The 144179-nt window shown below is 39.5% G+C and overlaps 3 protein-coding genes across 6 annotated transcripts in view; 1 reads left to right on the top strand and 2 right to left on the bottom strand.

The window, feature by feature from the left end:
• The window catches only part of pkmb (pyruvate kinase M1/2b), a 27199-nt gene extending 6961 nt beyond the window's left edge, over positions 1–20238 (top strand). For both annotated transcript variants that reach the window (XM_062035764.1, XM_062035765.1), the window contains exons 4-11: positions 3477–3608; positions 3683–3869; positions 3939–4209; positions 7164–7314; positions 7385–7537; positions 12372–12538; positions 16778–16959; positions 19937–20238. In XM_062035764.1, coding sequence (XP_061891748.1) covers positions 3477–3608; positions 3683–3869; positions 3939–4209; positions 7164–7314; positions 7385–7537; positions 12372–12538; positions 16778–16959; positions 19937–20043 — 1350 coding nt within the window. In that variant the 3' untranslated portion in view covers positions 20044–20238. The remainder of the gene's footprint in view (positions 1–3476; positions 3609–3682; positions 3870–3938; positions 4210–7163; positions 7315–7384; positions 7538–12371; positions 12539–16777; positions 16960–19936) is intronic.
• Positions 20239–26649: 6411 nt separating this feature from the next.
• Positions 26650–90950, bottom strand: LOC133641768 (potassium/sodium hyperpolarization-activated cyclic nucleotide-gated channel 3-like). 2 transcript variants are annotated; one of them, XM_062035755.1, is made up of 8 exons: positions 90086–90950; positions 61818–62241; positions 60274–60435; positions 57779–57997; positions 50656–50802; positions 42969–43209; positions 35498–35662; positions 26650–30623 (listed from the first exon to the last, which is right to left on the bottom strand). In XM_062035755.1, exons 1-8 carry the CDS (start codon positions 90667–90669, stop codon positions 29140–29142), a joined length of 3426 nt encoding a protein of 1141 aa, XP_061891739.1. In that variant the 5' UTR covers positions 90670–90950; the 3' UTR covers positions 26650–29139. The 2 variants fall into 2 exon arrangements, with proteins under 2 accessions (XP_061891739.1, XP_061891740.1); XM_062035756.1 differs by lacking the exon at positions 90086–90950 and adding an exon at positions 62688–63019 and having other exon boundaries at positions 26651–30623.
• An 11335-nt stretch (positions 90951–102285) lies between these two features.
• On the bottom strand, positions 102286–132391 carry nptna (neuroplastin a). 2 transcript variants are annotated; one of them, XM_062035999.1, is made up of 8 exons: positions 132105–132390; positions 117498–117672; positions 117294–117388; positions 115653–115786; positions 113115–113388; positions 108808–108829; positions 103910–103986; positions 102286–103800 (listed from the first exon to the last, which is right to left on the bottom strand). In XM_062035999.1, exons 1-7 carry the CDS (start codon positions 132181–132183, stop codon positions 103926–103928), a joined length of 840 nt encoding a protein of 279 aa, XP_061891983.1. In that variant the 5' UTR covers positions 132184–132390; the 3' UTR covers positions 102286–103800; positions 103910–103925. The 2 variants fall into 2 exon arrangements, with proteins under 2 accessions (XP_061891983.1, XP_061891982.1); XM_062035998.1 differs by lacking the exon at positions 108808–108829 and having other exon boundaries at positions 132105–132391.
• Positions 132392–144179: the final 11788 nt, after the last annotated feature.

Raw genomic sequence — 144179 nt, 5'->3', positions numbered from 1 at the left:
TCAGTGAATAAAAATTCGGTGAATAAAAATTAATTGAATAAAAATTAATTGAATAAAAATTCAGTGTATAAAAAAATTCAGTGTATAAAAATTCAGTGTATAAAAATTCAGTTAAAGAAATTCAGTTGATAAAAAATCAGTGTATAAAAATTCAGTGTTAAAGAAATTCAGTTGATAAAAATCAGTGTATAAAAATTCAGTGTTATAAAAATTCAGTGAATAAAAATTCAGTGAATAAAAATTAATTGAATAAAAATTCAGTGTATAAAAAAATTCAGTGTATAAAAATTCAGTGTTAAAAAAATTCAGTGCTGAAAAATTAGCTACTTCTGGCAAATTAAGATTGAAGCGTTCAAGCCTGTCTCAGAACCAGGCAATGAGGTGTCAAGTGTGAGATCACGTGACAAGGCTCGTACTAAAGACACAAATTAACCCCCACAAGTTAAATTATTGCAACTGATGGCAATCAGACGCTCTTAGTAGGAAAGGTTAGTTGTATTAATACCACTGTGACCTCTAGTATATAAATATGCCGGGTGAAATTTTCCATGCGGGCTGAATGCTGGTTGATTTTCAAATAGTCCCATGGACTGGATGTCACCCTGTGCAACTTGTTGGTACATGTAGCTTGGGTGAAATAAACTTTAAACTAAGTGTGCCTGGATTGGTCTTGGCAAGGACAAAATGTGAGGTCACTTGCCAGTGAAGCTATTAATAGTTTTGATGTATGAAGGCATGGATCTAATCTTTGCACTCCATATTCCTTTTTGTACCATGAGCCTTTCTATTGCAAGTAATTACATGGATAAACACACCCGGTAACACAGCAGTTGCCATCAACCTTAATATACACGTTGTTAAATCTGCTGATCAAGCAACTGTACGCACAAAGCTTGTAGGAGTCATTCTTATAATACCTCAAGCAGCTGTTTTGTGTCGTCTGCTAAAATTGGTATTGCAGTTGTCATTCAGAGTTTACTCCTCTGCTCTGCTTGTGAAAAAAGTGCCATAAATCAGCGGCCTTTTATTTTGAAATAATTACACACCTTTAACTATGAATTAAAGTACAAAACCCAAAAGCAGTGAAGTTGTCACGTTGTGTAAATGGTAAATAAAAACAGAACACAATTATTTGCAAATCCTTTTCAACTTATATTCAATTAAATAGACTGCAAAGACAAGTGTAGTGGATTGTCCGAAGCTTAAGCAGGCAACAAAAGTAGTTTAGTACAACAAATTTATTTACCCATTATCAGAAGTGCAGGTTGAATTGAGTTGGTCGTGCAGACAAACCACAAGTTACTCCGGAGCCAACAAGACACACACAAGCCAAAATCACCCCCGAGTTCCGGTCTTCTGCCATTCATTTATATGTCTGTTGTGCGTCATCGTTCCTTATCAAATGCGTCAATGTCTTGTTTTGCTTTTCCTATCTGTTCCATAACAACTCGAATTCTGTAGACAGGTTGGCACGACTCAATATTCACTTTTGTCCCACAACTGGTCCATTCAATGGCACAAAATACAAGAGTATTGAAAATGAGCGGACATTCTTAAAAGACAAGAAATATAGGTCAAAAGGTCAGAAATTCTACTACACAAGATACTTAACATTTGATTTTTTTGCAAATATTAGCTTATTTGGAATTTGATGCCTGTAACATGTTTTAAAAAAAGCTGGCACAAGTGGCAAAAAAGACTGAGAAAGTTGAGGACTGCTCATCAAACACTTATTTGGAACATCTCACAGGTGAACAGGCTAATTGGGAACAGGTGGGTGCCATGATTGGGTATAAAAGCAGCTTGCATGAAAAGCTCAGTCATTCACAAACAAGGATGGGGCGAGGGTCACCACTTTGTCAACAAATGAGTGAGCAAATTGTCGAACAGTTTAAGAACAACATTTCTCAACCAGCTATTGCAAGGAATTTTGGGATTTCAACATCTACAGTTTGTATTATCAAAAGGTTCAGAGAATCTGGAGAAATCACTGCACATAAGCGGCAATGCCTGTGACCTTTGATCCCTCAGGCAGTACTGCATCAAAAAGCAACATCAGTGTGTAAAAGATATCGCCACATGGGCTCAGGAACACTTCAGAAAACCAATGTCAGTTCGTTGCTACATCTGTAAGTGCAAGTTAAAACTTTACTATGCAAAGCGAAAGCCATTTATCAACAACACCCAGAAACGCCGCCGGCTTCGCTGGGCCTGAGCTCATCTAAGATGAAGTGAAGTGAATTATACTTATATAGCGCTTTTCTCTAGTGACTCAAAGCGCTTTACATAGTGAAACCCAATATCTAAGTTACATTTAAACCAGTGTGGGTGGCACTGGGAACAGGTGGGTAAAGTGTCTTGCCCAAGGACACAACGGCAGTGACTAGGATGGCGGAAGCGGGAATCGAACCTGGAACCCTGAAGTTGCTGGCACGGCCACTCTACCAACCGAGCTATGCCGCCCCTGATGGACCGATGCAAAGTGGAAAAGTGTTCTGTGGTCTGACGAGTCCACATTTCAAATTGTTTTTGGAAACTGTGGACATCGTGTCCTCCGGAACAAAGAGGAAAGGAACCATCTGGATTTTTCTAGGCGCAAAGTTGAAAAGCCACTATCTGTGATGGTATGGGGGTGTATTAGTGCCCAAGACATGGGTAACTTACACATCTGTGAAGGCACCATTAATGCTGAAAGGTACATACAGCTTTTGGAGCAACATATGTTGCCATCCAAGCAACGTTATCATGGACGCCCCTGCTTATTTCAACAAGACAATGCCAAGCCACGTGTTACAACAGCGTGGCTTCATAGTAAAAGAGTGCGGGTACTAGACTGGCCTGCCTGTAGTCCAGACCTGTCTCCCATTGAAAATGTGTGAAGCCTAGAATAGCAGAAGGGAGACCCCCGGACTGTTGAACAACTTAAGCTGTACATCAAGCAAGAATGGGAAAGGATTCCACATGAAAAGCTTCAAAAATGTGTCTTCTCAGTTCCCAAACCTTTACTGAGTGTTGTTAAAAGGAAAGGCCATGTAACACAGTGGTAAAAATGCCCCTGTGACAACTTTTTTGCAATGTGTTGCTTCCAATAAATTATAAGTTAATGATTGGAAAAAAAAAAGAAGTTTCTCAGTTTGAAAGTTAAATATCTTGTCTTTGCAGTCTATTCAATTGAATATAAGTTGAAAAGGATTTGCAAATCTTTGTATTCTGTTTTTATTTACCATTTACACAACGTGAAAACTTCACTGCTTTTGGGTTTTGTAGTTAAAGATCTCAGGCACTTGTTTGATCCGTCAGCCTCCAGTTGAAAAGTCCTTCTTTAAAAGACATTTTTGTGGATATTTTAAGTTGAATTCTAAATTGATTGCAGACTTTAGAGGTTCTACTTGACCTACAACATTATTTGGATAGTTTTCTTTGTGTCAAGTTTTTTTAAAATTTGATAAGACCTTCTACTTAACTGTATGTTCCAGTACCACGCAGAGACCATCAAGAACGTCCGCGAGGCAACAGAAAGCTTTGTATCAGGCTCAGTTGCCTACAGGCCAGTGGCCATCGCCTTGGACACCAAGGGACCGGAGATTAGGACCGGGCTCATCAAGGGTGTAAGTTGTAAACAATCACTAAGATGCCAGCTGGGTTTTGTTGAGAGGACCAAGATCCTGTTCTTGTCCCACAGAGCGGCACTGCCGAGGTGGAGCTGAAGAAAGGTGAAACCATCAAGCTGACCCTGGATGACAGTTACATGGAGAAGTGCGATGAGAAGACTCTGTGGCTCGACTACAAAAACATCACCAAGGTCGTTCAGAAGGGAAGTCACATCTACATTGATGACGGTCTGATTTCCCTGAAGGTCAAAGAAATCGGTAAGGAGGAAGACCATCTTGTCCGCATAATGGTTTAGGTTTTACTGTACTTAAATCTGCCCACTAAAGGTAGCGACCACCTGGTGTGCGAGATTGAGAACGGCGGCATGTTGGGCAGCAAGAAAGGCGTCAACCTGCCCGGCGCTGCCGTCGACCTGCCCGCCCTGTCTCCGAAGGACCTTCAGGACCTGCAGTTTGGCGTGGAGCAGGGCGTGGACATGGTGTTTGCCTCCTTCATCCGCAAGGCTGCTGATGTCCACGCTGTCAGGAAGGCTCTGGGCGAGAAGGGGAAAGACATCAAAATCATCAGCAAGCTGGAGAACCACGAGGGCGTGCGCAGGTATGGAGATGTTGACCCACCTCTGTGGTGTAGTGGTCCACGTGGCTGACTTTTTTGACAGTTATAGCAGACCTGGGCAAATTAAAGCTTGGGGGCCCACATGCGGCCCGTTAAGCTTTTCAATCTGGCCCGCCGGACATTCCCAAATAATGCACATGGTCATTTTTTAATACTCTCATGATGTTTTATGACAAACATTGTCCATGGAAAAAACTTAGTAAGAAGCAAAAGAATATCAATCAACTATTGACAAAGGGACTCAAAAATGCTTGTAATAAGTATACGAACAAGCTAACTAGCATCTTACGAACATGTAAGAGAGAATTTACAGTCATTAGACAGAAACAAAACAACATGAGAGCAACTTGATGCATCCTAATTAGCATTATCTCCTCTCATATCATCCTCTGTTTGGAGGTTTGTATTTAGGGTTAAGTTAAGAATCTTTGTCAGCTCCCTAGAAAACACTGGGAATGACTCTGGTTGTCTTTCAGCAGTTTTAATGGCAGTTTAACTCAGTTTTCTGGCGTCCTCTGGTGGGTAAAAGGCACAATTACATCCAAACAATATTTTCTTGTTTCGTAATTAAAGATTCAAGATTAAAGTACCAATGATTGTCACACACACACTAGATGTGGCGAAATTTGTCCTCTGCATTTGTCCCATCCCCTTGGGGAGCAGTGGGCAGCAGCGGCGCCGCGCCCGGGAATCATTTTGGTGATTTAACCCCCAACTCCAACCCTTTGTTGCTGAGTGCCAAGCAGAATCGGCAATAATGAGAATAATTTGGTAAAAGCATAGTAATAAACCAGGATTACAGTCTGTTCAAAAATGGCAGCTATAATGGGAGTCAACGGGGCCGAAAGAGTTAAGAGAAAGTGTGTATACTTTATATGTATATCCTATTCTAACAATGCAAAGGTAATGCAGTTTTATTTTGAAACCCCCCCCCAAAAAAAAAAACCTTCAAAAAAAGTCCCTGGTGAAATTTCAGACCACTAACCTTCAAACTAAACAATCACATTAGGAACACATGTAATGCCCATTTTTGGCCCTTGGGATGTATACAAGTTAAGGCAGGGGTCGGCAACCCAAAGTGTTGAAAGAGCCATATTGGACCACAAATACAAAAGAGTAATCGGTCTGGAGCCGCAAAAAATTAAAAGACTTAAGTATTATAATGATGGCAACACTTGATGTAAGGGTCCATATTAACTATATTAGCCTACGATCAAAACTACTTTAGAAGTCTTATATACAGTAAGTGTTATAATGAAGGCAACACATGATGCAAGTGTCCATATTAGCTATATTTACCTACTATCAAAATGACTTTATAAGCCTTATGTAAGTGTTATAATGAAGACAACACATGATGTAAGTGTCTATATTAGCTATATTAGCCTACTATCAAAATGACTGTGTCGCAGGCTGACGCAAATCTTTGACAGAAATGTTGAAATGTAATGTTTATTCTACACATTTTTACAACATTACAAAACATTAGTAAACCTTCTCAGAGGGTGAGATAACTCCTGGAAATGACTGTCTAAGAATGGCAGAAGGTAAAGATGTGTATGTCCAAGTTAAAGGAAACGACATGCTGTCTTCTTCTGATGGATTTATTATAATCTTTAAAAGATGGGTAACGTTTGCTGGGGTCTGGAACAACATGGCACACAAACAACTATCAGAAATGCAGCCAATATTACATACAGATAATGTGTCATGAGACATGCAAATATAAATGAAATACACAGAGGACTTAAGTAAAGGAATTTAAATGAACTCAAATATAGCTACAAACGAGGCATAACAATGCAGTATGTACATACAGCTAGCCTAAATAGCATGTTAGCATCGATTAGCTTGCAGTCATGCACTGACCAAATATGCCTGATTAGTACTCCAACAAGTCAATAACACCAACAATGCTCACCTTTGTGCATTCACGCACAGCATAAAACTTTTGGTGGACAAAATGAAACAAAGGAGTGGCATAAAACACATCTTTCTGTGGCAGTGTCGGAGAAAGTTGTACATGTAAACAAACGGTTGAGTCACAGTCCAATTAGTAGGACCAAATACTGTCATCAGTGAAGCATAAACACAAACATACTCAACTGTAGGCTTTCTAACAATTAGGAAGGTTTGTGTCGTGTTTGTCCTCCTACAGAAACCATATTACAACAAAAAACATATTTTATCCCATTTCCATACATTTTTGAAAAAGCTCCATGGAGCCACCAGGGCGCCGCTAAAGAGCCGCATGTGGCTCTTGAGCCGCGGGTTGCTGACCCCCTTGTGTGGTGTTCGGGTCTGTGGGACCCATTTTTATTTTTTATTAAAAGAAAAATGATACAATTAATTAATTTTTCAAACTGAGACTCACTGACTTTGGCTCATTTTCTGTGAAGAACATATATCAGAATACATATTTAATGACCACACACCATACACCCCCCCCTACACACTTTTATTAAATATAAGCTGTCCGGGTCCACTGGACCCAGACAGCTTATATTTAATAGAAGTGTGGAAATTGATGTTCTGTGTACCGCACACACACACAGCAGGCCTAGACAGGAGGAGGACAGAGTGTAGATACACAGAACATCACAGGGTCAAATGTGCGAGAAAATGAGAGCAGACAGTGTTGACAAACAATGTTGCAACCTTGTGTGGGAAGCGCAGGTGCAGAAACACAAAAGAAGAATCCCTGTGGGATGCAGAAACTGGCGGAGAAATTTTCCGTGCAACGTTCATATTGTTGTTACTCAGCCAGCGTTTGTGGGTCTGATGGACCCGTTGCATTTAAAAGCCACAAAATGCAACGGGTCCATCCGACCCACAAACGCTGGCTGAGTAACAACAATATGAACATTACACAAGGGTTAAGCCAATTCTTTAGAAAATTGATATTTATGAAAGTCATCGATTTTTTTCCGTTAAAGATTCGATGAGATCCTAGAGGCCAGCGATGGCATCATGGTCGCCCGTGGAGATCTGGGCATTGAGATTCCAACAGAGAAGGTCTTCATCGCCCAGAAGATGATGACTGGCAGGTGCAACAGGATCGGCAAGCCTATCGTCTGTGCCACACAGGTGCGTGGGGAAGTCTCGCCCTTCTCCTTCCTTTGTCCGTGTGAGCGGCTCACGCGTGCTCCGCCCTCAGATGCTGGAGAGCATGACCAAGAAGCCTCGTCCTACACGCGCGGAGGCCAGCGACGTCGCCAACGCCGTGCTGGACGGCAACGACTGCATCATGCTGAGCGGGGAGACGGCCAAGGGAGACTACCCCCTGGAGGCCGTGCGCACACAGCATCAGGTGAGGGCTCGCAGGAAGTGTGAATATTGGGAGAAAGATCTTCAAAATAAACACTTTGCAATGAAAGTTAATAATGCTCAGTCTTGAGGAAAAGTTTCTCAGATAGGTTGGGGCATTTTTTAAATGGGGCTGAGGCTTTTAGGGGCACTTTTTAACCAGCAGTGTCGCAGTATTTTTTTAAAATTTTTTTTAAAATGTATTTATTTATTTTTTATTCTTATTTTTTTTGGGGGGGGGGGAAGGGAAAAAGTGTCTGTTTTCTCAGTACCTGTAATATGATTTCCCTATCAAATGAATGAATAAATATTATAAAAAAAGGAAAGGAAAAACAGACCTAAGTACCACAAAAAGAACCATCTTCCAACTAAAGGTCCCAAAGTACCCCAAAACTGACTGTAGCTGTCATTATGATGTGTACACTGCAAAAAGTCAGTGTTCAAAAACAAGAAAAAATTAGTGGTCTTTTATTTGAACTAAGCAAAATTATCTGCCAATAGAACAAGAACATTTGGCTTGTCAAGACTTTCCAAAACAAGTCAAATTAGCTAACCTCAATGAACCCAAAAATACCTTAACATAAGTATATTCTCACTAATAACAACTTTACTACTACATGAGTACATATTTTCTATTGTTTCATTGAAAATAAAACCACAAAGTCCATTTGGCTGTCATCTGTTTTAAAAGGAGACAATTGTGTCAGTCATGATTTTTTTTTTCATGCTTGTAGTAAGAAATGATTACTTTAAAAAAGTAGTTTTCTACTTGTGAGTGTTGATGACGCAGCTTTGCATCAGTTGATATTCTAGTTTCAAGCATGTTTTACTCAATATAGCTCATGAAATCTCAGCAACAAGCTGTAATATCTTACTGACATCATTTAGGACCAAAACACTTCAAACAAGTAAAACACTCTAACATCAAATCTGCTCAGTGAGAAGAATTATCTTATTAGATAGAAAATAAGCAAATATCAGCCTTATTTGAGATATTTCATCTCACTTAGATTTCACTTTTTGCAGTGTAGTGATGTCTTCAAATGGCCGTAAGTCTTGAACTATACAAAGTATTTCAATGGATGGAATCTGCGCTTTTGCATGATATGCTAGTCAAGTTTAGTTTATTATTTCTTCGGTCAGTAGTCAACAAAATAAACAAACAGTTTCACATAAACAGTTGTACATTTATAAATTGAAAATGTTGCAGAGCGAAAGGGTTTAGGCTGAAGTTGAACACTTATTGCGCCTAACTCTATAAACAATGTCAAGTACAAGATGAGCGTCCAAAAATTATGACATTTCCTTTGCACAACATATTATAAATACACATTGTACACAACATAAACACTGTTCAATTATATACACAGTAAAGACATGTGAAATATCCTTGTACACGTGTTAGTTCAACCTTTGTACCAATTATATACCATATACAAACAATTATGCTTCCATTATTATTTATATTCCACATTTAGTTTGTAATTAACATTGATCATAGTATTAACTACTGTGTTTATTCAAGAGTGATATATGTTAAAAGTTACATTAAAGTACCAATGATTGTCACACACACACTAGGTGTGGTGAAATTTGTCCTCTGTATTTGACCCATCCCCTTGTTCACCCCCTGGGAGGTGAGGGGAGCAGTGGGCAGCAGCGGTGCCACGCCCGGGAATCATTTTTGGTGATTTAACCCCCAATTCCAACCCTTAATGCTGAGTGCCAAGCAGGGAGGTAATGGCTCCCATTTTTATAGTCTTTGGTATGACTCGGCCGGGGTTTGAACTCACAACCTACCCATCTCAGGGCGGACACTCTAACCACTAGGCCACTGAGTAGGCCTAGTGTATTATGTTTCCAAGACAAGTGTTTTTTAAATGTGTGAATGGAACTGGAACATTTTTAGGTTACATCTAATTAGTTACTGTTGTGTGACTATGAGAAAGTAATTAGTCATTGAGAGTGGAAAGCAGGGCTCTGTCTGACACGCTGGGTCCAAGGATGCAACATGAAGTCATTACTGCTGTTTTGAGGTGGATTTATTGTCCTTAGGAGTAAAAATGCAATACATTACATGCAGATGGTTTGTGGTCCTTTTGCAATCCCTTTGCGGTCCTTTTGCGTTCCCTTTGCGGTCAACAGAAATAACGGCACCCAGCTTCACACTCTCTCCATACAAGCCAAACAATTTGCAGACAGGTGCAGGTGTTATATATTCAGCAATCAGCCCCACACATACTCCGCCCACACACGTAGCCACACCCACTATCCAAGGTGACAAGTGAGAAACACAGCCCTGCCTCTACAGTTACTGTGGTCATCTAATTAGTTACTATGGTCATCTAAGTCAGTGGTCCCCAAACCACCGGTCCGTGGTACCAATCGGTCCACGGACCGGTACCGGGCCGCGGCCGCACAAGAAATTAAAAAATAAAATAAAATAAAAAAATGATGATTTAAAAAAAAAAATTAAATCAACATAAAAAACACAATATATACATTATATATCAATATAAATCAATACAGTCTGCAGGGATACAGTCCGTAAGCACACATGATTGTATTTCTTTATGACAAAAAAATAAATAAATAAAATAAAATAAAATATATAAATAATAATAAATATTTCTTAGATTATAATTATATCTAATTTGGCAGCATTCTGGTGTGTGTGAGTGACAGGAAGAAAGATATACTTTTATGAGGCCCATAAAAGCCTGGGAATAATATGTGTCACTAAAGGCTTTTCTTGCTTATTCATTCTTTCCATTTTGACAGAAAACATTGACATGTACTTCACGCGATTGTATATCTTTCAAACTCTACTATTATCCGATAATGCCGCAACTATCATACATTCCAAACATTTTTTGTTGAAACAAAAACAAACTGTTACATATCTGCTCAACTAGGGATTTCAAACGAAGAAATCCATGTATAATAGACTATTTATATTATTCACATGTGAATAATGCTGTATAATAGACTGTATTTATATTATTAACATGTGAATAATGCTGTATAATAGACTTTATATTGTTCACATGTGAATAATGCTGTATAATAGACTATTTATATTTTTCACATGTGAATAATGCTGTATAATTAACTGGATTTATATTATTCACATGTGAATAATGCTGTATAATAGACTATTTATATTTTTCACATGTGAATAATGCTGTATAATTAACTGGATTTATATTGTTCACATGTGAATAATGCTGTATAATAGACTATTTATATTTTTCACATGTGAATAATGCTGTATAATAGACTGTATTTATATTATTAACATGTGAATAATGATGTATAATAGACTTTATATTGTTCACATGTGAATAATGCTGTATAATAGACTATTTATATTTTTCACATGTGAATAATGCTGTATAATTAACTGGATTTATATTATTCACATGTGAATAATGCTGTATAATAGATTGTATTTATATTCGGGATGGTCTCCTGCTGGCCCCACTATGGACTGGACTCTCACTGTTATGTTGGATCCACTAGGGACTGTACTTAGAGGGGGGGTTACCCACATATGTGATCCTCCCCAAGGTTTCTCATAGTCATTCACATCGACGTCCCTTGTGTGGGCTCTGTGCCGAGGATGTCGTTGTGGCTTGTGCAGCCCTTTGAGACTTTTGTGATTTAGGGCTATATAAATAAACATTGATTGATATTATTCACATGTAAAAAAAATACCCAAGTGTTTATTGTTTGTTGTGAGCGAACTGTGGTGCTGAATTTTCCCCCAGGGATCTATCAAAATGTACACTGTAAAAATAACAGACTTTATGAGAAAATCTGGCGGTTCGGTCTTCAGATTTTTACTGTAAAAAAAACTTTGCAGTCTACACTGTAAAACAATAACTGTAGATTTTACAGTACGACACTTTTTTATCTCCAAAACTGGTACCATTTTTCCATTTACAGTAATATATGGTGGGAAAACACTATACATTTTACTATAAAATTCTGCCAGTTTTTTTTAACATAAAATCTAGATATTCTTTTACAGTGTAATTAAGAGTAATTACGTAACATCACGAGGCTAACCCTTCTACATTTATATTCCTAAATAGTCCCTGCTACAAGTGGGACTGCAACGTGGCTCTCAGTGAAAACCAATTCTCTCATATACTCTTTCATTCTAGACTTCTTGAGTGTTTGATTATCACATCACTCTAAATGTATAGACTATAAAGTTCACAAACATAAAGAGGGATCCTAGTGGCCCAGGCCAATCTTTCCTTATCTCTGAACTAAAACCGGGGAAATGCGTAGAGTGTTCTGGGCTTCAGTACAGTGTTGATCTCCTGAAGACATGATTTTATTTCACAATTCCTTGAGAGAAAAAAACGCCTGGTTAGGTGTGTGTATAGCAGTATGTGTGCTGTATATAGTATATAGCCTTTAGAGGTTCATCTAGACCATGAAAATAAAACAACCTTTCTTTCAGATTGTTTTTAGGTGAAAAAAATACTGTTTTAGTCCTCTGAGATAAAGATGCTGCTTTACTAACGTGCTCTGTGTATGTGTGTGTGTGTGTGTGTGTGTGTGTGTGTGTGTGTATGATAACACCACTAACATGTGTTGTGAGTTGCTTTGTACTTCCTGTGTGTGCTCATGTTGTTCAGCAAGCATGTGTGTGAGGATCTGCACTGCACATCAACACAGCTGTGGGACATCTTGTGCTTTTTTGTCCCAGTCTGCTTCCAGGTATGAAGACCGTAACTTTGTTTCGTCCATTGAAAGTACAAATACACGCCACAACGTTGTGTTAGAGCACTTTGACCTCAAAGCTTCTTCTTCTTTTTGTTAAGATCGCCCGTGAAGCCGAGGCCGCCATGTTCCACAGGCAGACCTTTGAGGAGCTGCGCCGCATCTCGCACCTGACCCGCGACCCCACGGAGTCCGTCGCCATCGGTGCAGTGGAGGCGTCCTTCAAGTGCTGCGCCAGCGCGCTGATTGTGCTGACCAGGAGCGGCAGGTTAGAATTTCTTTGCTTCGTGACACCAAACCGGCCCCGGACGGTAATCATTTCAAAGCCTGGGAGACAAACATTTTTGCAGTAAATTCCTAAAAACACGGCAGTGCTCTCCTGACGTGTAGAGCAGTGTTTTTCAACCACTGTTCCACCGCACTAGTGTGCCGTGGAACACAGTCTGGTGTGCCGTGGGAGATTATCTAGTTTCACCTATTTGGGTTAAAAATACTTTTTGCAGACCGGTAATTATAGTCCGCAAATGATGTGTTGTTGTTGAGTGTCGGTGCGGTCTAGAGCTCGGCAGAGTAACCGTGTAATACTCTTCCATATCAGTAGGTGGCAGCCAGTAGCTAATTGCTTTGTCGATGTCGAAAACAGCAGGAGGCAGGGTGCAGGTAAAAAAGGTGTTTAATGCTTTAACCAAAAATAAACAAAAGGTAAGTGCCCCTAAGAAAAGGCATTTAAGCTGAGGGAAGGCTACGCAGAACAAAACTAAAACTGAACTGGCTACAAAGTAAACAAAAACAGAATGCTGGACGACAGCAAAGACTTACTGTGGAGTAAAGACAATGTACATCCGAACATGACATGACAATCAACAATGTCCCCACAAAGAAGGATAAAAAAAACTGAAATATTCTTGATTGCTTAAACAAAGTAGATGCGGGAAATATCACTCAAAGGAAGACATGAAACTGCTACAGGAAAGTACCAAAAAAAGACAAAAAGCCACCAAAATAGGAGCGCAAGATAAGAACTAAAACATTACACCCAGGAAAACAGCAAAAAACTCCAAATAAGTCAGGATGTGATGTGACAGGTGGTGACAGTACACCTACTTTGAGACAAGAGCTATAGTGATGCATGCTTGGTTATGCTTTAAAGTCATATCCAACAATTGCGACGACGACTTTTTACTGTCAACTGAGTTACGTTTTTTATTGATTTCTGCTGGTGGTGTGCCTCCGCATTTTTTCTACGCAAAAAATGTGCCTTGGCTCAAAAAAGGTTGAAAAACACTGATGTAGAGGAACTTGGACCAGTGGAAACACATTGTCAGATCCTGGCGTTGTCATTTTAACTTGCTAGCAAACATCCCAGCAGGCACAAAACATTGATACAACCTTGATCATACATCTTTTTTAAAACTGACTTTGGAACAACGTTGCAAAATAGTTGTATTTTTAAATTGAGACAACTTTGATGTCTAACGTTGGATCCACGTTGTTGGTTGGGAAATGAGCAAAAATCAACATCAAAACCTGATATTAAATCAACGTTGTCAAAAAGCATGTTGTTTCAACGTTGTATTTGTGTTGTAAAATATTGGTTGGAAAATTACCAAAATTCAATGGTCAAATCAATGTTTGAACACAAAAATGATTAAACGTAATCAAAAAGCATGTTGTTCCAACATTGTATTTGTGTTATAGAATAGTGGTTAGGGACATGACCAAAATTCAATGGTCAAATCAACATCAGAACCCAACATTGATTAAACGTCGTCAAAAAGCATGTTGTTTCAACGTTGTATTTGTGTTGTTGAATAATGGTTAGAAAAATGACCAAAATTCAATGGTCAAATCAACGTCAGAACCCGACATTGATTAAACGTCATCAAAAAGCATGTTGTTTCAACCTTGTATTTGTCTTGTAGAATATTGGTTGGGAAATGACCAAAATTCAATGGTCAAATCAACGTTTGAACCAAACATTGATTAAACATTGTCAAAAATCATGTTGTTCCAACAGTATATTTGTGTTGTAGAATATTGGTTAGGAAAATGACCAAAATTCAATGGTCAAATCAACATCAGAACGCAACATTGAATAAACGTTGTCAAAAAGCATGTTTGTTTCAATGTTGTATTTGTGATGTAAAATAGTGGTTGGGAAATGACCATTGAATTTTGGTCAATTTAACGTCAGAACCCAACATTGATTAAACGTCGTCAAAAAGCATGTTGTTCCAACGTTGTATTTGTGTTGTAGAATAGTGGTTAGGAAAATTACCAAAATTCAACGGTCAAATCAACGTCAGAACCCAACATTGATTAAACGTAGTCAAAAAGCATGTTGTTTCAACGTTGTATTTGTGTTGTAGAATAGTGGTTAGGAAATTACCAAAATTCAACGGTCAAATCAACGTCAGAACCCGACATTGATTAAACGTCGTCAAAAAGCATGTTGTTTCAACGTTGTATTTGTGTTGTAGAATAGTGGTTAGGAAAATTACCAAAATTAAACGGTCAAATCAACGTTTGAACCAAACATTGATTAAACATTGTCAAAAATCATGTTGTTTCAACAGTATATTTGTGTTGTAGAATATTGGTTAGGAAAATGACCAAAATTCAATGGTCAAATCAACATCAGAACGCAACATTGAATAAACGTTGTCAAAAAGCATGTTTGTTTCAATGTTGTATTTGTGATGTAAAATATTGGTTGGGAAATGACCATTGAATTTTGGTCAATTTAACGTCAGAACCCAACATTGATTAAACGTCGTCAAAAAGCATGTTGTTCCAACGTTGTATTTGTGTTGTAGAATAGTGGTTAGGAAAATGACCAAAATTCAATGGTCAAATCAATGTCAGAACCCAACATTGGTTAAACGTCGTCAAAAAGCATGTTTGTTTCAACGTTGTATTTGAGTTGCTCGACGTCAGGACCTAATTCACACTTGGGCCAAACATGTGATTTATATAACTGAGGAGTTCTTCAAGGCACCTTTTAAGTCCTCTCCTTTTTGGAAGAATACACTTTTTTGCCATAATGTGATTTGTGTAACTAAAGTGCTGCTGTAGCTTGTTTACTTCAGATGCATCAGTACTTATTTGTCAGTGGTGTTCCTCAAGGTTCCATTTTTGGGCCTCTCCTATTCATCATTTGATGGCCCGCGAGTTCAGTTCAAAAACTGGTGAGGCTCACATTTTGGCAGAAGGTCCTTAAAAACAGAAGCGCGCTTCTGTAACTCTGACAAAATAAACAGACAAAAATCAAATGTCTACTGTAGAGGACGCTGGTTCATCGGAAGGGTGAAGGGTGAAGTCCTGGAAATGTGACCCCAAAACAATTGAGTTGAATATGCCTGCTGTAGTATTGCCACTTCCTGTGATTCCCAAATTTCCAGGATCCAAGTAGTTTGAAGTAACATTTTAAATGGAATTCATTGACAATGACATTGGATCAATGTGCAGGGGTTAGGGTTGGGGTCAGGGTTAGGTTTTAGGGCTAGAGAAACCAAAGAAAAAGTAGGGTTAGGGTTTGGATTTAGGGCTAAAACTAGGAGAGTTGGTTAGGTTTAGAGCTAAGGGTTAGGGTTAGGGTTAGGGTTAGGGGTTATGTGCAGCACAGTTTGCTTGATAAAAAATAATATTTTATCAAGCATTTTATTTCCTGGCAACACAAATGGCCCAGATTGGCTGCAATGACCAAGTCTACTAATTCTCCCCAGCAAAGCCTTCTTGGCTCCAGTGAAGTGAGCCACTTCTGACCTTTTGGGAGGTGAACCCCTGACATTTGATGTGAGCATTTGAACTCCCTCTTCATTGCCCTCATGAGGGAGTTCATCCTCAAAAAACACACGTGACAAAGGCAGCTGCGCTTTCAGGAGAAAGTGACTTACACTTCCTTTTTATTGTCATTCAAATTAGAACGTTGCAGTACAGATAAGAGCAACATTTCATTGCATCAGCTTGTGGCAGTGCAGGATAAAAGAGCAATAAGGTGCAGATATGAAGAAATAGATTACTGTACAGATGAATATATTGCACTTTTGCATATGCATCCACGTTTATGGATGTATGTTATCCATCCATCCATCCATTTTCTACCGCTTGTCCCATGCGGGGTCGCGGGGGTGCTGGAGCCTATCTCAGCTGCATTCGGGCGGAAGGCAGGGTACACCCTGGACAAGTCGCCACCTCATCACAGGGCGGATGTATGTTATATTGTCTTTATATTCCAGCGAGTTAATCCATTTTTGGGGGGAATTGAGTGGCACTTTCCATCATGTTCAGCAGACTGCATTGCAAAATGATTACCCACCTCTCCTTCGCTCATGCGAGATCCACCCAGGAATGGGACCTAATGAATCTCTTCCTATTCATATTGTTTTTTTTCTGACAGCCCTAATATTTACATTCCAATCAACTGTTGGACCTCAACTTTGCCTTTCAAAGTGAGTTAATTGAATTGATAGCATGTTGCTAAATGTTTTCTTATGTTTGTTTGCAGGTCTGCTCACATGCTGTCCAGGTACAGACCACGTGCACCCATCATTGCCGTCACCCGCTGTGGTCAGACGGCCCGCCAGGCTCACCTGTACCGTGGTATTTACCCTGTGCTCTACACCAAACCTGCCAATGATGTCTGGGCTGAGGATGTGGACCTGCGGGTCAACTTTGCCTTGGAAGTCGGTGAGTGGAAGATCTTGAGAGAAGACCCTTGTGCCATTTCTCCTATTACTCCCACTTCCTCCCACAGTCCAATAACAACAATGATCTTAGTTTGAGTTGCGGAAACTTACCATAGGACGTTCGGCTGGGGAATTTTGGAAATATTCTATATTGCTCAAAAAGGTTCAATATGTCATATACTTTTTCCAATTTTCTTGTAATCAGACCATATATTGGGTATATTAGATGACATTTTTTCCGAAAAATTCCATCGGATGTACCGAAAATATGGTCTGGTTATCAGACCATATTATATTATATAGTAGATGGAATTTTTAAGAAACAATTTCATCTAATCAGACCATATTTTCGGTATATCAGATGGAATTTTTAGGAAAACATTTCATCTAATATACCCAATATATGGTCTGATTAGATGACATTTTTTCCCAAAAATTCCATCTGATATACCGAAAATATGGTCTGATTAGATGAAATTGTTTCCTAAATATCTGTCTAATATACCCAAAATATGGTCTGATTAAATGGATTTTTTTCCAAAAAATTCTATCTAATGTACCGAAGGTATGGTCTGAATAGATGGAATTTTTCCCCAAAAATTCTATCTAATATATCGAATATATGGTCTGATTAGATGGAATTTTTTCTAAAAATTGAATTTTTTCCCAACAAATTACATCTAATACACCAAAAATATGGTCGGATTAGATGGAATTTTTAGGTGGAAAAAATTCCTTTTAATATACTGAAAATATGGGCTGATTTGATAGAATTTTTCCTAAAAATGTAAATTTATTCGTATCAATTCCTCCTAATATACCGAAAATATGATCTGATTAGATGGAATTATTTCTTAAAAATTTAAATTTTTTCCCAAAAATTCTATCTAATATACCGAAAATATGGTCTGATTAGATGGAATTTCTTTCTAAAAATTTTATTTTTTTCCTAAAAATTCCATCTAATATACCGAAAATATGGTGTGATTAGATGACATTTTTTCCTAAAAATTTTATTTTTTTCCTAAAAATTCCATCTAATATACCGAAAATATTGTCAGATTAGATGACATTTTTTCCTAAAAATTCCATTTAATATACTGAAAATATGGTCTGATTAGATGGAATTTTTAGGTGGAAAAAATTCCATTTAATATACTGAAAATATGGGCTGATTTGATAGAATTTTTCCTAAAAATGTAAATTTATTCGTATCAATTCCTCCTAATATACCGAAAATATGATCTGATTAGATGGAATTATTTCTTAAAAATTTAAATTTTTTCCCAAAAATTCTATCTAATATACCGAAAATATGGTCTGATTAGATGGAATTTCTTTCTAAAAATTTTATTTTTTTCCTAAAAATTCCATCTAATATACCGAAAATATGGTCTGATTAGATGACATTTTTTACTAAATTTTTTTTTTTTTTTCCTAAAAATTCCATTTAATATACCGAAAATATTGTCAGATTAGATGACATTTTTTCCTAAAAATTCCATTTAATATACTGAAAATATGGTCTGATTAGATGGAATTTTTAGGTGGAAAAAATTCCATTTAATATACTGAAAATATGGTCTGATTAGATGGAATTTTTAGGTGAAAAAAATTCCATTTAATATACTGAAAATATGGGCTGATTTGATAGAATTTTTCCTAAAAATGTAAATTTATTCGTATCAATTCCTCCTTATATACCGAAAATATGATCTGATTAGATGGAATTTTTTCCTAAAAATTTAAATTTTTTCCCAAAAATTCTATCTAATATACCGAAAATATGGTCTGATTAGATGGAATTTCTTCCTAAAAATTTAATTTTTTTCCTAAAAATTCCGTTTAATATACTGAAAATATGGTCTGATTAGATGACATTTTTTCCTAAAAATTTTATTTTTTTCCTAAAAATTCCATCTAATATACCGAAAATATTGTCAGATTAGATGACATTTTTTCCTAAAAATTCCATTTAATATACTGAAAATATGGTCTGATTAGATGGAATTTTTTCCTAAAAATTAAAAAAAAATTCCTAAAAATTCCATCTAATATACCGAAAATATGGTCTGATTAGATTAAAATTTTTTCCTAAAAATTCCATCTAATATACCGAAAATATGGTCTGATTAGATGGAATTTATTCCAAAAAATTCTATCTAATATACCGAAAACATGGTCTGATTAGACGGAATTTTTCCTAAAAATTAAAAATGTTTCCTAAAAATTGTATCTAATGTACTGAAAATATGGTCTGATTAGACGAATGTTTTCCTAAAAATATAATTTTTTTCCTAAAAATTCCATCTAATATCAAAAATATGGTCTGATAGATGGAATTTTTAGGGGGAAAAAAATTCCATCTAATATATTGAAAATATGGTCTGATTTGATAGAATTTCTCCTAAAAAGTTTAATTTTTTCTTATCAATTCCACCTAATATACCGAAAATATGATCTGATTAGATGACATTTTTTCCTAATAATTCAATTTAATATACCAAAAATATGGTCTGATAAGATTAAATGTTTTCCTAAAAATTGAAATTTTTCCCCAAAATTCTATCTAATACATCGAAAATATGGTCTGATTAGATGATTTTTTTTATATATATATATATATGTATATGTGTGTGTATATATAAATATATATATATATACACACACACATATATACATACATATATACACATATATATATATATACACACATGTACGTGTATATTTGTGTCTATTTTATATATGTGTGTATATATACACATATATATGTACAGTATATATATATATATATATATATATGTGTGTGTGTATAAAAGTGTATATGTGTGTGTGTATATGTATGTATATATATATATATATATATATATATATATATATATATATATATATATATATATATATATATTTCAATGAATGTCCTAGAAAGGGTGATAGTGGAAGTTGCTCACATGTTGTTATGTTGTGTTCCTCTGCAGGCAAACACCACAAGTTCTTCAAGACCGGTGACGTGGCCATTGTTGTAACCGGATGGCGCCCCGGTGCTGGCTACACCAACACCATGAGAGTGGTTCTGGTGCCTTGACTTCCTTCACGGGACAACATTAATCCTGTCTTGTAACCTGAGGTTTTCTCTTCCGAACCAGCATAAATGTCAAAGTAAAGGCCAATTACTTAAAAATACTTCCAAGATTTTACATCCATGCAAACTTGCCCAAATTGTGTCTGCTCCTATCTATTAAAAAGACCTCCTAAAATGTTTCTTCCTCTCCGTATTTATTAACAACTTAACTTACAGTAGGTCTGGTACACAAAAGAATAACAATACTATAATAATAACTAGAATTTTGATGGGCCTGCTCTCTGTGCCCTGGACCTGTACTTATTAGATAATAATAATAATAATATATTTTATTTGTAAAAAGCACTTTACATAGAGCAAACAACCTCAAAGTGCTACAGTGTATTGAAAAAAAAAAAAAAGATAAAAATAATTTAAAAAAAAAAACTGGAACAGCCTAATAGCTAGAACTAGTATGCATACATCTATAAAAAGGCTTTTTTTTTTAAAAGAAGGGTTTTTAAGCCTTTTTTAAAAGCATCCACAGGTGCCCTCAGGTGGTCAGGGAGAGCATTCCACAGACTGGGAGCGGCGGAGATGGTGCCGAATGTCTGAATCTGTGAGTTTTAGGTGTAACTGTACAAAATGAGCTACACAGCTAGCCTAAAACATTAGCATGCTTACATTAAAATGCTAAAATGTAGCATGTGTGCAAATGTTAGCATGATAGCAGTTAGCATGTTTCATATACCAAGTTATAGGACTCAAAGGTGTATGGCTAATGATCTAATTAATAAAATGAATCATATGACAGCATTCATATTTCTTTAACTTTTACATTCAAACCCCGCCACCCCCCCTGAACCTGTTCCCAACCTGCCATTCTTCCCCCATGGAGAGAAACTAAGAGCCGAGGCAAACATCGCTGAGCAGACTATTTATTGCATTGAATTCCATGGCTAACATCAATGGTGAAACATAGCAAAGACACACAGGAGGCGGAAAAATCAAGATTGAAAAGGCATCAAAAAGAAGAATGAAAACAGGATAGAAGAGGAAGGAACCTTCTTTTCCAGCTGCACTACACGGCCGTGTGAATAGCAATGAGGGATTGATCCAGCCCACCGGCAGAGAGGCTGCTCGCTGACCCGGAGCGACGCGAGTCGGCTTCCAGATTCACAAAGCGGCGGCTAACTGATGGACACGATGCGGCGACATGACGCCTGCTTGACGGTGACAACAGAAAGTCGTTAGTCGCTTGGAGGGTCGTGTCACTTGTCCATCAGTAAGAGAATGACCACGATTTCACAGCGTTTTCCACAGTAAAATAACCAACATTTAAAGTCACACTATCCATGTTGGCCCTGCGATGAGGGGGCGACTTGTCCGGGGTGGACCCCGCCTTCCGCCTGAGTGCAGCTGGGATAGGCTCCAGTGCCACCCCGAGAGGGACAATGGATGGATGGATTACAGCAGGGGTGCCCATAACGTCCATCACCAGCCAGGCATTCCAAAAATACACCTAAAAATGTGCGATCATCAATCTTCACCAAGACGTCACTTGATTGACATTCACCGCACCCGAGGGTCTTGTGAGATGACGCTGGCTGCTGTCAGATCAGATCAGTAAAAATGACCGACAGGAAGACTCTTAACCACTAGGCACTTTCAGTGGCCTAGTGGTTAGAGTGTCCGCCCTGAGATCGGTAAGTCGTGAGTTCAAACCCTGGCCGAGTCATACCAAAGACTGTAAAAATGGGACCTATTACCTCCCTGCTTGGCACCCAGCATCAAGGGTTGGAATTGGGGGTTGAATCACCCAAATGATTCCCGGGCGCGGCCACCGCTGCTGCCCACTACTCCCCTCACCTCCCAGGGGGTGATCAAGGGTGATGGGTCAAATGCAGAGAATAATTTTGCCACACCTAGCGTGTGTGTGACAATCATTCGTACTTGAACTTTAAACACTTTTTATTTCAACAGACTCTGCCGTCAAAACTCTAACTGCACAGTTCCTGTCTTCACAATAAAAGCGCTGCTCCACCCTGCCCGCGCTAACAAAATAAGAGTCTCAGAAAGCTAGCGCACACGAGCCAGCAAGCTACGGAGTTTGCCGCCAATGTATTTCTTGTAAAGTGTATAAAAACAATGGAAATGTGGTAAATTATACCGTACACAATTTTCTTATATGATTGTGAAGTAGCATGTGTTTGTATTTGGTCACAGAATCCTTTAGAGGATTATTCTACTGAGGTCAAAAGTGCACATGTCCATCACAAACTCTCCAGAGAGTGGGGGCACTCGCCAACAGGACATTGAGGAACTTAAGAGATTGCAGCAGTAGGATTTTAGGAGGAAACGTAAACACAATAATGACATCTGGTAGGAAGCCCCCACCGGTAGGAGTAGAGGATAGGGGTCGGAGGTCACCCGACTCAAACTGATCAGAGGAATAATGTCAAGGAAAGATTGACTGGCCAGACTGATCGGCTCTTAGGCTAGAACTACAAAGAGTAAAGGTCTTCGAGTAAAAGGTATTTAGAAGAGTAATCCAGCCCATACTTTTTCTCCTGGAGCTGCAGCTCCGGTCTGAGGCTCGCGGAAACAAATAAAGTTTTTGACTAGCCAGACTGACCTGTCCCAAGGCTAGAACTACAAAGCATAAAGGTCTTCGAGTAAAAGGTATTTAGAAGAGTAATCCGGCCCATACTTTTTCTCCTGAAGCTGCAGTTCCAGTCTGAGGCTCGCTGAAACAAATAAAGTTTTTGACTGGCCAGACTGACCGGCCCCAAGGCTAGAACTACAAAGTGTAAAGGTCTTCGAGTAAAAGGTATTTAGAAGAGTAATCCGGCCCATACTTTTTTCTCCTGGAGCTGCAGTTCCAGTCTAAGGCTCGCTGAAACAAATAAAGTTTTTGACTGGCCAGACTGACCGGCCCCAAGGCTAGAACTACAAAGTGTAAAGGTCTTCGAGTAAAAGGTATTTAGAAGAGTAATCCGGCCCATACTTTTTCTCCTGAAGCTGCGGTTCCAGTCTAAGGCTCGCTGAAACAAATAAAGTTTTTGACTGGCCAGACTGACCGGCCCCAAGGCTAGAACTACAAAGTGTAAAGGTCTTCGAGTAAAAGGTATTTAGAAGAGTAATCCAGCCCATACTTTTTTCTCCTGGAGCTGCAGTTCCAGTCTGAAACAAATAAAGCTTTTTGTCCGACGATTCCTCGTTGGCATCTTCTTGGCTCATCACCCATCGCACGACCAACAAACATACAACAGAAGCTGCACAAATAAGTTGGCAAAAAGCAACCACTTTCATGTGGTATTGGACAGAAAGGAGGACTTTTTTTCCTCCTCCATTTGAAAATGTGGATGTTATCATCACTACTGTCTGATTCCTATCAATGCAAGTCATCACAATCATACCAACTTATATTCTTGTCTTCATAAAAGAAAGGAATGTTAAACATGCTTGTATTATCATTAAACACCTTTAACTTGTTAACAAAAACGTCTCTTTCATAAATCAATATAAATGATGCATAGGAATGAGGTAGATCCCCTCCACTTGGTCAATTGAAAAGTGCAGAAAAAAGGTGGGCACCCCTGGATTGCAGCAAATGACAGTAAAAAATGACGATATTGTTGTATTTTACAGCAATGACCTGCTATTGCACGCTAAAATACTGTAGTCCTCACAACAAATGACTGCCAATTCAAAGGGATTCGTCTTCTCAGGGCTTCCGTAGATGCACACACGTGTACAGTAGGTGGTGCTATGCTGTCAAAACGAAAGCAATTGATGAAGTTACAGCATTGAGTTGTGTTTTATTGTAATGAACTGCAAAGCCACAGTGCTGAAACTACAGTAATGCAACTTTTAGACCGTGACTTGCTGTGAATTTACAAAGAAAATGTTCACAGTGTGATGAGACGAAAAGAGGCAAATACACTATATTGCCAAAAGTATTTGGCCACCCATCCAAATGATGACAATCAGGTGTCCTAATCACTTGGCCCGGTGTATCAAATCAAGCACTTAGGCATGGAGACTGTTTCTACAAACATTTGTGAAAGAATGGGCCGCTCTCAGTGATTTCCAGCGTGGAACTGTCACAGGATGCCACCTGTGCAACAAATCCGGTCGTGAAATTTCCTCGCTCCTAAATATTCCAAAGTCAACTTTATTGTAAGAAAAGTGAAGAGTTTGGGAACAACAGCAAGTCAGCCACCAAGTGGTAGGCCAGGTAAACTGCCAGAGAGAGGTCGGCGGATGCTGAAGCGCATAGTGCAAAGACTTTCTGCACAGTCACTTGCTACAGAGCTCCAAACTTCATGTGACCTTCCAATTAGCCCACGTACAGTACGCAGAGAGCTTCATGGAATGGGTTTCCATGGCTGAGCAGCTGCATCTAAGCCATACATCACCAAGTCCAATGCAAAGCGTGGGATGCAGTGACGTAAAGCACGTCACCACTGGACTGATGAATCACGCTTTTCCATCTGGCAATCTGACGGACCAGTCTGGGTTTGGAGGTTGCCAGGAGAACGCTATATCTCAGACTGCTTTGTGCAGAGTGTGAAATTTGGTGGAGGAGGAATTATGGTGTGGGGTTGTTTCTCAGGAGTTGGGCTTAGTTCCAGTGAAATTAACTTTCAATGCTCCAGGACACCAAAACATTTTGGACAATTCCATGGGATGCCACTTCAAGTTCATATGTGAGTCAAGGCAGGTGGCCAAATACTTTTGGCAATATAGTGCAGGTCACATGTCCGAGTCATCGCTTCTAGCCCTTTGACGGGTGTGCAGGAAACATTCCCACCGCCGTGTTTGATCATGAAACATTCCATTCATTCTTGGCCTTTTATCCCTTTAATTCAAGTGCCTGTCTTCACAGTGCTCGTGCACGGCCATGTTATCACAGACTGGCTGTACAAAAGTTAAGTTAAGTTAAAGTTAAAGCATGGCTTAAGTGTCTCAGCAGAGAGGTGGCAATACAATAGAGAGTGCCGAGCCGCCTCATCATCATCAACTGGTGTGCAATAAACATCTTGGAAGACATGTTGATTTTAAAGAATAATGTTACATCGGTGACCACAGATGAGGCGCTAGCTGTCCAAAGTCAGGACCCAGAGTGGACCACTCATCTGTGCATCAGTTGGGGACGTCTCTGCGCTGTTGACCTGTCTCCACTCAAGATGCTGGCCCCACTATGGACTGGACTCTCACAATATTATGTTAGATCCACTATGGACTGGACTCTCACAATATTATGTTAGATCCACTATGGACTGGACTCTCACTATTATGTTAGATCCACTATGGACTGGACTCTCACACTATTATGTTAGATCCACTATGGACTGGACTCTCACAATATTATGTTAGATCCACTATGGACTGGACTCTCACACTATTATGTTAGATCCACTATGGACTGGACTCTCACAATATTATGTTAGATCCACTATGGACTGGACTCTCACACTATGTTGGATCCATCATGAACTGGACTCTCACACTATTATGTTAGATCCACTACGGACTGGACTGTCACAATATTATGTTAGATCCACTATGGACTGGACTCTCACACTATTATGTTAGATCCACTATGGACTGGACTCTCACACTATTATGTTAGATCCACTATGGACTGGACTCTCACACTATTATGTTAGATCCACTATGGACTGGACTCTCACACTATTATGTTAGATCCACTATGGACTGGACTCTCACAATATTATGTTAGATCCACTATGGACTGGACTCTCACAATATTATGTTAGATCCACTATGGACTGGACTCTCACACTATGTTAGATCCATCATGAACTGGACTCTCACACTATTATGTTAGATCCACTACGGACTGGACTCTCACAATATTATGTTAGATCCACTATGGACTGGACTCTCACACTATGTTAGATCCATCATGAACTGGACTCTCACACTATTATGTTAGATCCACTACGGACTGGACTCTCACAATATTATGTTAGATCCACTATGGACTGGACTCTCACAATATTATGTTAGATCCACTATGGACTGGACTCTCACACTATTGGACTCTCACACTATTATGCTAGATCCACTATGAACTGGACTCTCACACTATTATGTTAGATCCACTATGGACTGGACTCTCACAATATTATGTTAGATCCACTATGGACTGGACTCTCACACTATTATGTTAGATCCACTATGGACTGGACTCTCACTATTATGTTAGATCCACTATGGACTGGACTCTCACTATTATGTTAGATCCACTATGGACTGGACTCTCACACTATGTTAGATCCATCATGAACTGGACTCTCACACTATTATGTTAGATCCACTACGGACTGGACTCTCACACTATTATGTTAGATCCACTATGGACTGGACTCTCACACTATTATGTTAGATCCACTATGGACTGGACTCTCACACTATTATGTTAGATCCATCATGAACTGGACTCTCACACTATTATGCTAGATCCACTATGGACTGGACTCTCACACTATTATGTTAGATCCACTATGGACTGGACTCTCACACTATTATGTTAGATCCACTATGGACTGGACTCTCACACTATTATGTTAGATCCACTATGGACTGGACTCTCACAATATTATGTTAGATCCACTATGGACTGGACTCTCACAATATTATGTTAGATCCACTATGAACTGGACTCTCACACTATTATGTTAGATCCACTATCTTGTGGCTTGTGCAGCCCTTTGAGACCCTCGTGATTTAGGGCTATATAAGTAAACATTGATTGATTGATCTGGCAGGAGACTCAGTCTGTTGTAGGGAAGGCTGGACTTCACCTCTTCAAGGCAGGGGTGTCAAATGTACGGCCCGGAAACAGGTTTAAGATGAGTTTGCTAAGTATAAAAATTAGCAACAAATTTTTTTAAACGAAAGAAACTGCTGTTCTAAATGTGTCCCCTGGATGCTGCAACGGCAATTCAAGGGTAACCCACCTCTCGTACGACACAGTTTAAAGATAATGTGTCAGCTGACTTTAAACGCCCTCTGGATTGGCTGCCGCAACTCCGCAGAAAAGAAGAAATCGGCGCAGGCGCGTGCAATCTGCTGTTCCGTTTTGACTGGCAGCAGATGGCGGCAGACTACCTTCTTTTATTGTAAATGATCTACTTAACGGATGAAATAACAAAATCGGTAAGACGCAAAGACTTAAGTCAACATGACCATCATCTTTGTAGTTAGAGAGTTCCGTGCAACGCTCGCAATTGGTTGACTGCACGACGCGCAAACTGAACTCTACATTAAAAATTGGTTTTTACACATTTGTTGTTTTTTCAGTTTTATTTTATGCTTAAATCCACCATGTTCACATTGGTTAAGTTTGTAGTTATGTTGCCTTGGTTTCGGCGACGGTGTCATTTTGATAATTGTTTTGCTCATATCATAATTGTAATGTTTGAATGATGATAAATGAATGTGTTGTGGCAGTTGCGGATGTCACCAACGCGGCGGTTTGCGGAAACAGCATGTTGCAAACATGTATTTAATGGTGAACTGCTAACATGAGAATGCTAAACGGATAGTGCTCAGAGTTGAATGGCTCAGACAAAGTCATTGTGTTCTTCATGGTGTTTTTGAAAGTGCACCATTGTTTCCTTACAACTTTCAACTAACTTGAAGTAAAATGCACATTTTCAGAATATGCTTGTTCTATTTTTGGCTAAAGTAAGACAAAGAAAACTCTCTGATGTTGTCTTTATTTTTAAGCTATTATGCCGTGATTTCGCCAGTCTGCCCCACGTTGGAATAGATTTTCCTCCAAGCGGCCCCTGAGCTGCAAGGAGTTTGACACCCCTGCTCTAAGGAGACACAATAACTCATAGTGTCCAAGGTCTGCTCTAAGGCAGCTTCCAACCAAAAAAGGCTCGAGACCGCGTCTTGTCCCTCCTGGTTGACCAAGGTCCTCATTTTTTCTAATAGAGTGTAAGCCCAGAAACCCTGCGAAGGAAGTTAATCCTTGTCCTTTTGGTTTTTACCCAAAACTGGACCAAACGAGTGTAGGAAGGAAATCCCTGGTAAACTGAGAGCATTGCATTGTGGGTCAGCTCTCTCTTCGCCACTATCGTCCAATACAGCCTTATTTGCTCCACCCTTTCCTCAGTCATGAACAAGACCCCAAAATACAGTGGTACCTCGGTTTTCGTTAGTCATCCCTTCCAAAAAGTCAGGTGAAAACTGAATCGTACAAAAACCGAAGCAAATTTTTCCCGTTAGAAATAATGTAAATCCAGGGAATACGTTCTAGACATGGAAAAGTATTCACACAAATATGTTACGGTGAATATTTTGATCATAAGATAAGAGACGGTGTACACAAACGGGTGGAAAATTTCAGCAAAAATGTGGGTCGTACGAAAACCTGGAGTACCACTGTACATGAAGCTGGACCGCCCTCCCAACTGAAGTAGACCCTTTACTACACTTGTCTATGTACTCTGTAAAGTACTCTGTTCAGATGCGACGTCTTCAGAACACAAAGTACACCATCGACTTCCCTTTGCTCTGCAAAAGTTATGGCGATCAGCATGGCTCAGGTGGTAGAATGGTTGCCCCCCAACCTGGCTCGATCCTCAGTCCCCCTGTGAGTCGTCCCCAAGGCTGCGTGATCGCCAGGTGAATGTGGTCATAGTGTCAAAGCGCTTTGAGTACCTTGAATATAGAAAATCGCTACACAAGTACAACCCATTTACCATTTGAAAAAGACAAACATTTTTTGGTTTCAGATGTCAAACTTAAGAGCTTTAAAGAAGTGAAGGTTGAAAGGAAAAGAGGGTTAAACAATAACAATATATGATTATAGTACATATAGCTTGATAAATGTGTATTTTCATGAGGTGCTATAGGTATACATTTACCCATCAATAGGTCATTTTCTTATCATATTTAAGGGAAAACTATGTTGTAGAAAAAATGTTCCATTATTACCTGTAAGCCATACATTCTGTGGTGGAAAGTGCTGGATAAGAGTGGCACACCCGCCTGGATTCAAAGGAGTGCATACGTGAACGAAGAGAGTAAATTGAGTTTTGGTCCGTCGCCATTAAAGGAGGGTGTGTCTGAGCCTCACAAACTGGAGGGGAGTTTGGACAGTTTGTGTTCCGTCTCTAGCACTTGGGAGTTCACCGCTAGAAACTGGTTCTGAGGCTCCAGTCCCGAATGCGTCCAGGTGACGGCGGTGGTGTGACCCGGGATCGGTAGGTCGGGTTTACTGGCTGCAACAGGGGAAGAGAAGGGGCTAACCTCGAAAAGCCTGTCCTGCATGTGGTATAAAGAGCTATGAGAGCCCGAGATTGTCTTTATTTCCTGGCTGAAGAGCTCTCCTGGTGACTCGTTGTGCTCCCTGATGGTGCACGCCACCCTGGCTGGGCATGAGGTCTGAGTGCTAAGAGGGTTGTGAGTGTCTTTGATCCTGGTGGGTTCATTTAGGTAAACTGTCCTTCCCCTCACCGGACTTTGTAGGCTGGGGCTGTGAAGTGGAGGTGTGTAGCAAGGCGAGGCCTCTGCAGAGCCGTAATGCGCCAGGGCGGCGAGGGCGGACTGCTCCGGTAGAAGCTGTGGCAGGAATGCGGTACGGAGACCTGCCAGACTCTGCTGTGCCAGAGACGCCGCAGCCCCGCCTCCTCCGGCTGGCGGAATAAATCTGCCAGAGGACTGAGAGTTGCTGGTGCTAATGGGCAAATATGGAAAGTTCCGTCCGCTGGCAATACTGCCTGCGCTGCCATGACAGGTACCCATCTGCTGTGTGATGACCCGCGAGCTCTCCTGCAGCTGATTTAGAATCGGGCCAACAGAGCTGGAGATCAGAGGACTTATGGCGCAGGAGGAAGGGTCTGGAAATCTCCCTACTAGCCTCGCTGTCTCCCCCTGCTGGAGTAAACCGAACGGACAGTGCGGCGTGGCCATGACGCTGTGGAAGGGCTGCGAGTGGAGCTGAGCCGCGCAAGTGTAGGAGACAGCGGCCTGGCTGATGGGGAAGACCGAGGCCATACCCGAGTGTGGAGGATGAGAGGGAGGCAACAGGGGCTGCAAGCTGCTGGTAAAGATCGGCTGAGAAGTCAGAGTCGGCAATGGCCCAGTGGTAAGGTGCGGCAGTCTGATGGAGGCCAGTGGGGGACTTTCAACCCCTGTGTGAAATTTGGGTGAGCTCACAGGGGAACTGGACCCTGAACCCCGGACCACAGAAGAGAGCGCTCCACTGTGGAGTATTTTCGAGTGGCTGATGCGGTCTTTCAGGGAGCCAGTAGCCAGAGAAGGGTGAAAGAGGATGGGAGGCAGCTGGGTGTGGTGAGCCAAAGCCAGGGCCAGCGGGGTGGCGGCAGCAGCCGCCTGGAGAGGCGCCTGAATCAGGGGGGCCCAAATGACCGGGGTGGGTGATGCAGGGGGAGCGGTCAAGCTCTGCCCGTTGCTGGTCTCGATGAGCTGTGTGCACTGGGCCATGTCGCGGTCATGTTGCACTATTCTTTGGATGATCTCACTCTCTTGGAGGTTTAATGTGCCAGAACTTTGGTGATGCTGAACTTTATGTTGGAGAACAGAGTTTCTCTTTCCTGTTGTTAAGAAAAAAGCAGAAGGCAAGTCTATCAATGACGTTATTCATGACCTGGTAATGGTTGGCGACGACCGCTGTCCCACCAGGACAGTGGTCCTGGTGGGACAGCGGTCCTGGTGGGATGCTCTGAGATCCAACGATCAGCTGATACTTTCTGTCCCTTTTGCTCCTACTGAGCTGGGGAAAAAAAGCTTTTGTCTATGCAGCTCCTTGTGCTTGGAACATGTTACAAAGAGACTGGGAGCTGACTCCATTTTTAAATCTAAACAAAGCATTATAACGGTTTTACCTTTCCTGTCATTTTTATGTTTAACGTGAATGTCATTTTGTGTGCAACTTTGCTGCCTCTTGGTCAGGACTCCCTTGAAAAACAGGTTTTTAATCTCAATAAATAAATAAAAATTACCGTATTCTTCGGACCATAGGGCACACCGCCGATGAGCAAGTTTATTCAGGTCTATTTTCATACAGAAGGCGCATTAAAGGGGTCACATTATGATTTTTTCTAAATGTAAAAGACTTCCTTGTGGTCTACATAACATGTGATGGTGGCTCTTTGGTCAAAATGTTGCATAGATGATGTTTTACACATCATCTTCAAGTCGCTTTCTGACAGTCGCTTCAGGATGCGCCGTTTTGTGGGCGGTCTTATTTACATGGCTCACTTTCGACAGCGTCTTCTCCCCGTCATCTTTGTTGTAGCGTGCAAGGACGGGAGTGGAAGAAGTGTCAAAAGATGGAGCTAACTGTTTTAATGACATTCACACTTTACTTCAATCAACAGCGGAGCAGCATCTCCTCATCCGCCAGAAATGTGTCCCGTAAAAAAAACGTCCGACTGGAACTCCCTAATAACTGAAGTTTCTTGGGTGAATAATGTTAAGTCACTACACCGGTATGTTTTAGCGCTTTCATGGTGAGTTTACTGACAGATATAAGTAAGAACTTTACACTACTTTATATTAGAAATGGCAACAGTGGAGGATGAATGTCACATAACAAGAAGATAAAGAAGAAGAAGAAGAAGAAGCTTATCGACTACGGTGTCGACTACAAAGGCGGATGCGCGCAATTTTCCAGGACTTATGCAGATCCCAAATACAGATCAGCAGGTACCAGAAGGTAAGAAAAGTTGCTTTTGCATAATATTGCAAAACAAAATGCCAGATATGTCTTACCTTATACACACAGCATAATAATACTCCTATGTTGAAGCACAGTACAATCCATCAAGTGGTGTGGCTTCATAGCTTACCAAAGTCATACTAAAACATTTTGATAGATTTTTGAGCACCATGTGTAATGTTCTATATTTTCAATAGAGCATATAAAATGTTTGTGTTTACTTGAGACATATTGCAGTCTACATGTACCTCTTATGTGTGACTGCCATCTACTGGTCACACTTATCATTTCACCATGTACCAAATAAAATAGCTTCGAGGTTGGTAAGCAAACCCAGCATCTCCTTATCCGTGGCTCACTAGTGCAACAACAACGCCGGAAATGTGTCCCGTGAAAAACCTTCCGACCGGAACTCTCTAATAACTGAAGTTCCTTGGGTGAATAATGTAAAGTCACTACACCGGTATGTTTTAGCGCTTTCATGGCGAGTTTACTGACAGATATAAGTAAGCACTTTATACTACTTTATATTAGAAATGGCAACAGAGGGGGATGAATGCCACATAAGAAGGTAGAGAAAAAGAAGAAGCTTACTATATGTCTATGGTGTCGGCACAAACTAAATGGCGGCCGCGTGCACATTTTCAGGACTTATGCAGATCCCAAATACAGATCAGCAGGTACCAGAAGGTAAGAAAAGTTGCTTTTGCATAATAGTGTGTAGTGGATTGTCCAGAGCTTAAACAGCAACAAAAGTGAATTTAGTACAAGTTTATTTTCTCATAGTCAAAAGTGCATAAGTTGGATTGTTTTGTCCCTGCAAACAAACGGCCGTCCTCCGAAGGACTCACAAAAAGCAATCTCTCTCGAGTCCCGGTCTCATGCCATTGTTATCTGTCTCTTCGTGCGTCACTCTGTTTTTTCTCGTGCGTCACTCTTGTGGTCTTCGACATGTTTGTTTTTGCAACATCCTTGGATCCCTTAATCATACTTAGACAATCAAAACATTCTGTAGACAGGTTGGCACGACTTAATATTCACTTTTGTCCCACACCCGGTCCATTCAATGGCACAGAATAGAAGAGAAATTAAATGAGCGTACATTCTTGACAGACATGAAATATAGGTCAAAGGTCAGAAATTCTACGACAAGTGCGAAACAAAACGGCAGGTAATATGTCTGCTAATAGGTGCCATTTTGCGGTCTTTATACACACACCATAATAATACTCGTATGTTTAATGCGCCAACCATCCATCAAGCGGTGCGGCTTCACAGCATACCGAAGTCGTACTAAAAACATTTTGAAAGATTTTTGAGTGCCGTGTGTAATGTATCTCTTATGTGTGACTGCCATCTACTGGTCACACTTATCATTACACCTTGTACCAAATAAAATTGCCTCGAGGTCGGTAAGCACAACCAGAATTATTCCGTACATTAGGCGCACCGGGTTATAATGCGCACTGTCGAGTTTTGAGAAAGTGAAAGGATTTTAAGTGCGCCTTGTAGTCCGAAAAATACGGTAACTATCAGGTATGCAACGATTGACCAGTTTTAGTATTAACCGTGGTTAAAAACCTCATGATTAAATAATCGCATAGGCTCCGCCACACCACCTGTTTCAGTCCTTCTCACTCGCTATAAACCGACATTATGCTGGTACATTATTTTCGGCCCAATCTACACGGAAGGAAAACCAAGTTACACCAGCGGTGCAGACCCTTATGCTTATTGAGAGACACGCTACTATGCTAAAATAGCTTGAAAAAGGCAGCAGGACAAAGCAGTGAATTGTTCCACCCCTTCAAAAGATCTGAAAAGGGGGGAAATTTTAGGTACTTAGATGATGGCCAAAAGAAAGTTGCGGGTATAGCGTCTAATACAGGCCTGGGCAATTATTTTGACTCGGGGGGCCAAATTTAGAGAAACAAAATGTGTCTGGGGGCCGGTATATCTGATTTTTAGGAACACTAATACAAAACCTCACAATCATGTCTGAATGCTAAAAATTTTATGACAGACCGCGTTAAAAAACTGAATGGAATTTTACGTTTTTTTAATGAATGACACACCCAGAATGTACAAACCCCGTTTCCATATGAGTTGGGAAATGGTGTTGGATGTAAATATAAACGGAATACAATGATTTGCAAATCCTTTTCAAGCCATATTCAGTTGAATATGCTACAAAGACAACATATTTCATGTTCAAACTGACAAATGTTTGTTTTTTTTGCAAATAATAATTAACTTAGAATTTCATGGCTGCAACACGTGACAAAGTAGTTGGGAAAGGGCATGTTCACCACTGTGTTACATGGCCTTTCCTTTTAACAACACTCAATAAAGGATTGGGAACTGAGGAAACTAATTGTTGAAGCTTTGAAAGTGGAATTATTTCCCATTCTTGTTTTATGTAGAGCTTCAGACGTTCAACAGTCTACGCTGTCGTATTTTAGGCTTCATAATGCACCACACATTTTCCATTGTAGACAGGTCTGGACTGCAGGCGGGCCAGGAAAGTACCCGCACTCTTTTTTTACGAAAAAATGTGGCTTGGCATTGTCTTGCTGAAATAAGCAGGGGCGTCCATGAAAAAGACGGCGCTTAAATGGCAGCATATGTTGTTCCAAAAGCTGTATGTACCTTTCAGCATTAATGGTGCCTTAACAGGTGTGTAAGTTACCCATGTCTTGGGCACTAATGCACCCCCATACCATCACACATGCTGCCTTTTCAACTTTGCGTCGATAACAGTCTGGATGGTTCGCTTCCCCTTTGGTCCGGATGACACGATGTCGAATATTTCCAAAAACAATTTGAAATGTGGACTCGTCAGACCACAGAACACTTTTCCACTTTGTATCAGTCCATCTTAGATGATGTCGGGCCCAGCGAAGCTGGCGGCGTTTCTGGGTGTTGTTGATAAATGGCTTTCGCTTTGCATAGTAGAGTTTTAACTTGCACTTACAGATGTAGCGACCAACTGTAGTTACTGACAGTGGGTTTCTGACGTGTTCCTGAGCCCATGTGGTGATATCCTTTAGAGATTGATGTCGGTTTTTGATACAGTGCCGTCTGAGGGATGGAAGTGATTTCTCCAGATTCTCTGAACCTTTTGATGATATTACGGAGCGTAGATGGTGAAATCCCTAAATTTCTTGCAATTGCACTTTGAGAAAGGTTGTTCTTAAACTGTTTGACTATTTGCTCACGCAGTTGTGGACAAAGTGGTGACCCTCGCCCCATCCTTTCTTGTGAAAGACTGAGCATTTTTTGGGAAGCTGTTTTTATACCCAATCATGGCACCCACCTGTTCCCAATTAGCCTGCACACCTGTGGGATGTTCCAAATAAGTGTTTGATGAGCATTCCTCAACTTTATCAGTATTTATTGCCACCTTTCCCAACTTCTTTGTCACGTGTTGCTGCCATCAAATTCTAAACTTAATGATTATATGCAAAAAAAAAAAAAAAGTTGATCAGTTTGAACATGAAATATGTTGTCTTTGTAGCATATTCAACTGAATATGGCTTGAAAAGGATTTGCAAATCATTGTATTCCGTTTATATTTACATCTAACACCATTTCCCAACTCCTATGGAAACGGGGTTTGTATTACATATTCAACACAACCCCAGGAGCACTGCGGGGTCTCCAGCTGCACGACCATTAAATGTGATAAAAGGTTGGAAACGGGCCGCCAGCTATCAATGAAATAGAATCTTATCCCAAAGGTCTCACCAATGCGGTCGAGGCGGTCGAGGGCCACCGTCTCAAAGGCCCTCCTCATCATGGGATACTCCTCCAGCACCTCATTGAAGTTGTCCACAGACAGAGAGTAGAGACGACAGTAGTTGTCTGCTCGCACACTCGCTGTCCTTCTGCCTCGAGTCAAGAGGCAAATCTCTGCAGGAAAGGAAGAAGAGAAATGATTAATGCGACATTTTGCGTGTCCTTATTTAGAAGCTTAAGCAGGGACATGCTTATATGCGCTTTGATGTTTGGACACGTTAGAAAAAGGCCAATGGCAGAAAATGTAATAAATAAATGCATTTTTAAATAATTACCTACACAATGAATGCATTGAGTATATTGGAATTAAAGACATATATGTGTTATTAACACTAGAAGTCCCAGCATTTTTCTGTCTACCTAGAAGACCCAGAGAGGGGTCATTTGGCCCGACGCTTTTCCCGAATACACTAATCACTCATTTTGTTATGGTAATGAGGCTGTTAGGGGCAGTTTGTCTAGGTAGACAGAAAAATTATACATGTGGGAAATGCCGAAAGGAGCAATGGCAGTGCCAGGATTGTGAGTGACTGCTCAAATGTATGTCAGTCACGTTTACATGGACATGGTTTTTCATTCTTTGTAAATATGCTTTTTTCTTTGTAAATTTTTTTTTTAAAACTATTTTTGGCACACAAAAATAACAATTGCTTCTGCAACAACCCTCCACACCAAAACTGGGAAAACAGTTGCTTTTTCATTCTTTGTAAATATGTTTTGTTTTGTATTTTTTTTAACAATAAATGTCAGAGTGTTGATCCCTTCATTCTGTTGATCCTTGCAAAAACACACACAACCTACCTCAGAACTAAAGCTTGAGCTGTAAGGTCCCCTCCCCCACACAGGCTCAAGTGGCCCCCTGCCGTGTGCCACTAACAGCCACATTTTCATAACAAAAGGAGTGTCCACAGGGGGGACTAGGGGTCAAATGACCCTCTTGTGTGTTTTCTAGGTAAAAGTGTCAATTGACCCTTCTCTGGGACTTCGCGTGTTAAATGTTCCATTAATTAATTAAATCTAAATGTATGTTTAATTATTTACATTGTTTGTTAAATATTTCAATATTACAAAGTATTATATAAATATATTACCATTACATATATATAAAAAAACGTTATTTATAAGTTCAATAATGTTCATTAAATTATTAAATCAATCAATCATTAAATCATGGTGTCAGGTGCAAACACTGATGACATCTATCAAACAGACAAAGAAGCAAGGAATTAAACAGAGACAGAATTCAATTTAGCTCAATTGAGGAGAAACGTCTGGGCTGTACTCTTGTACGGTCTCCCACCACGCTCTGACGAAAGATTGTACGCCTCCTCTTTTATTTGGACTTTCCCTGATTACATGGCAACAGCTGTTTCTAAAGGAAAGGGGGTCGTAAACAGCCGTCGCCTTTGGTCACAAAACAGTTCAAAGAAAAGGTGCCTGGAGGGGGGTCAGGTCCTGCTTCCTCTCCGCTTTGTAGAGCTCGGGTCAAGACAAAATCTTCCTGTGGATTACAATAGATCAAAGAAACCGACACCTTCATTTCGCTTCCCATCCTACACAGTGGAGTTTTACAAGCCTTTTGATTGGTAAGATGAAAGACAGCTTTTGTCTGCTCGCCAGGAACTCATTGACACACAAAGTTTTCTGATAACTTAGATACAATTATTCTGACACATGGAATAATTATTTGAATCTTAAAATTAATATTCAAATAAATGATCATATAATTAAATACATATTGAAATACTTAATTAAATGAATACAATATCAAATGTACTTTTACAATAAATAAATAAAATACACATCTATGGTTTTGATTCCAATTGTAATCAATTAGTGACACGTTTAAGGAATCATTCAAAGATTTATAATATATTTATCTAATTTTGTCCCATTTGACCCTATACTTTTTGGAGCCTATTTTCAAAATGAATACCAGTACAGGGTTCCCCATAAACTGCCAAGATACCTGTGGCGGTGGGGGCGTGGCTATGGGCGTGATCACCATGACATCACCGGGTAATTTGCATAATTTACTACAATGATATGATTTTCTCTAAAAAGGCTCAAAAAATGTATACTTACTAATTAATAATAACAGTTTTGTTTTAAACGTCCATCCATCCAATTTACAATATAATTACAACACTTTATGTACATATTTATATACAGATTTGAACAATAAGTTATTCACTGAAATATATTTATTAATTGTGGTTCTTACAAAAAATATATCTTATAAAATATAAAAGCTAAAATGTCTCTTAAAGCTCTGCCCCTTTAATTAGTGCATACTAAATAATTTAACTTTAGCCTACTACTACAAGCATATTATTTACCAGCAACATAAAGTGAAACAGAGGCAGAGGTGTCCTGCCACAGTCAGTAACAAATAAACAGAAAACAGTAGTGGTCAAATACAAATAAGGCAACAAGAGAAGTATCCTACACTTCTCTTTTGTAAAGTAAATGTGAACAGCCTATATGGGCATCTACATCAACTATATGATCATCTACATCTACATCAACTATATGATCATCTACATCTACATCTACATCAACTATATGATCATCTACATCTACATCAACTATATGATTTGCCTGAGAAGCTGGACAGGACAAAAAAAACCACAAAAAATAAAAAATTATTATTTTATTTTTTTTAATTTGTGGCGGACGTAATTCTTTCGTGGTGGGCCGCCACAAATAAATGAATGTGTGGGAAACACTGCAGTACATCAAATATAATGTAGATATTGGGACTTTATGCAAAAAAATGTATGCAATTGATACAAATGTAACATACGTAGATCCACGCAATTTTCACGCATAAAAAAGAAAATGGAAATTTTCTTGCAAAGTCCAGAATTATGAAGATTTTATAACATTTTTCAAACGTGTCTTTTAAAAATTAAATTAGAAACAAAAAGTCCAAATGGTTGCAGTAGTTAGATGATGAAACATGAAAAGAGCATTGCCTCTGAACTCTACAGATGGAGCACTTAATGCAATTTCTGCAGCTTACAGTTTGCCCTGACCTAATCTGCCGTGCCAGATCAGGAAAATTAAATAATGCGCCATTTAAAAAAAAAAAAAAAAAAAGAGACATATTTTTGAGGGCAGACATATTGTGGATGCTCTCTCACGCTCTCACTTTGCTGTCCTGTTTATTGATTTCATCTGTTCCCGTCACATGACAACTGCTGCAACATTTTACCATCCATGTGATTTTTGCAATTTAAGCAGTGACTTCCAAACAGACTGTGAAAATATTGGCCACCTAGACAACTGAGCAATTGACTACACAACTTCCGGTCACACCCAATTTGAACACAACACAAGGGTAAGTAAAACACACTCTAACTAACTGATGTACTATGGAATGATATCATTGTAAATGAAAAATAACTACAAATACACGCGTCATAAAACAAAACTTTATACTGCAGGGCGATGGGATAGATACGCCAGCTCAGGCGCAGGAGCAGCCTGCCTCGTCTTTGTGGCGGCCATCTTAGTCAGGGCAACTGTCAGGTCAAGTTTAATGGAATAAAGGTATCATTTTTAAACGGTTTTCATGTGGTTTATTGTCAATGTCAAAAGCTGTGTTTTTAATGCGAAAACACACTTGATTAGAAAAGATCCCAAAATCTTACCGTTGAATTTTTTTTACTAAATTTCTAAAGTTTATTTATTCACTTTTTTGTTACAGAGAACAAAGAAATGGGATACAATTGCTATGGTATGAAAAGGGGTGGGATTAAATAAGCTCGGCTTCTTCCTACTCCTTTTCGGACGTGCTGTAATGAAACAACTGGAAATATGTGATGCGTTACATTGTATCCAATGCATGTATGAAATAAACTGAAACTGAACTGAACTGAAAGTTATGTGTTTATTGTTAACATACACAGTACAGGCCAAAAGTTTGGACACACCTTCTTTTCAATGCGTTTTCTTTATTTTCATGACTATTTACATTGTAGATTGTCACATCAAAACTATGAATGAACACATGTGGAGTTATGTACTTAGCAAAAAAAAGGTAAAATAACTGAAAACATGTTTTATGTTCTAGTTTCTTCAAAATAGCCACCCTTTGCTCTGATTACTGCTGTGCACACTCTTGGCATTCTCTCCATGAGCTTCAAGCACACCTGTGAAGTGAAAACCATTTCAGGTGACTACCTCTTGAAGCTCATGGAGAGAATGCCAAGAGTGTGCGAAAAGGTAATCAGAGCAAAGGGTGGCTCTTTTGAAGAAACTAGAATATAAAACGTGTTTTCAGTTATTTCACCTTTTTTTTGTTAAGTACATAACTCCACATGTGTTCATTCATAGTTTTGATGTGACAATCTACAATGTAAATAGTCATCAAAGTAAAGAAAATGCATTGAATGAGAAGGTGTGTCCAAACTTTTGGCCATGTGGTTTATTGTCAACGTCAAAAGCTATTTTATTAATGCAAAAAGTACTTGATTAAAAAATATCTGAAAACTATTCTTACCGTTGAAACTGTATTACTATCTTAACCTCTTAAGGTCCAAGCTGTTTGTTTACATGCTTTTTTTTAATTTCTCTTTGCTATTTGGGCTTATTGGACCCTAATTAGAATAAAAACTAAGAACCGTCTTTTGATATGATGTACTTAGTCCATAAGTACACACACGTGTACTTCATGTTTAGTGACATGCTAATTCTTATTTTTACACTTTTTTTTTCTCCAAATTCCATTGTATGTTCTACTCTTCTGACACCACCAGATGGCAGTATACACATACTGTCCACATAAGTGGCCATAAGACCCCAATTCAGTAGTGTACACAATTTTGGAAATAAGAGCTAAAAGGTGCTGTCGGTCCTATTCATTTCTAAAGTTATGTCTTTATTGTTTACATATATGCTGTTATTTGTTCCCCTGTATACAGTAAGAAGGGGAATCATATGGCCCCATTCGGCGCCGTTTACCTGACACATGAAACGTGACAAATTAGGGGGGGTGCACTCTCCACTTTAGCCGCCAGATGGCAGTAGAGTGTTGGATATCGTAAAATGTGTTGCAATTCCAACTTTGACCATGGGGTCGGTTGCTATATAGAGTGGCGCTTTCCATCATTTTCTGCGAAATAATGAACCCGACTCCTTCCTCCACCCAGGGATGGGGCCACGTGAATGCCTTCCCTACTATAGATAGGTTATACGTAGAGATGTCCGATAATATCGGACTGCCGATATTATCGGCTGATAAATGCTTTAAAAATGTAATATCGGAAATTATCGGTATCAAAAAGTAAAATGTATGACTTTTTAAAACGCCGCTGTGTACACGGACGTAGGGAGAAGTACAGAGCGCCAATAAACCTTAAAGGCACTGCCTTTGTGTGCCGGCCCAGTCACATAATATCTACGGCTTTTCACACACACAAGTGAATGCAAGGCATACTTGGTCAACAGCCATACAGGTCACACTGAGGGGGGCCTTTAACACTATTACAAATATGCGCCACACTGTATACCCACTCTAAACAAGAATGACAAAACACATTTCGGGAGAACATCCGCACCGTAACACAACAGAACAAATACCCAGAACCCCTTCCAGCACTAACTCTTCCGGGACGCTACAATATACACCACCCCCCACCCCCCCGAACCCCGTCCAACTCAACCTCCTCATGCTCTCTCAGGGAGAGCATGTCCCAAATTCCAAGCTGCTGTTTTGAGGCATGTTAAAAAAATAATTATAATAAATATGGCAGTGCCATGTTGGCATTTTTTTCCATAACTTGAGTTGATTTATTTTGGAAAACCTTGTTACATTGTTTAATGCATCCAGCGGGGCATCACAACATAACAATGTGCCAATTCCACGACTGTATATATCGGTATCGGTTGATATCGGAATCGGTAATTAAGAGTTGGACAATATCGGCACAAAAGCCATTATCGGACATCTCTAGTTATACGGTTTAAAAATACTACATTTTGACTGAAAAAAAGCATGAAACCCCTGAGATGGAATCAAAGATCAAACAATATTAGTCCCCGAGTTCTTTTAAGGCAGGAGTCGGCAACCTTTACCACTCAAAGAGCCATTTTGGCAAGTTTCACAAATTAAAGAAAGTAATGGGAGCCACAAAAAAAAATTTAAAATTTAAAATGAAAAACACTGCATACAAAGCTTAAATGCTTTGTGCTATGTTAACCAGGGGTCTCCGACACACGCACCGGCACGCACTTTAATTTGGAAATTTGATGTTAGTGCAGCCCGCGAGTGTTGAATGATTAGCGCTTGATAGCGTCATACTTGCCAACCCTCTCATTTTTCCCGGGAGACTCCCGGATATCAGAGCGTGATGACACTGCATTTGGCGCCCTCTACAGTCTGCCCTAACAGTGTACCTGCTCAACCACATGTAGATTGCAGTTTCAGCTTGCTCCCTTAAGTGACAGCAAGACGTACTACCTCAGCAGCCACACATCTTACACTGACGGTACCAATACCCAGAATCCCATGCAGCCCTAACTCTTCCGCTCAACCAACGCACGGAGAGGGGGGGGGGGGGGGTTGATGTGTGGGGGGATTTGGTGGTAGCGGGGGTGTATAATGTAGACCGGAAGAGTTAGGGCTGCATGGGATTCTGGGTAATGGTTGTGTTGTGTTTATGTTGTGTTACGGTGGGATGTTCTCCAGAAATGTGTTTTTCATTCTTTTTTGGTGTGGGTTCACAGTGTGGCGCATATTTGTAACGTAACAATGTTAAAGTTGTTTGATAGGGCTACCGTCAGTGTAAGCTGTGTGGCTGATGAGTAAGTATGCTTTGCTGTCTCCTGTGTGTGCAAGTAATAACAACATGCAACATGTGGCTGGACTGGCACGCTGTATGTAAATGCTATAGAGGACAATTACTGCAGTGCAATTAGGGCACGCCCTTTATTTAGTAATTAGAGTGTAAATAGGATTATTTTTTCACTGGGAGTAATCTATGAGAGACACTGAGATCCATAAATTACAGGTGTCAATGAATGATGGGTGCAGAAAAACATGTAAAGCGACTTTGGGTGCTTAGAAAAGCGCCATATAAATCCCAGGTATTATTATTATTATTATTATTATTATAAATCTCCTGGGAAAATCGGGGGGGTCGGCATGTATGTAGCTGAGCCGCATCAGAGTGGTCAAGGAGCCGCATGCGGCTCCGGAGCCGCGGGTTGCCGACCCCTGTTTTAAGGAGATGATGTGGACATTTTTTTCCCTGCCGCAAATAGTGAGGAAAGTTAATCTGCTGAGTGCATGAGCAAAATAAATCAAAACAAGGCCGACTATTAGCAATTCTTCACATCAGCACAAAGAGAAGTGGTGGCAGCCAACAGGGAAGAGTATATTAGTATGCATTACACAGCAGAGTGGAGACATTACCTCCAAAATAAGAGCCATCAGACAGCTTGGTGTCTTTGCTGCTTTTGGTCAGCACGCTGACCACGCCGTGTTGGATGAAGTACATCTTCTTCCCGATGGTTCCTTCCCTGATGATGTAGTCGCCCGGCTGGAAGACCTCGAAGCGCAGTTTGGTCAGCATGGAGGTGACGAAGTTGGGATCGGCGTTGGCAAACAGCGGCATGGAGGCGACGAGCTTGCGGCAGTTAAAGTTGATGATCTCCTGACAAGAGACACCATCGCAGCTGTGAGACGTTTGCAATCACTATAAAAGCAGCGCTCTCCGTTAACGAGGTCTGAACTAATCAGATTACACGGCTATTACCATTACGGTGGAAAGATACAGACATAGATTAGGAACGAACGTAATCAGTTGTGTTCAACGTGAAGTGAATTAATCGACTCATATGTTCAACATATGGTGAATGTTTGTATTCAACTTGGAGAAAGCAAACCACCAAGTTTAAGTAAATAATGCATGAGGCCATAATAAATGAAGGAGTCTTAGTTGGACATTCGCATATGGACTGTGGTAGCTCTCACAAGAAGACTGTGGTAGCTCTCTGTGGACTGTGGTAGCTCTCACAAGAAGAGGCAATAAATTCAGACTTCGGAATGCAAAAGTGGTAGCTACAGTCATACACTTGTAAAGGGCTAGGGTTAGGGTTAGGGTTGTCTTGAGGGCTAGGGTTAGGGTTAGGGTTGTCTTGAGGGCTAGGGTTAGGGTTAGGGTTGTCTTGAGGGCTAGGGTTAGGGTTGTCTTGAGGGCTAGGGTTAGGGCTAGGGTTGTCTTAAGGGCTAGGGTTAGGGTTGTCTTGAGGGCTAGGGTTAGGGTTGTCTTAAGGGCTAGGGTTAGGGTTGTCTTGAGGGCTAGGGTTAGGGTTGTCTTGAGGGCTAGGGTTAGGGTTGTCTTGAGGGCTAGGATTAGGGTTAGGGTTGTCTTGAGGGCTAGGGTTAGGGTTAGGGTTGTCTTGAGGGCTAGGGTTAGGGTTGTCTTGAGGGCTAGGGTTAGGGTTAGGGTTGTCTTCAGGGCTAGGGTTAGGGTTGTCTTGAGGGCTAGGGTAGGGTTAGGGTTGTCTTAAGGGCTAGGGTTAGGGTTGTCTTGAGGGCTAGGGTTAGGGTTGTCTTAAGGGCTAGGGTTAGGGTTGTCTTGAGGGCTAGGGTTAGGGTTAGGGTTGTCTTGAGGGCTAGGGTTAGGGTTGTCTTGAGGGCTAGGGTTAGGGTTAGGGTTGTCTTGAGGGCTAGGGTTAGGGTTAGGGTTGTCTTGAGGGCTAGGGTTAGGGTTGTCTTAAGGGCTAGGGTTAGGGTTGTCTTGAGGGCTAGGGTTAGGGTTGTCTTAAGGGCTAGGGTTAGGGTTGTCTTGAGGGCTAAGGTTAGGGTTAGGGTTGTCCTGAGGGCTAGGGTTAGGGTTGTCTTGAGGGCTAGGGTTAGGGTTGTCTTGAGGGCTAGGGTTAGGGTTGTCTTAAGGGCTAGGGTTAGGGTTGTCTTGAGGGCTAGGGTTAGGGTTAGGGTTGGCTTGAGGGCTAGGGTTAGGGTTAGGGTTGTCTTGAGGGCTAGGGTTAGGGTTAGGGTTGTCTTGAGGGCTAGGGTTAGGGTTGTCTTGAGGGCTAGGGTTAGGGTTAGGGTTGTCTTAAGGGCTAGGGTTAGGGTTGTCTTGAGGGCTAGGGTTAGGGTTAGGGTTGTCTTGAGGGCTAGGGTTAGGGTTGTCTTGAGGGCTAGGGTTAGGGTTGTCTTGAGGGCTAGGGTTAGGGTTAGGGTTGTCTTGAGGGCTAGGGTTAGGGTTGTCTTGAGGGCTAGGGTTAGGGTTGTCTTGAGGGCTAGGGTTAGGGTTGTCTTAAGGGCTAGGGTTAGGGTTGTCTTGAGGGCTAGGGTTAGGGTTAGGGTTGTCTTGAGGGCTAGGGTTAGGGTTGTCTTGAGGGCTAGGGTTAGGGTTGTCTTGAGGGCTAGGGTTAGGGTTAGGGTTGTCTTAAGGGCTAGGGTTAGGGTTGTCTTGAGGGCTAGGGTTAGGGTTAGGGTTGTCTTGAGGGCTAGGGTTAGGGTTGTCTTGAGGGCTAGGGTTAGGGCTAGGGTTGTCTTAAGGGCTAGGGTTAGGGTTGTCTTGAGGGCTAGGGTTAGGGTTGTCTTAAGGGCTAGGGTTAGGGTTGTCTTGAGGGCTAGGGTTAGGGTTGTCTTGAGGGCTAGGGTTAGGGTTGTCTTGAGGGCTAGGGTTAGGGTTGTCTTGAGGGCTAGGGTTAGGGTTGTCTTAAGGGCTAGGGTTAGGGTTGTCTTGAGGGCTAGGGTTAGGGTTAGGGTTGGCTTGAGGGCTAGGGTTAGGGTTAGGGTTGTCTTGAGGGCTAGGGTTAGGGTTAGGGTTGTCTTGAGGGCTAGGGTTAGGGTTGTCTTAAGGGCTAGGGTTAGGGTTGTCTTGAGGGCTAGGGTTAGGCTTGTCTTAAGGGCTAGGGTTAGGGTTGTCTTGAGGGTTAGGGTTAGGGTTAGGGTTGTCTTGATTTTCCAATCATGTCTACAATTCTTGTTTTTTTGTGATAGATCAGTGGTTCTTAACCTTGTTGGAGGTACCAAACCCCAGCAGTTTCATATGCGCATTCACCCAACCCTTCTTTAGTGGAAAATAAAATGTACTTTTTCTTCAAATTCAAGTCAAAGTTTTATGTTTTTGGTAACACTTTAGTATGGGAAACATATTCTAAATAACAAAGACTTAATTTAGAGTTTTTTGGACACTAGGGGACGGCGTGGCGAAGTTGGTAGAGTGGCCGTGCCAGCAATCGGAGGGTTGCTGGTTACTGGGGTTCGATCCCCACCTTCTACCATCCTAGTCACGTCCGTTGTGTCCTTGGGCAAGACACTTCACCCTTGCTCCTGATGGCTGCTGGTTAGCGCCTTGCATGGCAGCTCCCGCCATCAGTGTGTGACTGTGTGAATGTGGAAATAGTGTCAAAGCGCTTTGAGTACCTTGAAGGTAAAAAAGCGCTATACAAGTATAACCCATTTATCATTTATCATTTAAATTCTAAGTAATAAAGACTTAATTTAGAGTTATTTGGTTAGGGTTAGGGTTAGAGGGTTAGGGTTATAATAAGGCCATGCCGAATAAGGCATTAATAAGTACTTAATAATGACTAGTTAAGGGTTAGAGCCAATTTGTTATTAATTTGAATGTTAATAAGCAACTAATTAAGTGTTACCATGTTTTTTTTACTGGTGCACTTGATGAAGCGTACAACAAAACCAACATAAACTCACAACAAATGACACACCTGCAAATCAGTCTGACTTCTGCTGTTGCCGTATCCGTAATACGCCGATAGGGAGAAGTTTGTATTTACACAATGAGTCGGGTGTGTCTTGACCTCCGCCGAACCCCTGAGGCCGACCCACCGAACCCCTAGGGTTCCATGGAACCCAGGTTAAGAACCACTGAGATAGTGATTGGAGCACATACTTGTTGGTCACAAAAAAACATTCATGAAGTTTGGTTCTTTTATGAATTTATTATGGCTCTACTGAAAATGTCAGCAAATCTGCTGGGTCAAAAGTACTACTAATAATAATAATGAATTTGAATTTGTAACGCACTTTACATTTGTTAAAATCTCAAAGTTTGATTGATTGATTGAGACTTTTATTAGTAGGTTGCACAGTACAGTACATATTCCGTACAATTGACCACTAAATGGTAACACCCCAATAAGTTTTTCAACTTGTTTAAGTCGGGGTCCACGTTAATCAACTCATGGTACAAAGTGCTACAAAGTATAAAAAAAAAGGTAAAAAATAAAAATAGAAAGTTAGAATATGCAATAGAAAATTAAAATAGAAATAAAAACATGAAAACCACAAGATAAACACTAGATAACACATAGAAACATAGATTAAATAGAAATAAAAACATGAAAGCATGAAAGTATACATACAGCAATGTTCATATTTGCTTACATGTCACTTGGCAAGTTTACCTGCAATAAGGCACTTTTGGTAGCCATCCACAAGCTTCTGCTTGACCACTCCTCTTGACAACATTGGTGCAGTTCAGCTAAATGTGTTGGTTTTCTGACATGGACTTGTTTCTTCAGCATTGTCCACACGTTTAAGTCAGGACTAATTACTAGACTTGAACTAACCATTCTAAAACCTTCATTCTAGCCTGATTTAGCCATTCCCTTACCACTTTTGAGGTGTGTTTGGGGTCATTGTCCTGTTGGAACACCCAACTACGTCCAAGACCCAACCTCCGGGCTGATGATTTTAGCTTGTCCTGAACAATTTGGAGGTAATCCTCCTTTTTCATTGTCACATTTACTCTCTGTAAAGCAGCAGTTCCATTGGCAGCAAAACAGGCCCAGAGCATAATACTACCACCACCATGCTTGACGGTAGGAGTGGTGTTCCTAGGATTAAAGGCCTCACCTTTTCTCCTACAAACATATTGCTGGGTATTGTGGCCAAAAAGCTCCATTTTTGTTTCATCTGACCACAGAACTTTCCTCCAGAAGGTCTTATCTTTGTCCATGTGATGTCACATCAAACCAAAACTGAGCTGTTTGGCCACAATACCCAGCAATATGTTTGAGGAGAAAAGGTGAGGCCTTTCATCCCAGGAACACCAGACCTACCACATTACCTTCAAATTCTTCAGGACAAGCTAAAATCATCAGCCCGGAGGTTGGGTCTTGGGCACAGTTGGGTGTTCCAACAGGACAATGACCCCAAACACACGTCAAAAGTGGTAAAGGAATGGCTAAATCAGGCTAGAACAGTGGTTCTTAACCTGGGTTTGATCGAACCCTAGGGGTTCGGTGAGTCGGCCTCAGGGGTTCGGCAGAGCCTCCGCCGCGGAGGTCAAGACACACCCGACTCATCGTGTAAACAAAAACTTCTCCCTGTCGGCGTATTACGGATACCCCCAAAAATATTCCCTCTAATTTTCCATCTGTGTGAGCAAACGCAAAAACTCCTTGAGCATTCATGTGGAGCACATGTGAGCGACGTTAGACCGGCAGCACACCTGTCCCAAACCTGAATAAATAACAAGTTCAATGTTTTATTATTATCATCAAATGACAGCAGTCATTTCCATGAGATTATTTTCTAATATAAGTGTTTTGGCCCACTTACAATGACTATAACATATTGTTTTTCATGAGCTGTGTACTAGTATTGTATGTCTGGGTGGAGGTCCTGCTTTGGAAATAATGTGTACCCCTTTCAGATATCGCATTTAGTTCCCACTAAAAAATTCACATGTTGCACAATGAGATGTAAACATGGGATCATGTGTACATTCCTGTAACTTTCTGTTTGTAAAATATATCTTCATTTTTTTGAGATATGTGCATACTAGCTATAGCTATTTGGCTGTTCTAGTTTTTATTTTTATTTATTTATTTATCTTTTTTTTAACTTTTTTTTTTTAATACACTGTAGCACTTTGAGATTGTTTACTCAATACAAAGTGCTTTTTACAAATAAAATCTATTATTATTATTATTTTTTTTTAAAAAATATAATAAATCATTTTATGATTACGGTTCGGGTTGGGTGAATGCGCATATGAAACTGGTGGGGTTCGGTACCTCCAACAAGGTTAAGAACCACTGGGCTAGAATGAAGGTTTTAGAATGGCCTTCCCAAAGTCCGGACTTAAACGTGTGGACAATGCTGAAGAAACAAGTCCATGTCAGAAAACCAACACATTTAGCTGAACTGCACCAATGTTGTCAAGAGGAGTGGTCAAGTGGTCAAGCAGAAGCTTGTGGATGGCTACCAAAAGTGCCTTATTGCAGGTAAACTTGCCAAGGGACATGTAAGCAAATATGAACATTGCTGTATGTATACTTTTGACCCTCACATTTTCAGTAGAGCCATAATAAATTCACAAAAGAAGCAAACTTCATGAATGTTTTATGTGAGCAACAAGTATGTGCTCCAATCACTACATCACAACAAAATAAGACTTGTAGAAATGATTGTAAACTCAAGACAGCCATGACATTCACAAGTGGATGTCCACTTTTGACCACGACTGTATATCCTGGAGGAGAGACTCCATGTCTATCTTCACGTCAACTTCTAAGTTACAACATGTAGATCAGGGGTGCTCATTACGTCGATCGCGATCTACCGGTCGATCACGGAGGGTGTGTCAGTCGTTCGCCAGCCAGGCATTAAAAAAATAGTCCTAAAAATGAGCGATCATAAATCTTCACTATGACATCACTTTCGTAACTTGATTGACATTCACAGCACCCGAGGGTCTTGTGAGATGACGCTGGCTGCTGCCACATCATTATTAAGAAAAAAATGACCGACAGGAAGGCGAGAAACACTTTTTATTTCAACAGACTCTGGCGCCGTACCTGTCGTCAAAACTCCAAAGACCGACTGCACAGTTCCTGCCTTCACAATAAAAGCTCTGCTTCATCCTGCCTGCGCTAAGAGTCTCAGAAAGCTGGCACGCACAAGCTAGCAAGCTACGGAGTTTGCCGCCAATGTATTTCTTGTAAAGTGTATACAAAGGAGTACGGAAGCTGGACAAATAAGATGGCAAAAAGCAACCACTTTCATGCGGTGTTGGACAGAAAGGAGGACTTTTTTTCTCCTCCATTTGAAAATGTGGACGTTATCATCACTACTGTCTGATTCCTATCAATGCAAGTCATCACAATCAGGTAATACACCAACTTATATTCTTGTCTTCATGAAAGAAAGGAATCTATATGTGTTAAACATGCTTGCATTATCTTTAAACACCTTTAACTTGTTAACAATATTAACTATATGTGTTAAACATGCTTGTATTATCTTTAAACACCTTTAACTTGTTAACAATATTAACTATATGTGTTAAACATGCTTGTATTATCATTAAACACCTTTAACTTGTTAATAATATTAAGTATATGTGTTAAACATGCTTGTATTATCTTTAAACACCTTCAACATGTTAACAATATTAACTATATGTATGTATTAAACATTCTTGTATTATCATTAAACACCTTTAACTTGTTAACAATATTAACTATATGTGTTAAACATGCTTGCATTATCATTAAACACCTTTAACTTGTTAACAATATTAACTATATGTGTTAAACATGCTTGTATTATCATTAAACACCTTTAACTTGTTAACAATATTAACTATATGTGTTAAACATGCTTGCATTATCTTTAAACACCTTTAACTTGTTAACAAAACATATATTTCATAAATAAGTAAATATAAATGATATATATGAATGAGGTAGATCCCCGCGACTTGATCAATTGAAAAGTAGCTCGTCTGCAGAAAAAGTGTGAGCACCCCTGATGTAGATGTTGTTTTCAGGTCACTTACACACGAACACCTCCTTACACGGTCACGCTGTACCCTCCTGAATTAACACACACCCAGACAGAGAAAGAAGGAATTTAAGAAGGTGGTTCGGCTCCTCCAAGTTAGGAGTCCTTAATTTTTGACCTGAGCTCCTCCAGGTACTGCAGACCTGTATAAGGACACTCGCTTGTAATAAAGCAACTTTTTGTTCGGCAAAGCGTCTCCGACGTCCTGCTCCCTATTACAGCGTGTCCACATAGTTATGGTTGAAGGATACATCAGTATTGATTTGATTGCATTTCCCATACATTAACATATTTATGACCCGCCGCAGAGCAGATTAGCACTGACCTCTCGCAGCGGCTCATTCAGCTCCTCCAAAATGCATTCCTCGTCAAACATCTTGCCCTGGTAGCGGTGCTCGTAGTAATCGTGGATCCTCTGGCGCGTGTCGGCGGGGAGCTTGTGGAAGGACATGTACTGCTCCACCTGTTTGTACTGCCGCCACAACACAGTGATGAGAAGGGAGCGCTCATAACGGAATCGTGAAAAGGCAAAAATGCAAAGTCATGTCAAATGTAATATATTAATCTGTTTGATGGTTTGGCTCAGGGACTCTAATGTGCCTCATTATGTTAACACTCAACTGTCGGCCATCTGCGTTTGCCGTCCACAGTGCAGGTCATCAAATACAGTTGTGCAGTGCAGTTAATGCTATTAACTGCTGTGTCCTTCAGCCATGCACTCCTGCAGCAGAGCAGCAGAAACAGAGCTGGCTTTGCTTTTGTCCTGCTATAAAAAAGTCTGGATTCATATTTCAATATTTGCCAACCTTTTGCGGTTCCAACGGGCAACTTTTCACATTTCAGCAGCCATTTTTTCCCTCAAGGGGCGTACTATACATACCCTAGAACAGAGATTCTCAAACTGTGGTACGCGTACCACTAGTGCAGGGGTCACCAACCTTTTTGAAAGCAAGAGCTACTTCTTGGGTACTGATTAATGCGAAGGGCTACCAGTTTGATACACACTTAAATAAATTGCCAGAAATAGCCAATTTGCTCAATTTACCTTTAATTAATAATGAATGATATTTACACTTAATTGAACGGTTTAAAAGAGGAGAAAACACGAAAAAAATGACTATTCAATTTTGAAACATAGTTTATCTTCAATTTCGACTCTTTAAAATTCAAAATTCAACCGAAAAAAAGAAAAGAAAAACTAGCTAATTCGAATCTTTTTGAAAAAATTAAAAAAATAATTTATGTAAAAAACATCATTAGTAATTTTTCCTGATTAAGATTAATTTTAGAATTTTGATGACATGTTTTAAATAGGTTAAAATCCAATCTACACTTTGTTAGAATATATAACAAATTGGACCAAGCGATGAGGTGCCGACTTGTCCAGGGTGTACCCCGCCTTCCGCCCGATTGTAGCTGAGATAGACTCCAGCGCCCCCGCGACCCCAAAGGGAATAAGCGGTAGAAAATGGATGGATGGATGGACCAAGCTATATTTATAACAAAGACAAATCATTATTTCTTCTAGATTTTCCAGAACAAAATTTTTAAAAGAAATTCAAAAGACTTTGAAATAAGATTTAAATTTGATTCTACAGATTTTCTAGATTTGCCAGAGTAATTTTTTTGAATTTTAATCATAATAAGTTTGAAGAAATATTTCACAAATATTCTTCATCAAAAAAACAGAAGCTAAAATGAAGAATTAAATTAAAATGTATTTATTATTCTTTACAATAAAAAAAATAAATTTACTTGAACATTGATTTAAATTGTCAGGAAAGAAGAGGAAGGAATTTAAAAGGTAAAAAGGTATAGTGTTTAAAAATCCTAAAATCATTTTTAAGGTTGTATTTTTTCTCTAAAATTGTCTTTCTGAAAGTTATAAGAAGCAAAGTAAAAAAAATAATGAATTTATTTAAACAAGTGAAGACCAAGTCTTTAAAATATTTTCTTGGATTTTCAAATTCTATTTGAGTTTTGTCTCTATAGAATTAAAAATGTCGGGCAAAGCGAGACCAGCTTGCTAGTAAATAAATACAATTTAAAAAATAGAGGCAGCTCACTGGTAAGTGCTGCTATTTGAGCTATTTTTAGAACAGGCCAGCGGGCTACTCATCTGGTCCTTACGGGCTACCTGGTGCCCGCGGGCACCGCGTTGGTGACCCCTGCACTAGTGGTACGAGGGCTCTATCTAGTACGGGGGTCGGCAACCCGCGGCTCTAGAGCCGGCTCTTTAGCGCCGCCCTAGTGGCTCTCTGGAGATTTTTCAAAAATGTATGAAGAATGGAAAAAGATGAGGGGAAAAAAATCTATTTTTTTGTTTTAGTATGGTTTGTGTAGGAGGACAAACATGACACAAACCTCCCTAATTGTTATAAATCACACTGTTTATAAACATGCTTCACTGATTCCAGTATTTGGCGAGCGCCCTTTTGTCCTACTTATTTTGGCGGTCCTTGAACTCACCGTATAGTTTGTTTACATGTATAACTTTCTCCGACTTTCTAGGACGTGTTTTATGCCACTTCTTTTTCTGTCTCATTTTGTCCACCACACTTTTAACGTTGTGCATGAGTGCACAAAGGTGAGTTTTGTTGATGTTATTGACTTGTGTGGAGTGCTAATCAGACATATTTGGTCACTGCATGACTGCAAGCTAATCGATGCTAACATGCTATTTAGGCTAGCGATATGTACATATTGCATCATTATGCCTCATTTGTAGCTATATTTGAGGTCATTTAGTTGCCTTTAAGTCCTCTTAATTCAATGTATATCTCATGACACATGTAATATGGCTTTTAATTTTTTGCGGCTCCAGACAGATTTGTTTTTGTATTTTTGGTCCAATATGGCTCTTTCAACATTTTGGGTTGCCGACCCCTGATCTAGTACAAAAGCCAAAAGCAGTGAAGTTGTCATGTTGTGTAAATGGTGAATAAAAACAGAATACAATGATTTGCAAATCCTTTTCAACTTATATTCAATTGAATAATCTGCAAAGACAAGATATTTCATGTTCGAACAGAGAAACTTAATTTTTCTTAGAATTTAATGGCAGCAACACATTGTAAAAAAGTTGCCACAGGGGCATTTTTACCACTGTGTTACATAGCCTTTCCTTTTAAAGGCCTACTGAAAGCCACTACTAGCGACCACGCAGTCTGATAGTTTATATATCAATGATGAAATCTTAACATTGCAACACATGCCAATACGGCCGGGTTAACTTATAAAGTGACATTTTACATTTCCCGCTAAACTTCCGGTTGAAAACGTCTATGTATGATGACGTATGCGCATGACGTCAATGGTTGAAACGGAAGTATTGGGACACATTGTATCCAATACAAACAGCTCTGTTTTCATCTCAAAATTCCACAGTATTCTGGACATCTGTGTTGGTGAATCTTTTGCAATTTGTTTAATGAACAATGGAGACTGCAAAGAAGAAAGTTGTAGGTGGGATCGGTGTATTAGCGGCTGGCTGCAGCAACACAACCAGGAGGACTTTGAGAAGGATAGCAGACGCGCTAGACCGCACGGATGATCGGGTGAAGTCCTTCGTCCTTCCGTCGAACGCTGGAACGCAGGTGAGCACGGGTGTTGATGAGCAGATGAGGGCTGGCTGGCGTAGGTGGATAGCTAATGTTTTTAGCATAGCTCTGTGAGGTCCCGTAACTAAGTTAGCTTCAATGGCGTCGTTAGCAACAGCATTGTTAAGCTTCGCCAGGCTGGAAAGCATTAACCGTGTAGTTACATGTCCATGGTTTAATAGTATTGTTGATTTTCTGTCTATCCTTCCAGTCAGGGGTTTATTTATTTTGTTTCTATATGCAGTTAAGCCAGATGCTATCACGTTAGCTCCGTAGCTAAAGAGCTTCGCCGATGTATTGTCGTGGAGATAAAAGTCACTGTGAATGTCCATTTCGCGTTCTCGACTCTCATTTTCAAGAGGATATAGTATCCGAGGTGGTTTGAAATACAAATCCGTGATCCACAATAGAAAAAGGAAAAACTGTGGAATCCAATGAGCCAGCTTGTACCTAAGTTACGGTCAGAGCGAAAAAAGATACGTCCTGCACTGCACCCTAGTCCTTCACTCTCACGTTCCTCATCCACGAATCTTTCATCCTGGCTCAAATTAATGGGGTAATCGTCGCTTTCTCGGTCCGAATCTCTCTCGCTGCTGGTGTAAATGTGGAAATGTGAGGAGCCTTTCAACCTGTGACGTCACGCTACTTCCGGTACAGGCAAGGCTTTTTTATCAGCGACCAAAAGTTGCGAACTTTATCGTCGATGTTCTCTACTAAATCCTTTCAGCAAAAATATGGCAATATCGCGAAATGATCAAGTATGACACATAGAATGGATCAGCTATCCCCGTTTAAATAAAAAAAATTCATTTCAGTAGGCCTTTAACAACACTCAGTAAATGTTTGGGAAGTGAGGAGACACATTATTGAAGCTTCTCAGGTGGACATCTTTCCCATTCTTGCTTGATGTACAGCTTAAGTTGTTCAACAGTCCGGGGGTCTCCCTTCTGCTATTTTAGGCTTCATAATGCGCCACACATTTTCAATGGGAGACAGGTCTGGACTACAGGCAGGCCAGTCTAGTACCCGCACTCTTTTACTATGAAGCCACGTTGATGTAACACGTGGCTTGGCATTGTCTTGCTGAAATAATGTTTTGGTTATCAAGAACAAATACTTAAATATCTACCTGTAACTTTGACTTACAATTTCATAGCAATTTGTCTTAAATCTGTTGGTAAAAAATAGAATAATTAAAAGCAGTTGCCTTTGCAAATTGTGTAATAAGGCTATTGTATGTTTTCCTATACACAATTATATATATACAATTATACATATATATATATGCATATATATATATATATATACATATACACATATATATACACATATACATATATATATATATACACATATATATATATATTAGGGCTGCAACTAACGATTAATTTGATAATCGATTAATCTGTCGATTATTACTTCGATTAATCGATTAATAATCGGATAAAAGAGACAAACTACATTTCTATCCTTTCCAGTATTTTATTTAAAAAAAACAGCATACTGGCACCATACTTATTTTGATTATTGTTTCTCAGCTGTTTGTACATGTTGCAGTTGATAAATAAAGGTTTATTTAAAAAAAAAAAAAAAAAAAAAATTTTTTTACATTTATTTTTTTTAAAAGCCCCTGCGCATTTATTCAGGATCCAACGAATCGATGACTAAATTAATCGGCAACTATTTTTACAATCGATTTTAATCGATTGAATCGATTAGTTGTTGCAGCCCTAATATATATATATATATATATATATATATATATATATATATATATATATATATATATATATATATATATATATATATATATATATATATATATATATATATATATATATATATATATTATATATATACCGTATTTTTCGGAGTATAAATCGCTCCGGAGTATAAGTCGCACCGGCCGAAAATGCATAATAAAGAAGGAAAAAAACATATATAAGTGGCACTGGAGTATAAGTCGAATTTTTTGGGGAAATTTATTTGATAAAAGCCAACAGCAAGAATAGACATTTGAAAGGCAATTTAAAATGTCTAAAGAATAGTGAACAACAGGCTGAATAATTTATGAGGCATAAATAACCAACTGGTATGTTAACGTAACATATTATGGTAAGAGTCATTCAAATAACTATAACATATAGAACATGCTATACGTTTACCAAACAATCTGTCACTCCTAATCGCTAAATCCCATGAAATCTTATACGTCTAGTCTCTTACGTCAATGACATCAATAATATTATTGGATATTTTACGCTAATGTGTTCATCATTTCACACATAAGTCGCTCCTGAGTATAAGTCGCACCCCCGGCCAAACTATGAAAAAAACTGCCACTTATAGTCCGAAAAATACAATATATATACATATACATACATATATACATATATATATATATATATATATATACATACATATATACATATATATATATATATATATATATATATATATATATATATATATATATATATATATATATATATATATATATATATATATATATATATATACCGTAATTTCCGGACTATAAGCCGCTACTTTTTCCCCTCGTTCTGGTCCCTGCGGCTTATACAAGGGTGCGGCTTATTTACGGCCTGTTCTTCTCCGACACCGACGAAGAGGATTTCGGTGGTTTTAGTACGCAGGAGGAAGACGATGACACAATGATTAAAGACTGACTTTTCATATACCGGTAGGCTGGTTATTTTGATAACGTACAGGCGAGCACTTTGTATTACTTTGCACCGTTATATTATTTGTACTCTGCATGAATGCTGTTCGCCATGTCAAAGATGTGAAAGTTTGATTGAATGATTGAAAGATTTATTGTTAATAAATGGGACGCTTTGCGTTCCCAAACAGTCATCTCTGTCCCGACAATCCCCTCCGTGGTAGCAGGAACCCCTATATACTACGGTAATTACACATCAAAACCCTGTGGCTTATAGTCGGGTGCGGCTTATATATGGAGCAATCTGTATTTTCCCCTAAATTTAGCTGGTGCGGCTTATAGTCAGGTGCGGCTTATAGTCCGGAAATTACGGTATATACACATATATACAGTAGTCGAGGTTACTGTGGTTTCTCCGTTATACAGTGCTCAATACCGGAATATATGTTAGGTCAAGAAAAAATACAGAGGCTATTTCATCCCCACAAGCCTGTTTCACAGGTTTCCCTGCTCTTCAGGGGAGCCCAGATGGGAAAACTCCCCTGAAGAGCAGGGAAACCTGCAAAACAGGCTTGTAGGGATGAAATAGCCTCTGTGTTTTTTCCTGACCTAATGTACATACATATATACAACAATATAGTTACAAGCGGCCTTCTGAGGGCAGACATCATTGCGATAAGGCTCTGGATAAAAACCAGTTTGACACCCCCGGTTATGGGAACAACACATTTAAAAGATGAACAAATCAGACGCCAGAAATTATTAAGATCAACGTTATTGTTGTTTTGTAAAATGTGCAGTTAATAAAAGGGTTTTGACGGTGACAGTTTTAAAATATTTAGATTTCCACTAAAAAAACAAAATGCTAGATCTTTAATAGACAGAGAAGCGATGATGTACTATTTTATCAAGGAATTACCACAGTGTCCAATCAGATAAGTTGATGTCATAATACACAGCACGGGGATTGCTATAATCATGACATTTCTGTTCATGTATCTTTGTGAGGGCATCCCTCGGTGTGTGTATCTATAAGTGTATTTCTCTGCAGTGTCAGGGTTATGTACAGTAAGCACAGCACAGATGCTCACCTCTAATAAACCTGCTAAGTCACATTCATCATCAATATTTCATCTCTTTGACCTTTGTGCTGCTGCATACTTCATTACCTTTTCTTGGTACTGCCTCCGGGAAGAGTCCAGAGACTGAATGAGAGCGGTGGCGTGGCCCACAAACATGGCGAAACAGGTGGCGCCCACGATCATGCTGAGGATGGTGAGCCAGACGTCGGCCATGCCGATTGGCGGGTACAACCCGTAGCCGATGCACAGCATGTGGCTCATGGCCTTGAACAGGGCGTAGGAGTACTGCTGACCCCACGTGTCGTTCTGCAGGCGCGGACACAACGAGCAGAAAAAAAACGCTTAACATTTGGACAAAAATGTGGTGATACCGTCAAAGAACATGCTGGCCATTCCAACAGATCAGTGGACACAAACACATTTGCTGCTTGGAATAAACTTCAAATACACATCGGATATACAGAATTTTTACACACACTAAGAAAAATATGTAGATTTTACAGTAAAGTTTAGCAGCCGAAATTTTACCATCCAATGTACCATGTTTTTTACAATGTATACTGCAAAGTAAATGGAAAAACACTACCACCGTTTTACTGTAAAATCCACAGTCATTGTTTTTACGGTGTTAATGGAAAAACAATCTTACACATTTTTTTGTTTGGTGTTTTTACGGTAAAATTCTGGCAACTGAGCTACCAGTTTTTACAAAAAAATTATTTTTACATTGTACAATTTCATGGATAAGTTGCTTCAAAATCATGAGTCAAGCAGATATTTAAGTACCTTATTTTTCGGACTATAAGTCGCAGCGACTTATACTCAGGAGTGACTTATGTGTGAACTTATTAACACATTAGCGTAAAATATCAAATATTATTGATGTCATTGACGTAAGAGACTAGACGTATAAGATTTCATGGGATTTAGCGATTAGGAGTGACAGATTGTTTGGTAAACATATAGCATGTTCTATATGTTATAGTTATTTGAATGACTCTTACCATAATATGTTACGTTAACATAGCAGTTGGTTATTTATGCCTCATATAACGTACACTTATTCAGCCTGTTGTTCACTATTCTTTATTTATTTTAAAATGCCTTTCAAATGGCTATTCTTGCTGTTGGCTTTTATCAAATACATTTCCCCCAAAAATGCGACTTATACCAGTGCCACTTATATATGTTTTTTTCCTTCTTTATTATGCATTTTCGGCCGGTGCGACTTATACTCCGGAGCGACTTATACTCCGAAATATACGGTACTTATTTTGATGTTTGGAATGTGTGATGATTAGAGATGTCCAATAATGGCTTTTTTGCCGATATCTGATATTCCGATATCGTCCAACTCTTTATTACCGATTCCGATATCAACTGATACTGATATATACAGTCGTGGAATTAACACATTATTCTGCCTAATTTTGTCGTGATGCCCCGCTGGATGCATTAAACAATGTAACAAGGTTTTCCAAAATAAATCAACTCAAGTTATGGAAAAAAAAATGGCAACATGGCACTGCCATATTTATTATTGGAGTTATTTTTTTTTAACATGCCTCAAAACAGCAGCTTGGAATTTGGGACATGCTCTCCCTGAGAGAGCATGAGGAGGTTGAGGTGTGGAGTGGTAGCGGGGGGTTGTATATTGTAGCATCCCGGAAGAGTTAGTGCTGCAAGGGGTTCTGGGTATTTGTTCTGTTGTGTTTACGTTGTGTTGCAGTGCGGATGTTCTCCCGAAATGTGTTTGTCATTCTTGTTTGGTGTGGGTTCACAGTGTGGCCTATATTTGTAACAGTGTTAAAGTTGTTTATACGGTCACCCTCAGTGTTACCTGTATGGCTGTTGACCAAGTATGCCTTGCATGCACTTGTGTGTGTGAAAAGACGTAGGTATTATGTGATTTTGGCCGGCACGCAAAGGTCGTACAGCGACGTTTTAAAAAGTCATAAATTTTACTTTTTGAAACCGATACCGATAATTTCCGATATTACATTTTAAAGCATTTATCGGCCGATAATATCGGCAGCCCGATATTATCGTACATCTCTGGTATTAATATAATATTTGTTGCAATATTAGATGAAGTTTAAAATATATAAAATTGCATACAGTACATGTATTTTTTTCCGTCAAAACAGAAAGTTGACTACATTTAGAAACAAATAGACGCATGGTCGTTCCAAGCCTTTGCGGCCAGGCCACATGAAATGAGGTGGCGGGGCCAGATATGGCCCCCAGGCCTTGAGTTTGACACAGATGTACTAGCCAGTCGGTCCCACAACAAGAGGATAGCGAAAAAGAAGGAACTTATTGACTACAACGGCGGACTCGCACAATGCTGTTCAAGTACATTTCTACCATTTATGGATATATCCGCTTACGTCTCCAATTGGAAAAATGTCACAAGTTGGGCAAATACCAAACAGCTCGTTTGGAGGAAGGAAGGAAAGATTGTTTTATAAATATTTCTACAATGCCTCCATTCAATTTTCGGGACTTATGCAGATCCACAAAAACGGGTGCAAATAGGTAAGAGACGTTGGTCCTCTTTAATGGAAATAAGCAAAACATACCACCATCTTATTCCGTGTGACCCAGCAATCCGGAGGGAATTCTTGCAGCATGGGAACCAGGAACTGCAGACATCCGTCCCAATGACACAGCAGCAGCATCATACCAATCAGGTTCATGATACGCACCATGGCGCTGGCCAGGTCGTAGGTCATGTGGAAAACCTGATACACACACAGATTATCACCATTAATGGAAGTGAAACAATGACATGAATATCTCCTAGTAAATACATCCATGAAATTTGAATTGTCACTCATGCAATCAGAGGATTTGTAAAGTGGAGTCTGTCCTGTGCTGCGCCTGCTGAGGGCTACAAAACCTCCTATGTGGACCATAGTGCTCTTAATCTTCTACAGAGAACAAAAGGCTAGAACAGTGTTGCATAATAACCTGTATGCAATATTAGTGGCCTATGGTGAAAGGGCATTATAAAAAAATAAGATAGCGCCGATATTACGGTTAAATGAGTGTTGGTTCGTGTTTTAGGCTCAAGAGAGTTCTCTAAACAATTGAGAATTAAGGTATTATTATCGAGTGTGTTGGTGTAAGCAATGAACCATTTGTACTGGAAAAGTTGACATTTTCAAGTTCCGAGTTGGTAGTTTCAACTGGAACGCCCGCCAAGGTCGGATTTCATACTCGGAAAGTCGAAGAGTTCTCGCCAACTCCGAATTGTCTTCCAAATATGTCTACTCTGAGTATAAAAACAATGGAAGCTCCTGTAATATCCGTTATTGGCACCTAGGACCACTTTTTGTTATATTGTTGGACGTATGCATGCTACTTTCCATATTCCTCCCACCACAGTGGCAGGTGAATTTACGCCAAACACTTTGTACATCATAAAACTTACATCAAAAACTTAAGTGGATGCTCAAATATCAATGTATTCGATACTTGGACTGAGACTGTAGTTTGTGAACCGCGAAGTAGCCAGGGAACACTATAAGAATATACACTTTGGAACCTCAATTTAAGAACCCCTCATTGTACAAAAGTACAAATCAGTAGGTTGTGAGTTCAAACCCCGGCCGAGTCATACCAAAGACTATAAAAAATGGGAGCCATTACCTCCCTGCTTGGCACTCATCATCAAGTGTTGGAATTGGGGGTTAAATCACCAAAAATGATTGCCGGGCGCAGCCACCACTGCTGCCCACTGCTCCCCTCACCTCCCAGGGGGTGAACATGGACATGCAGAGGACACATTTCACCACACCTAGCGTGTGTGTGACAATCAGTGGTACTTTAAATTTAACTTGACCTACTTTAACCTCAGGGCATTCAATCGATTGCAACTGGACTGCTTGGTCCTGGTTTTGGCACAAGCCGCTGGACTGGATCTGACCAATCTAAGTCTCTGAGCAGGAACTGATGAAGCCTACTAAGATGAGCGGCGAAACGTCTTCCAAGACAAACCAAACAGTCCAGCTGCGATCAATAGAGATGACAATGACCTGGATGAATGAGAACCTTCATAGACATACCTACTGTAACTAATCAGTAAGTGTAAATAAATACATTTGATTTTTGTGGGTTCTACCTCCTCCCACTGGTGAATGTAGCGGATGAGTCTGGAAAGGCGCAACAGGCGCAGCAGGCTGAGGATCTTGGTGAAGCGCACGATCCTCAGTGCTCGGGCCGTCTTGTAAAAATCAGAGTCGATGCGAGTCTCCACGATGAGAAAGATGTAGTCCACGGGTATGGAGGAGATGAAATCCACCACAAACCAACTCTTCAGGTACTTGATCTTGATTTGCCGAGGGTCCAAGATGATCTCCGTGTTGTCCTCCTTGACGATGCCAGTGCGGAAGTTGAGGACCAGGTCCATAAGGAAGAAGGTGTCGGAGACCACGTTGAAGACGATCCAGGGCGGCGTGTGCTCGTCCTTGAAGAAGGTGATGCCCACAGGGATGATGATGAGGTTCCCCACCATCAGAAGCAGCATGGTCAGATCCCAGTAGAACCTGACACACACACACAAAACATAGTCCAAGAACCAACACATGAGTGCACAAACAACAACACAGCAAAGAGACTGGCTGGCGCGACACAGGAGTTGAATACAAAAACATATTTGATGCTTTTTTTAGTGTCTAGGACAGGGGTCGGCAACCCAAAATGTTGAAAGAGCCATATTGGAGCAAAAATACAAAAACAAATTTGTCTGGAGCCGCAACAAATTAAAAGCCATATTACATACAAATAGTGTGTCATGAGATATACATAGAATTGAGATGACTTAAAGGAAACTAAATGAGCTCAAATATAGCTACAAATGAGGCATAATGATGCAATATGTACATATAGCTAGCTTAAATAGCATGTTAGCATCGATTAGCTTGCAGTCATGCAGTGACTAAATATGTCTGATTAGCACTCCACACAAGTCAATAACATCAACAAAACTCACCTTTGTGCATTCACGCACAACGTTTAAAGTGTGGTGGACAAAATGAGACAGAAAAAGAAGTGGCATAAAACACGTCCCAGAAAGTCGGAGAAAGTTATACATGTAACAACTAAGGTGAGTTCAAGGACCGCCAAAATTAGTAGGACGAAACGGCGCTTGCCAAATACTCGCATGTTTAATACAAACAGTGTGATTTATAACAATTAGGGAGGTTTGTGTCATGTTTGTCATCCTACAGAAACCATATTAAAACAATAATTTTTTTTCCCCTCATCTTTTTCCATTTTTCATACATTTTTAAAAAAGTTTCAGAGAGCCACTAGGGCGGCGCTAAAGAGCCGCATGCGGCTCTAGAGCCGCGGGTTGCCGACCCCTGGTCTAGGATGTAGCACCAAGTGTCTAGGATGTAGCACCAAGTGTCTAGGATGTGGCACCAAGTGTCTAGGATGTAGCACCAAGTGTCTAGGATGTAGCACCAAGTGTCTAGGATGTAGCACCAAGGGCGGAATATAACAACCAATTAGAGGATGTGACAATATGGGGGCGGAAAAAAGAATACAATAACCCGACCGGGGCCGCGTCAGGAAGGCCGTGAAAACTAAGCCAAAACTATTCATGCCATTGATCCGCTAAGTACAAACCCCGTTTCCATATGAGTTGGGAAATGGTGTTAGATGTAACTACAAACGGAATACAATGATTTGCAAATCCTTTTCAAGCCATATTCAGTTGAATATGCTACAAAGACAACATATTTCATGTTCAAACTCATAAACTTGATTTTTTTTTTGCAAATAATAATTAACTTAGAATGTCATGGCTGCAACACGTGACAAAGTAGTCGGTAAAGGGCATGTTCACCACTGTGTTACATGGCCTTTCCTTTGAACAACACTCAGTAAAGGTTTGGGAAGTGAGGAGACACATTTTTGAAGTGGAATTCTTTCCCATTCTTGCTTGATGTACAGCTTAAGTTGTTCAACAGTCCGGGGGTCTCCCTTCTCACATTGCAGGTGCCACACATTTTCAATGTCTGGACTACAGGCAGGCCAGTCTAGTACCCGCACTCTTTTACTATGAAGCCACGTTGATGTAACACGTGGCTTGGCATTGTCTTGCTGAAATAAGCAGGGGCGTCCATGGTAACGTTGCTTGGTTGGCAACATATGTTGCTCCAAAAGCTGTATGTACCTTTCAGCATTAATGGTGCCTTCACAGATGTGTAAGTTACCCATGTCTTGGCCACTAATACACCCCCATACCATCACAGATGCTGGCTTTTACACTTTGCGCCTAGAACAATCCGGATGGTTCTTTGCCTCTTTGGTCCGGAGGACACGACGTCCACAGTTTCCAAAAACAATTTGAAATGTGGACTCATCAGACCACAGAACACTTTTCCACTTTGTATCAGTCCATCTTAGATGAGCTCAGGCCCAGCGAAGCAGACGGCATTTCTGGGTGTTGTTGATAAACGGTTTTCGCCTTGCATAGGAGAGTTTTAACTTGCACTTACAGATGTAGCCACCAACTGTAGTTACTGACAGTGGCTTTCTGAAGTGTTCCTGAGCCCATGTGGTGATATCCTTTACACACTGATGTCACTTGTTGATGCAGTACAGCCTGAGGGATGGAAGGTCACGGGCTTAGCTGCTTACCTGCAGTGATTTCTCCACATTCCCTGAACCCTTTGATGATATTACGGAGCGTAGATGGTGAAATCCCTAAATTCCTTGCAATAGCTGCTTGAGAAAGGTTGTTCTTAAACTGTTCAACAATTTGCTCAGGCATTTGTTGACAAAGTGGTGACCCTCGCCCCATCCTTGTTTGTGAATGACTGAGCATTTCATGGAATCTACTTTTATACCCAATCATGGCACCCACCTGTTCCCAATTAGCCTGCTCACCTGTGGGATGTTCCAAATAAGTGTTTGATGAGCATTCCTCAACTTTATCAGTATTGATTGTCACCTTTCCCAACTTCTTTGTCACGTGTTGCTGCCATCAAATTCTAAAGTTAATGATTTTTTGCAACAAAAAATTTTTTTTTATGAGTTTGAACATGAAATATGTTGTCTTTGTAGCATATTCAACTGAATATGGCTTGAAAAGGATTTGCAAATCATCGTATTCTGTTTATAATTACATCTAACACCATTTCCCAACTCATATGGAAACAGGGTTTGTAGTTCTGAACAAACTGCCCAGTATCATGTTGAGATATTATAACAAATATTTAAATTAGGTCTGTCACATGATTAAAATATGTAATCACGATTAATCACATTTTGTTCATAGTTAACTCAAAATTAATCGCCGATAAATATCATTTTTAATCATTAATAAGTGTACCCTAGACAGACAATTCTCAAGTTTTAACACATGAATGGACAATTAATTTGCTTTAACGAAATGTGTTTTAAACATGCTTTTTTCAACAGCTCAACAAGGACAAACACCATTTTTTATTTTTTTTATTACCTGTTTATTTACATGGTCTCAGTATAGAAATGTACTAAACCACTCCTCCATACGTCATCAGCCGGATTTGTATAAACTACCCTGAACCGTGAAATGTGGTGGAAACACAAACCACACACACACCCTGAACTTTCGGTGGAAAAGGGCCTTATGTGGTGGCCAAGTGGAAAGAAGAATGGAAGATACACTGCACGTGCATTGGGGAGATACAGCAGGCCTGGTATCAGCGCAGTAATGACCTCATAATGGCCCCTGAGTTCAGTTCAAAACTTGGGAGACAACATGTCTTGCTACACATTCCTAGTGTACAGAGGGACTTGGACCCCTGCAAACACATTGTTGGATGCCTGCAAACACATTGTTGGACCCCTGCAAACACATTGTTGGACCCCTGCAAACACATTGTTGGACCCCTGCAAACACATTGTTGGACCCCTGCAAACACATTGTTGGACGCCTGCAAACACATTGTTGGACGCCTGGCAGTTTTTTTCATAGTTTGGCCGGGGGTGCGACTTATACTCAGGAGCGACTTATGTGTGAAATGATTAACACATTAGCGTAAAATATCCAATAATATTATTGATGTCATTGACGTAAGAGACTAGACGTATAAGATTTCATGGGATTTAGCGATTAGGAGTGACAGATTGTTTGGTAAACGTATAGCATGTTCTATATGTTATAGTTATTTGAATGACTCTTACCATAATATGTTACGTTAACATAGCAGTTGGTTATTTATGCCTCATATAACGTACACTTATTCAGCCTGTTGTTCACTATTCTTTAGACATTTTAAATTGCCTTTCAAATGTCTATTCTTGCTGTTGGCTTTTATCAAATACATTTCCCCCAAAAATGCGACTTATACTCCAGTGCCACTTATATATGTTTTTTTCCTTCTTTATTATGCATTTTCGGCCGGTGCGACTTATACTCTGGAGCGACTTATACTCTGGAGCGACTTACACTCCGAAAAATACAGTATCTACCGTATTTGTCGGACTATAAGGCGCACTTAAAATCCTTTCATTTTCTCCAAAATCCACAGTGCGTATAACCCGATGTGCCTAATGTATGGCATGATTCTGGTTGCGCTTACCGACCTCGAAGCAATTTTATTTGGTACAAGGTGTAATGATAAGTGTGACCAGTAGATGGCAGTCACACATAAGAGATATGTGTGGACTGCAATATGACGCCAGTAAACACCAAAACTTTAAATGTTCCATTGAAAATAAAGAACATTACGCACGTTTAATCTAGGGCTGCAACAACTAATCGATTAAATCGATTATAAAAATAGTTGCCGATTAATTTAGTCATCGATTCGTTGGATTTATGCTATGCGCATGCGCAGAGGCTTTTTTTTTTTTATTATTAAAAAAAAAAAAAAAAAAAAGTTTTATTTTTTTTAATTTTTAATAAACCGTTATTTATAAACTGCAACATTTACAAACAGCTGAGAAACAATAATCAAAATAAGTATGGTGCCAGTATGCAGGTTTTTTTTCAATAAAATACTGGGTAGGATAGATCCCAACAGCCACTTCGATCGGCTGCCTTCCGGCAGACCAGGGGTGGGCAATTAATTTTTAGCGGGGGCCGCATGAGCAACCCGAGCACTGCTGGAGGGCCACATCGACAATATTTCAATAAAATTTTGCTCAATATTATTTTTGATATATACCGTAAGATAAATAATAATAATAATAATAATTAATAATAATAGTAATACTTCAACATAGTGTGTGTAACAGCATTCCATGACTAATATAAATAAATTAACATTAATAATAAATGACAGTAAAATAAGCACACGTATGACTGAGGAGTCATAGTGTAACTTTGTGTGGTGTTTGAGTTGTCTGACTTTTTGTGTGGCCATAAACGCACCAGTGGTTTAGTGCTATGCGTGTTGGTGACAGATGACAAGTTGCTTTTGGCCTGGTTTGTACGGCAGAAAATGACTAGTTTTTCCAGATAGAAGTGTTTTACTCATGTTTTTGGTGTGGTTATGGCCGAATATAAACAGTTTTGCTCAATAAAGTGATCGATATAATTCCTGTCCTCGAAGCATCTCGATAGATATTACAATAATTGAACGGTGTTCAATTGAACGGTGTTGACGAACACCGTTAGGGCCGCTTGTTGTCACTGTCACTCAAAGTTGCATTGCAAAATTACATAGAATAAATGTGTTTATTTTGTTTAGAATTCAGATGGGATTTGATTTGGTGCGCGGCATATATTTGCTGCGCGCAGCAGACGCTAGCAGTGCGCAATTGCGCAGGCACGCACCTTAGAGGGAACGTTGCTTGGCAGTCCATGTCTTGTTGAAAACACGCCATTCTTCATCAACTTTTCTCTTTTTAGCGTCTCGGGTGTAAACCGTGCATCACTTGTCGCTGCATGTGCACCTTCACTCGCAGGTTACACACGGACACACGCCCACAAATAATACTTTTCAAAATAAAAGCAGCACAGTTGTATTGCGCGCACGACATAGATGTTTTTTCAACTTTATTTTGTAATTTGTGATTGCAGCTGTTCACATTCACACACAATCACGCACACGCATATGTCCACACGGAAGTAATACAAATAACGATTTTCAAAACAAAAGCAGCACCGTTGTATTGCACACTCGACATAGATACTTTTTAAAATTTATTTTGTAATTTATAATTGGCCTCACGCGGGCCGGACAGGGACGCACAAAGGGCCGGATGTGGCCCGCGGGCTGCAGAATGCCCAGGTCTGCGGCAGACGTTTCAGAACCATGCGAACCCGCACAAATAGACTCAAGAACAGTTTCTACCCCCGGGCCATAACTGCACTAAACGCAGCTGGAATGTAAAAAAAATAAATAAATAAAAAAATAAAAATAAAAACTCCCTCACATGCAACATGAGGAAGCCACCGGTCAATCACGATCCGGGACTGTGCAATCAGCGATTACACGCCAACTGGACAATAGTTATCATATTTATTTACATATTTTAATCCAAAATAAAATGCCTGCACAGCATAGGAGGTAGGAAAGGCTGACTCCCACCCCCTCAGCACACTAGGAACCAGCATTACTCCTCTCTAGTCACTTCACTAGTCACTAGAGAGGAGTAATGCTGACTCCCACCCCCTCAGCACACTAGGAACCAGCATTACTCCTCTCTAGTCACTTCACTAGTCACTAGAGAGGAGTAATGCTGACTCCCACCCCTCAGCACTCTGGGAACCAGCATTACTCCTCTCTAGTCACTTCACTAGTCACTAGGGAGGAGTAATGCTGACTCCCACCCCCTCAGCACACTAGGAACCAGCATTACTCCTCTCTAGTCACTTCACTAGTCACTAGGGAGGAGTAATGCTGACTCCCACCCCCTCAGCACACTAGGAACCAGCATTACTCCTCTCTAGTCACTTCACTAGTCACTAGGGAGGAGTAATGCTGACTCCCACCCCCTCAGCACACTAGGAACCAGCATTACTCCTCTCTAGTCACTTCACTAGTCACTTTATACTTTTTACTGTCTCGTTTTTTTACATTGCCTCTTAGAGTGGTCTTAGGCCATATTGCATATTGTGTATATTGTGTTGTTTTTGTATATTGTGTGGTTTGTTCTTCTTTTTTAAATGCAAAGCACCTCAGGGAAGCAACCTACATTTCGTTGGACCTGTACCTGTACATGCACAATGACAATAAAGATCATTCATTCATTCAAATGTAGTTTGTCTCTTTTAGCCGATTATTAATCGATTAATCGAAGTAATAATCGACAGATTAATCAATTATCAAATTAATCGTTAGTTGCAGCCCTAGTTTATTCCCATTAATTTCCCATTAATTCCCGTTAATTCCCATATATTCCCGTTCATTTCCATGGAAAGTTTCCAACTTTGAATATATATTTTGCAAGCCTAATCTCGATTACAAGGAAATAAAAGACCACACTCAAAGACTAGGTGCCAACAAAAACAACTCTACAATGGTAACATCAATTACAACAGATTCTACAATACAACATTCCTGCTTAACTTTTCCCTCTATTATTCCTAAAATGTGTTATCTCTCCTTCAGACCAACATTGTGCTTCTGGCCGAGGACGGCCATTGATTTGCTCAAAAGGATGTATTGATTTCCAAGACGGACTGCTTAGGAATGGTCACCAGTGTGTTGATCGTGTGTTGCAGCTGTGTGACAAATGCACTTGTACATTGCCTTGGTTTTTTGTTCTTTTCTTTCTGCATGCTGCATTCAATTCCTCCTCGAAGCAGGTGATGTATGAAGGAGCTTTTGTAAGCGTCTGCTTCAAATACAAACACAGCGCGTCAATCAGTCCGATGCACCGCCGCCAAGTCAGGCCATCCTCACAAACTGCCACTGAACGCAATCTTGATATGCGAGCGTGTGTGATTGCGTGCACGATCAATCTCAGAGAACTAATTAACCTACGTCCTTCCAACATCAGCCTGGCGTACCTGTCGACCGGCACCGGCGGCACAAATCGACAGCCTCCGGAGATGCGCACATAAAAGGTACTTGTGACTTGTGAGAGCGTACAAACACAAGGTACCCCGACACGTAGTGTGTGGTAATGATCAGAGCAGAATCCACTTCAAACAGAGCTGACTAAAACCTGGATCGGGACATCCCTACACTACACCCAGGAAAACTGCAAAAAACTCCAAATCAATCACGGCGTGATGTGACAGGTGGTGACAGTTTGAGACAAGAGCTATAGTGATGCATGCTTGGTTATGGTTTAAAGCAGGGGTGGGCAATTAATTTTTACCGTGGGCCGCATGAGCAACCCGAGCACTGCTGGAGGGCCACACCGACAATATTTCAATTAAATTTTGCTTAAATTATTTTTGATATACCGTAAGATAAAAAATTATATTTTCATTTAAAGGCCTACTGAAAGCCACTACTACCGACCACGCAGTCTGATAGTTTATATATCAATGATGAAATCTTAACATTATAACACATGCCAATACGGCCGGGTTAACTTATAAAGTGACATTTTAAATTTGCCGCTAAACTTCCGGTTCGAAACGCCTCTGAGGATGACGTATGCGCGTGACGTAGCCCGGCGAACACGGGTATGCCTTCCACATTGAAGCCAATACGAAAAAGGTCTGTTTTCATTTCATAATTCCACAGTATTCTGGACATCTGTGTTCGTGAATCTGTTGCAATCATGTTCATTGCATTATGGAGAAGGAAGCCGAGCAAGCAAAGAAGAAAGTTGTCGGTGCGAAATGGACGTATTTTTCGAACGTAGTCAGCCACAACAGTACACAGCCGGCGCTTCTTTGTTTACATTCCCGAAAGATGCAGTCAAGATGGAAGAACTCGGATAACAGAGACTCTAACCAGGAGGACTTTTGACTTCGATACACAGACGCCTGTAGAGAACTGGGACAACACAGACTCTTACCAGGATTACTTTGATTTGGATGACAAAGACGCAGACGTGCTACTGTGAGTATGCAGCTTTGGCTTCTAAACATTTGATCGCTTGACCGTATGTGCGCAACTTTTTTTTGCGTATGTACGTAACTTTTTAAAAATATATAAGCTTTATTAACCTTGGGTTAGGTGAATGGTCCTTTGGGCTGAGTGATTGTGTGTGTTGATCAGGTGTTTGAATTGTATTGGCGTGTTCTATGGAGCTAGGAGCTAGCAGAGGAGCTAGGAGCTAGCATAACAAACACACAGGTGTTTTTATGCAGGATTAATTTGTGGCATATTAAATATAAGCCTGGTTGTGTTGTGGCTAATAGAGTATATATATGTCTTGTGTTTATTTACTGTTGTAGTCATTCCCAGCTGAATATCAGGTCACCCCCGGCTCTCACAGCATCTTCCCTATCTGAATAGCTTCAACTCCCCACTAGTCCTTCACTTGCACTTTACTCATCCACAAATCTTTCATCCTCGCTCAAATTAATGGGGAAATTGTCGCTTTCTCGGTCCGAATCTCTCTCACTTCATGCGGCCATCATTGTAAACAATAGGGAACTTTGCGTATATGTTCAACTGACTACGTCACGCTACTTCCGGTAGGTGCAAGCCTTTTTTTATCAGATACCAAAAGTTGCAATCTTTATCGTCGTTGTTCTATACTAAATCCTTTCAGCAAAAATATGGCAATATCGCGAAATGATCAAGTATGACACATAGAATAGATCTGCTATCCCCGTTTAAATAAAAAAAATTCATTTCAGTAGGCCTTTAACCTAACTTATGTTTATACAAAAGCAGATGGCTTTTGATGGTTTTATTTTTAACACTTTCTTACACAACACTTCCTGATGTATAATACAATGCAAAAATTTCAATTTCTGTCACTTTATCCTGCCGCCTCTTTGTTGTGAACGTAGCACGCCTGTAAGGTGATTGGCGAAGAAGGAGGAAGCGTTGCTGTTGCGGAAATGAGGAGTGAGGATAGACGTGCGTGTGGAAAGAACGAGATAAGTTGAGCTGTGTTAGTATAGCTTGCTCAATAAAAGTTTAAAAAGAGCGTCAGACTTGGTGTGCACTTCTTCTGGACGCTACAATTGATGTCAGAAGTGGGATGAAATGCCTCCCAGTTCGCCTTGCCATCAAACCTGGGAGTCTTCATTGAGGGCGGAATTCCCCCGTGGCAAGCAGCGTGCGCTGTACCTGTAGACACTGCCTCTCTCCTTCCTTTCTCTCTCTCTCTCTCTCTCTCTCTCTCTCTCTGTTTCTCTCTCTCTGCGGCGAGCTCCTTACATGGCATGTACCTCTCGATGACGTAGCAGGCTGAGCACACAAGCAGTGCAGTATGCGCAAAGTTTTACTTCTGCCACCAATTGTAGCGTCCAGAAGAAGTGCACACCAAGTCTGACGCTCTTTTTAAACTTATATTGAGCAAGCTATACTAACACAGCTCAACTTATCTCGTTCCTTTCACACGCACGTCTATCCTCACTCCTCATTTACGCAACTCAGGAAGACAACATCAACTTCAGCAGGTGGTTACACTATATTCTTTAAACACAGCAACATGTGTACTACAAATTAAGCACACGGCTTTACCTTTACTTGGCAGTCCATGTCTTGTTGAAAACACGCCATTCGTCATCACCTTTTCTTTTTTAGCGTCTCGGGGATAACCGGGCGGACCGGGCATCACTTGTCGCTGTGCGCCTTCACTAACAGGACATACGCCCATAAATAACACTTTTCAAAATAAAAGCAGCACAGTTGTATTGCACGCACGACATAGATGTTTTTTTAAATTTATTTTGTAATTTGTGATTTCCGCTGCCGCGCACGAGCATACGTCCACACGGAAGTCATACAAATAACGCTTTTCAAAACAAAAGCAGCAACGTTGTATTGCACACTCGAAATAGATACTTTTTCAAATGTATTTTGTAATTTATGATTGGCCTCACGCGGGCCGGACATGGACGCACAAAGGGCCGCAGAATGCCCAGGTCTGGTTTAAAGTCATATCCAACAATTGCCACAACGACTTTTTACTGTCAACTGAGTTTCGTTTTTGAATGATTTCTGCTGGTGGTGTGCCTCCGCATTTTTTCAACACAATAAATCTGCCCTGGCTCAAAAAAGGTTGAAAAACACTGATGTAGACCACAAGAATGTGTTTTACATTTAGAAAAAAAAATCATAACATGACCCCTTTAAAGGCCTACTGAAAGCCACTACTAGCGACCACGCAGTCTGATAGTTTATATATCAATGATGACATCTTAACATTGCAACACATGCCAATACGGCCGGGTTAACTTATAAAGTGACTTTTTACATTTCCCGCGAAACTTCCGCTTGAAAACGTCGCGGTATGATGACGTATGCGCGTGACGTCACGAGGTCAAGGGAAGTGTTTGGACCAACACAAACTGCTCTGTTTTCTTCGACAAAATTCCACAGTATTCTGGACATCTGTGTTGGTGAATCTTTTGCAATTTGTTTAATGGACAATGAAGACTGCAAAGAAGAAAGTTGTAGGTGCGATCGGTGTATTAGCGGCTGGCTGCAGCAACACCAACACCAGGAGGTTGTGTTGTGTTTTGAGCAGGATAGCAGACGCACTACGGTGAGTACAGCTTTGGCTTCCAAACATTTGATCGCTTGCCCGTACGTGCGTGTCGATATGTGCATGTCACGTACGTAACTTTGGGGAAATATATGTTTCTTGCCGACTCTGATGGCGGCCGGGGTGTCGTCAAAAGCGTACAACGCCCGCCGCCGCATCTAAGTTAGCTTCTATTTTTTTAGCTTCGCCAAGCTGAAAATTATTAACCGTGTATTTACATGTTCATGGTTTAATAGTATTGTTGATCTTCTGTCTATCCTTCCAGTCAGGGTTTTTTTAAATTTAGTTTCTATCTGCATTTGAGACTGATGCTATCACGTTAGCCCCGTAGCTAAGTTAGCTTCTATTTTTTTACCTTTGCCAAGCTGAAAATTATTAACCGTGTATCTACATGTTCATGGTTTAATAGTATTGTTGATCTTCTGTCTATCCATCCAGTCAGGGTTTTTTTTTTTTTTAGTTTCTATCTGCATTTGAGACTGATGCTATCACGTTAGCCCTGTAGCTAAGTTAGCTTCTATTTTTTTTACCTTTGCCAAGCTGAAAATTATTAACCGTGTATTTACATGTTCAGTCACTGTGAATGTCCATTTCGCGTGCTCGACTCTCATTTTCAAGAGGATATAGTATCCCAGGTGGTTTAAAATACAAATCCGTGATCCACAATAGAAAAAGGAGAGAGTGTGGAATCCAATGAACCAGCTTGTACCTAAGTTACGGTCAGAGCGAAAACACTGTAGTCCTTCACTCTAAAGTTCTTTATCCACGAATCTTTCATCTTTTCGCTCAAATTAATGGGGTAATCGTCGCTTTCTCGGTCCGAATGTCTCTCGCTCTGTTGTAAACAAAGCGGAATTGTGAGGAATCCTTTGTCTTGTGACGTCACGCTACTTCCGCTAGGGGCAAGGGTTGTTTTTATCAGATACCAAAAGTTGCGATCTTTATCGTCGTTGTTCTCTACTAAATCCTTTCAGCAAAAATATGGCAATATCGCGAAATGATCAAGTATGACACATAGAATGGATCTGCTATTCCCGTTTAAATTTAAAAAATTCATTTCAGTAGGCCTTTAAACTACTACCGACCACGCAGTCTGATAGTTTATATATCAATGATGAAATCTTAACATTATAACACATGCCAATACGGCCGGGTTAACTTATAAAGTGACATTTTAAATTTGCCGCTAAACTTCCGGTTCGAAACGCCTCTGAGGATGACGTATGCGCGTGACGTAGCCCGGGGAACACGGGTATGCCTTCCACATTGAAGCCAATACGAAAAAGCTCTGTTTTCATTTCATAATTCCACAGTATTCTGGACATCTGTGTTCGTGAATCTGTTGCAATCATGTTCATTGCATTATGGAGAAAGAAGCTGAGCAAGCAAAGAAGAAAGTTGTCGGTGCGAAATGGACGTATTTTTCGAACGTAGTCAGCAACAACAGTACACAGCCGGCGCTTCTTTGTTTACATTCCCGAAAGATGCAGTCAAGATGGAAGAACTCGGATAACAGAGACTCTAACCAGGAGGACTTTTGACTTCGGTACACAGACGCCTGTAGAGAACTGGGACAACACAGACTCTTACCAAGATTACTTTGATTTGGATGACAAAGACGCAGACGTGCTACTGTGAGTATGCAGCTTTGGCTTCTAAACATTTGATCGCTTGACCGTATGTGCGCAACTTTTTTTTGCGTATGTACGTAACTTTTTAAAAATATATAAGCTTTATGAACCTTGGGTTAGGTGAACGGTCTTTTGGGCTGAGTGTGTTGATCAGGTGTTTGAATTGTATTGGCGTGTTCTATGGAGCTAGGAGCTAGCAGAGGAGCTAGGAGCTAGCATAACAAACACGCAGGTGTTTTTATGCAGGATTAATTTGTGTCATATTAAATATAAGCCTGGTTGTGTTGTGGCTAATAGAGTATATATATGTCTTGTGTTTATTTACTGTTGTAGTCATTCCCAGCTGAATATCAGGTCACCCCCGGCTCTCACAGCATCTTCCCTATCTGAATAGCTTCAACTCCCCACTAGTCCTTCACTTGCACTTTACTCATCCACAAATCTTTCATCCTCGCTCAAATTAATGGGGAAATTGTCGCTTTCTCGGTCCGAATCTCTCTCACTTCATGCGGCCATCATTGTAAACAATAGGGAACTTTGCGTATATGTTCAACTGACTACGTCACGCTACTTCCGGTAGGGGCAAGCTTTTTTTTATCAGATACCAAAAGTTGCAATCTTTATCGTCGTTGTTCTATACTAAATCCTTTCAGCAAAAATATGGCAATATCGCGAAATGATCAAGTATGACACATAGAATAGATCTGCTATTCCCGTTTAAATAAAAAAAATTCATTTCAGTAGGCCTTCAATGCGCCTTTTGTATGAAAATAGACCCGCTCATTGGTAGTGCGCCTTATAATCTGGTGCGCCCTATGGTCCAAAAAATACGGTAGTAAGAAAGATGAAGTATGCACTTTGGAGGGCCACATTAAATGATGTGTTTGACACATGTGGTCTACCCAATATTGTTCAGCAAGTTATTGTGCAAGAAGAAAGATGTCCCATCAAAGGCCTCTCAAAAAGGGGCCCCGGTGGGATCAAGTTCCATTTGCTGTATTTCTCTGTTGTCCGTCAAAAAAGCATTAGCGGCGCTCTCTTCATCCGCCTGTTATCTCTGCAGTGACACGGTGGTCCTAATTGCTCATCCCCTCTCTGGCTAAATCCACCGTTATCTCCTGGGAATCCATGTCATCTCCAGAAGTCAGCTCCCATCAGCCAGATGTTGAGTAGTTAGCATTATGGCCCAAGCACGTCTTTGTGCTGCGGAACATCACAACAGCTGGGCCACAAAAAAGTGTGCGGGGGGGGGGGGGGGGGGGTGACAGTGCATTATGTCCGTCCTCTGCAGAGCCTCCTGTTTGCTCACCAGCTGACCGTGCACGTAACAAACATCCAGCGACTTGCCGGCGTAATCTGCTGCCGTACCCTAACTGTGGACTTCGCCGGAGAGGAATCTTGCACGATTTGGGTCAGAGTGCGACTCGGTTAAAGAGCACCGGCGCACAAAGAGAGAGGAGTTATAAGCAAAGTGAACACAAAAAGGCTTAAAATGGTGAAAAGGAGCTTAGATCAATCAGGACAGCTGAAAAAGAAGGATGACATTTGTACTGGAGATACTTATCTCTTGCTGCCAGAGCGCAGCTGCCTGCACGGCTTAACACACACCTGTACTGCGGCTCAGGACCGCCATCACATTAACAGCCGGCGTCTGCTGCTGTGTTCACTGCAGCCACCATAACATACCACTGTCTCGCAAAAGTCAGGATATTGCTGTATGATCATCATCATAATCATAATAATAAATAGTCTAGTCCAACCTTTTTGTAACTGCGGACCGGTCAACGCTTGGAAATTTGTCCCACATTCCTACATTATATTGATATATAATGTAGGAAGCAGAATATTAATAACAGAAAGAAACAACCCTTTTGTGTGAATGAGTGTAAATGGGGGAGGGAGGTTTTTTGGGTTGGTGCACTAATTGTAAGTCTATCTGGTGTTTTTTATGTTCATTTCATTAAAAAAAAAATTATTTATTTATTTTTTATTTTTTTATTTCTTGTGCAACCCGGTACCAATCGATCCACGGCCCGGTGGTTGGGGACCACTGGTCTAGACAACAGGTGACAAACTCAAGGCTTGGGGGCCAGATGTGGCCCACCACTTCATGTTATTTGGCCCTCGAAAGCCTGGAAATAATACGTATCAATAAAGTACTGTAACTTTTCTTACTAAACGTATTCTTTTTTTCTATTTTGGGAGAAACAAACTATATGTACTCCATGTAATCACAAATTATGTTAACTTAAATATTAATGATTTGACATTAAATTATTACTAGTATTTACTGTATGTATTTATTTGTGTATTTATTAGTATCTATGTTAGCTACCTCTCTTTGTTTATAATGTATATTTTCTGCTGGATCTACTTTCTATTTTTATTCATTTTTTCTATTTTGGGAGAAACAACATATATGTACTCCATGTAATCGCAAATTATATTAACTTAAATATTGTCTAATTAAAAAATATATATTAGCAAACATTCAAACCATTTTTTAAAATATAAATAAATACTAATAATTTGACATTAAATTATTATTAGTATTTATGTATTTATTTGTGTATTTATTAGTATCTATGTTAGCTACCTCTCTTTGTTTATAATGTATATTTTCTGCTGGATCTACTTTCTATTTTTATTCATTTTTTCTATTTTGGGAGAAACAAAATATATGTACTCCATGTAATCGCAAATTATGTTAACTTAAATATTGTCTAATTATGCAAAAATATATTAGCAAACATTCAAACCCTTTTTTTAAATATAAATAAATACTTATAATTTGGACATTAAATTATTATTAGTATTTATGTATTTATTTGTGTATTTATTAGTATCTATGTTAGCTACCTCTCTTTGTTTATAATGTATATTTTCTGCTGGATCTACTCTCTATTTTTATTATTTTTTTCTATTTTGGGAGAAACAAACTATATGTACTCCATGTAATCACAAATTATGTTAACTTAAATATTAATGATTTGACATTAAATTATTATTAGTATTTACTGTATGTATTTATTTGTGTATTTATTAGTATCTATGTTAGCTACCTCTCTTTGTTTATAATGTATATTTTCTGCTGGATCTACTTTCTATTTTTATTCATTTTTTCTATTTTGGGAGAAACAAAATATATGTACTCCATGTAATCGCAAATTATATTAACTTAAATATTGTCTAATTAAAAAAATATATATTAGCAAACATTCAAACCATTTTTTTAAATATAAATAAATACTAATAATTTGACATTAAATTATTATTAGTATTTATATATTTATTTGTGTATTTATTAGTATCTATGTTAGCTACCTCTCTTTGTTTATGATGTATATTTTCTGCTGGATCTACTCTCTATTTTTATTATTTTTTTCTATTTTGGGAGAAACAAAATATATGTACTCCATGTAATCGCAAATTATATTAACTTAAATATTGTCTAATTAAAAAAATATATATTAGCAAACATTCAAACCATTTTTTAAAATATAAATAAATACTAATCATTTGACATTAAATTATTATTAGTATTTATGTATTTATTTGTGTATTTATTAGTATATATGTTAGCTACCTCTCTTTGTTTATAATGTATATTTTCTGCTGGATCTACTCTCTATTTTCATTATTTTTTTCTATTTTGGGAGAAACAAAATATATGTACTCCATGCAATCGCAAATTATGATAACTTAAATATTGCCTAATTATGCAAAAATATATCAGAAAATATTCAAACCATTTTTTAAAATAGAAATAAATACTAATAATTTGACATTAAATTATTAGTAGTATTTATGTATTTATTTGTGTATTTATTAGTATCTATGTTAGCTACCTCTCTTTGTTTATAATGTATATTTTCTGCTGGATCTACTCTCTATATTATGCTGCAGCTGTTACATATGCTGTAATATTGTACATGGTAATTCTGATATATTTTGTATACATTATTTAAAAATATAATATAATACATCAGTATATATCATTGTGGAGGGGGGCGTGGCCTGCGGGCTTGCCACGGAACGGGGTGTGCAAAGACCGGCCTCGAAGACAGTGACAGGTGAGTAGATTGCCCGGCTGTGCCTTGTTGTCTAATCACCTGTCGCCTTTATTAGCAGCAGCCGGAGCGAGACAAGGGGTTGGAGTTGGAGTTGGAGAGGGAGCCAGAGAGAGGGAGAGACACGGACTCAGAAAAAGACATTTTGCTGGAAAGCAAAAGCCTTGCACTATTTATGAAAATAAAACAGTGTTGTACCCTGTACCCTGAAATCCGGGCTCTCGTGGCAGTGTGTGGTGGTCCGAGGAACCCACTGGAAGTCAACCTCTACAATCATATACTGTATATATAATATGTAAATATTACATACATGTTATATTTTATATTGCTACTACGGTACATTTTTAGTCTACTTTATACCTGCATGATCCTTTCCATCCTTACACTTTCCATCCTTTGTAACTGAGCTACTGAGTGGAACAATTTCCCTTGTGGATCATTAAAGTTTGTCTAATGTCTAATAATAATGTTTATCTAAGTTATCCATCAAATTGTGCAATGTAAAAGTAGCAATAGATTTCATGGTAAAATTGTGAAATTTACTGTGGTTTTTACAGCATTTTTCTCTAAATGAAAGAAACAGTACTTTTTTTTTTACTGTAATAAACTGTGGTGCCGTTTTGGTATTTACAGTAATACACCGAAAAATCTACACTTGTTGATTTGCGGTAAAAAAAAACAACTAAAAAACAAAAACAAACTGGCAGCACAGGTGCCAACATTTTACTGTAAAATTGCAGGTTTTTTTATTTACAGTAAAAATAAAAAATAAAGCAAATTTTACAGTAAAAATCTGGCAACTGATGTCAGAATAATTGTATGTAAGTTATCACAAAACTTTCTGTTCCCACGAGTTCCCGGCGAGGAGACGAAGGCTGTCTTTGATCTTACCAAGCAGAAGGCTTGTCAAACTCCACTGTATACGATGGGAGGTGACGTGAAGGTGTCGGTTTCTTTGATCCATTGTGATCCACAGGAGAATCTTGTCTTGACCTGAGGTCTACAAAGCGCAGAGGAAGCAGGACCTGACGCAAGCTCCGGGCATCTTTTCTTTGAACTGTTTTGTGACCGAGTGCAACAGCTTTTTACGACCCCATCTCCCCTCAGAAACAGCTGTTGCTACGTAATCAGGGAAAGTCCAAAATAAAAGAGGAGGCGTGCAACCATTTCGTCAGAGCGTGGTGGAAGACTGTGCAGGAGTACAGCCCAGACGTTTCTCCTCATGAGCCAAATTGAATCCTGTCTCTGTTTAATTCCTTGCTTCTTGTCTGTTTAATAGATGTCATCGGTGAAAGATACGTCCTGCACTGCACTCTAGTCCTTCACTCTCACGTTCCTCATCCACAAATCTTTCATCCTCGCTCAAATTAATGGGGTAATCGTCGCTTTCTCGGTCCGAATCGCTCTCGCTGCTGGTGTGAACAATGTGGAAATGTGAGGAGCCTTTCAACCTGTGACGTCACGCTACTTCCTGTACAGGCAAGGCTTTTTCTTTCAGCGAGCAAAAGTTGCGAACTTTATCGTCGATGTTCTCTACTAAGTCCTTTCAGCAAAAATATGGCAATATCGCGAAATGATCAAGTATGACACATAGAATGGATCTGCTATCCCCGTTTGAATAAGAAAATGTCATTTCAGTAGGCCTTTAATGAATACTTAGGCCTACTTCGCGACTGGATTTGAATGACGGCCATTACGGTGCTACCTGGCCAGCCAAGTATTTTCGGAGGTGCTACTCGGTGAACACAGTTAGAGAAGCACTGGTTGTAGCGTGCGGCCATGACACCTCGCACACAGCCCGACAACAGCTGGGTGTGTCGGCTGCATTCCAATCTGTCCTTCTATGTCAGCGCGTGGTGGCGGTCACCGCAACATCCCTCCGCCATTAGACTAATTGTGCCGGATTAATCCGACCTGATGTGTGCTTTTAATACCATCAATGGTCATGTTACCCTCTTTTGATTACCCCCTTCCCAAGCCCCCTGTGGCATTCGCTCTGATCCAAGCCTTCAATCAATCCGCATGACGCAAAGCGAGACTATGAATGAGATTAGTTTGGTGGCAACATTTATTTTGCCAGCTGAATGTTCACGGGCTCATATGATGTGATTGCCTTTGCGCCATGTTATGTGTTTTGCGTGCTCGTCCAATCATTTAGCCGGCATGAAAAGCGTGGCCTTTACAGTACGTGTAATTAAGTCTTCAGTGGATCATTTGCAGGAATTAAGCCTTTTATAGCCAAAGGATTATTGTGACACCTGCAGTTTATGCCCTGCCTCAGCTTGCATGAAATACTCCTGCGCAAACGATATTAATGCACTTTCAGCGCTTTGATATTAAAGAGGTTTTCATTACACTAATCCAGACCTGGGCAAAATACACATGCGGCCCATTAAGATTTTCAATACGGCCCGCCGGACGTTCTAAGTCACGGGTGTCAAACTCTGGCCCGCGGGCCAAATTTGGCCTGCCGTGTAATTTCACTTGGCCCTTGAGGCAATATCAAATTAACACTAGAGCTGGCCCGCCGATTACCGTATTTCCTTGAATTGGCGCAGGGAATATAGTATTCGCACGTCTAGAATTACTGCCGGGTCAAACTCGTTTCTCAAAATAATTAACACATGCTTGGCCTTATCGCCGGTTTATTATTGAAGCCGGATCAAATTCGTTTTGCAAAATATTAATTTTATTATCGCATGTCTATAATTTTCACCGGGTCAAACTCGTTTCGCAAAATATTTAGCATATGGCTAGAACTTCCACCGGGTCAAATTCGTTACGTCACGAGTGACGCATTTGTCCTCATTTTCAAAATGGAGGAAGCTGCTTTCAGTAGTTTACAATCGCACAAAGGAAAAAAGATAAAGAGCTATTCAGTAGGATTTAAGGTCCAAGCTATTGAATACTGGTACAGTATGCTAAAGAGAACAGTAAGCAGCTATGTTTTATTAATATATCGTAGCTGCGTGTGTCAAATACTGTATAAGTCATTAAATGACTGCCGCCTCCTGGTGGTAGAGGGCGCTGCCGCGCTAGTGATCCTTCTTGCGACTTCCGGTACTGCAGAAGAAGTGAACACACGCAGCAAGAGATTTTTTTTTCTTCTAACATGGAGGATTACATACCGGTATCTAAAATAAAACAGTTTTCTAAACTGGACTTTCAATGGAAGCAGGAGGTAATAATTAAAGGAATATCTCCATCGAGACAGAGACTTTTAAAACGGAAAAAAGAAAATAATGAAGACTTCTATAAACAAGTTATCGATGCTTTTGGTCAGAAGGAGCTGCAAATGGACTCCATTTATAAGTACAGGTAAGACCATAATAACGTTTTTTTTAATTAAATGTGCTTTTCATGATGGTATGCTTACATCACACTCAAAGCGCACGCCTAAATTTTATGGATTCCTTTTGGTAAACGCCGGAGTGAGAAGAGGTTTTAAAATAATTACCGCATGCACGGCCATCCCGCCGGTTTCCGGTAAACGCAGGAGTGACAGGAGGTTTTAAATTAATTAACGCCCCTGCGGCTATTCAAGGAAATACGGTATATACAGCGGCGGTGCCGCGGTAACACCGCATTCACCGCTAATTCTCATACTTGCCAACCCTCCCGGGAGACTCTCAAATTTCGGTGGCGCTCCCAAAAATCGTTGCGAATGCTGGCCCAGTCACATAATATGTGCAGCTTCAGCACGCACACACACGTGAATGCAAAGCATACTTGGCCAACAGCGATACAGGTTACACTGACGGTGCTCATATAAATAACTTTAACACTGTTAGAAACATGCGCCACACTGTGAATCCACACCAAACAAGAATGACAAACACATTTCGGGAGAACATCCGCACCGTAACACAACATAAACACAACAAGACAAATACCCAGAATCCCATGCAGCCCTAACTCTCCTGGGTTGCAATATACACCCCCAACCCCCAACCCCACCCACCTCAACCAACGCACGGAGGGGGGGGTGGCGGTGGAGGGGGGGTGGTGGGGGGGTTGGTGGTAGTGGGGGTGTATATTGCAGAGTTAGGGCTGCATGGGATTCTGGGTATTTGTCTTGTTGTGTTTATGTTGTGTTACGGTGCGGATGTTCTCCCGAAATGTGTTTGTCGTTCTTGTTTGGTGTGGATTCACAGTGTGGCGCATATTTCTAACAGTGTTAAAGTTGTTTATACGTGACTGTCAGTGTAACCCAGGCCTGGGCAATTATTTTGACTCGGGGGCCACATTTAGAGAAAAAAATGTGTCTGGGGCCGGTATATCTATTTTTAGGAACACTAATACAAAACCTCACAATAATGTCTTGATTGAATGCTAAAAACGTTATGACAGACCGCCTTAAAGAACGTAATGGAATTTTACATTTTTCTATGAACGATAAAACACTGAATATTGACAAAATATGAACGTCACACCCCCTTTCGATCGACATATTTTACAATCAAGTGAGACGCAACAAACCAGTGAAATATGAACAAAATAAAACCACCTACAATCTGATGTATCTGATATTTGCTGAATTTCCCCCAGGGATCAATAAAGTACTGTCTATTCTAGTCTATATATCACTAAGCTTTAGAACTTTGTTGTGAAAATCTCCTTCCGCGTCTGTGGAAACGCCTCCCGCCCACACTGCTTGGTGCCTCATTTGAGCTGTTGTGACGTAGATGACCATAGTAACTAATTAGATGACCATAGTAACTAATTAGATGACCATAGTAACTAATTAGATGACCATAGTAACTAATTAGATGACCATAGTAACTGGTAAATCATCCATAAGCGCAGATTCCAACCATCAAATTACTTTGTTTAGTTGAAGACATACGGTCATTTGAAAACATGACTAAACATCATAATGGCAGCTACAGTTTCCATTTTAAAGATCTAAAAACATTATTTGGGAATGTCCGGTGGGCCAGATTGAAAAGCTCAACGGGCCGCATGTGGCCCCCGGGCCTTAATTTGCCCAGGTCTGGTGTAACCTGTATTGCTGTTGGCCAAGTATGCATTGCATTTACGTGTGTGTATGCTAAAGTCGCACATATTTTGTGATGGGGCCGGCACGTTGTTGAAATGGATGAAAAGCAGACGTGACGACAGCTGGTGGAGGATGATAAACGCAGTGCCTTTAAAGCACGCCCCCAAGACTTTGGGCCGGGTGGACTACGAGATATAATGACTGATGAACAACTTTGTTGATAATGAAGGTTGCCTCAGCTCAAAGCCTGAGCCCCGACATGAATGAACTAGCATCCAAGAAAAGATGTCAGGTATCTGTCTTGGGCACATCAGATTAGATCAGTGTGTTGCAAACTGAGCAGTTTAAAGTCCTGAATGGTTGTTTTATTCATTGTTATTTTATTTTCTAATTTATTAGCCAGTGGAAAAAGTTAATGTTGATATTTACCTAAGAAGGCTGCAAATAGAAAAGAGACATTCAATTTTTATTTAAATTGTATTTGATATGCCATTGATAATTTTTAATTATTATTATTATTATTTGAAACTGGATTTTGCATGTCACTATAAAGTTCTATAAGCCTTGCTTGTTCAATATTCAATGCAAAACTTGTTTGGGTCCCTATTAAAAGGTTCATTTGTTCAACCTTGGCCCGCGGCTTTGTTCACTTTGACATTTTGGCCCACTCTGTATTTGAGTTTGACACCCCTGTTCCAGGTGATTCTTTCAGACCTTTAACATGAAAACTGTAGCCGCCATTATGATGTGCAGTGCTGTTTTGAAATGACCGTAAGTCTTTGTTAGAATAATTGTATCTAAGTTATCACAAAACTTTGTGTTTTAATGAGTTCCCGGCGAGAAGACAAAAGTCTTTAATCCTACCAAGCAGAAGGCTTGTAAAACTCCTCTGTGTAGGATGGGAAGCAACATGAAGGTGTTCTGTTTCTTTCATGTATTGTAATCAACAGAAAGATATTGTCTTGACCCGAGATCTACAAAGCGAAGAGGAAGCAGGACCTCTTCTTTGAACTGTTTTACGACCTTTTCTGTGAACTGGTTACGACCCTTTCTTTGAACTGTTCTGTGCCCAAAGGCAGCACCTGTTTACGACCCCCCTCCCTTACAAACAGCTGTTGCCATGTAATCAGGGAAAGTCCAAATAAAAGAGGAGGCGTACAATTTTTCGTCAGAGCGTGGTGAGACTGTGCAAAGAGTACAGTCCAGACGTCTCTCCTCAATTGAGCCAAATTTAATTCTGTCTCTGTTTGATTCCTTGCTTCTTCTCTTGTTTAATAGATGTCATCAGTGTTTGAACCTGACAATAAGTGTCGACATTTTGCTTTATATTTATTATTTTACTTATTTTTTGTCTGGTTTTGTATTTGTTTTGTATCATCCCATGAGGTATATATTACTTTTTTTGTTCGGTTTGTACTTCATGCAGTTTTCCACTTGTTTTTTTTGTGTGTTTTTTGTTTGTTTTCATTATATTTGGATGTATTTGTTTGGTTTGTATGCCTGTGAATCTGGGCTATCCATTAACTACTTATTATGTTGAAAGGGGAAGGAAATATAAGATTTTCTTCATCCTGTTCCTTCTCAAGCATAGATGTGTAAATATGTATTTAGTTGCTAAAGTTTAATTGTCTATTGATCAAAAATGCACATCAATGAAGGAGATAAATTTAAAAAAATGAAATGAAATGAATGAAGTTAAAAAGCAATCAAAGCTGCTCACACGGTCACTGAGGTGGGCACTATGATTGACACTTAATGTGTATTATATTTATCCATGAGAGCATTTTGTTGTAAACTGTGAGGTGTGTGTGTTAAAATCATGGTTGTGTTGACAGATGTGAACAAGAGCATGTATTGTCCGTGTTATGATGTAAATGAGGTGTGGTTGTATTGTATATTAAGTATGTGTCAATGAAAGGGCATTTTATGACGTTTCTTAATTGGATTACATGCTATAGTACCTTTTTATTGTTATAATTGTATTGCATGATTTTTGTATCCCTTTAATTTAGGTAGCCAGGGACTGCAGATGGAGATGAGCTATGTAGCTATAATCTGCTGCAGAACATATCAGATTTTTACAACAAATTTCTGCATAAAAGTGATAATATATCATATTGTAGGTGTTTATTACACTTTGCATTCATATTTTGCTGTTTGTTACATTTTTGTTGTGTTTTGCTGGATTGTAAAAAGCTGCTCTGACAAGTATAAAGGACATATGTTGTTAATATTCAGTGTTTTATTGTTCATAGTTAACATTGTAAATCCCACTTTCTTTATTTTCATGTACATTTTTGGGTGTCCCATTCAGTAAAAATCTGTAAAATTCCATTCCGTTTTTTTTTTGAGGTGGTCTGTCATAACTTTTTTAGAACTCTATCGGACATTGTGACTTCTGGTATTAATGTTCCTGAAAAAAAAAGGGACCTAAACACACATATTGTACAGCAGGTTTTTACAGCTAAATGTGTTTATATCATTTATACACACATACACATTGGCCCCCCCAGACACATTTTTTCTCTCAATGTGGCCCCCGAGTCAAATATTTGCCCAGCTCTGCACTAAAGCTGGTTTCTATTGTTTTGGTTACCTTATTGAGCCTTAAGAGGGGGTTTGGTAGAAGCTCATCATAGGTCAATTAATTTCCACGAAGTAGGAATTGTTAATGATAGATTTCATATTTTCACAGCTAGAGCTTAAAAAACGGTTTATGACTTTATTATTATTATTATTATTATGAGATATTATAATTTTTTCTAAATGTAAAAGACTTCCTTGTGGTCTACATAACATGTAATGGTGGTTTTTTGGTCAAAATGTTGCATAGATGATGTTGATGGAGCTAACTGTTTTAATGACATTCACACTTTACTTCAATCAACAACGGAGCAGCATCTCCTCATCCGTGGCTCACTAGTGCAACAACAACGCCCGAAATGTGTCCCGTGAAGAAACGTCCGACCGGAACTCTCTAATAACTCAAGTTCCTTGGGTGAATAATGTAAACTCACTACACCGGTATGTTTTAGCGCTTTCATGGCGAGTTTACTGACATATACAGCATTTCAGTCACCTGGAATGGTGTTCACTTCACAGGTATGCTTGAAGCTCATGAAGAGAATGCTAAGAGTGTGCAAAGCAGTAATCAGAGCAAAGGGTGGCTATTTGGAAGAAACTAGAATATAAAACATGTTTTCAGTTATTTCACCTTTTTTTGTTAAGTACATAACTCCACATGTGTTCATTCATAGTTTTGATGTGACAATCTACAATGTAAATAGTCATGAAAATAAAGAAAACGCATTGAATGAGAAGGTGTGTCCAAACTTTTGGCCTGTACTGTGTGTATTTTTTAACCTCTAGGGATCCCTTCAAGTTTGGCCTGGGAGACCTGGGAGGGTCGCAATCCTAAAAATATAAAAAAATAAGTCATATGTATATATATTTGTTTTAACGCTTATAACTCCAGATCAACTTCAGATCAATCAGGGCATACACATTTATACATTTATTTGATGTTTTATGCCTTTTCCGTTGAAGAAAACACTGTTTTTAATGTAGAAAACCAAACAAAAAATATGCAATTCTAAAAAGATGATTGAATGTGAAGTAATTGGAGCCTTAAATAGGTCAATATTTCATAACAACATTGATTTTGATTCATTACTTTTTGAGCAATAACTGTTTAAAAAAAAAAAAAAAAGCCCACAAAAATTCTCAGGGATTCAAAGGAGCCTCAGTCATAAAAGTGTTAAAAAAAATTCTTTTTTTTTAACTTTCAACGCTAAAATCTCTAAACCAACTTTAGATCTATTCAAAAATGTGTAATATTGTTTTTCCATTTACAGTAATACACCGTAAAAACAACGACCGCAGATTTTACAGTAAAACAGTGGCACTGTTCACATTTACAGTAAACATTGTAAAAAACATGGTACATTTATGGTAACATTTCAGCAGCTAAACTTTACTCTAAAACAGGGGTGTCAAACGTACGGCCCGAGGGCCGGGTCAGGCCCGAGAACAGGTTTTATCCGGCCCGCGGGATGAGTTTGCTAAGTATAAAAATTAACCTGAAATTTTTGAATGAAAGAAACAGCTGTTCTAAATGTGTCCACTAGACCAGTGTTTTTCAACCGTTTTTGAGCCAGGGCACATTTTTTGCATTGAAAAAATGCGGAGGCACACCACCAGCAGAAATCATTAAAAAACAAAACTCAGTTGACAGTAAAAAGTCGTTGTCGCAAGTGTTGGATATGACTTTAAAGCATAACCAAGCATGCATCACTATAGCTCTTGTCTCAAAGTAGGTGTACTGTCACCACCTGTCACATCACACCCTGACTTATTTGGAAGTTTTTTGCGGATTTCCTGTGTGTAGTGTTTTAGTTCTTGTCTTGCGCTCCTATTTTGGTGGCTTTTCCTATTTTTTTGGTATTTTCCTGTAGCAGTTTCATGTCTTCCTTTGAGCGATATTTCCCGCATCTACTTTGTTTTAGCAATCAAGACTATTTAAGTTGTTTTTATCCTTCTTTGTGGGGACATTGTTGATTGTCATGTCATGTTCGGATGTACTTTGTGGACGCCGTCTTTGCTCCACAGTAAGTCTTTGCTGTCATCCAGCATTCTGTTTTTGTTTACTTTGTAGCCAGTTCAGTTTTAGTTTGGTTCTGCATAGCCTTCCCTAAGCTTCAATGCCTTTTCTTAGGGGCACTCACCTTTTGTGTATTTTTGGTTTAAGCATTAGATACCTTTTTACCTGCACACTGCCTCCCGCTGTTCCTGACATCTACAAAGCAATTAGCTACTGGCCGCCACCTACTGATATGGAAGAGTATTACACGGTTACTCTGCCGAGCTCTAGACAGCACCGACACTCAACAACAACACATCATTTGCAGACTATAATTACTGCTTTGCAAAAAATATTTTGAACCCAAATAGGTGAAATTAGATAATCTCCCACGGCACACCAGACTGTATCTCACCGCACACTAGTGTGCCGCGGCACAGTGGTTGAAAAACACTGCACTAGATGTCGCAATAGCAATTCTTTGTATCTTTGTAGATGATGCTACATATGTATAAAATAAACCACATGTTAGTACATCAGTCGAGTAAAATGATCAAACTTTAAAAATGACATTCTATAATTTGATTTTGATATAATTTTTTGTATCTTGATAGATTGAAAATGAACACCAATGAGTTGACTGATGAACATTAACACATCATTTATTCCCGAAAATATAAAGAACGACAAATAAAGTATGTATACTATTAACCGCAACAGGTAATTGTAAAAAACAAAAAAAACAAAAACAATAACATTATGATTTGTTTAATTTCAGAATGTGCTTGTTCTATTTTTAAACAAAGAAAACAATCTGAAGTTGTCTTTATTTTTAAGTTATCATGCCGTGATTTTACCAGTGCGCCCCCCTCCATGTGGCCCCCATCTAACATGACTTTTCTCCATGTGGCCCCCCATCTAAAATGACTTTTCTCCATGTGGCCCCCATCTAACATGACTTTTCTCCATGTGGCCCCCCATCTAAAATGACTTTTCTCCATGTGGCCCCCATCTAACATGACTTTTCTCCATGTGGCCCCCCATCTAAAATGACTTTTCTCCATGTGGCCCCCCATCTAACATGACTTTTCTCCATGTGGCCCCCCATCTAACATGACTTTTCTCCATGTGGCCCCCCATCTAACATGACTTTTCTCCATGTGGCCCCCCATCTAACATGACTTTTCTCCATGTGGCCCCCCATCTAACATGACTTTTCTCCATGTGGCCCCCCATCTAACATGACTTTTCTCCATGTGGCCCCCCATCTAACATGACTTTTCTCCATGTGGCCCCCCATCTAACATGACTTTTCTCCATGTGGCCCCCCATCTAACATGACTTTTCTCCATGTGGCCCCCCATCTAACATGACTTTTCTCCATTTGGCCCCCCATCTAACATGACTTTGACACCCCCGCTCTAAAATCTGCATATTTTTCTTGCAGTGTACGTAAAAATATATAACAATAAATAATTGTGTAATGAATGAATTAAAAATGTATCTAAGAAGTAGTACAAATGAGAGAGTCATTACCTAAAGTCGCTGTACGGATGAATAATCCAGAAGCCGGCAGACTTGACGCGTTCCCGCTCGTGTTCCACCGCCCTCTCGCTGCCCAACATCCGCAGGGAGAACTTGTTGACTCCCGGCTGCAGCATGGCGCCGAACTGCCGGTGCATGAAGCCGGCTTGGTACAGCCGCTCATCCTCGGGGATGATGTGCTCGCTTCCCTCCAACTTGATGAAAGTCGCCTGCTCGAAGGCGGCGCCACTCACGCCCGCCGCCGGGCCGCGCTCGCCGGGGGAACTTTGGTCCACGCCGGCGTCAGCCTCCGGGATGAGGCAGCGCTGCTCCGCCGGATCTGCCCCGGGGGGACGACGCCCGCTGACGGACGAGATGCTGCTCCTGAAGCGGCGGCAGTCTCCGTTGACGCTGGTCTTCCCGGACACGTCCCGGTCCTCCTCCGCGCTCCTGCAACTGTTGGCGGGGGACAAATGTCTCATCACGATACTTTTCCTCTTCGTGTCCTTGTCGCCGGCGTCCCATTCGGCTTTTTGGCCCATGTTCTGCGGCAGGCTGTAAAGCCGCTTGCGCATGGAAGACTGGAACCTTTCCATGTCAGCGCATGCGGGGATGGAGATGAATCATGCGGGAGTCAGGCGAACATCCGCAGGGCAGCTTCCGCACTCCGAGGCCGGCCACACACGGGGGGATGCGTCAAGAGGGGAATGGTCCTGGAGGCTGCAGGTAAAAAGGTGTGGAAGACGCGGCATCGCGATGCGGCGTGACGGCCGTCGGACGTGCGGGGAAGTGAGAGCTCGTGGATGTGGAGCTCAATGACACAGAGTGGGTCTCCGCCTCTCTGCCCCGTGGAAACATGCGCGGTGTCAACACGAGGCCGTGACACGCATGCACGTGCACCTGCTTCCGGGTTCCATTAGTACACCTGCGCAATTTAAACATCCACGCATGAACATCAACATGAACATCAACATGAACATCAACATCAACATGAACATGAACATGAACATGAACATCAACATGAACATCAACATGGACATCAACATCAACATCAACATGAACATGAACATCAACATGAACATCAACATGGACATCAACATCAACATCAACATGAACATGAACATGAACATGAACATGAACATGAACATCAACATGAACATCAATATCAACATAAACATCAACATCAACATCAACATCAACATGAACATGAACATCAATATCAACATCAACATGAACATGAACATGAACATGAACATCAACATCAACATCAACATCAACATCAACATGAACATGAACATGAACATCAACATCAACATCAACATGAACATGAACATCAATATCAACATGAACATCAACATGAACATGAACATCAACATCAACATCAACATGAACATGAACATGAACATGAACATGAACATCAATATCAACATGAACATCAACATGAACATGAACATGAACATGGAAATGGACATCAAATTCAACATGGACATGGACATGGACATCAACATGAACATGAACATGAACATCAACATGAACATGAACATCAACATGAACACCAACATGATGTTCATGTTCATGTTGATGTTAATGTTGAACATCAACATGAATATGAACATCATGTTGTTGTTCATGTTGGACATGAACATGAACATCATGTTGATATTCATGTTCATGTTGAACATGAACAAACATGAACATGAACACCGACATGATGTTCATGTTCACGTTGATGTTCATGTTGTACATGAACATGGACATGAACATGAACATCAACATGAACATGAGCATGAACATCAACATGATGTTGATGTTCATGTTGATGTTAATGATAATGTTGAACATCAACATTATGTTGATGTTCATGTTGGACATGAACATGAACGTGAACATTATGTTGATGTTTATGTTCATGTTGAACATGAACTAACATGAACATGAACACCAACATGATGTTTATGTTCATGTTGATGTTCAACATGAACATCAACATGATGTTCATGTTCATGTTGAACATGAACAAACATGAACATGAACACCAACATGATGTTCATGTTCATGTTGATGTTAATGTTGAACATCAACATGAACATGAACATCATGTTGATGTTCATGTTGGACATGAACATGAACGAACATGAACACCAACATGATGTTCATGTTATGTTGATGTTATACATTAACATTAACATGATGTTCATGTTGATGTTAATGTTGAACATCAACATCATGTTGATGTTCATGTTGGACATGAACATGAACGAACATGAACACCAACATGATGTTCATGTTATGTTGATGTTATACATTAACATTAACATGATGTTCATGTTGATGTTAATGTTGAACATCAACATCATGTTGATGTTCATGTTGGACATGAACATGAACGAACATGAACACCAACATGATGTCGGTGTTCATGTTGATGTTCAACATGAACACCAACATGATGTTGATGTTGAACTTACAAGTACTTACAGTACTTACAAGCAGACATAGTGTGTACTTACAGTACTTACAAGCAGACATAGTGTGTACTTACAGTACTTACAAGCAGACATAGTGTGTACTTACAGTACTTACAAGCAGACATAGTGTGTACTTACAGTACTTACAAGCAGACATAGTGTGTACTTACAGTACTTACAAGCAGACAGTGTGTACTTACAGTACTTACAAGCAGACATAGTGTGTACTTACAGTACTTACAAGCAGACCCAGTGTGTACTTACAGTACTTACAAGCAGACATAGTGTGTACTTACAGTACTTACAAGCAGACCCAGTGTGTACTTACAGTACTTACAAGCAGAGCCAGTGTGCACAGTGGAGTCTTTGTTTGTTTACTTACTACAAAAAGACAAGTTGTCCAGTATGTTCACTATTTTATGGAAGCACTAAGTTACAATAATAAACACATGTTTCATGTAGACTAAGATTTTTTGTTAAAATAAAGCCAATAATGCCACTTTTTTTGTGGTCCCTTTTCTTTAGGAAAGTATCGAAAAGTATCGAAATACATGTTGGTACCGGTACCAAAATGTTGGTATGGGGACAAGCCTAACTAATACATTCCTTACATTAGTGACTGAAGTCCTTTTAAAAGTTGACATGTGAGGAGCATCTGGGACGTGACTTATTATCTCCTCATTCAAAAAGCTGGAATATTTTTAATATGTTTCACTTATGACCGCTGAGGATGATCAAAAATGACTTCAAGTGGAGTTTTGATGGGTGTGATTCTTGTAAACAAATGTCCATGTGTGCGGACGGTGTTTGATTGCATGTAGAAACTATAAAGTTGGGTTGAATTATTGCTCTTCCTTCTTTGAATCGAATCGTTTTAGCAGCAGAAAAAAAAACTATTGTCGTCAGTTCACACGGGGAGAAGGAGAGGCTTATTTATGTGGTTTTGGATTTGAAAATGGTGTGTTGGGCAAGATTAATTTGGCCATTTGGCCAGTGCAGCTTTATGCATGTGCCACTTAATGGAGGGTCTCTTACAAACTGCCAACAAATCCTCCATATTTAAGCAGATCACTCCATCTTTAATCATCTCATTGCGTGTGTGCGCTGCATGGACAGCTGTCAGTCACAACCCAGCTGAGGAAGTCAGGAATAAAAGCAATCCTCAACATGACTGGACAATTGTTAGGTGACCTCAACGTTTCATTGATCGGTTGAGATCAAATCGCATCATTTTCGCTCTGCTTTAGTCACATCTTAGCCCGTTTTCATTGCAAAATAATGATAAATAATTGCAAACTCGGCTTTTGTGGTGTGCTGACGTGTTGTGAAGTATTTGTGATTACCAAAGAGGCGGAGGACCTCAGGTAAGAAGATTCTTAACTTCAATACAAAAGGCAACGTAACACAAAGTGGTGCTAGCTAGGGTTGTCCTCATACCAACATTTTGGTACCGTTACTGGTACCAAAATGTATTTCGATACTTTAGATACTTTTCTAAATAAAGGGGACCACAAAAAATGGGATTATTGTCTTTATTTTACAACAAATCTTGTGTACATTAAACATATGTTTATTATTGTATTTAGTCCAGTGGTTCTTAACCTGGGTTGGATGGAACACTAGGGGTTCGGTGAGTCTGGCTCAGGGGTTCGGCGGAGGTCAAGACACACCCGACTCATTGTGTAAATACAAACTTCTCCCTATCGGCGTATTACGGATACGACAACATCAGAAGTCAGACTGATTTGCAGGTGTGTCATTTGTTGTGAGTTTATGTTGGTTTTGTTGTTTGAACAAGGTGATGTTCATGCACGCTTCATCAAGTGCACCAGTAAGAAAACATGGTAACACTTTAGTATGGGGAACATATTCACCATTAATTAGTTGCTTATTAACATGCAAATTAGTAACATATTGGCTCTTAACTAGTCATTATTAAGTACTTATTAATGCCTTATTCGACATGGCCTTATTATAACCCTAACCCTCTGACCCTGACCCTAACCCTAACCCTAACTCTCTAACCCTGGCCCTAACCCTTTAACCCTAACCCATACTTGCCAACCCTCCCGATTTTCCCGGGAGACTCCCGAATTTCAGTGCCCCTCCCGTAAATCTCCCGGGGCAACCATTCTCCCTAAATTCTCCCGATTTCCACCCGGACAACAATATTGGGGGCGTGCCTTAAAGGCACTGCCTTTAGCGTCCTCTACAACCTGTCTTCACGTCCGCTGTTCCTCCAAACAAACAGCGTGCCGTCCTAATCACACAATATATGCGGCTTTTACACACACTTCAGTGAATGCAAATGCATACTTGGTCAACAGCCATACAGGTCACACTGAGGGTAGCCGTATAAACAACTTTAACACTGTTACAAATATGCGCCACACTGTGAATTCACACCAAACAAGAATGACAAACACATTTCGGGAGAACATCCGCACCGTAACACAACATAAACACAACAGAAGAAATACCCAGAACCCCTTGCAGCACTAACTCTTCCGGGACGCTACAATATACACCCCCCGCTACCACCAAAATTCGGCGCGGGATAGCAGGTTGTGCAGGCGGGTTTGATCATCAGCTCCAGGTGTGCAGATTGCCAGCGATTGATTGCAGCTGCTCGCTGCCGCCGGTCTGGCGGGCGCTCAGCGCACTGACGCGCACCCGGGCCGTGACAACTAGATGATAAAAATAAAAAAACTTTTGCATGTTTGAAAAGGAGTAGGAAGAAGCATGAGCTTTTTAATTGCTACCCTTTTTCCATATAGTACCTCCTACTATAGGTCATCTACCAAGACCCAAAAGCAGGGAAGTTGTCACGTTGTGTAAATGGTAAATAAAAAGAGAATACAACAAATCCTTTTCAACTTATATTCAACTGAATAGACTGCAAAGACAAGATATTTCATGTTCATACTGAGAAACTTCTTTTTTTGTTGTTGTTGCAAATAATCATTAACTTAGAATTTAATGGCAGCAACACATTGCAAAAAAGTTGTCACAGGGGCATTTTTACCACTGTGTTACATGGCCTTTCCTTTTAACAACACTCAGTAAAGGTTTGGGAAGTGAGGAGACACATTTTTGAAGTGGAATTCTTTCCCATTCTTGCTTGATGTACAGCTTAAGTTGTTCAACAGTCTCCCTTCTGCTATTTTAGGTGCCACACATTTTCAATGTCTGGACTACAGGCAGGCCAGTCTAGTACCCACACTCTTTACCTATTAATCTTTTACTGTTGTAACACGTGCAGAATGTGGCTTGGCATTGTCTTGCTGAAATAAGCAGGGGCGTCCATGGTAACGTTGCTTGGTTGGCAACATATGTTGCTCCAAAAGCTGTATGTACCTTTCAGCATTAATGGTGCCTTCACAGATGTGTAAGTTACCCATGTCTTGGCCACTAATACACCCCCATACCATCACACATGCTGCCTTTTACACTTTGCGCCTGTAACAGTCCGGATGGCTCTTTTCCTCTTTGGTCCGGAGGACACGACGTCCACAGTTTCCAAAAACCATTTGAAATGTGGACTCGTCAGACCACAGAACACTTTTCCACTTTGTATCAGTCCATCTTAGATGAGCTCAGGCCCAGCAAAGCCGGCGGCGTTTCTGGGTGTTGTTGATAAATGGCTTTGGCTTTGCATAGTAGAGTTTTAACTTGCACTTACAGATGTAGCGACCAACTGTAGTTACTGACAGTGGGTTTCTGAAGTGTTCCATGTGGTGATATCCTTTACACACTGATGTTGCTTTCTGATGCAGTACAGCCTGAGGGATGGAAGGTTACGGGCATGTCGCTTACCTGCAGTGATTTCTCCACATTCTCTGAAGCCTTTGATGATATTACGGAGCGTAGATGGTGAAATCCCTAAATTCCTTGCAATAGCTGGTTGAGAAATGTTGTTCTTCAACAATTTTCTCAGGCATTTGTTGACAAAGTGGTGACCCTCGCCCCATCCTTGTTTGTTTAATGACTGAGCATTTCATGGAAGCTGCTTTTATACCCAATCATGGCACTCACCTGTTCCCAATTAGCCTGCACACCTGTGGGATGTTCCAAATAAGTCTTTGATGAGCATTCCTCAACTTTATCAGTATTTATTGCCACTTGTGCCAGCTTTTTTGAAACATGTTGCAGGCATCAAATTCCAAATGAGCTAATATTTGCAAAAAATAAGAAAGTTTCTCAGTGTGAACATGAAATATCTTGTCTTTGCAGTCTATTTAATTGAATATAAATTGAAAAGGATTTGTTGTATTCTGTTTTGATTGACCATTTACACAACGTGACAACTTCACTGCTTTTAGGGTTTGTAGATACAAAAACATTATATGCATTATTCATTATTCTTAAATGTGTTTGTCAGTTTCAAATGTTGTGTAAAAGGTTTAATGGTTAATTTAAGCAATAATAAGTAGAGCAGTGAATGCTGGGGTGCACATTGAGATGATAACAAGTGTACTGATGTATGCTCACCACTCTTAGAATGGATGTTTGACTTTTCACCTCCACTTACCCATAATCCCAACTGGATGATACAGCTTGATCCCTGCATGGACTTTCATCATCACCTCTTCAATCTGTCCACGTCTCATTTCAGGCTTGAGCGTCACAAACAATGGCAGGAAATTATGCAGACTGTAAAAATAGGGGTGCTTTTTGACTGACTGTTTATATATACAGTATTTATTTATTCTATTGATAGGAAAGAAAATAATACAGGCGATAAAAGAAGACACTTTTTTTTACCCAGCAAAAAAAATCTAATAAAAAAATGTAAACCTCCTTCAAATTATTTACAGCATTAAAAAAGACTGAAAGATCTGGCATTTTACGACAGACATATTTCAAACTATATGCATATATATCCCTGCTTGGCACTCAGCATCAAGGGTTGGGACTGGGGGTTAAATCACCAAATGATTCCCTAGCGCAGTCACCGCTGCTGCTCACTGCTCCCCTCACCTCCCAGGAGGCGAACATGGGGATGGGTCAAATGCAGAGGGTAATTTCACCACACCTAGTGTGTGTGTGTTACTATCATTGCGACTTTAACTTTAATATATATATATACACACGTACGTGTGTATATATACAGTAAATATATGTGTGTGTGTATATATGTATATACACATTTATGTGTGTGTGTATATATGTATATACACATTTATGTGTGTGTGTGTGTAGCAATGATGGCAAGCTTTAATGCCATAGACTCTAAAACTCTAGTGGAAACGGTGACAGCTCTAAAGTCATCCACCTGCTGCCTTGATGTTTTACCTACCAACTTCTTTAAGAATGTTTTTGACTGCCTATCAACAGACATCTTGCAAATAGTTAATAATTCTATTAAATCGGGCAATTTCCCGAAGGCTTTCAAAACTGCAGTCATTAAACCTCTTCTAAAAAAGCAGAGCCTAGATGCCTCTGTTATCAACAACTACAGACCAATTTCAAATCTACCATTCATAAGTAAAATAATTGAGAAAGTTGTCCTCCAACAACTAAATCACTTCTTGGCTTCTACTGGCTGCCACAACAACTTCCAGTCAGGATTTCGACCTCTTCATAGCACAGAGACGGCCCTTCTTAAAGTTATAAATGACATCCGTCTAAACACAGACTCTGGCAAAACTTCAGTATTAATGCTTTTGGACCTCAGTGCTGCATTTGACACTGTCCACCACTCAATACTTTTGGACAGGTTGGAAAACTGGGTGGGGATCTCAGGCACAGTTTTAAGCTGGTTCAAGTCATATCTACAAGATAGGAACTATTTTGTTTCCATTGGTGACTTTGTATCAGAACCAACCAACGTAACGTGTGGAGTCCCCCAAGGTTCAATCTTGGGGCCGACTTTATTTAACATCTATATGCTCCCACTAGGACAAATCATGCAAAATAATAACATTGACCATCATTGCTATGCCGATGACACCCAAATCTATGTAGCGCTATCACCAAATGACTATCGCCCCATAGATCTTCTGTGCCAGTGCATTGAGCAAGTCAAACACTGCATGTGCCAACATTTCCTACAACTAAATGAAGATAAAACTGAGATAATTGTTTTTGGTGCTAAAAAAGAAAGGTTTAAAGTCATCCAACACCTTCAATCACTGTCCCTGAAAACCTCAAATAAAGCCAGAAATCTTGGGGTTATTTTAGATTCTGATTTACATTTCGACAGTCACATCAAATCAGTAACAAAATCGGCCTACTATCACCTCAAAAATGTAAAAAGACTTAGAGGGCTCATGTCAGCTCAAGACTTAGAAAAACTTGTACATGCCTTTATTACCAGTAGGCTAGACTATTGTAATGGTCTCCTTGCAGGTCTTCCCAAAAAAACTGTCAGGCAGCTACAGCTTGTTCAGAACGCTGCTGCTAGAGTTCTAACAAAGACCAAAAAATGTGAGCACATTACACCAATTCTTAAATCCTTACATTGGCTCCCTGTACATCAGAGAATAGATTTCAAAATCCTCCTGCTCACATATAAATCACTACATGGTCTAGGGCCCAAGTATATCACTGATATGCTCCCACTATATACGCCCTCTAGATCACTAAGATCTTCTGAGAGCAATCTGTTAGCGGTTCCAAGAGTAAAGTCAAATCAAGGGAGATCATCATTCAGTCACTATGCAACACATAGCTGGAATAAACTTCCTGAAGATGTCAGACTCTCCCCAACTCTCACTACTTTTAAAACTAGACTGAAGACTTTTATGTTCACCTTAGCTTTCAGCTAAATCTTTTAATCTTTTAACTTTTAACGTCTGCACTGTTTTTATTTTTATTGTCTGCATTTTAATTTTGCTTTTATTTTCTTTCATTTCACTTTGTTGTCTGTGAAGCACTTTGAGTCTGCCTTGTGTATGAAGCGCTATACAAATAAAGTTGCCTTGCCTTAGTATATATATATACTGTATATGTGTGTGTGTGTGTATATATATATATATATGTATATATATATGTATATATATATATATACACACACACACATATATACTGTATATATATATATGTGTGTGTATATATATATATGTGTGTGTGTATATATGTGTGTATACATATATATGCGTGTGTGTGTATATATATATATATGCACATATATATATATATATGTATATATACATATATATATACATCCATCCATTTTCTACCGCTTATTCCCTTCGTATATATATATATATATATATATATATATATATATATATATATATATATATATATATATATATATATACACCAATATACCAATGTGTGTATATATATATGTATATATATATAGTTTGAAATACTTTGGGTTTGCATATATGCCGTAAGATGCCAAGATCCATTGCACCAGTCGCCCATAAACTTTGATTGATGATTTTATATATATATATATATATATATATATATATATATATATATATATATATATATATATATATATATATACACATATACATATATATACATATATATATTCATCAGGCATTTGACCAGGTTTCTCCTCAGATGCCACATTCATCATGGTCTTCCAGTTTGTGGGAGTCATCTCCCACTAGAGGGCAGTGTCGTACAAATTCTCTCACTTCCCCACAGCACAGGACAGACATTCCACTTAATCGTCTTAGTGGGCACATCACATATCCAGGACGCTTAGGACCCGGATCTCTTCACTATTAGTCTCATTTGGTGTATTGCGGAGTTCCGGAGTATCGTCAGAGGACATTGTGACTTTTGGTATTAGTCCATCCATTTTCTACCGCTTGTCCGTGTCGGGGTCGTGGGGGGTGCTGGAGCCTATCTCAGCTGCATTCGGGCGGAAGGCGGGGTACACCCTGGACAAGTCGCCACCTCATCGCAACACAGACAACATTCACACACTAGGGCCAATTTAGTGTTGCCAATCAACCTATCCTCAGGTGCAGGAAGCCGGAGTACCCGGAGGGAACCCACGGGCTCCCGCGGCTCCGGAGCCGCATGCGGCTCAGCTACATACATGCCGACCCCCCCGATTTTCCCAGGAGATTTATAATAATAATAATAATACCTGGGATTTATATGGCGCTTTTCTAAGCACCCAAAGTCGCTTTACATGTTTTTCTGCACTCATCATTCATTCACACCTGTAATTTATGGATCTCAGTGTCTCTCATAGATTACTCCCAGTGAAAAAAGAATCCTATTTACACTCTAATTACTAAATAAAGGGCGTGCCCTAATTGCACTGCAGTAATTGTCCTCTATAGCATTTACATACAGCGTGCCAGTCCAGCCACATGTTGCATGTTGTTATTACTTGCACACACAGGAGACAGCAAAGCATACTTACTCATCAGCCACACAGCTTACACTGACGGTAGCCGTATCAAACAACTTTAACATTGTTACGTTACAAATATGCGCCACACTGTGAACCCACACCAAAAAAGAATGAAAAACACATTTCTGGAGAACATCCCACCGTAACAACATAAACACAACACAACCATTACCCAGAATCCCATGCAGCCCTAACTCTTCCGGTCTACATTATACACCCCCGCTACCACCAAATCCCCCCACACATCAACCCCCCCCCTCTCCGTGCGTTGGTTGAGCGGAAGCGTTAGGGCTGCATGGGATTCTGGGTATTGGTACCGTCAGTGTAAGATGTGTGGCTGCTGAGGTAGTACGCCTTGCTGTCACTTAAGGGAGCAAGCTGAAACTGCAATCTACATGTGGTCGAGCAGGTACACTGTTAGGGCAGACTGTAGAGGGCGCCAAATGCAGTGTCATCACGCTCTGATATTAGGGAGTCTCCCGGGAAAAATGAGAGGGTTGGTAAGTATGACGCTATCAAGCGCTAATCATTCAAAACTCGCGGTCTGCACTAACATCAAATTTCCACATTAAAGTGCGTGCCGGTGCGTGTGTCGGAGACCCCTGGTTAACATAGCACAAAGCATTTAAGCTTTCCATGCGGTGTTTTTCATTTTAAATTTAAAATTTTTTTTTGTGGCTCCCATTACTTTCTTTAATTTGTGAAACTTGCCAAAATGGCTCTTTGAGTGGTAAAGGTTGCCGACCCCTGCCATAGTCACTAGTAGGGTTGTACGGTATACAGGTATTAGTACAGTACCGCGATACTAATGAATAATATTCGGTACTACACCGCCTCTGAAAAGTACCGGTCCACCACACCCTAAGATTTTTTGTTAAAAAAAAACAATAAAGCAATTTTTTCCAGTCCCTTTTATTTAGAAAAGTATCGAAATAATATTGGCTTTGGGACAACACTAGTCTCTAAAATATCATGCAAAAGTGCAGATTGCAAGCATTGAAATACTTTGTATAGTAGAGGACTTGCGGTCATTACAAAACATCACTGCACATCAAAATGGCAGCTACACTTTACATCTTAAACATTTTTAAAAAATGATTTGGGAATGTCCGGCGGGCCAGATTGAAAAGCTTAACGGGCCGCATGTGGCCCCCGGGCCTTCATTTGCCCACCACATGTGGCCCCCAGGCCTTCAATTTGCTCAGATCTGCTCTATACACTCTAGTGTTTTAGGGATTTGCTGCAAAAATGTTTGTCTCCCAACTTTGGAAGTGATTTCAGAGGCAGACACGGCATGGATCCCAGGCTGGGTTTGCCAGGTGACTAGACCTGCCATAGGACCACCTGTGTGCAGCAAACCTTTTGACGTTTTACGCAAATAAAAGACGCTCAAACAGGCCAAAGAGATTTTTTGAAATGTTTATTGGTAAAAATGGGTGGTGGTTTTGTGTCACAGGCTGTTCAAGTCCCTTCCACTTCCACTGTACAGAAACCATGCAGCTGTGTGATGTAACATCTAATATTCCTTAAAGCTGTCACAGAAAGATGAAAAGCTGCTTATTGATATTAGTTGCATAGGATAAGAGCCATGCTGTACATACATAGTGTAATTACAACTCAACCTTCCAATGATTGGAGCATATGTCATACTTTATACAATTAGTCAACATTTAAGTGCATTATACTATTTATATCAATACATAGCTATCATGATTTAATACATACAGTACATCAATTGAACCTTATTAAGTTTAGAGGGACATTGCAAAGCCCTTGAAATGTAATATTAATGATGATTCTTAAGTCATGATATGTAGGAGAGTAATAAAATCGTACAAAACTGCCTCATCTGACCATCGCGCCGTTTCCTACACTGCAGAGATGTTTCATTTCCTGAAAACTTACAAAAAAGATGATCTACATCAGGGGTGCCCACACCAGCTACTTCTCCATTTGATATTGATTTATTTATGAAAGAGAGGTGTTTGTTAACAAGTTAAAGGTGTTTAATGGTAACACAAGCATGTTTCTTTCATGGAGACGAGAATATAAGTTGGTGTATTACCTGATTGTGATGACTTGCATTGATTGGAATCAGACAGTAGTGATGATAACCTCCGCATTTTCAAATGGAGGAGAAAAAAAGTCCTCCTTTCTGTTCAATACCACATGAAAGTGGTTGCTTCTTGCCTTCTTATTTGTCCAGCATCCATACTCCTTTTTATACACTTTACAAGAAATACATTGGGGGCAAACTCCGTAGCTTGCTAGCTTTATGAGACTCTTATTTTGTTAGCGCAGGGAGAATGAAGCAGCGCTTTTCTTGTGAAGACAGGAACTGTGCAGCCGGTCTTTAGAGTTTTCACGGCAGGTACGGCGAGAGAGTGCTGAAATAAAAAGTATTTCTCGCCTTCCTGTCGGTCATTTTTTCTTAATAACGATCTGGCAGCAGCCAGTCATCTCACAAGACCCTCGGATGCTGTGAATGTCAGTCAAGTGACGAAAGTGACGTCTTATTGACGATTGATCATTTGAAGGTCTATTTTTTCTAATCAACTGGTAGCTGGCGATCGACCTAACGGGCACCCCTGATTATTCTACATGAAGCCACTCTGAGAGGAGAAGACAAAACAATGCTGTCTCAAATAGAGGCTCAGTATCTTGCATGCCAGTTTTAGCAGTGCTTCAAGTGTAAAAGTAGCAAACGATAGATGTCAACAACTGCATGCAGTAACAATGGTTAGGTTAACAATCACATATTGATTAGAGCATTTCACACTCACACAATAAAATCATAAGGCATGCTTCATTTTAATTCTCTCACAAGCACACTTTTTAATGGCAGCTCCATTATATACCGACTGCTTTGGACTCCATTGTTGTTTACCTTCACCTGGTCAATGCGTGTGTAAGCATAATGTAACCTGCAAATGACAGAGGTTGACATATTGCTGCCATGGTGTCATTTGTACCTATGGGCTGGTAATGCATATTTATCATCGGGCTGCTCCTTTTTAATCATTGAATACTTACCCTGCAGACGGGCAGCTTAATTTGTATTCCTCTGGCGCAGGTTCTTATCTTTGTGATTGTTCGTTGAATTGGTTTTCCTGTGGCAGGAAGGAAATGACATCTCAAGCAATACTCAAAGTAACAAAACACTTTGAAACTTTTAGCCAATTGCAAAGTAAAATGGGACGTCTGTTTGATGGATTTCCTAAATGCTTCCACATTATGCGTGTGATCTGACCAAAATGTGTCTCCAAATAGGTTCAGCCAGTTTTCACAGAAGTGAGTACACCCTCATCGTACTTGCCAACCCCGATACCGGGAGGTGGGGGCGTGGTTAATAGGGGAGTAGTATATTTAAAGCTAGATTTCACCAACTCAAGTATTTCATACATATATATATATATATATATATATACATATATATATATATATATATATATATATATATATATATATATATGTATGAAATACTTGACTTTCAGTGAATTCTAGCTATATATATATATTTATTTATTTATTTTATTATACATATAAATAAAATAAATACTTGAATTTCAGTGTTCCGGAGGCTATCCAGTAGATGGCAGTATTGTCCTGTTTAACTTCTCCGTTCATGACTGAGTATATCATTTCGGCCACCGTGTTCAATGGAGAAGTCTCTTCTACAAAATGTACAGGCAACATAATGACACACCCCTTCCCCTTCCAACTGTCCTGGATGAACTGAAATTCTTGTTGGATCAGTCGTTGTGGCTTGTGCAGCCCTTTGAGACACTCGTGATTTAGGGCTATATAAGTAAACTCTGTTTGATTGATTGATTGAATTTACATTTTTTAAATCAAATGTTGGCCCGAACGACCACCTCTGTGTGTCACCAAAGTATCCACAGCATGTACGATATGTGTACGTCAGCCATGAAGTTGCCGCACATTTCCACGTTCAGTTCACTCTTGATACATCCCAACCTCACCCTCAAAAAGGAAGTACGGCAGGTCTTACATGGGGCCTCTTTTTGTTTTTTCAAGCAAGCAATTAGCCATTTTATGCTGTTCTTCTGTGAGAAGTGTTAAAAGTGACCTACTGTATGTCACCTTTCACACCTATAAATGTTACAACGTTAGATACTCGTGTTAAACGATGCCAAAGCGTCAAATCCTAAGGTCAATGCATTTTGTCGTGAGCGTGCACGCAGACTTGGATGCCTCTGTTGACGGGGTTTTGGAGTATTCTTTTAACAACGACCCACTGACTGGAAGATCTACTGGTGTGGGTATTTCTAGTTTGCAGCCTGATCCAGGCTGTGAGACTACATTGTCTGCTGCGTGTGTGTGTTTCATTCTCGTCTATTGCCCTCCCACTTGCTCTGATGTTTAAGAAATACTTTCATATTTATTTGTATTTAGGACATTTTACACGGGACCGTTCTGTCAAAATGGACCTGAACGAAATTAGATTATACGCCTAACTCTGACGTAAAGGATGGCAACATTACAACTCGTTTCGAGGAAACCCAAAAAAAGGTAAGATGAAGAATTATTTTCATTCAACCTTGGCATGCGCATAAGTGACGTGTGACATGCAGTAACAAACAGTAACTTTTTTTTATGCAGTAATCAGAGTATGCAGGTGTACCTTATGTTGTAACCGGGTGAATCTACAGTATCAGTATATCATGTTAATAAAGTTCATTTTCAATATTTTGGAGCAATGTGCAGGAAAAAATGTGGTGATGACACAAAGATGTATATATTTAACTGTACATTTTCAAAAGATACATTTTGATACTTTTGGAGAGAGTCCAGAATTTAACATCTTGCAGAGAGACTCAAAAAAGAAGTTACTGAAGTGACTGTGGAGCAAAAATATACACCAAAGCATATCAAATGTTTATTATATAGACCACAAAGAAGTGTTTTACATTAAAAACATTTTTTTATCATAAAGAAATACAATCATGTGTGCTTACGGACTGTATCCCTTGCAGACTGTATTGATATATATTGATATATAATGTAGGAAGCAGAAATATTAATAACAGAAAGAAACAACCCTTTTGTGTGAATGAGTGTGAATGGGGGAGGGAGGTTGTTTGGCTTGGTGCACTAATTGTAAGTGTATCTTGTGTTTTTTATGTTGATTTAATTTATAAAAAAATAATATTTTTTAAATTTTTTATTTCTTGTGCAACCAATCGATCCACGGACCGATACCGGGCCGTGGCCCGGTGTTTGGGGACCACTGATCTATCCTATTTCTATTCATTTGTCCATCAGTAAAATATTTTGAAAGACTACTCCAATTGTTTAGCTGACTATTTATATCTGTGTGGCATTGCATTAGTCTTTTACAAGCTTCTCATCTTATTCTACAGTCCAACTTTGAATAATCAAAATATGGTCAAAATTTCCAAATTTCCCGAGCTTAACTTCCCATGGTAAATTTCCCGAAAGTTTCTGGAAATTTACCGGAAACTTTACACCCCTTTGCAACCCTAATTATAAGAAAACACTGGGATCATCAAAATATCCCTGACTACAGTACACCACACAGCGTTTTGTCACCAAATAGGTACAGTGCAAGCAGACCTAATAGGCTGCAACTGATAGTTTGTATTTAAACCACACTATTACTTTCTCAAATACCACTATTTGATACTTGGGGCACTTATTTACTTGTTTATTTAAGACAAGGCTTTTGTGTCTCCAAACGATGGTGTATGGAGAGAGCTAGACAAGCTATTCCTGGTTCTTATCAATAATGCAGAGCAGTTTGAGGAGAAACTACATGTTTGTCCTCGTCTTTACATTGCCGTGCCATCAAATATTAAAAACGCACCCAGCCGACAAGAGTCTGTTGGAGTTAGCACTTGTTGCACGGCTCTAAGACCCACATTCATTTCAGAGCATGCTGCTAAAACAGAAGCTAAATGCAAAGCCAGCTTGTTGCAACATGGCTAATGCCTCCAAAGCATCTACAATTGAAGATCCACCACCATCCTTCAGGATCTTGCGTTTCCATCTACTTTGGTTTTGGGTTTAAATATGACACTGATTGTAGGTGTGCCGTGGACTTAAGTACAACGGTATGTCGCATGTGTCTCACAATGCTAAACTACATCGGTGGCAATAAAACAACCTGATGCAAAAATAAGTGGAACCAACTTAAAGAGGACCTACTATGCAAAACCAGCTTTTTTTAACTATTGGTGGCTGTTTTTATGTATTTGGGATCTGCATAAGTCCCAAAAATGTTAAATCATACAATGGCGGCATTGCGGAGATATTTATAAAACAATCGTGCCTTCCTTCATACTTCCTCCAAACGAATTTGCCCAACTTGTGACATTTTTCCAATTGGTGCCATCAGCGGAAATCTCCATATTTGGTAGAGATTTACCCGAAAAGCTTTGCTTGACTCCCCCATTGTAGTCTTTTTCCCTATCCTCTTGCACATGGATCCTCCGCTGTAGCCTTTTCTAATGAAAAATAGCGTATAGTTCTAACTAGGGTTGTCGCGATAATATTTTGGTAACGGTACCAAAATGTATTTAGGTAGATACTTTTCTAAATAAAGGGCACCACAAAAAAATGGCGTTATTGGCTTTATTTTAACAACAAATCTTACGGTACATGAAACATATGTTTATTATTGCAATTTAGTCCTTAAATAAAATAGTGAACATACTAGACCACTTGTCTTTTAGTAGTAAGTAAACAAACAAAGACTCCTAATTAGTCTGCTGACGTATACAGTAACATATTTTGTCATTTATCATTCTATTATTTTGTCAAAGTTATAAAGGACAAGCTGTCCTTTATAATCTCCTTGTTCATTTACTATAATCTACTTGTTCATTTACTGTTAATATCTGCTTATTTTCTGTTTCAACATGTTCTATCTACACTTCTGTTCAAATGTAATCACTTATTCTTCTGTTGTTTGATACCTCACATTAGTTTTGGATGATACCACAAATGTAGGTATCGATCCAATACAAAGTATTTACAGGATCATACATTCGTCATAATTTAAGTTCTCATGTGTCCAAGTTTTTTTTTTTTAAAAGGAAGAAAGATTTTGTGACTATAAAAAATATCGATGAAATAAAAGTAGTATCGACTAGATACGCTTTTGTACTTGATATCATTACAGTGGATGTCAGGTGAAGAGCCACCCATGGCGTTTGTTTACACCGCTAACAAAAGCTACTGCGCCTGAATGTAAACAAATACCATGGGTGGATCTACACCTGACAGCCACTGTAATGATACCAAGTACAAGAGCGTATCTAGTCGATACTACAATGATTACATCAATATTTTTATAGTCACAATATCTTTTTTCTTTTTAATTCATATTACATTCATAAGCTCAGGAAATATGTCGCTGGACACATGAGGACAATGAATATGACCAATGTATGATCCTGTAACTACTTGGTATCGGATCGATACCTAAATTTGTGGTATCATCCAAAACTAAAGTCAAGTATCAAACAACAGAAGAATAGGTGATATTACATTTTAACAGAAGTGTAGATAAAAGAGAAAGTAAGCAGATATTAACAGTAAATGAACAAGTAAAATAATAATTTATTTTCTACCACTTGTCCTTAATAATTTGGACAAAATAATAGAATAATAAATGACACAATATGTTACTGCATATGTTATCTCATATGTGCACTATTTTATTTAAGGACAAAATTGCAAAAAGAAAGATATGTTTAATGTACCGTAAGATGTTTTGTTAAAATAAGCCAATAATGCCATTTTTTGTGGTCCCCCTTTATTTAGAAAAGTATCGAAAGGTATGGAAACACATTTTGGTACCGGTAGCAAAATATTGGTATTGGGACAACCCTAATACAGACCCTGTAATATAGTGAATAATGTATGTAAAAAATGTTCGTACTTACACTGGTCCAACTGGGTCATCATCTGAAGCAGCAAGGGGAAATAAACAGAAATGAAGACCAAAATAAGCAATGCAAGTAAGATGAAGAAGTTCCCACATTTTTTTGCCCATATCATTGAAGCCAGTGCATTTGATTGGGATGTTCTGTTTTGCATTTTGTCCACATTGCACAGTTTTATGAGATTAAATTGCAGCCTAGCGTAATCAAGCAGGACTATCATGTTTTATAATGCTACGAACAGAATGCAGTTGAATGCAGCACATGGACAGATGAGAAATGTCATACACACTGAGAGAAATAGCAAAAGACCTGCTTTCATGCACAGTCAAAACGTCTTTGTATAATCAATGATCGTCCTCCAACAGTAAGTTTGTGTGGAAAATGAGAGCATATTGGGGTAATTTGAGTCGTTTGCATGCTGTTTCACTGCTGCAACAATAACACAAAATTAAAAAAGCATTTGAATGCAACAAAAATTGAAATAGAGTAAGAATACAGTGTCCTGAAGCATGCAGTCTCACACTTACCACAAACACCGATTAGGTTGGGCAAACGGGAAAAGGGGGATATGGAAGATATGACAACAATAAAATATTTAGCACAAGCTGACCTAATTTAAGGCAATGCAATTAGAAAATCAATTATTAACATTTTCTGCAATTATTTAGACGCATGGGTCATGCTACACGACCCTTACATTTGGTTCAAAGGAATATAAAAAGTTAGTGAGAGGACTTGACATTTGCAGACACTAATGAACCATTAATGACCATCTGATCATGTTTGGTCACAGTAGGAGTCAGATGTCTCACTCATTCTTTGCACGCTGCACACAGCAACATGGGACAATATACTAATTCATGAGTGTAAAATGTCAGCAAAATATCATTCTTTCATAATTGATGCCACTGCAGTAGAATGAAGGGCTCAGTCGGAGGACAAAATCCTTGGTTTGCATTTGCAGCTTTAAAGTGGAACTGCACATGTATTGGAATTTTGTTTGCATTACAATTTCAAAAGCGATTCAGCTGCTGTTGCAGAAGATATTTTCTTCCTACCGTAGCATGGTGATGTGTTATTACGCTAGAAAAACAGTTCTTCAGTGTTTGCTCTTACAATAGCTTGGTTATTATGCAGGTTATGGAATGTAGCGTTTTTTATTGCAATTTTTAGAGGGATTTAGTGGCAGAATCAACAAGTCAACCCTAAAGAGACTTCAGACGGTACAAAATGCAGCTGCCAGACTTTTGACTGGTGCACCCAGACCAGCCCATATCAGCCCCATTTGATCCAGTCTTCATTGGCTTCCTGTCAAATTCCGCATTGAGTTGAAGATTTTAGTCCTGACTATCCGTGCGTTGCATGGTGGGGCCCCTCAGTACATCACTGACTTGTTATGCCCCTACTCTTCAGTTGCATGGTGGGGCCCCTCAGTACATCACTGACTTGTTATACCCCTACTCTTCAGTTGCATGGTGGGGCCCCTCAGTACATCACTGACTTGTTATGCCCCTACTCTTCAGTTGCATGGTGGGGCCCCTCAGTACATCACTGACTTGTTATGCCCCTACTCTTCAGGGCGCAGACTCCGGTCTTCAGACCAGGGTCTTCTAAAGATCCCAAAAACTCATTTTAAAACCCGCGGAGACCTGGCATTCCAGGTTATAGCTCCCAGACTCTGGAACAACTTGCACCAGTCCCTCCGTGATCTTGACTGTGATGACACTTTAGGAAAAATTGAAAACTTCTCCTTGAAGTAAAGCTTTAAGTTAATGCACCTTTTAACTATCATTTTTAATCCACTTTGTATCCTTTTTATGACGTTGCCCCTGTTGTTTTAATGGAATAGTTGTTTTACTTCACCTATGTTTTGTACAGCGCTTTGTGATTTTATCTGTGAAAAGCGCTTTATAAATAAAATGTACTTACTTACTGACAGAATGGATTGCTCCCATTAGTACAGGGATGTCAAAGTGGTTGTCATTGAGGGCCACATGGCAGTTATGGCTGCCACCAGAGGGCCGCTTGTAACAGTGAATAATGTATGAATTTGCCTCTGGATTTCATTATTAATTATATAAATTGTTTTAAGTAGACTGTCCATTTTACAGTAAAAACTTTACATTTACAAAATTTTACTGTAAAAGTGTTTTTTTTTTTTTTTTTTACAACATTTTACGGTAAATGGAAAAACATTACCACTGTTTTTGGGGGGGGGGGGGGGGGGGTTTGAATTGACATTGGTTTTTACAACATTATATTGTTAATGGAAAAACAGTACAAGTTATTTTTTTATTCTGGCAACCTAGCTGCAAGTTTTTCTACCGTAGAAACAAATGTACCGTCTTTCCATTTACAGTAATACACCGTTAAAAACAACAACCGTTGATTTTACAGTCAAAAACTGGCAGCTCAGTCAACACAATTTTAACGCAGAAAACAGTAGTCGTTTTTTTCAATTTACAATAATATGCTGTAAATAACGTAAACTGTATTGTCATTTTTATTAATTTGATGGGTAGTTGCTTTAAAGTTAAGTAGTTTTATTCATTTAGCCAAAAACATGTTTGGAAAGTATGATAATATACTGTAATATTTGTTGCAATATTAGATACTATTAAAGTTTAAAAGGTATGCGATTTCAAGCAGTACATATATTTTTTCTGTCAAAATGAAAAAAATCTATTACATTTAGTGAGAAAATTTCGAATACTTTATTGACACATATTTCCAGGTGTTTGCGGGCCAAATAAAATGATGTGGCCTTGAGTTTGACACCTCTGCACTAGTAGCATTGCTAACCAACCAGAACGAGCAGATTATTACAAACCAGAATGCAGAAAAAAACTAAAACGTGTGTTCTTGTCTCTCATAAGGATTGTGAACGATAGGCAACAATCCAAAAAAAGTGCAGTTCCGCTTTTAGGGGCGGCATGGCGTAGTGGGTAAAGCGCCCGTGTCAGAAACCTGAGGGTTGCAGGTTCGCTCCCCGCCTCTTACCATGCCGTTGTGTCCTTGGGCAGGACACTTCACCCTTGCCCCCGGTGCCGCTCACACCGGTGAATGAATGATAGGTGGTGGTCGGAGGGGCCGTAGGCGCAAATTGGCAGCCACGCTTCCGTCAGTCTACCCCAGGGCAGCTGTGGCTACGAAAGTAGCTTACCACCACCAGGTGTGACTGAATGATGGGTTTTTAACATGTAAAGCGACTTTGGGTACTTAGAAAAGCGCTCAATAAATCCCAGGTATTATTATTATTATTATTTAAATACTAAAAGTGTCTACTGCTTGAGCTTTCAGCAAATCCCTGGAATACTATTAATCACTGAGAACATCCATCTCCACAACATGGATCACATTTCTCATTAATAAAATACAGGGAATTGTCCTGACAAGTTGTGACCTACAGCAACAGTGTGGGACCACGTCAGACTGAATTATTGAATGCGGGCACAGCGATGTGTCAGGTGTGTGATATGTAGAGAAGGAATGACCAAAGCACTCTGATGGTGTGGTGAGTCTGCACAACACAAAGCACACATCGACCTTCCTTCCCTCAAAAACTGTGCGGTGGAGAGCGTCCTAATTGCCTGCCTCACTGTGCGTGCGCTAACTTCACTGCGGCAGGGTCGCTGCAGTCTCACACATTATCATGACTAACATCACTTCTATCAGCAGTGCGTGCAAGCCTGTACATTTTCCAGTCTCTGCTTGCTACATTGTGAAGGGAACCAATGCAACACTCCTTGCCCTGATGTGGGATCTGAGCCGAGGATGTCGTTGTGGCTTGTGCAGCCTTCTGAGACACTCGTGATTTAGGGCTATATAAGTAAACATTGATTGATTGATTGTTTCAAGCTAGCTTAGCTATTAGCATGCCTGCTCCTGGCGTACTCTCTGTGTTTAACATGTTTAGCCTCGTCCTCCAGCGATAATGATACCTGATAATGACACTTCAACATTTATATTTGATTATTATCTTAGAGGAGCAGCTCCACACTGAATAGATATACATAATTATCTGTTAGCCACTAGCAGCCAAGGGACTAAAAATAAATAGTGTCAGTGAGAGGCGATCGGCATTAAAAAGCATTAATCAACAATAGCGATTGCATACTTTTTTTTTTTTACCGATTTTTGATTTTCAAGGCACATTCCTGATTATAATCTCTTGGTTTATTTTGAATTGTTAGCAAAATATTTAAAAAATAGTGGATTTTATTGTGACGGAAATCAATCAAAAAGTATTTAAGACAGTGGAAAAAATAACTATGTTTGAAAAGAGCTCCAAAATATTAGTAACTCACCGTCTTGTAAGTCCTCAGGCGTCTTGCGCTTCTCATAAACAACGATGATGACGACCAGGATGATGATCTCGGCCAAAACCCCCAAAAGAGGCCACAAGGGTGCCAAATGGCTGCGGACTCTAAGCATGGAGCTCTCATCGCTGCTGCCAATCACGTTGGTGGCATTACACTGGTACTCCCCTGGGTCCAGGTTAATGTCCAGGCTGTCGATGCTGAGCTCGGTGTAATTGTCTTTGCTGCTGATGAAGAAGCGTCCGGATGAGTTGTCAATTTCCTGTCGGGAGCAAAATCGAGAAGTTCACCTTATGCAATTGAGTTTCCTGGAATGTTCATACTAGAGGTGTAATGGTACGCCATAATCACTTTTCGGTACGTACAACGGTTTTACAGTTTGGTTAATTTTGGGTACAGAATTTGGAGACAAACTACAAAACACTGCTTGGCTTTTGATTTCTATGAAACTCAAGATCAGAGTCATGTCTCCTGGTTTTACTACATCTTGTATTTGAGATTGTTTATAGAGTAAGGCTCAATTTCAGCCTACTTTTTCCTCATCTTCCAACAATATTTGCCCACATGGCTGGATAGGACAGCTTAAAAAATGAATTAATAAAAAGTATCGGCAGTCATACTGGCAGCAATGGTTTAAGGTTTTTTATGTTGGTGGATGAAAGTAAAATGTCCCATTGATTTATTATACACCTATGTGTTATTTGGAATAGGTAAGCATAGGTTACACTTTTTAAAAAAATTTTATTCTACCAACAAGTACCCCAACAGCAATATCAAATTGAAGAAATTGAATATTACGTTCGGTTTCAAAATAATACAAGCTTCGGTTTTGCAGCACAAATGTCAGCTGTAAACACATTATTTTGCCACGGAATTTTAGATTTGAACATAATTTTAAAGTCCTGTGTTGGGATGTCAGACGTTGGCTTACTTAGTGATATTGGCCAATAGCAATACTGGTAGATGCAGCAGCTATTCCATCAAACCATGAGTGAACACATGATCCTCCTTTTACCACTGGATGCATTTAACAAACAAACACTGTTTGTGCAAATTGCAAACCAAGGCAAATAGTCAAATACTGCAATGTAAATTGTACAATAAGTGCCATATATAATTTTGTCAACAAAATAGTCTTAAAAAATGATGATAAATAGTCAAGTAAAATAACATGTTCTACTACCAACGGGTTAATCTTATAAGAATAGGAATATAATTATAAAATGTTTAAAGACGTACAGTAGAGGCCAAAAGTTTGGACACACCTCATTCCATTTTTCAGTTTTCTTTATTTTCGTGACTATTTACATTGTAGATTGTCACTGAAGGCATCAAAACTATGAATGAACACATGTGGAGTTATGTACTTCACAAAAAAAGGTGAAATAACTGAAAAAAATATTTGATATTCTAGTTTCTTTAAAATAGCCACCCTCAGCTCTGATTACTGCTTTGCACACTCTCGGCATTCTCTCCATGAGCTTCAAGTACACCTGCGCAGTGAAAACCATTTCAGGTGACTACCTCTTGAAGCTCATCGAAAGCCAAGAGTGTGCAAAGCAGTAATCAGAGCAAAGGGTGGCTATTTTGAAGAAACTAGAATACAAAACATGTTTTCAGTTGTTTCATAACTCCACATGTGTTCATTCATAGTTTTGATGTGACAATCTACAATGTAAATAGTCATGAAAATAAAGAAAATGGATTCAATGAGAAGGTTTGGCCTGTACTTCACATTTGTGTGTGGCACTAACATTTGTATAAGAACAAAGTAACGTACAAGGTATGAAACCATGTACAGTGTTCCCTCGAAATTATGTTCCAGTACTAATACGAACACTTAAATTAGAAGTTGGTGTTAGAAATCCGACAGTTTTGAATGTTTGGGTCTATATGCTTGACAGGTTCTGACAGACATATACACAAAATAGATGACGTGAAGCAGGAGAAACATTTATCAAACACTGTTACAGGTAGACATGTATTTTCTCAAAGCTTATTTTGCCTTATTCATGTTGTCTCTTGTCTCTGTTTTAACTGGGTGTGGCTGAGTACTTTTACTCAATACCGCCAGTTGTTTCTGATGATTACAGCATTTTTCTGCATAAACGCGGCGTGACTCTTAATGATTCTGCCTGAGGTGTGATATTAGATGTGTATTGAAGGGAGTCGCCTTACTCACACCTCACATAATAACCAACAATGTACACTCATTGCAAATTGTATATATGTATTCCCAAGGACAAACTTGGAAATCATGTCATACCACAGACATACTAGCAGCAAGCTTTCTCTCTGGAGCACGTGAAGTTTGAGACGGTATGCTGATATACTGGAAGTATCGACCAAACATTCCTATTTTTTACTTGTAATACTCCATGACGTCTAGTTTCTTACTTATCAAGCACAAGAAATTGCTTCTGATGAGTAACTTCTCACTGATATAGAAAACAGAAATAGTAACAGTATACACACACACACACACATTTATATACATACATGTATATATAAATGTATATATCATACCCTATAAATGCCGTTGTCAAGTTTGCGCCAGGTCCAGGAGGGATGAGGGTAGCCCACCGATTTACAGTAGAGCAAAGCACGCTGGCCCTCGTTCCTATTCTCACTACGTTTGTGGCCTGTAATCTCAGGAGCAGCTAAAAGAAAAAATATCAAACATCAAACCACCATCAATATCACCTTCACCCTTGTTAATTAGTAAAATTTGACAAAATCAGTGTTACACATAGGTTCATTAATAAGTGGCGCCCAACTCTTGTGGGGAAGACTTAAAATCTACTTAAAGCATTTTGACTCAAATTCAGAGAGGGCCAATACTTCAGTTAATGATGCACAGCGAGAGCATTGTCTGGCCTAGTAGCTACTCTAAAGACAAGGAAGATACGATCTGCTGCAGATGAAATAAACAGAAACGGCCTTACTTACTGAATAGATGCAGCAGGATAAAGCAAAACAAACATATTATAGTTTGACAAGCTCTACATCCTTACAATTTTTTATGCACAATTTGAACAAAAGACAATGAGGACTTTGCATTCTCTGCTGACAAAATATAAGTTTGGCGGTACTTTTACTCGATTCAAGTCTTCTCGTCCATATAAGTCAATTCCACCATTTAAAAATATTTTTTACAGGTAGTGAGCTTTTGGAATAGGGTACGGTTAGTCTCGGTACGGTGCCTTGTTTTTTGTTTTGTTGCTCGCTTTAACATTGTAAACCAGACCTGGGCAAATTAAGGCCCGGGGGCCACATGCGGCCCGTTAAGCTTTTCAAACTGGCCCGCCGGACATTCCCAAATAACTTTTTTAGATCTTTAAGATGGAAACTGTAGGTGGGTTTTTTTAATCCTTCCTGTTCATATATCGCTGTTTGTTGCATTTTTGCGTTTCGCCTGATTGTAAAACATGCCGATCGAGAGGGGGTGTGATATGTTGTCAATGTTCAGTGTTTTATCGTTCATAGTTAATATTGTAAATCCCACATTCTTTATTTTCATGTACATTCTGGGTGTCTCATTCAGTAAAAATTATTTTAATTCCATTCCGTTCTTTAAGGTGGTCTGTCATAACGTTTTTAGCTTTCAATCAGACATTATTGTGAGGTTTTGTATTAGTGTTCCTAAAAATAGATATACCGGCCCCCAGACACATTTTTTTCTCTAAATTTGGCCCCTTGAGTCAAAATAATTGCCCAGGCCTGTTGGAAACAAAGCTTTTATCCAACAAGTATATCTACCCAGCCCCCACAATGCATTGCAAAACCATGTGGCCTTTTGAGCCCTACAGTCTGTACGCAATTACAAGAATAATAATAACAATATAAATAAGTCTTTGGAATACATTTTTGCTGTGATAATGTGCTAATTTTCCTCCAGAGCAATGTGTGCGCAACAGCAACTAGACTCTGGGGTGGAGGCGTAATCCCTACGCATCACACAAACAAGACACCATCTGCTGCCACTGAGCTGGCCACTGGTTGGAGGTGTCAAGGGCGGCGGGTGCCCAAGAGCTGCTAAGACAACAAAAAACTTGGGCCTACACGTTGATGAGGCTATATAACCCAAACCAGTATTATTGACAATGTACATAATGTGGCCTTATAAAAGAAGACATGGAGGCCTGCGGTTCACGAGTAAACACCAACCTTTAACTTCAATGGTGGTGTTGGCGGCAGGAGACATCTCAAAGGTGAAGACGCACATATAAACACCGGCATCATCTCCTCTTGGTTTTTTCAGCCTGCAGACCAGAAGCACACCTTAAGTGAACCCACGTTAAACTAGCTTATTTAGCATATGCAGGCGTACCAACATATTTCATTTCCAAGGGACTAAGCAGAGTCGCTTACTTGTACTCGGTATTCCTATTTGGGCTGTGGGTTTCTGGGATCTCCTCCCCATTTTTTATCCAGTAGCTCTCCAGGAGCGGATTGTCGCTGCTGGTCAGGTTGCACTGAAGAGTAAAAGGAGGACTGTGGCCTTCCACAGGAAGAGAAGTGTGCTCAGAAGCAGCAATTGATGGCTCTGGAAAAAAGACAGCCATTAGCCTTGGCAGATGTGTGATGTGTGTGGGAATGTGGGCTATGATGGTGTTAAAAAGAATGTGGTTGAGGCTTCACAAGCAGACCGCACGGTGCAGTCATTTTGTGCAGAATTAAACTGAAACATGAAAAAGACAAGCTTATGCAGTTCAAAGATACTGTTTGACATATTGACTATATGGCAGGGACAAATGTGGGTAAAATGCGCAGTGTTAAAAGAAAGCAGGGTGCGGGGTGTATTCAAACCTACCAATCAAGGCTAACAAATATAAAAGGTAATTAAGGTAAATTTAAAAAAACAATACAATGTAGCTTCTGTAGTCTGTATGTTAGAGCTGTAATCAAGTGGCTTCGAAGAGTAGCTCAGAGATAAAGACCACAATGCTACTTAGACCACTTAATGCTGAAAAATCCTGATTTGAGCGTTTGTATTCTGCTTAATCCTGATTATCTTGTTTGTAAATGTAGACACTGGTGAACCGCTTAATGTGCGTGCCTACTCACCACATAGGATGCACCAATTTCATGTCTACACACATACAATACTATTTTAAACCATCTGTATTTAAGATTTTAAACTATTAAATTAATATTAATTGTTTCTGTGATGTATTACTTCAGGTGTGTTTACATTTACTGGACTGACATGCTGTCACTAGACTGCACAACAAGAACCAGCTAGCTGCAAATACAGTATTTTGTTGTATCGGATGTGTAACGGGGTACAACATTATATCACGTCTGCTTATTCTGGGTTCAAATCTGGGCTCTGACCTTTTTGTGTGTTCTCCCCATGCCTGTATGATAGGGATATTCAACTAAATTGTTTTGAACTTACAGTAGACATTTGATTTTGGTATGTTTATTTTGTCAGAGTTAAAGGAGGGTTCTGCTTTTTTTAAGGACTTCAGCAAAAAGCTAGTCAAATATCATCTCTATGACAGCACTCTAGTGTTTTTAAGGATCTGCTGCAAAACTGTCAATCTCTCAAGTTTTTTAACTGTTGAATAGCACAAATAGAATAGAATAGAATACATATTTACAGTCATTGTAATTGTACAATGAAATTGCAAGCAAACTAATTTACTGCAAATTCATAATGACATATAAAAAACATAAGAACATTAATTAAAAACAACAAATGTTAAAAAAGATAGGATCTAAAATGGAACCTTGAGGAAGACTACTCATGTAACTAAGGGAGTTGAACAAAATAACTACTGACTGCATCTGAAGTAAACAAGCAACACTGTGGTTAGATAATGTAACTTCTAATAAGGAGAAGACTCAAAGGGGTGCCTTGAGGAACTCCTCAGTTATATAAATCACAAGTTTGGACCCCAGTGTTCTATATTTGCTAGCAATGTAAATGCAAGGATCTGCAATTTGTTTACAGTGGTCCAAGCTCTTCTATAGAACAAGAGCACTATAGAGTTTTTAGGAATTTGCTGCAAAAATGTTTGTTTCTTAAGTCCTGAACTGAACTTTGGGGCCGATATGGATTTGACCCTCGAGCCACCAGTTGGAAAGCCTTGTTGCATGGGCTTACTTCTGGTTTTCTGACTTCCTCCCACAATCAATGTCGATTGGAGACTAAATTATCTACAGGTGAAAATGTGAGTGTGGATGGTTGTTTGTCTATTTGTGCCATGTAATTGATTGACAGTAAGGCCAGGCCTCTTGCCCCGAGCTCCAGCTTTGACCCATAAACTACACTTTAGAAAAGGTTTTGAGTTTTGTTTGTGTGTGTCATTTGTGTATCGATATAGATTTAGCTGTATGGATAACGATATTTTCAAATTATCATTGTCTCATTAAACATTAAACGAACTATATAGGCCTACAAAACTGTCTTCAAATTCAAACAATTTTAAACACAAATTGACATTCAGCAACAGGAATGATTATAAAAAACAGGTAAAGAAAAGACCATAACGGGGAACAATAAAGTGGAGAAGATGATTTGGGCTCTATGGGGACACGAGTTGCACAACACAATTGATCTCTCCTTGAAAAAGAACATGAGTCCAGTTTTCCCACTCTACAAGGGATGACAACACTAACAAAGGGAGCTAATGGTCCTGTGAAGAGGTTTTCGAGGGGAGGCTGAATCACACAGGACCTACATTTGGTTTCTATCAGGAGTGGGAGGACATTTACACTACACTGACCACTCACTCTGCAGCACTGTTACTGTGGCCTGCGCTCGGATCCAGGTGATGGCGGGATTTAGGTGCAGGTCGTTACGTCGCAGGTCATTACTGGCTCTGCACTCGTATGTCCCGATATCGTCCAGCGTCAGATGTGAGACTCCCAGCATGCTAACCGCATTGACACCATAGACCGTGCTGATGAACACCCGCCGCTTACGGGCGCCGTCCCACAGCTGCCTGAAGGAATCGGCTCGGTTAATCTCCGAGTACCACCACTGGATTTCGGGGGTGGGGTTACCCACGACATCACAGTACAGCTCAAAGGTGTCTCCAGTAAGCTTGGTTTCAGAGAGTGGTGATTTCACGAAGCCCGCTAGCAGTAGCAGTTTAGAAGGGGAAGCATGCCCATGGAAGCCCAGAAAAGCCCAGAAAAAGAAAAGAGGTGGAGGACATAAATGAGGGACATGAAAAAATGATAATCAAAACAAAACACACATCCACATACATATGCAAAATCGTGAATTCAACATCAAACAGTCAAGGTCAACACGTGTACCAGAGAACCAAGTTAAATTTACAATGGCTGGAGCCATGAGTGCTATTCCTGGAAACATTTAATTAAATTCAGCTGGGAGGACCCAGGAAGGCTGTGCTCACGTTCAATAATGGCATAATGGGGGCAGAATTCCTATTCAAAAATCCTCTGAATAACATTGTCATTGCTCATAAACCCCATCGTCTGCTACAGCGTTGGGAAAATCAATGATTGTTCAGTAATCCACAGCCAACAATAGGTAAGTGTGCCATTAATGAGACATCTCAGAGGTAAACGCCATAATAGCGGCGGGGTGCCCACAGGGAAGCAATGGGGACGCTGTCAAAGGGGCGGTCTATAGGCACTGTGGCACATACAGTACATGAAATTGAAAGGTGATTTAATGAAGCCGCTTCTCCGAGTCTCTGGGGAGTGCGTGGGTGCATGGTTAAAGACCCTCCTCTCCTCTCCTGTTTCCATAGAAATACTTCACAGCAATAAAGTAGCAAGACGGACAGCCATCTCAGCCACTTCGGAGAGATGTGTGTTCATATGAATACACAGTGTGACGTCACGCGTTTAGCCCGGTTTCTACCAAGTAGCACCGATTTGTTTCCTTGTGTACAGTTGACATTAAGCATGGCAATAATAATCAATGAATGTAGTACACTACTACTGCAATCTTGTTGCAGCTACAACAAACTGATGTCGAAAGACTAACATATCAGCTATAGAAAGTTGACCTCCTGGCAACATTACAACAGGAGCTCTGAACCTTCAGAAAGAAATCCATCCATCCATCCATTTTCTACCGCTTGTCCCTTTCAGGGTCGCGGGGGGTGCTGGTGACACTTAAATTGGTTGTTTCATCTGTAATCTACCCTTAGAAATGTAGTCAAAGTATATCCATATTATGCATATTTAATATTGTATCATATTGTCCCATTTTTAAGTACATCTTTCTTGTGGTGTTGGTCGCTGTATGTATGTTTTGTATGCTCATCTACTACAACTACAGAACTGTGTAAACTCAATTTAAAACCAAACAATATTTGTCCATTCAAAGAGTTTTTGAGGCGTAGACTTAACATACTGGACAACATGGGTACATTTTGTTTTGATGATATAAAAACTACCAAACATGTACTTTTCTCAAGTACCTAGGAATATGTTCACACTGCAGGGTACAATGCCTAATTTAGAATTTTTGTAAAATGCAAACATTTTATGTAGTGATTTATGTAAAATCAAAAAGTTTTGCTTTTAACGTGAATGCAATGAGTCCCTAAACTGAACCGCGTAAGCACATGACATCATTAAGTCACATGCGCTGTATTGTGTTCACGAAGCAAACACAGCTCCGATTCTAGTAGGTCTCAGTCCTGCCGCATTTGTGGCAATTTAAAGGATTTTCTTCAACCGAAATCAACATTTTCTTAAAGGAAATGTAGGGGATTAAAAAAGGAAGCGCTACTTTGTTCAGTGTCTATTCCCAAGCATGTGGGCAAGCAGTCAAAGCCATTAGTGGTGGAATATTAACGTGAGTTCTAAAACGTAATTTTCTGCTCTTTTGTCTATTTATTTTTGTGGCCGTCTGTTTTGGCGAAGAACTTTGACATGTATCGCTTTTTCATGACGTATTGGTCGGATGATTGCAACCCGATCGTTCAGACTGCAGTCGCATCGGATACATGCGAGATCAGATTTATATCTACATTCGAAAGGACTGGTTTGGATTTTAAAAAATTTGAATTGTAATGCGTTTGCTCAATCAGTCTACATGTGTTTTGTGGACTTGGAGAAGGTATTTGTCCCTCGGGAAGTCCTGTGGAAAGTGCTCAAAAAGAGTTTGAAGTGTCGGACCGCCTGATACTATCATCAGTGTTTATATCTGTTCTAAAAAGAACATTATACAAATTTGAATTTTGCAAAAAGTAAAATGCACTGTATGCAGTGTCATTTCAAACAACTAGTTTTTGATCAATTAAAAAGCTAAATTATCATTGTCATTTGTATTCATTGGTTTCTCCAAAAAGGTGAATGGTGAATCGAATGAATTGTGTAACAGAACAGAGATTTTATTTTTAGGCCATACTGCCCAGGCCTAAATTTCTTGCATTGAACAAAAACCAAAGTACCAAGTCAAATTCCTTGTGTGTTTGTATACTTGACCAATAGCGTTGATTCTGATGTTGAAATTATATATGCCATTGTCTTGTTCATAGCAGATTTTTTTTTTTTGTTATGTATAATTTTCTATTGCCCCCATTGTTGTATTGTGATTGCACTGATTTATAACACATTGTAATGCCATGTTTGTTGATAAAAAAGTTATTTGGGGAGTAAAACTACAGTACTGTTAATTGATTGGTCTACAGATAATTGCGGCTTCAATGCAAATGAAGAAAACAAAAAACTGCCATGAAAAATAAGCACTGTGGATTAGGATACAGAGAAGAGTTTATTTAGTTTGGGTCAATTGTGTGGAGATACTGTCAGCACAGTACAAAATTATATTTCATGTTTATGTTTTCTGATGGCTTCATTGCTAATTACACACTATGATGTTTTGACTTTGTGTACATACCAACGCTGAAAAGCAGGTACAAGTCAGGTATATCGATAATCAGGTACGGCAAAAGTACACAAGCCAAACAACTTTACTGCTTGGTGGAAAAGTAACTTTTAGACAATTACATTGCATTTGTGTTTGATTTGTTACTATTAGAGTCATATTTGATTCAGGGGAGTGGGCTAATTAGTTTCATATTTGATCCAGGGGAGTGGGCTTTTGTTTGTGACAACATGATCTCAATTTACAATAACAGGCAATCTAATTTCTAAGGATGATTTTTTTTTTTTATTGTACTTGAGAGGCTGCATGCATCACTGCCATTTCACTTAAGGACTCACTGGCATGACAGCCGACACGAGCCTATCCCAACCAGGGTCAGTTGGCTGCGTTGCCCTAATTCTACCCCCAGAGGAGAGAAGAGAAGGGATTAAATTAAATCATTTACTCCAGCCAACCCGTGACCGCAAAAGGGACAAGCGGTAGAAAATGGATGAATGGATGGATTTTTATTTTATTGTTTTACTTGTCTTTATTACATGCATGAATGTACTGTCAATTGAGCAAACATGCCTTGTTTTTGTCTTGATGTATTTTATTCCTTATATTAATAAAGTCCCCCGTCAAACTGTCCTTCCTTGATCTATTATCGAGAACGGCACAAAGACCATTGAAAGTCTTCAAAGCAGAAAAAGACAATAAAGTGTCTAAAAATAAGTCTACTAAAAAATAAACACGTGATTTCTTTCAAACGTAAACGCATGGCCCTGTACATAGTGTGTGTGCATATGTGTGTGAGAAAATGAATGTCCCGGAAAAAAATCCCAATCTCAATTACCATCAGAAAAATTGTGACTGTACAAAAATCGGGAGTAGCTTGCAACACAGGGCAATAATTTAAAAGGGGAACTGCATTTTTTGATGAAAGACATTTGGATGGATGTATTTTTTTAATAACCGTAAATAAAAGTCTGCTTACAGCAAAGCCAATGGGAGGTCCTCTATTCCTCCCACTAAACCCAATAAATAACCATCCAAAAAGCGCCAACAATACTCCATGTACATGTCGTGACTTGAATATTAACCAAGTATTAGTGATATTGTTATTATAAGCGCTAACGCAGACAAACTACAGCAGCCCTGTGATCACAAGCTTGTGTGCTAATGTTGACATGATCAACTGATCAGCTGCTTCCCAATTTTTTCGCTCGCTAAACTTTATTGTAGATCAGAAATCATGCCTCTCACCTGGATAATAGAAGGACGATGACGTATTCCGACAACTTAGTACACTTTGACAGTTAATTTAAACCCGAAAATGGCGAGAACCAAACGGAAAGAAGCTGGGTTTCACCCCCTTTTTCTTAACGAGGATTATGAGTCATTCTTCATCTTGACTCTTGGCAAAGGCGGTCGTACTCCCTCCCCTCTGCGTGCCTCCCCTGCTTGCCTCTTTTGTCTCGTCCTGTCTTGTTTAACTTTCTTGTTGCCTCTTTTGCACTGCTCTCCCAAATCTAAACAATGGAATTGATCAATTTGCCTCTCAACAAAATTTACATTATCTCGGGTTCAGGAAAACCTGTCGGAACGGTTGTTGCTCCACACACGACAGACTCTTGCCTGGCGACCTTTTCAGTCGAGGACGTTGAAGATTTCAACCTATTGGGAATCATGATAACAGAGTAAGCATTGTACTGATGCTGGCAGCCATTCAAGGTACTCCAAAGCTGCCAAAAATGATTGGAGGATCCGGGCAGAACTGTGGACACAAGACTTTATAACATTGAACCGTGTGCCCTGCAGGATGAATTTGAGGACCGGAAATGATGAAGAGTGAAAAGTTTAAATTTGCTTTTGCTCGCTCAAACAACCATTCTAGTGTATGTTTTCCCTGGCTGCAACGTGGCAAGACAAAACAAACTCTTTCTCTGTCAACAACACCTGGCAAGATAAACTCTGTCACTTTGCCACGGTTTGCAGAGCCACTCCGGGCCTACAGACTTAACATACACACCCACACCATGGACCATGGCTACATATGCACACATACCCCCCCCCCCCCCCCCAATCACACACCTTTGCCACCGCTTCACCCCACATGGCATGAAGGACAACGGAGGAGTGCCATAGTGGCTGGCAGCTTTGGGCCGGATGCCTGACCCCTCCCCTTCTGTTGCAAGTCTTGTGGTTTCTGTGTAAAAAAAAAGTGTGTGTGCTTATCGGCTGTGAAGTTTTTTTTCTCTGCCTCAGTCTGTGCAATAGGAGCCCAGTCTGAGATCGACTTTTTCTAAACTCATCCTTCCCCAGTGTAACCCATATTTAAAATTCCCATTGAAAACATGCATACAGTGCAAATACTTTTATTGTGGAGGGTTACTTCCTGCCGCTCACTTCCTTTTAAGGAAGTGCTGCTCACTTCACCACCCCCTCCCGTACCTGCTGTGGCTGCGGTGCTGTGAGACGCGCTTGAGAAGAAACTTGCAAAATCTTCTCATTCTCACACTTTGTAAACTTCATAATTAGGTGAGTCTTTTGCCATGGCATAATCAACGGATTTCCACAATCACAATCATGTGCCATGTTGCCAATATTATGTTAGCATCTGTTTTAGCATAGGCGCTAACCGCTGCCATTCTTCCACAGAGCTGCCATGTTCGATTAATTTACGGGCCGTTCATGGTATGTTGTTTTTGCCCTCGATTACTCAGGTAATTATGTTTTATTTTCTTCTGATCATCCAGCAGATTTATAGGCAACAGTTTAGTCTAGCAAAGTGGCAAAGGGCTTTGCACTGCTAATATGCTTTAGCCACTTTGTGGATGCACTTCAGATGGAACGCAGGTGCGTGTATTTAGGTTGTTGCGCAACACTTCAATCTATTAACTGTGCTTGATTGTTTATCAACTTTGAATGTTTGGACAAGTACTTGAATTTGAATTATGATACATTGAGTTTCTAATAATGAGTATTATTATGAAACTGGGTTATTTAAGTGCAATTGTAATTTAATTTGTAATTGAACTTGTAATTTAATTTGTAATTGAACTTGTAATTTAATTTGTAATTGAACTTGTAATTTAATTTGTAATTGAACTTGTGATTTAATTTGTAATTGAAATTGTGATTTAATTTGTAATTGAACTTGTAATTGAATTTGTAATTGATCCATGATTGAGTTTTATCACTTTAGATAAGAAATCATGAGCTGTATTAGAAATGTATTATGAATGTTCATTTTAATTGGACTCATGATTGTATATTAATCAACATGATTAATTTTGTCATATCAATTGGTTTATTAGTACAAATAATTGGTCATTCTGGACAATGGAATGCTTACATTATGCTTTCAAGTACATATATAATGTACTTTGCTAGTGAAGAGGTAACTAGATTACTCACTTTGTTTTTTGGACTTTTAGGTCAGGTTTTTTTTTCCGGGAAGGAATACCCGTTGACCCAAACAACCTGAGCCCCCTATCCACTTTCAAACTCAACTCAACAAATGGCGAGCTAAACAACTACGCGGTAGGACAAGCATTTTTTTTTCCTCCTCCGTGGCGAACCTTTTGGATTACTTTTGTTTTTTGAACTGAACTTTTGGACTGACGCGAAAGCGTTTGCATACCTTTTGAACTGAACTGTGAACTGGTTCCGAGAAGGCAGCAGGACTGCATCTTGTATTTTTGTTTTGGGCATTTTTTTAAATGTTTTCCTATTGTGTCATCTGTGGCATTTATATTCTTGTGTTAATACATTAAATGCAGTCGAAACCAAAATAACTAGTTGTCGTCATCTTTCATACTACAGGCTCCTAGACGAACCATCTTCTGTCACACTGTTTACATTCTTAACCTGCCTAGCCCATGCTAGCGTTACAACCTTTTTCCCACCTTTTCCGGAGCGCCTTAGTGGTGATCCATCCACGTTCCTGTTCTGTCTACCTGTACAGTGTTTCCCACACATTCATTTATTTGTGGCGGCCCGTCACGAAAGAATTACGTCCGCCACAAATTAAAAAAATAAATTAAAAAATATATATATATTTTTTTTTTGTCCTGTCCAGTTTCTCAGGCAAATCATATAGTTGATGTAGATGCCCATATAGGCTGTTCAGATTTACTTTACAAAAGAGAAGTGTAGGATACTTCTCTTGTTGCCTTATTTGTATTTGACCACTACTGTTTTCTGTTTATTTGTTACTGACTGTGGCAGGACACCTCTGCCTCTGTTTCACTTTATGTTGCTGGTAAATAATATGCTTGTAGTAGTAGGCTAAAGTTAAATTATTTAGTATGCACTAATTAAAGGGGCAGAGCTTTAAGAGACATTTTAGCTTTTATATTTTATAAGATATATTTTTTGTAAGAACCCCAATTAATAAATTTCAGTGAATAACTTATTGTTCAAATCTGTATATAAATATGTACATAAAGTGTTGTAATTATATTGTAAAATGGATGGATGGATGGACGTTTAAAACAAAACTGTTATTATTATAAATGAGTTATACTTGTATAGCGCTTTTCTACCTTCAAGGTACTCAAAGCGCTTTGACACTATTTCCACATTCACCCATTCACACACACATTCACACACTGATGGCGGGAGCTGCCATGCAAGGCGCTACCAGCACCCATCAGGAGCAAGGGTGAAGTGTCTTGCTCAAGGACACAACGGACGTGACTAGGATGGTAGAAGGTGGGGATTGAACCCCAGTAACCAGCAACCCTCCGATTGCTGGCACGGCCACTCTACCAACTTCGCCACGCCGTCCCCATTATTAATTAGTAAGTATACATTTTTTGAGCCTTTTTAGAGAAAATCATATCATTGTAGTAAATAATGCAAATTACTCGATGATGTCATGGTGACCACGCCCATAGCCACGCCCCCACCGCCACAGGTATCTTGGCAGTTTATGGGAAACACTGCTGTACAATGTTTGTCTAATCTTGAACGGGTTTGTGGTGAAAATTAAAATGTGTTGTACTTGTGCAATGACAATAAAGAGCATACCATACCATAAATGGGAATATAAGAACATCCAAGCTGTTGGAATCCTAATGACAGCAGACCTTGTACAGTAAGTGATGTTTATTATGTTTGTTGGCTCTCATGAAGTCTGCAGTGAGTGATCAAAATAAAATAAAATTTAAAAAATGTGATACGTTTTCAAAATGAATGAGCCGCGTATGCTTAAAATTAGCAAAATACGTAAATATTAAACGTTTTTATAAATGTACCTATTACTGCATTACACATATACTTACATCATTTATAGAAAACATTAACGGAGGTGTTTGGATGTTTAAGGGCTTTACAGGCAGAATAGGGCAGCTCCTATAGGCACCATTGTAGGCGGACTTTTGATCGCATTTTTTTACTATTTAGAATGCATTAAAAAAAAAATACATCCGCCGTCATGTCTTTCATAATGATTGTGAATGATAGGCAAAAATCCCCAAAAAGTACAGAGGTAATATTTTTTTTTCTACATTTAAAACGCTTCCTCGTGTTTACCGTACATAACATGTAATGGTGGTTCTTTGGTCAAAATTTGCATAGATTATGTTTCACAGACCATCATCAAACCTCTCTCTTCAGGATATGCAGTTTTGTGGGCGGTCTCATTTACGTGCCTCCACTTTGACTGCGTCTTCTCCCCGGCATCCAGTTTGTAGTTTTTAGCGCTTCAATAATAAGTCTACTGATGGATGTAGGTTAGAACTATACGCTACTTTGTATTGGAAACCGCAACAGCAGAGCATGCATGTGCATGTATGAGCCAGTCTGCACCACTAGAGGATAGTGGGAAAAAAAGGAAATTATTGACTACAAAGTCAAACTACAATGGCAGACTTGCGCAAAGCTCTTCGGGTAAAACTTGACCATATAAGGAGATATCCGCTGATGTCATCAATTGGAAAAGCGTCACAAATTGGGAAAATTCCAAATGGCTCGTTTGGAGGAAGTATGAAGGAAGGCAAGATTGTTTTATAAATATATTCGCAATGCCGCTATGTTTTCATTTAAAATTTTCGGGACTTATGTAGATCCCAAATACACAAAAACAGGAACCAACAGGTAAAATAAGTTGGTTTTGCATAACAGATTCCCTTTAAATATTTTATTGATATTGTCAATAACCATCCTGTGTTTTAAGTCTGATTATAATTGTGATCAAAAATGTAATTATTCAATTACCTTGAAAATTTGATGTATGAGCATTGGTAAGACCAATACTGCCCTGTACTGTAACTAATTGGTATTGGATCAATAAACACATTTCTAGTATGGGCAAAGAACTAATGTTACCGTATTTTCCGGACTCTCAAAACTCGACAGTGCGCCTAATGTACGGATTAATTTTGGTTTTAATTACCGACCTTGAAGCAATTTTATTTGGTAGATGGTGTGACCAGTAGATGGCAGTCAAACATAAGAGATACGTGTAGACTGCACTATGATGGCAATATTATTGAAAAAAACAGCATCCTGGCACCATGTTCTTTCAACGTGCCAAATAAATGGACATTGGGGGTGCAGCATACACCAATAATAACACAGAAATGTAACTCATCAGATCAGAACTAAATCAGATATTGTACACGTTTCTGTTGTGAATAATAAATTATTCATTTTAGGCTGCCTCTGAATAATAGCATGAAATATTCCAGCACCTTCATAACGTTTAGTTATACTAAAGCGTCACTCAAATCTAAATATATTTATATAGCTTTATCGGGCCCGGCCACATTGATCCATTACGAAACCAACCTGAGATATTTCTGTCCGTTACGTTTATTTTGAAATTGGTAACCATGCGTTTTCTCTCTCAAAACGGAGTCAAATGTGCCAGAGACACATTATCAGCCCCGCGTTACAACAAAGGCATAACGATAACGTTACTCACAAAATTTTTTGCAGGAAACGGTCTTCTTTGAAGTCTTCAAAGTAAAGTGTTCCCACACTTTTGACGACACTTTTCTCCATTGAAGCAATAACCTCAAGATGTTTCTCCGCTGAACTGTTTTCCTCCGCCATTTTTCGAATTTTTCCAGGCAAAGGAGACAGCGTCGTCACGTGAGCTGCACATGACACATCATTGGCTAGCTTACTGCCACCTCATGAGACATAGCCTCAGCGCCGCCCTGGCGCTGTTTTGTACTGTTTTTGTACTTATTTAGATTTTTGTTTCTCAGCTGTTTGTAAATGTTGCAGATGGATAAATAAAGGTTTATAAAAAAAAATTTAAAAACGTAGCCTCAGCGCATGCGCATAGCATAGATCCAACAAATCGATGACTAAATTAATCGCCAACTATTTTTATAATCAATTTTAATCGATTAGTTGTTGCAGCCCTAGTTATAGATACACCTATGGATAACGGAGACGTATATAATAGTCTCCTTTTCAGGTGAAAGAGGACGCTAAAGGCAGTGCTTTTAAGGCACGCCCCAATATTGTTGTCCGGGTGGAAATCGGGAGAAATTCGGGAGAATGGTTGCCCCTGGAGATTTTCAGGAAGGGCACTGAAATTCGGGAGTCTTCCGGGAAAATCGAGAGGGTTGGCAATAGAGATGTCCGATAATATCGGCCTGCCGATGTTATCGGCCGAGAAATGCTTTAAAATGAAATATCGGAAATTATCTGTATCGTTTTTTTTATTATCGGTATCGTTTTTTTTTTAATTAAATCAACATAAAAAACACAAGATACACTTACAATTAGTGCACCAACCCAAACAATCTCCCTCCCCCATTTACACTCATTCACACAAAAGGGTTGTTTCTTTCTGTTATTAATATTCTGCTTCCTACATTATACATCAATATATATCAATACAGTCTGCAAGGAATACAGTCCGTAAGCACACATGATTGTGCGTGCTGCTGGTCCACTAATAGTACTAACCTTTAACAGTTAATTTGACTCATTTTCATTAATTACTAGTTTCTTTGTAACTGTTTTTATATTGTTTTACTTTCTTTTTTATTCATGACAATGTTCTTAATTTATTTATCTTTTTTTTTTTTTTTTTTAAAAGGACCTTATCTTCACCATACCTAGTTGTCCAAATTAGGCATAATAATGTGTTAATTCCACGACTGTATATATCGGTATCGGTTGATTTCGGTATTGGTAATTAAGAGTTGGACAATATCAGAATATCGGTTATCGGCAAAAAAGCCATTATCGGACATCCCTAGTTGGCAAGTATGATGTTGTCTGTCTATCTGTGTTGGCCCTGCGATGAGGTGGCGACTTGTCCGCCCGAATGCAGCTGAGATAGGCTCCAGCATCCCCCGCGACCGGGACAAGCGGTAGAAAATGGATGGATCCATCGGCAGTGCGCCTTATAATCCGTTGCGCCCTATGGTCCGGAAAATACGGTAAGTATCTAAACATATATATATTTGAGCATCCTGCGCCGGAGTGCAGACTGTGGAAGAAACACAGCAACACAAAATGTGCGGTGCATACCAACACTGTCAGGGTGCAGAATTGTTCTAACGCATAGAGACCCACTACGCACTTATAGTATGGAGCTGCAACCTTGAGCCCAGGCTGGGTTGGAATGCCCTAATCGGACTCCTGCAGATTTATGAGCATATACTGTATATAGGGTCATTTGGTCAATTGGACAAGTAGGGCTGGAGCTGACAAATCAATGTGGTTGTTCAGTGCATCTCTGCAAAGAGCAGCAAAGGACATTAAAGACATGGATCCCAGTGCAGCGTCCCTACTCTAAAAATAGCAGCATGCAGCAAAATGGATTGATGCTATTTACAGAGCTTTACTTCTTACACCCAACAACTATACATTGACTCATCCGAACAAGCGAGGGAGAAGAAGAAGAAAAAAACTTGCCCTTGGCTCTTGTTTCTGTATTCAGCGCCACACTTTTGAAAAGGGACACTGTGGCCCACTTCAGCCGCCTTATTAATCTTTTATCGACCCAGGCGCTCGGAAAGCCTCCATTTTTGCTGGTCTTCGACGAACCTGCGGGGATTATTTCGCGTCTCGGCAGGTGGAGGCAAATTGGCAAGCGTGGCCGATACCACCGGAGTCGCGTCAAAAATGACTACATTGATGGCAAGAAAACGACGAAAAATGGTGACAATTAAAGGACAGGGCAGCTTATTTCTTACCGTTTTGCGAGGAGACGGCGCGCAGCGTGATGAGGGCTGCCAGTGTCAGCACGGGCAGGGACATGACTGCGGGTACCATCTTCGGGGTGCGAGAGTTAAGGTGACCCGGCGGGGATGTTATGACGGCACCGGGAGGAGGTTATCGCACAAAGTCACACTCCAGAAGGAAAGACGGCAGTGACACCGGCTGGGACGAGCGGGATCCCTCAGTCGACTGCGTGCTTCACCCCCTCCTCCTGCGTAGCTACTGCATCAAGGAACACACTTTCAGCAACGGTATGCCTCTTATATCAAATCTCGCGAGATCTCAAAGAGGCGGGAATCTATTTAATGTCCCTAGCTAGAATGTTTAATTAGCTGGCACAACGGACATCAGGGCCAGCAAGGCCTTCTTTGCTGCCCTAACATAACCACAAATCATGATCATAATTAAAGGTAAAAGTACATTTTTATTTACTTTCCCTTAATATCTAAAAGTTTTCATATCAATCAATGTTTATTTTTTTGTCTTCATGTAACACATACTTGCCAACCTTGAGACCTCAGAATTAGGGAGATATTCAAAAGGCCCGCTGGGGGTGTGTGTGTATATACACTACCGTTCAAAAGTTTGGGGTCACATTGAAATGTCGTTATTTTTGAAGGAAAAGCACTGTACTTTTCAATGAAGATAACTTTAAACTAGTCTTAACTTTAAAGAAATACACTCTATACATTGCTAATGTGGAAAATGACTATTCTAGCTGCAAATGTCTGGTTTTTGGTTCAATATCTACATAGGTGTATAGAGGCCCATTTCCAGCAACTATCACTCCTGTGTTCTAATGGTACAATGTGTTTGCTCATTGGCTCAGAAGGCTAATTGATGATTAGAAAACCCTTGTGCAATCATGTTCACACATCTGAAAACACTTTAGCTCGTTACAGAAGCTACAAAACTGACCTTCCTTTGAGCAGATTGAGTTTTTGGAGCATCACATTTGTGGGGTCAATTAAACGCTCAAAATGGCCAGAAAAAGAGAACTTTCATCTGAAACTCCACAGTCTATTCTTGTTCTTAGAAATGAAGGCTATTCCACAAAATTGTTTGGGTGACCCCAAACTTTTGAACGGTAGTGTGTATATATATATATATATATATATATATATATATATATATATATATATATATATATATATATATATATATATATATATATATATATATATATATATATATAAATAAAAGAAGGAGTATCGGTTTATTTTTTTTTATTTTTTTATTAAATCAACATAAAAAACACAAGATACACTTACAATTAGTGCACCAACCCAAAAAACCTCCCTTCCCCATTTACACTCATTCACACTCATTCACACAAAAGGGTTATTTTCTTTCTGTTATTAATATTCTGGTTCCTACATTATATATCAATATATATCAATACAGTCTGCAAGGGATACAGTCCGTAAGCACACATGATTGTGCGTGCTGCTGGTCCACTAATAGTACTAACCTTTAACAGTTACTTTTACTCATTTTCATTAATTACTAGTTTCTATGTAACTGTTTTTATATTGTTTTACTTTCTTTTTTATTCAAGAAAATGTTTTTAATTTATTTATCTTATTATTATTTTTATTTTTTTTTAAAAAGGACCTTATCTTCATCATACCTGGTTGTCCAAATTAGGCATAATAATGTGTTAATTCCACGACTGTATATATCGGTATCGGTAATTAAGAGTTGGACAATATCGGAATATCGGATATCGGCAAAAAAGCCATAAATGATCGATGTCGATGCCATTAGCGAATCGTCTTATCGAACCGATTCCTTATCGAATCTTTGTTTTCTACCTGTCAACTGTCAGTTTAGGCTGCTCGCCGGCTCCTCATCACCACTTCAAGATGGCGGCCAAATTTCTCGTGTCACAGCAGCCAATGCTGCGTCTACTTATAAGATGTCTATGAGGTAGGCGTCCATGCGACGACGGAAAATGTATTGTCTTGTCTTGTTTCTTGTTATATTATATTATATTATATTTGTGTAGGGGCTCGACGATTGCAGAAAGTTATTGACAACAATTGTATTCTGTGTATTATCAGGTATGTTTTTATTTCACTCTTGTACGTAACTCCGCCCTTTTGTCTACGATAACGGGAGAAGGGCTCGACGATGGCAGAAAGTTATTGACAACAATTGTATTGTGTGTATTATCGGTCGTGTTCCATAAAATCCACACAACGCAGAGGAAAAGACCTCCGGTTACATTCATGTCATATTATGCTCCTTCCGGTGCTGTTGTTTTTAGGTTATAGAGTTTTTTATCCAATCAGAATTCAGATAGCTTATGTTGCCATGCTGTACCAAATCTGACCGAGGCCTTCAGAATCAACAATGTCCGTGCACTGTAAGTCAGTGTTTTTCTACCTTTTCTGAGCCAAGGCACATTTTATTCATTGACAAAATCCAGAGGCACACAACCAGCAGAAATCATTGAAAAATGAAACTGAGCAGCCGATACTGACAATAAAAAGTCGTTTTCGCAATTGTTGGATATGAATTCAAACCATAACCAAGCATGCATCACTATAGCTCTTGTCTCAAAGTAGGTGTACTCTCACATCACGCCGTGACTTATTTTGAGGTTTTTGACATTTTCCTGTGTGTCGTGTTTCAGTTCTTGTCTTGTCAAGTCAAGTCAAGTCAAGTCAACTTTATTTATATAGCACGTTTACGGCAACTTTTAAATTGAACCAAAGTGCTTTACAGGTTAAAAAAGCATAGAGCAAAAAACAAAAACAAAACAAAAACAAACAAACAAGGAACGTAAACAATGAATGAGCTGAACAACATTAACAAAAACAATACGGTAAAAGAGGTCAAATAAAAAGTAAAAATTTGCTTAATAAAAATAAAACTAATAATAATAAAAGTGCGACAAATTGAAAAATAAAACTAAAGTGAAGGAGGTGGGGGGGAACTAGAAATGGTGGCCAAGTGGGCGGACTGAGCTCAGGTCAAAGGCCAGCGAGAAGAGTTAAGTCTTAAGAAGGGTTTTGAAGACCCCCAGGCTCTGGGCTGACCTAATGTGGAGGGGAAGGCTGTTCCAGAGCTTAGGGGCGGCAACGGAAAAGGCTCTGTCCCCTCTGGTCTTTAGCCTGGATCTGGTCTTGGCTTTTCCTCTTTTGTTGGTATTGTCCTGTAGCAGTTTCATGTCTTCCTTGAACGCTATTCCCGCACCTGCTTTGTTTTCGCAATCAAGACTATTGAATTTGTGCAGACGCTATCCTTCTTTGTGTGGACATTGTTGATTGTCATGTACGGATGTACTTTGTGGACGCCGTCTGCTCCACACGCTGTAAGTCTTTGCTGTCATCCAGCATTTTGTTTTTGTTTACTTTGCAGCCAGTTCAGTTTTAGTTTAATTTTGCATAGCCATCCCTAATCTTCAATGCCTTTTTTTAGCGGCACTTAGCGGCACTCGCCTCTTGTTTTGGTTTAAGTGTTAGATACATTTTTACCTACACACTGCCTCCCGCATATTGTGATCACGACAGACCATGTTCCCGACATCGACAAAGCAATTAGCTACCTGCTGCCACCTACTGATATGGAAGAGTATTACACAATTACTCTTGCCAAGCTCTAGCAGCACAGACACCCAACAACGGCACATTTGCGGATTATAACTACTGGTTTGCAAAGTTTGAAGATTTTATGTGACTGGTGTTTAATTTATTACAAATATGTCATAAATGTTAATATTAAATACATTTAGCCATGAAAGTTCAATAATAAGGTTGCTTTAATCAAATGAAGAAGAAGAATCCTACACCCATCAAAATGAGGAATGGTTCTTTCCACCTGGATTGTGGCAAACCTAACTCATAATCCCAAATTTCCACTGGATGCGTAAAGGCAGCGAAACGGCAGACTCTTTCCATTTCCATTCAAGTCTTTATGCTGTTTGGCATCCCGGCGGGTTGTCCCGATACCAATATTTTGGTACCGGTACCAAAATGTATTTCGATACTTTTCTATACCTTTTGATACTTTTCTAAATAAAGGGGACCACAAAAAATTGGCTTTATTTTAACTAAAAATCTTATGGTACATTAAACATATGTACCTTATTGCAATTGAAGAACAATGTTGTCATCTTAGATTTATTCTACAGTTTGTTTAAAGCAAATCAATAAAATTCCCTCATGGCCTCAAGCAGGGAAGAGGAGACACCTTTGGCTCTTTCTCCCCTGACTAAAAGTTCAGTAAGTTAGGTTTGTTCCTGACTAAAACAACGTCTAAATGTTATATGATGACATATAAATGTTTTCCGATACACACCAAAGACTGATATACTTCTCCAAAGGGGAGTTAGGTTGTCCTTGTCCTGATGACTCTGGTTTCCATGGTAACTGCTCCTCTGCTGGCTTATCTTGATGAGAATTACTGCTCGCAAATATATCACAGTTTCTTGTCAGGGCTCTATTGTGTGCTCCTTAACATGTGTGGTACTTTAAAACTAACCATTTACAGTAAAACCTAATGATATACTATAATCCTTATATGATAGTAAGCATGGTGTATGTGTATGCTAGCAATATATGTAGTTAGCAATAAAAATATTCAAAATATTCATATCCTTCATTAGCTAATGATAGTGATTTGGACAGTAGGGATGTCATTGAATGTACGTAAATTATATCATAACAACAACATGACTATAAATTGTTGCTTCTCGAGGACTGATTTTATATGTGTGCACACGCTCTTGCGCGTACGTGTGGACATAAAAGATTAAGTGACAATAATTTTATCTGGGCCAGTAAATGTTTTATTACATTAACTTTGCAATTCTGAAAATGATAGACGATTGTAAGACAAATGTTTAACCACAAATGGTAACATAAGCTAACTAATGGTGTTTTGTTATAGTTTTTGCTTCTAAACATGTAACTGTCAGGCATGTGTAATGGTCGCGGAAACGCGAAAATATGCATTCTTAAACTGGTTAGCTAACCATCTGGCTAGCTTACTTGTTGTCGCCTGCGTTCGTTATCCCAGCCACAACGTTGACGGTTGTCCACTTTGCTGCTAATCATATTTGGATAATTACAATCCGAAGACTGTTCGTTTCGAACCAGTTGTAGGTCTAGAGCAGGGGTGTCTCAAACTTTTTGACTTGGGTTGAGGCTAAAAAAATTGGGTTGAGGGCCAAGAGCCATGTAAAGTAACTATATTAGGGATGCAACAGTATCAAATCTCACGGTACGATAATATCACGGTATTAAAGCAACGGTATGATATTATTTTGGTATATGTCACAAAAAAAAAGCTTGGTAAAAAGGCTATAGCAGGGGTCACCAACCTTTTTGAAACCAAGGGCTACTTCTTGGGTACTGATTAATGCGAAGGGCTACCAGTTAGATACACACTTAAATAAATTGCCAGAAGTAGCCAATTTGCTCAATTTACCTTTAACTCTATGTTATTATTAATAATTAATGATATTTATCTTTGTGGAAACACTGATCATCTTAATGATTTCTCACAATAAATATATATAGAAACAGATAAATATCAATATGCAACACTTTATTTTTATATTTTCTCTAAGTGCACATTTTTCAAATTGAACATTTTCAAATGATCACTTCTAAGACAGTCTTGTGAAATCACAATATCCCATTTTAACTATCTAGCCACTAACATTTTTTAACAAATCATGAATTACTTTGCACCATGTTTGTACAAATAATAACTCATGTAAAATACAAAAGTAAACTCTCAAATTTTTAAATCATGTCACACTTTGAACTGGACACCAAATCTGTTATCTGTTTCTTTGTCAGTTAGTGGGAAGCCTGGCATTGCATGCTGTTAACTAGTGTGTTGTACTCTGGTGTGTAACTTGACACTGCAACTCTGAGTGAGTCTTGCAGATGTGCATCAGTGAGGCGTGTTCTGTGTTTGTTCTTGATGAAGTTCATGTCAGAAAAGGCTGATTCACAAAGATAAGATTTTTCCTCATTGTTTGCGGAACCTTCTTAATCTTTTGGACATATTTTCACAGCAATCTGGCCTTAAGCTTAATTATGATAAATGTAAAATGTTAAGGATCGGAAATCTAAAGGGAACGTCCTTTCGAATGGAATGCAAAGTGCCTGTTTTGTGGACAGATGGACCAGTTAACATACTTGGTGTTGTTGTCCCAGAAAATCTGGAAGATCTAGGCTCAGTAAATTATGATAATCGACTAAGAAAGATGGACAAAATTATGCAATTATGGAAAGGGAAATCCCTAACCTTGTATGGTAAAATGTCTATTGCCAACTCGTTAATTATTCCTCAATTTATTTATTTGTTTTTGTCATTACCAGCTCCATCACAAAACTTTTTTAAGATTTATGAGCGGAGGGTCTTCGATTTTGTCTGGAACGGCAAACCAGAAAAGATTAAATGAAAGGTTTTGTACAAAGAGTATGAATATGGGGGCCTGAAACTTCTCAACCTTGAAGCTATGTGTCTGTCTTTAAAAGCATCAATTGTTCCAAAAATGTATTTAAACATTGAGTGGTACACAAATGTCCTGTTGGACAAAAAACATGTACTGTATCAAAATAAATTGTATTCTTTTTTACAAGTGATTCCCTCCCAGAGAGTCTGCTGGTAAACATGGCGGGGTTCATAAAGGAAACAATCCACTCATAGTGGTGTTTTCAATTTTATGTGCCAGAAAAAAGAGACGATATTTTGCAGCAGATAATATGGATGAACTCTAATATTGTAATAGATGGAAAGCCTTTCTTTTGGAAAAATATGTTTGAAAGAGGAATCATTTTTGTCAGTGATATTATCAATGAGAATGGTAAAATTATGAAGTATGATGAATTAAGAGCTATGTATGGTGATGCTTGCTAAAGGTTTTCATTTTATCAACTAACTGGAGTAATTGGGAAAAGATGGAAACAAATAATTAATTATGGAACTACTAAATTATTAGTTTGTAAACCTCTAATAAGAAATTCTAGTTGGCAAAAAGGAACTAAAATAAATAGAAAAATATATAATTTTTATTTAATAAAGACTTTGAAGGCTGCCTCATACAACACACATGGAAAATGGGAGGACTTTTTTGACTGCCCGTTGCCATGGGAGGCCATATTCAAACTAATCTATAAAACCACTATCGATGTGCAAAATCGTTATTTTCAAATTAAAATGATTTATAACTTCTTACCCACAGGGAAAATGTTAAAATTATGGAATATGACAGAGTCAGACGATTGCCGATTTTGTTGTCAGGAGCCTGAATCCACCCTGCATTTGTTTTGGTATTGTCATATTGTGTATTCGTTTTGGGTGGAAGTTGAAAAAATGTGTTTAAGGATTGGTTTGTTTATGAAGCTTAATGTGGTTTCTGTTATTTTAGGAGAGTTCATTGACAATCATGATTTAGTCAATTTAATTATAGTACTCGGTAAAAGGTTTATTTTTAAGGCCAAAAACAGATATTCACTTAGTATTACTTTCTTTAAAACATTTATTCAGTATTTTCTAACTTTAGAAAGTTACATGGTTGAAAACGATAATGATGCCAAAAAACATTAAAAAAAAAGATGAAAAGTCCTCAAAGGCTTATTTTGAAAGTATAATTATGTTTATAGATTATATGATATCTGTTGTTGTGTTCCCTAATTTGAGTGACCTGGACATAATCTGGACTGTACATAAATGCTTATTTTCAAAATGTAATTTTATTTATAAATTATATGCAATCTGTTGTGTTCCCTATTTTTTTTCTGTGTACATGAATGAAGGTGTGTGTTGCTGAGTCCGACTTGGACATTATCTGGACTGGGCCTGGTTTAAAAAACCCTTTAAACAAATCTAATTTCATTGACAACCTGGTCTGTTGAAGATAAGACCCTTTTTTTAAAAATAAAATAAAATAAGATAAATAAATAAAAAACATTTTCTTGGATAAAAAAAGAAAGTAAAACAATATAAAAATAATTACATAAAAAATAGTAATTAATGAAAATGTTAGTGGACCAGCAGCCTATACAATCATGTGTGCTTCAGGGACTGTGTCCCTTGCAGATGTGTTGTCTATGTTGTGTTCAGGGACTGTGTCCCTTGCAGATGTGTTGTCTATGTTGTGGGAACCAGAATATTGGTAGCAGAAAGAAATAACCCCTTTTGTGTGAGTGGGTGTGGATGAGTGTGCATGGGGGAGGTTGTGTGGGTTGATTCACTGATTGAAAGTGTATCTTGTGCTTTTTCTATGTAGATTTAATTAAAAAAAAAAAAAAAAAAAATTATTATTATTATTTTTTATTTTTTTTATTTTTTTTTATTTTTTTAGAACAGGCCCGCGGGCGACTCATCTGGTCCTTACGGGCGACCTGGTGCCCGCGGGCACCGCGTTGGTGACCCCTGGGCTATAGTGTGTAAAATGAAGTGTGAGGAACGTTTAGGATAAACACACTTACTGTAATTGAACACAAACATAATGTTAAAATGTTGTAGTCATATTTATTAATACAAACAAGCCCGCTCAGCAACTAGCTTTTAAAGTGAGTCCGACACCACCATCCTCATCTCAAGTGGGTCCGACGCCACCATCCTCGTCTCATGTGGGTCCGACGCCACCGTCCTCGTCTCAAGTGGGTCCGAAGCCACCATCCTCGTCTCATGTGGGTCCGACGCCACCGTCCTCGTCTCATGTGGGTCCGACGCCACCATCCTCGTCTCAAGTGGGTCCGACCCCACCATCCTCGTCTGAAGTGGGTCTGACGTCACTATCCTCGTCTGAAGTGGGTCCGACGTCACCATCATCGTCTGAAGTGGGTCCGACCCTACCGTCCTCGTCTGAAGTGGGTCCGACCCCACCATCCTCGTCTGACGTGGGTCCGACCCCACCACCCTCATTTGAAGTGGGTCCGACGCCACCATTAGCTCCGTGTCCAGTGGCTCTTTCAACGCCACTATCAGCTCCGTCTCCAGTGGGTCTTCTGATGACGCCGCAAGCCCAGCAGCCTGCTCACCAGGCGTGGAAGCATCCGTCAGGTGCTCGCGACCTGCCTCCCTGTTGTTCACGGATTTGGCCAGTCCATGGAAGCCCCCCCCCCCCCCCCCCCCCCCACACACCTCCCCTGTGCGATCAGCAAGCATTCCCAGGACTTGGGCATGGACCACAATGGCTGCTGAAGAAGGATTCTCGCCCTCGTCCACCTCCTCGTCGGCCACGTATGTGGCCAGTTCATGGACGCCCTCCGCGCCATCGGCACCAACGCTCAGGACCTGTTTTAGTTTCCGTTCTCAGGGCTCCTTAATTACGCCTGGTTGCTACGACCCTGATAAGATTAACCTGCCTCTGATTAGCACTCAGTAGACTCACCTACCTCTGATCACTAATCAGTGTACCATTTAATCCATATTACCCAGCCTCACTTGTGGGTGCATTGTTCGCTATCAGCAACTGTACGTGTTTTGTTTTATGCCATGTAAAGAAACCTTTTGCCATTCTAGCCCTGCGCTACAATCCATTGGATTTTTTTTGTGCATTGCTAGCGGCACCTAAGATTTGTATTTTTGCTTCTTTGGAATTAAAAGCCGTTTACCTGCATCCTGCTGCTGCCGCCTACTGTCCTTTCGCATCGTGAGAGACACAACCTTCGCAAACATGTGACCACAACATGACAAAATGTGCTGTTTATCATTCACAATACTTCTGTAAGACAAAAACACAAACGCTGAGCTACTTTTTATGCATTTGAAATCGTAAATAAATAGCTAATTGATTGAATGTACTCTATTGCGCCCCTTAAACCCTCTGAAAAACATCCAGAAACCGCCAACAATACTCCATTTACATGTTGTGATCTGAAAATTAACCAAATATGAGTGATATTGTTATTATAAGCGCCAACGCAGATGGCCTATTTTAGCAGCGCATTGATAGCAGTGAGCTAATGTTAGCTTACGGTGCTATTGTTGACACACTGAGCCGGCGGCTGCTTCTGCTCCGTGTCAGACTTGCTGAATGCAAAAAAAGCATCGTTTCGTGTCGTTCTGGCCATATTTAGGTCGTAAATGGCTGTTAAAGTGTACCAACTTGTCGGAATACCTACTCAGCCTTCTTCTTTCCAGATGAGATGCATGATTTATGATGTAGAATAAAGTTACAGGAAGCAGCAGACCACTCGATGATGTAAAAATAGAGTCACACGGTAGTGATCACGGCGCCCCTATAATTAGTTTGTCTGCGTTAGCGCTTATAATAACAACATCCCTAATACTTAGTTAATAATGGATGGAACAAATGTGACAATTTCGTGTAGCTTTGTCACTATAGATGACATTTCTTAAATGTTTTAAAAAAATAAATTCCCTCATGCCAATTAAAATTATAATTATTCAACACAGCGGAAAAGTCTAATAATGAGTTACTATAGCTCCGTATGTTCAGCGTAAGGGCTTAAGGTGTCTTGCTGGATTAATTACTGTGCTTTACGCTGATTTATCAGGCCAAGCCTCAAGACCACATGTATCTTAGACGTTGAATGAATTCCATACTCCATAGTTCCCATACACTATAAAAAACGGTGGATGGAGCGCCTGGAAAAAATTGTCAATACAGATTATCCATAATTATTTCTTACTGCCAGCAGAGGGAGACATTATCCCTGAGTCTAAAGTCATTGCAACACTCTTCTTGTCTATGCTGGGTTGCAACTAAGAGACCTAAAGATACTTTTGGTTTTTGCTTGGGGGTGCAAACAATTTACCAGCTCCCGTTCATTTAGCACCAGCTGCGCAGATGTCAAAGTGTTATAAAGGTTTAGAGGCAAATATACAAGCCGTATCAATGAAAAAAAAATTGCCAAATGTAATGGAATCTCAAGATGATAAGATTTAAACGATTCAACCTAATTACCTAAGTGGACTTTTTAAACTTTTGTGGCGAGAAGAGAGAGGTATAGTACCAGGATGTATGTGTCCGACAACGCCACCTGAGGAATTGCACCCCAGGAAATACTAAGCTTGAGATTTTTAAATACCGCTGGGCAGAAAACGGTTGATGATTTAAAAGTGGGTTCCCTCCGAAACATGCCCAAGGGCTGAAACAAAAATGGTGTGGACTAAACTGAACACAATGAAATAATTTACAAAATTTCGTAATTTAACAAAACATTAATTGGGATCAAATGTAAGGAAATTGAAATAACTAAATCAATTTAACACTAAGAAACAAAAGAAAACTAATGAATATTTAAAATATATTGATAATCATCAATATTCATTGAATCACAAATACTGAAATTCTACAACATAGTGAATCTGCAAACAGCTAAAATACTCAAAGCAAACTATAATCTGCTACCCAAGAATATACAACAATTCTTCTTAATAAAAGAGGAGAAATATAATCTTAGAGAAAATTGTAATTTGAAACATTTGTACGCACGTACAACACTTAAGACCTTCAGTATATCAGTATGTGGAATTAAATTATGGAATGGATAAAGCAAAGAAATAAAACAATGTACTAATAGGATCCAATTCAAGAAACTCTTCAAACTTAAAGTGTTTACAAAGAAGAAGAACCATGATAAACATTCTGAATTTATTTCATCCATCCATTCATTTTCTAGATAATCTTACTCATCTCACCATATGAAATACAACTTACAGTACTTCACCAATTTTTATTTATTTATTTATTTATTTATTTAGATTGTTATTACTTATGGCGTATATTGTGAATCATTTCAGAACAGGAAGTGAACAAAGGTTTTATACTATGTAAAGGAAAACGGGTAGGATTAAATAAGCTCTGCTTCTTCCTACTCCTTTTCAAACATGTTTAATAGAGAAACTGGAAATTATGATGTAGCACGTTTGCATGTTACAAATAAACTTAAATCAAACTCAAACTCATTTCTGGGCGTGGGTCATAGGTCCCCAAAGCAGCCCTTAGATACGGCCCTGCTTAGAGGACGGAGCAGGCCCAGGCAGCGATCAGCGTGGGGCCTCGAACGTTGTCTGCTCCACAGAAATAATCAATAAACACAATCCAAAAC

Source organism: Entelurus aequoreus, linkage group LG24 (assembly GCF_033978785.1).
Source record: "Entelurus aequoreus isolate RoL-2023_Sb linkage group LG24, RoL_Eaeq_v1.1, whole genome shotgun sequence".
Lineage (NCBI taxonomy): Eukaryota > Metazoa > Chordata > Actinopteri > Syngnathiformes > Syngnathidae > Entelurus > Entelurus aequoreus.
Note: the sequence above shows the minus strand (reverse complement) of the source record. Positions and strands in the feature narration are given on the sequence as shown.

Excerpts from the sequence above, each read along its gene's own strand:
- LOC133641768 (XM_062035755.1), bottom strand. The coding sequence starts at position 90,669 with ATGGAAAGGTTCCAGTCTTCCATGCGCAAGCGGCTTTACAGCCTGCCG. Across the intron at positions 60,436-61,817 it reads ACATTCACCAGTGGGAGGAG|GTTTTCCACATGACCTACGA; the intron begins GTAGAACCCACA and ends TGTGTGTATCAG. Across the intron at positions 43,210-50,655 it reads TGAATGAGCCGCTGCGAGAG|GAGATCATCAACTTTAACTG; the intron begins GTCAGTGCTAAT and ends GTCTCTTGTCAG.
- nptna (XM_062035998.1), bottom strand. The coding sequence starts at position 132,183 with ATGGTACCCGCAGTCATGTCCCTGCCCGTGCTGACACTGGCAGCCCTC. Across the intron at positions 117,673-132,104 it reads CGCCGTCTCCTCGCAAAACG|AGCCATCAATTGCTGCTTCT; the intron begins GTAAGAAATAAG and ends TCTTTTTTCCAG. Across the intron at positions 117,389-117,497 it reads AATAGGAATACCGAGTACAA|GCTGAAAAAACCAAGAGGAG; the intron begins GTAAGCGACTCT and ends TCTGGTCTGCAG.